The sequence below is a fragment of the Passer montanus genome, unplaced genomic scaffold, assembly GCF_014805655.1.
Source record: "Passer montanus isolate IOZ18808 unplaced genomic scaffold, ASM1480565v1 scaffold111, whole genome shotgun sequence".
Taxonomy (NCBI): domain Eukaryota; kingdom Metazoa; phylum Chordata; class Aves; order Passeriformes; family Passeridae; genus Passer; species Passer montanus.
Window position 1 is genome coordinate 750,510 of NW_024357725.1, and position 142,506 is coordinate 893,015.

The 142,506-nt window shown below is 43.7% G+C and overlaps 4 protein-coding genes across 14 annotated transcripts in view; 2 read left to right on the plus strand and 2 right to left on the minus strand.

Moving 5' to 3' along the window:
* PEAK1 (pseudopodium enriched atypical kinase 1) overlaps positions 1–24,538 on the plus strand; it is a 111,664-nt gene extending 87,126 nt beyond the window's left edge. For all 7 annotated transcript variants that reach the window (XM_039731317.1, XM_039731308.1, XM_039731363.1 and 4 more), the window contains 3 exons: positions 1–31; positions 7,691–8,439; positions 17,212–24,538. The exon at positions 1–31 is cut by the window's left edge and continues 163 nt beyond it. In XM_039731317.1, coding sequence (XP_039587251.1) covers positions 1–31; positions 7,691–8,439; positions 17,212–18,357 — 1,926 coding nt within the window. In that variant the 3' untranslated portion in view covers positions 18,358–24,538. The remainder of the gene's footprint in view (positions 32–7,690; positions 8,440–17,211) is intronic.
* Positions 24,539–41,478: 16,940 nt separating this feature from the next.
* On the plus strand, positions 41,479–63,755 carry TSPAN3 (tetraspanin 3). The gene is made up of 7 exons (XM_039731864.1): positions 41,479–41,636; positions 52,418–52,609; positions 53,637–53,711; positions 57,463–57,564; positions 57,882–58,034; positions 58,292–58,375; positions 62,805–63,755. The coding sequence occupies exons 1-7, from the start codon at positions 41,574–41,576 to the stop codon at positions 62,895–62,897; spliced, it is 762 nt and encodes a 253-aa protein (XP_039587798.1). The 5' UTR covers positions 41,479–41,573; the 3' UTR covers positions 62,898–63,755.
* Positions 63,756–72,265: 8,510 nt separating this feature from the next.
* Positions 72,266–121,612, minus strand: PSTPIP1 (proline-serine-threonine phosphatase interacting protein 1). Of its 5 annotated transcripts, XM_039732557.1 has the most exons (17): positions 121,453–121,612; positions 120,468–120,540; positions 120,306–120,348; positions 104,374–104,474; positions 100,744–100,818; positions 90,910–90,944; positions 89,987–90,093; positions 87,930–87,992; positions 86,846–86,944; positions 85,145–85,190; positions 84,259–84,338; positions 81,859–81,957; positions 81,233–81,329; positions 78,566–78,650; positions 77,097–77,167; positions 75,797–75,894; positions 72,266–74,265 (listed from the first exon to the last, which is right to left on the minus strand). In XM_039732557.1, the coding sequence occupies exons 1-17, from the start codon at positions 121,535–121,537 to the stop codon at positions 74,134–74,136; spliced, it is 1,389 nt and encodes a 462-aa protein (XP_039588491.1). In that variant the 5' UTR covers positions 121,538–121,612; the 3' UTR covers positions 72,266–74,133. The 5 variants fall into 5 exon arrangements, with proteins under 5 accessions (XP_039588491.1, XP_039588508.1, XP_039588529.1 ...); XM_039732574.1 differs by having other exon boundaries at positions 120,306–120,540; XM_039732595.1 differs by lacking the exon at positions 121,453–121,612 and having other exon boundaries at positions 120,468–120,624.
* A 5,673-nt stretch (positions 121,613–127,285) lies between these two features.
* On the minus strand, positions 127,286–138,299 carry RCN2 (reticulocalbin 2). Its single transcript, XM_039731902.1, has 6 exons — positions 138,020–138,299; positions 135,060–135,256; positions 132,499–132,600; positions 131,679–131,775; positions 129,860–130,002; positions 127,286–128,094 (listed from the first exon to the last, which is right to left on the minus strand). The coding sequence occupies exons 1-6, from the start codon at positions 138,297–138,299 to the stop codon at positions 127,942–127,944; spliced, it is 972 nt and encodes a 323-aa protein (XP_039587836.1). The 3' UTR covers positions 127,286–127,941.
* Positions 138,300–142,506: the final 4,207 nt, after the last annotated feature.

The window sequence follows — 142,506 nt, forward strand, 5'->3', positions numbered from 1 at the left end:
AGCACCTGCAGTGCTACCTACAGCAACCTCGGTGAGTGCACGGCAGCTGCCTCGGTTTGGGGACCTTCCCAGGGCGTGAGGAGCCTTTCCTTCTGAGCATCTTCCTAAGGGTAGCTTTTAATGCCTAACTGTTTCATATTGGTTTACAGAAAATAAAGATATATAGTGTCATTCACAGGTCATAACCAAGAAAGTGAGGATTCAACAAACTCAAAGGTTTGTTTTCCTGTAATTTAAAACAGTCTTTTAATTGCCCTTAGTGATCAACATCTCAGGTTATTTTTAAAATAAACATTGTTTTATGTCTTTGGAAGAATTTTTGCCAAAGAGGTTTAAAATACAGAGCAAGCTACCTCATTTCTTTAGAAGGAATAAGTAAAATTCAATATTTTTCTAAACTTCAGCAAACGATAGGTCTTTCTACTTTAGAGCATCAGTAACTGCTAAAATATTTCTATCCATTTTTGTTGGCTGAAACTGTTCTTATCCTAGTCAGAGTTTACTTTTGGCCCTTCCCAATGAGATATGAATGTTCTGAAGGTACTACTCAAAGATTACTGAATTCCTGACTCGTTAAAAAGATGCATGGATGCAGGGCTTCTCTGGAAGATAAGGGAGCAAGGAAAAGCAGCATCTCCAAGTGCAGTGTCAATATTATCAGCCTAATTTTCTAAAGCATTTTGATTTGCAGTACTGTGAATTCAGGGATACCTGAATTCATAGCCAGGTTTTCTAGAACAACAAAATCTCTCATTTATTTACATTCCAGGATATCCCAATACATGTTTTTTGAACATCCCAATCCTGTACACAGCAACTTATTAAGCATTTGGCCAAGAGTAAACTGAATGTGTTGAGATGGCTCACGAGTACAGGGGTTTGGCATGTCCACACATGTTTCAGGGATCAAGGACTAAACTTTAAACCCTCAGGTGCATACATTCCTTAGACATTCAGTGAAAGTGGTGCGCTTTTTTTTGTTTAAATGTGAATTAATGGCAAGCTTATTGGTGCATTCTGCTATTAAAACATTAATTAGTGTTGTTTATAAAGCATAAGGAGGAAAAATATCCTGTCCAAGTGTGATGCTAACATCTACCAAGAAATTCTTCCTCTAAGGAGGACAACTAAAACCTGTGTCTTTATGGTGAATTACTCATAGATGTAATGAATTATTTCCATTGTTAGTGAGATATGTATCTGTATTTGCTGTACTTGGGAGACAGGGACATTGCAGACAGAATCCAGGCAGTTCAGGTCTAGCTGCATCAGAACTGCCTGTCCCACCTTTATCCCGTGCAGCAAAATACCATCAACACTGGGACAGCTTGCTCAGAGGAGTTTTGGAATCTCTGCCTGTGGAGATGTTCAGCCCAACTGAAGAAGATCTGGACAACCTGCTCCAGCTCACCCTGCCTGAATGTCTCAAGAGATCCCTTCCAACAGTCCTGGCCTGTATTAGTGCTGTTCCTAAGTCTGAATGTTTCTTTTTAAAACTGTAAAAAAGTCAACCCCGTAGCAATTTATTCAAAATCTTCTCCTCACCGTTGGTTCCCTTTGAGCTGTGCTGTCTCCAAAGTGCCCTTTTGGTGTGAAAGGGTTAAGGTGCTCTGGGGCTTGCCTGGCTCTGGCTGGGAGAGCTGCCTGCTGGTAGGAGCAATGCTTCCCTAAATGGCACTGAGCTCCCTGGCTGCCCTTCAAAGGCTTTCTGCTTTGTTCAGGCAGCCTCACTTTCTAGTTCAGATGGCAACAGAGAGACCCTGTATTTGCTGTACTTAGGAGACAGGGACATTGCAGACAGAATCCAGGCAGTTGAGGTCTAGCTGCATCAGAACTGCCTGTACCACCTTTATCCCGTGCAGCAAAATACCATCAACACTGGGACAGCTTGCTCAGAGGAGTTTTGGAATCTCTGCCTGTGGAGATGTTCAGCCCAACTGAAGAAGATCTGGACAACCTGCTCCAGCTCACCCTGCCTGAATGTCTCAAGAGATCCCTTCCAACAGTCCTGGCCTGTATTAGTGCTGTTCCTAAGTCTGAATGTTTCTTTTTAAAACTGTAAAAAAGTCAACCCCGTAGCAATTTATTCAAAATCTTCTCCTCACCGTTGGTTCCCTTTGAGCTGTGCTGTCTCCAAAGTGCCCTTTTGGTGTGAAAGGGTTAAGGTGCTCTGGGGCTTGCCTGGCTCTGGCTGGGAGAGCTGCCTGCTGGTAGGAGCAATGCTTCCCTAAATGGCACTGAGCTCCCTGGCTGCCCTTCAAAGGCTTTCTGCTTTGTTCAGGCAGCCTCACTTTCTAGTTCAGATGGCAACAGAGAGACCTCTAGGTAGGGACAGAGAATAATCCCTACCTGTTTTCACATCTTGCATCACCTGGGCAGCAAAACCTTATCTTTAACAGAATTAACAAATACTGGTGTGTGAAACTGGAAGAAAGAATAATATGAGAAGTTACATCACAGCTGCAATTAGAGCTGCATGCTGTGGTTTGTAGTTTGTAAAATACATCATGTGCAGCATAATGCACAATGTTCACCTTTTAAACCCATCTGATACATATTCTGTGGTTTTTATTAAAAAGCAGATAATATGTCTCTACTTTGATAAATGGCTAATCTTCAGTTCTGACATGTCATGATGCCTTAGCACTCATGAAGTGTCATGAACAGAAATAATTGCAAGCCTTGGTGAATTTTCATCTGCAGTCAGGTAATAGTTTATGTCAGGTACTGCCCTCAAATATATTTGGTCTGGCCTTTCAAGAGACAAGCCTTACAAAACACAGGATTCTCCTCCAGGAGTCAGGTACAACATAGAAGAGTTGGGGTTTTTATGAGATCCCACTGTGATGATAGGATAAGATGTGTTCCTGGCTGTAGAAACAGGAGGAAACTTGAGTAGGAGGAGAGAGGTTCTTGACTGCCATGGTCACAGTCAGGCTGTGATGCCCACAGTTTAAGAAGCATTTTTTAAAAATTGCCCAGACTCTAAAGAAAAGCTTTGCAAATGCCTGGTATTGTGGCAAGCACTTCATAGGGACTAATTCAGAATCTGGATCCATTCATTTTATCAAAATAAGAGCCTGGCTTGATCATGGTGTGGGTGCTGCTGTGGTGAGCAGAACTGCAGTGAGGGAGACGTGGTATCAACAATTTAACAAAATCCAGAGGCTGCCACTTGAATCAAGATGAAGAAACAAATGTTCAGATGTGTAAGGGAGGGCCTGGATGTTTCTTTTGTAAGGGGTTCTTTTATTGTTACAGAAGTTAATTCAGGTAAGCCCTGTAACTGATGATAAGGAAGACAAAGCCTTTCCTTTACAAATCTTTAAATTGTTCTGTCTTTGTCTGACTTTGTTGGGGAAATTGACTTGATGGAATTTGCATAGCTGTAAGTAGATTAAGGTATTCTCAGCATACTCGAGATAATTTTTCTGCCATTGAAAAAAAATAGGTTATTTCATTATCAGCTATTTTTCTCTTTACACCTAAAGAAATGGGGGAAAAAGAGGCTGAGTTTCTAGGCTGTGATTCCTGACAGAAAAATCCCAATCTCAGTGTCTGCCATGGGGCATTGCCTCAGTCAGTCAGTTAGACCAGGGCAGAAAACAGTGCTTTAGCCAGACTGTAAATAAAGTAATGAGGTCATTGCTGATGCAAACTGACAGCTCAGTGACAGACAGTGATTATAGCATCAGTCTGGTGCTTTCTGTGTAGTACATAATTAGCACAGGTAATGTCTGAGATGGTGCAATGGAGGGTGGGCAGCAAGACCTGACAAGTCACCAGGCAAACGAAGTGAGACTTCTCTTACTGCATGTCCCAAGAGACCTGTGCCCAGTGTCCAGTTACTGCTGAGACTCTGGACATGCATCACCAGTGTTACTTAACAAATGTTAGCTTCCCTTTCTCTAACATCTGTAATCATTCTGGTAAGATCTTAACTATTCCATTAACAGTACATGTGTAAACAATGGAGGATTTAATGCAAATCTCTGTACAGGACTGTTTTATAGAACAGAGGTATACATGCACAGCATTTATTGGAACTGGGGCTGTGAAGCATGCTGGTAGCTTTTGCTGGGGCTGGAAGGTACTTGATGCATTTGTGGGTTTTTTTCGTGGTTTGGTTATTTTTATCAGTCAGAGTAAGTGTTTATTAAGGAGTGATGTCAGATTTGATAGTTTCAGCAGCTAACATAAATAGGCTGCAATGCAAAGTCTGATGATAAATCAGTTACCCAGAAAAATTAAACTTAAATGCCTTTCTCAGATGTCTTTCAGAGTTTCAGAACTCTGCATGGTGTCTGGAGACTTAAGCATTTAATATTTAAATAGTGTAGTGAGGTTCTATAATGGAAGATCTTATTGAACTGTAGAATTATTTAAAGCTCTAGAAATCTGCTGTCTGTAAAGAGTTAAATTTTTTTCTGTCATTGAGCAGTCTAGAATCCACTTCAAAGATCTCTCAAATTGGTAACCTAATATTGTCCCTGTTCTTCCTTTCCATTTTGCCTCCCAAGAGTGTGGCTCAGGCTGAACTTGCAATGTTGGAAGTCTGTGCAGTAGGTGAGGAAATGATGAGTTTTAAGCATGCAATGGGAGAAGGAAATGATAGGCAAGAAAAAGAAATTCATGTTCTGCTAATATTTCTGTGCAAAAGGACATTCTTGTGCCTTTGACAGGGACAGCATTTAAGAACAATCCTTTTCTTGCTAGACAATGGTTTTAAAGAAATTGGGCCATGTAGTTTCCTGCCATGCTTGGGGAAAGCTGAGCTGGAGACTTGCCCAGTAGCTGTGAAAGAAATGTACAGTGTTATAACTGAGCACAGAAACAATGCAGACATAAAACTTTTCAACTGGATAATACAGATGGTTAGATTTCAATATGGAAAACTTGTTCTTGTGGGAAGAAACTACACTGTAACATAGCATGTTATACAAACTCATTTTTTCTCAGCTGAGAGTACTTGAAACAGTAACTACAGAATGACTTGTACATTCAGTTCTCTGGAACCTGCCCCCCCCTCCAGACATCTGAAAAAACAACTTCTGGTTATGAAAACCTTCTCCAACTCTGTTTGGATGTCACAGTGCCAGTAGCTATGCAAAAGCAGCCCTGGTTGCAGTCTCAACACTCTCCTCTGTGTGAGTGGTTTTTGGGGGACAGAGCCGTCAAAGCAGACTGAAACAGTAACACTGTCATGAATCTTACCTTTCCTGGAGAGGGCTGCTGCTGCTGCTCAGGATGTGCATCTTGCTCCAGTTTGTTTCCCTGTTTCCCTGTAGCACTTGTGCATCCTTGGGTTAGCAAGGCCCGTTAGCAAACTGCCTCCTGAGCAGTGTCTGCAAAGCCCAGCAGTCAGGCTGTCCCTGCACTGGGGAGGAGAAAACGGGCAAGTGATCTTTAGCACAGAGTGTTGCTGGGGAGAAGTACATAGGTCACAGATTTTGTAAGAGTGAGCAGTTGTGGAAGAGGACACATGTTTGCATGAGTAAGAGAATTGGGTATCAAGAAGAAATGAACTTGTTTCAGGATTAGGCAAAAGGCATCTGGATGTGTGTCTGGCACACAGAGATCAATTCTGCTTTTGACTTGGAATCGTACCACACTTCACCTCTGCAAAAGGAACTTCATGGCAGAGTTCCTGTAGTGCCCAGCTGGCAGCAGCATTCAGTGCTGCAGCACAGCAAACACTGGCTGCAATACAGAGGAGCACTAGGGTCCCTGAGCCCTCCAAGAGTTACATTTTCTTCAGCAACCTTTACATGATTTGCAGTCTTCCCTGAATATCAGGTATGTACAAAACTGATAGAATTTCCTGCTCAAAACTTGTTTTTTTTAAACATTGGAATAGCCAGGCTTATCATTAAATCCATAAGGCTCTTCTGAGGGTTTCTGGAGCTTAAACAAAAGATGGGGATAGAACTTTCATTTGGGATGCTGTCTCCTTGGAGTGACTGAACAGAGAGCAATTGTTAAGAAAGCAGGGTGTACGGCTGTTTTGTTTGTGGATACATATAGAAATATGATCCTCTCTGATCTTCTGAAATTAGGAGGTCTGTTTCAGCATTCTATCCCAGCATTGCAGGGTTTGGTACATCCTGGCCATGTGGATTTCGGGTTCTGTAGTGTTCATAAAAACTGTAACAACCTATCATAACATGCAGAGGAAGCTAATAGTTCTTCCTTTTTGCAAACTTCAAAGTAATTAATTATTAATTATGGATTGAAGTGTTGTAATTCAGATCTGAATCTTAGATCCCTCTAGTCTTCCAGTTTAGTCCTCTCTTTACAAGGATTTCATGGGCTTGGCAGTGTTAGGTTAACAGTTGGACTCTGATCTTAAAGGTCTTTTCAGCCAAAATGATTTTTTGATTCAGCACATTATAAATAGTCAAATAGTTGTGGTGTCTGTTCCCTTACTAGAAAAGATGCTCAGCTGCAATTATTCAGAGCATCCATTTCAGGTTTGCTGTTTTCAGCTGTCAGAGTTGGCTTCCTACCTTACCATGACAGTCACTGAACCTCCCAGGAGAAGTAGAAAGCTTATAAAATAATTTATCTGAAAATAGCAGTTGATTGGAAGGATCTCATCTTGATATGAGTAACAACAGTTTAATTGTCCCAGAGCAGTGAGCTGGTCATTTGTATTGTGTGTTTATTGGTTTTTATTCTCCATTATATTATTGTCATTTATTTATTCTGCATTTCCAAGGACTCTGGCACTTAAGAAACATAAATGCCCTTGATAAAAGCCATCCAGAACACATGACAGGAAGTTTATCTTCCCTGGATTCACACAAATGTCTGAAATTAGAAATCCCAGCCTGTGTGTACGTAACTTGCCACGTGGGATCTCTTGAGTGAAGCCAGGTCTGGTTATCTCTGAACGTAGCATTGCCAGCAAAGGTACCTGTGGCAAGTTAGGAAGGGAAATGCATGAGAGCAGTTACAGTCAGGGGGAGGGCACAAGAGTTTTAATTGCAGGGTAGAAACTATTTCTGTCAAAATATGATCCTGCTCTTGATGGCAACACACTTGTCAGCTTGAGTGGAAGTTGGCTTAACTTCCTTGATTTCACTGTGTGAATCTGCTGGGGCAATCCTGCCTGCCTGATGGGACCTCCAGAGTATCTAAACTGTGTTATTTGTGTCTAGCAGTTTCTGGGTTCCATTCTGAAATAGGATTTTCAGTCTGTCTAGTGCATTTCCTAATTGTTTTATGGACTGTTATCCACCCTTAGTTTTAGCACATTTGAATAGAAAATAAGGAATAATATTAGAGTCAGTTGACTGCAGAAGAAATTACAGGACACTGGGTGTAATTGCTGAGGCTGGACTTGGCCAAAGTGTCAAACTGAGGTTGGGGTTTTGCTTGCAGTTCTTGTCATTGGTCTGCTGGATGTAAAATGGCAGCACTGCTAGCACTGAAGCTGATTTCAGTATCTATGCCAAGGTCAAATCAAGGCTGGCTGGATGTAATTAGATATATATGATGCTGATTTGGTCATTTACTTTCTAATTAGCTCATCTTTTCATATATGTATCATGGGGTTTTTGAAATGTTGGGGGGCCAGGTCCTAGTTAGGATTTTGGGGGGTTTTGCCTTAAACTTCTTTGCAGAGTGCAAACAGGAGCAGCACATATGAAGTACTTTAATCTTCTTTTACTATTATCTTATTCCACAGGGCAGTCCAGAGCAGCTATGATCCCTCCAAAACAACCCAGGCAACCCAAGGGAGCTTTGGATGATGCCATTGCCTTTGGAGGGCTGGCAGACCAGGAGACAACGAACAGCTTGCAGCCAACACCACCTCCACTGCCAAAGAAAACAATTTTGAGAGCTAACACGGAGCCAACACCCCGAGATCTCCAGAAGCAGGCTCTGGAGAACAACCTGTGCCTCATGGCCAACCCCACCTACGACATCGACACCAACTGGGAAGCAAGCAGCGCCTGCTCCTCGGTCAGCCTGGAGCTCAAGATCCTGGACAACGAGTCGGGAGATTCCTTGGACAGGCCGGCAGAGAAGCCGAGGGCAGCCACCTCGGCCACGAGCAGCGTTTGCAGCCTGACCACCGGCAGCATTAAGGAGCGGTGCTCCAACAGCATGGAGTCCCTGAGCGGGCGGCGCCTCCCGCAGCCCCGGCAGGGCCGCGGCGTCCAGAAGCCGCAGAGACAGGCGCTTTACCGGGGCATCGAGAACAGAGAGGAGGTGGTGGGCAAAATCCGCAGCCTGCACGCTGACTCGCTGAAGAAGCTGGCACTGAAATGTGAGGACCTGTTCATGGCGGGGCAGAAGGACCAGCTGCGCTTCGGGGTGGACAGCTGGTCGGATTTCCGCCTCACCAGCGACAAGCCGTGCTGCGAGGCGGGCGACGCCGTGTACTACCCCGCCTCCTACGCCAAGGACCCGCTCAACAACTACGCAGTCAAGGTACGAGGGGCTGCGGAGAGCGGCCCCACATCCCCTAGTGACAGGGCTGCTGCTGGCACGCAGCTGAGAAGAGAGGTTCCCAAGATACAGGCGCTTCCTTCTGTCCACACCCATCTGTGCCACTGGTACCTGCTGTTTAATTGCGTGTTCTTATTGCAGCTCCAGAATTACTGAAAGAGAAATCAACACGTCTTAGTCTTTACTGTGGTCACTGCTTAATGACACTGTGAAAGAAAAACTGTGTTCTTTTAATGTGTGTCAGCAGTTTTTTAGAAGCTCACAGTAACGAAATCCTTTGATTCACCTGCATGCAGAGGAAATTAAATCATCACTCCTACTTAGGAAAGGTTTCCTAAGAAATTGAAAATTTCTCCATTTTCAGAGCCATGTAATTTTAAATGTAAATTTTAGGGTAATAGACCTTTCTGTTCCCATACGAGGTCTTAGATTTTCACCAGTGCTCATTACCAGCCTTTCAGAAGCTCTGCCTAGCCATCAGTGTTTGCTCTATAAATTCTTCAGCTAACACATTAAAGAAATAAGATTTACTAGATTTACTGCTAATATATGAGTGCCTAGCTGGCAGCTATCTCACGAGATATTGTTATTTCCTGGACTTTTATATAGGTAGTTCTTTCTGAGTGCTGTAACTTTGCATTTCTCAATGCTTATCTGGTAGGAAGATAGTGAGAAGGACAGCTGAGACTCATAGCACTGTCAGGCTTCCTGTGTGACCTTGAGTAAATCACTGAACTTCTGACTCCTCCTTGTTGAAACTGAGATAAAACATTTATTGCCTGACACAGATGTGTGAGGCCTGAGCTGTTATTCCTTATATCTGACATTCTCACAAGGGTGGTGCTTTACAGGAACAAAATGTTATTACCAGTCCTGCATGACTGTTTACAAATAAGATATAAAAAACTGAACGGTAAGATTGGTGCAGCTAATATGTTTTTCTGAGGCCTGAAAGGTATCTTTTAATGCAGATATCTGGGTCTAACCATTTATATTGCATTAATTATTAAGGACTTCTTATTGGAAAAGGTGTGAAATGAAGTACAGTGTCTTGGAGCTGCCATGTCCAGTGGTACAGAGCAGCCAAGGAGAGCCAGACCATGAGTGTATGTGGCAGTGAGCTGTGCTCCAGAATCAGCATCTGGCACTGCTCATGGCTGGCTTGGAGGCTTTTGCTTTAATACAGTAATGCAAAATGATTGCTTCTAGGGCCCAAAGTGGTATTTTCTGTATGGGCAGCTTTGAGTTATCACTGATGGGATATGTCTTTGCACATCACAGATGTGCCTTTACAGTATTCCCTGACAGACAAGACCTGTGTCATTGGTGTGTCCCCCACGACATTCCCTTGTATACAGCCAGAAAATACATTTCCCTTGTAGGAAGCCAGAGAGAAGAAAGAACAGCAGGGTAACATGGTCAAATAGGTGCTACATTTTCTTTTTCATAATTCAGGTTTCTTAAAAATAGTTCTCTGACTAACAAGCTTTATTGCATGGTAATAGATGCGAGTGAAGTATCCACAAAATATCCTTGAGTCAGAGGTCACCAGGAGCTGTTGTGCTGTTAGGAAGAGAGGAAAAGTTCCTCTTGAAAATACCCCCCTGGCACTTACTGTGACAGAGGAAGGTATTGGCCCCAAGTTGATCTTTGACTTATAAGCCATTGGTCCAGGATCAGATTTGTCCAAAAGCTCATAACCACAGATTGCTGTTTCATTACGCAGAGATTTGGGGAATTTAGCTTTAACAAATATGCTAGTTTTTACTACCATGGGTGTATTTTGTGTGAGCCAAATTACATAGTAATCTACCTTCAACAAATAACCTATGTCTTCCTGCCACTTTAAATCCCTCGTTCCCAAAACAGGGTGGAAAAAGCAGTGAGATGAAAATTACTGGTGTGCCAATTGAATCCAAAACAGTCTTCCTCTTATTTCAGATCAAGTCTTAGAAATACACTTTCAAATGGTATATGGAGCCACATCTCTGGATGGTGTAAATTAATGTAGCTCTTTTGAATTTTGCAGAACTACCCAAGCAACACTGGCTAACAATTCAGACAGTTCTTAAGTTTTATAATTTTAATATTAGATCTGAGAAACAATGTCATAATGAGATTTTTTTAATTATTATTCTCTTTGTAAAAAATCAGAGATTCACCCCCAAACAGTGCTAATAGTCTTGATACATAAAATTGGCATTTTAATATTCTATCTCCAAAAATATAATTACAAAACATTGTTAAAAATTCAGCTTTGACCATTTAACACTGCTGAATTAAATTTAGAACAATAAATGATTTGTAGAGGTGAACGTACCAGTGCACTTTTCCATTCTGGTGGTTTCACCAGTAAAAGATGCTCTGATAAATTTGGTGGAGAACGAGCACAACTTGTTCTGTTGGGGTGGATATAAGAGGAAACATTCATAGGAGTGTGTTGTTTCACAGCACTTTATTATGCTTTTTGCTTCAACTCTCACCTAATCTGCTAGTAAACACCCAGTGCAAAAATAGCTGCAGGAAGCCATGTGGAAATTATTTTGACTGAAACATTAGAAATAAAAGGAGTACATAAGTCGTGATCAGAAAAGTACTTTTTCAAATGGAAAAATGCAAGTTCCCTTTCAAGAAAGGTTTCCATAAAATTCCTGAGGTGTTTTTCTTTCACCTAGTGCAGTACCACCTTCTAAGTTGTTGGTAGATCTGGGGCAATATGGATAAACATTCCCCTGAAACCACAGTCTTATCAGTAATTCCAAATATGTGGTGAAAAGGTTACACCAAAGTAAAAGCAGCAGAGAGCAGCAGCTCTTTGTCACAGCAGACTGGGGGAGTTCTGTTCTTAGTGTCCTGACACAAATTGAATAAGGCACTGGTGTGGTAGGGACGTCTTTTATTAAAAAGTAAATAAATAAGATTACTCAGAAGGAAAACAGACACTATAACTACTGTGTCAGTGACATAAGCTGGTTCCACTTTCAGAATTAAACTCCCAAAGCAGACGCTGTCCAGTGTCACAGGCTGACTCACAGAAGCCATGATTCAGAGTCCACACAGCCATAAACCCAGCTGGCTCTGGCCACAGGCACGTGTGGCAGTGCTGCTCAGGTGGGGCAGCAGGAATTGCAGAGAGAATTCTTGGGGGAGAATTGCTTTCATTGCTGCAGGGCAGCAGAAGTTCTCCTGGCAGTAAAAGCTTAGGATTCCTGGGAAGGTTTGTGTCCCAGCTATAAAACACAGGAATGCAGAAGTAAGCAGCACTGGGCTGAACTTGGCTGGCAGTTTTGTATTGCAGCTGACAATTACTTCCTCGTCATGTTTAGTTTGTCACAGTGTGCTAAGGTGGTTTTATTTGGTAATCCAGTTTCCTAGTGCAGCTTCCTGTCAGAAGGATTGTTAAAGGTTGTCCCAGAACTTTGTGCTTCAGATCAAAACAAAGCAATGTATATTCAACTTCCAGCCCGTTCCCAGTTCAGTCACAGCAAAACAGAATTCTGTGTTTTGGCACATCATTAAAAAGTCAAAGCTCTATTCCAAGGCCAGATCAAGAAAACGAGGTCAATCAGAGATCAAACTGGCCTCCTTGGAAAACAAGGTTGTGCCAAGAACAAGCTATCAATTTGGGATTAGCAAGCTTTCATTCTACACAGAATTTCATTTGCAGTTGTCCCTCTGTGCAATACAACAAAGTGGCACAGATGGTTCAGTCTTTGTGATCTTCTGTGTTTCTCATTTTCAGCGCCTGTAAATTCATTTCCCACAATATTCCTCGTGCTGTAAGTTCACTGATGCTGTGTGAAATGCATGGGACAGAGTGGAAATGAGATTCCCTGCTGGGGAAGTGAGAGTCAGCTGATGGCACTGCAGGCCACGGGACTCATAAAGGAAGAAGAAAAGCTAATGCAGAACATTTTGTAGAAGCTCTGAAATGTTCAACTCCTGCTCCTTGGGCTAGGAGCACTGAGGAAAATTGAAATGGCAGAGCATAAAGAAACCTGTCCTGTCCCTATAAATGTGACATGTGGATGCATTAAGGAAAAGATACATGATGACAGTGCATTCCAGTGAAAAGGAACGTGGATACTTTGCATTCCTTTCTACTTGTACTCTCCTTTTTCCTCATTGCTTTCTTGCATCATATGGAAGGGTTTTTCACCAACATTGCTTCATCTTTTGAGCAAGCAGCTCTTTATCAGCTCATGACATAAGGCTGGCCAAGCCCTTATCAACACCTTCCCTTCAGCTGTTATCACATACCGTATCTTCATAGCTCAGCTGGATGTATTTCATGAAAGCAAATAGTAAATGACTCATTGAGCCTACTTTCTGTGTTATTGTTTTAGTCAAAGTATTTTCACCTTTTCTTCCTGTGCCAAAAAAGAGGTATTCAGCATATTCTCTATGTAAAAGGCAACAGGATTTCCATCTTTTTGAGTAGATGTCTGGAACAGAAAAAAGCTTTTAAAATGCAAAGGAAATTAGGCTATATATTTTTTTCCCAGCTTTGACACAGAATTAACCATCACAAGCAGAAAAGCAGCTCTGTGTGCACTCCTTTAGCAATTCATCACCAGCAGTTGAAAATACTTGCTAGGAAGGCCAATAAATTTCACTATTTGTTCCCTAAATTTTTTTCAAATGTAAATACTGACTTCAGTCACATAACTCAGACTCCAGCTCAAACCATTTTGAAAGTTTAAAATCTTTGTCATTCAGATGGTAGTTTCAGGTGATAGTGGAGTTATTCCAGGACAAAAGGCTTGGGTGAGAATAACTGCCCATTGATGGTCTTAAACACCAGTATTTACTACTCTGTTGCAAATGGTAATATAAAGTAGACTTCTGAGTAGAACCTGCAATGTAGAAGAATCTGAACAGTGCAACGTAAAACCCCAAGACTTACCTGAAGAGAAGCCAGACAGTTACAGGAACACCAGATCACTGCAGGTCTGTCTTCTAGAAACTGCTTTGTGAATTCAGACAGGTGTCTGATTTGTTACCACACTCTGAGGTTGGGTGCTGCCTCCAGAAAGCCCAGCTTTCCCTTCCTCCCAACAACTGCAGAGTGCTCAGTGTACAAATTTTAGTGTTTGTGTAGTCAGCAATTTAATCAGCCTGAAATAACCCAGCTGCCTCTTCCTCTTCTCACTTCATGGTGTTTGTAAACAAAAAGCAAGAAGCAGAAAATACATCTGGAATCAGATCTCAGCTCTCTTGTCTCTGTAGATATTGTAGATATATACCCATCTACTTCTCTGTATTAAACAAGAGAAGTGGAAGTGTCCAAAATCCATCACAATTGGCCATTTGTGGGATTAGAGGTTTTTTCCCCATATTAACAGCACAATAAGGAGGGAAAATCTCTTTTAATGAATGCAGTGATTTTAGTATCAGTTTTAATCATAATTCTATTTATTATTTAATGTCTGGTTTGTTGATAACTTAAATTCTGTTTTATTGATATAGACAGGAGTCTGAAGCAAGACCTATGAAATTGAAGAACTGATTTTGGGGAAAGTTTGGCCCTGCTGTGACTTCCTACTTTAGAGTGGACAGTGCTCTGAATGTTTTCAAGAACACAGGGAGTTAGTAATGTAACTTTTTCTTCCTGCAAAGTGTTCTGAGGATCACTGGACACAAAGCTTTGTTCTGCTGAAAGCTGGAGAGGCCACAGTTGCAATACTGAGCTCATTATAGGTACCACTCTTCAGAAAGATGTAATACATGGGGAGAATCCAGAAAGAGCACCACAAATCAGAGGGTTAGGAATAAAGGTAGGAGAAGTAAGGGCTGGGTATTTTCAAAAACAAACAAAGAAGATGGAAAATGTTACATTTTCCCCAGTTGTAAAGATATCATATTCAAGGATGGGAATCAGGAATCAGTTTTTGGCCAATCAACAAGGAGAAGGGCTGTCACTTTAATTTGAAGTTGACTTAAGATTGAATAGTGGAAAGAAAAATAAAGGAGATAGAGAAGCAGAACTCTTTTAGGGTGGGTTTAGTAGGCTGGAGAGGTCATCTCAGGGATGGAGACTGGCCTTGCAGGCCACTGGCTCAGGAGGAACATCCTCTGCACCAGCAGCTGGATGCCTTTGGATGCTGATGTGCATGGCCAGCCATTTCTGATGAGAAGAAAGCATCAGCACACCCCTAAAGCAGGGGAGAGGGTGTGCTTCTGTACTCACAGTTCTGGCATCAGCCGTGCTTAAAGTGAGGGAACCAAAGCTGATTTTGGGGGGTGCAGATCCTCTCTCCAACTTTAACTGAAACAGTAGTAAATTCAAGAACATTCTCTGAAGTAGGAAAAAGAGGCTTCCTAGGGCTAAAATTAGGAACTAGGAGAAAGTCTTGATTCCTTTGCACTTTTTTTTCTGTTGTCAAGGGAAAATCCTTTCCATAAACTTTTTTAAAAGCCTTATATTTACCAAACTGAGATGTGCATATTGTTTTCAGAGCACATACTTTGTGGATTATATATTCCTAACAGAATACCAGTTTTGGCTGACTGGTGGCACTAGAAATCCTCCGTGGATTAAGAAATAGAGTGCAGTAGCTAAGGCCAATTGTGGTTCTCAACATTTTTTATCAGCAAGTAAACTTGACTTTAAAATTAAACTTTCAGAATGAGGTTTTTTGTTGGGTTTTTTTGGTTTGTTTGTTTTTTGGGTTTTTTTTAAGTCACTTAAATGACTTTAGGTCATTTTTAAAAACTAAAGGCTGAATTATAACATGCTGAACCTTTTCTGCAGTTGGAATTGAGTATTCCCATGGCTGGCTGTGCAAGAAAAAGGCCATGGACTTGAAGGGCATAGAAGATGGAACAATTTTGTTTTCCTTAATAGCTCTTCTCCCAGTCAGATTTGATACACACCATGTGTATACATTCAGCATATATATATATATATATGAGTCTGTCTGTATAGCTTTTCTAGTTCTGTCTTCTGTGCAGTATTAAGTATTTAATCAATCTGGGGACTTCAGTCTCAAAGACAATCAACTGGCATTTTCTTTTTCTATATAATTCAAAGGTTATTGCTATATTTTTGCCTCTGTAACCCTTGAGAGAAGGGACTGGGGCCACACATGCCACTGAGAACTCACTTCACCTCTTAACAGGGTAAAATACATCTGAAAATTTAAATGAGCAAAAGCCACTGTGTAAACAGGGTAAGGATCAACATTTTCTGTCATAAATAAAATTGACTAGAAAATGCATTTTTCAAATCAGTGTTGTGGGTTTGTGGCAGTTATAAACAGGCAGCTTTAGTGTACATGAGTAGGGAAATGTAAGTGCTTGTGAAGTACAGAAATATGCAGAGTCTCAAAGACAAGAGGGCAGTCAGAATGTTGGTGCAAATTTTGTTTGTGGTTATCTGACAATGCAGTTTTCTGATCAGCTACCATAAAAGATTAGATCTCACATTATATTTCTTAACCACATAAGCATGTAAAATATGAAACATTTATGTGTGTGTTACTGAAAGGTAGGTTTATAACTTAGCTGCAGATATTCTGAGAAGGGGAGAAATGAGAAACAGGCAGAAAAGTCACCTAATGCTTACATTTGGGGCTGGGATGAGATCTGGGTTTCTTGGTGATGGTGGCTGTGTGTAACAAGTGCTGACCTTGGTTATCTGGCTTTCCTTGGTTTCAGAGATGGGCTAAGGGAAGCTGTAGCTTCATCTGGAGAGAGATGACTTCCTCTTTTTTCTTCTCTGAGCTTTGCACTCAAAACCTGTTGGTGCATTACAGCAAGTGAATATTTAGACTCTAACCATGTACAAGATTAAAACATACACTTAACCTTACATGCTGTGAATGATCTCTCTGAATTTAGTAGAACTAAGGTTAATATGCAAAGGTCAAGACAGCTGAGTCTTTGTAATTTTAATCAGTTAATGCCTTAGAAACAGAGGCCCTAATAGGGCTTGTCCAGTGACTTTTGTCAGAGGTTGGAGCTGCCAGTTGTTATGGGAGTGCAAACAATTAATAAGGATAATTACTGTGTTGATAATGTATATATCAACAAGATACTTCTGGACATAAATACAGTATATATGGCAAAAAACCAAAGCGTATTTTGGATCTTGATAACTGATTGAAAGCAATTAAGGTACCATGTTCTACTGAGTGTCCATTCATCACCTGAGCCGAGTCTGTCTGGCAGCAGCCTGGGCCATGCACACATGCACCCCTCACTGCAGACACACTGCTGCAGCTCCTGGATTTCAGTTCCAGTTACAACAGGCAAGGAGCAAACATCAGTCCCCAGCTGCAGGGGCTGACTTGTTCTGCCATGCTAACTCAGCCGTGTGCAAGCGTTTGGTCAAATACTTTATGCATATTTCTTTGTATTCCCTATTGCTATTGATTTTTTACCTTGTTCAAGCTTCACACAAAGCTGAGAGAACTTGCAATAAAATGATACAGGTAAACTAATAACTGAAAAAAAGCTTTGCTATGCATTTACCATGTATCAGCTGCTGTTCTGATTAAAAAGCAGAATTGTACTTTCATTGGATCATCTATGCAGAGGGAGAGAGCCTGCATGTATTGCTCTGCAGTTGCTTACTAGCCAATGAGAGCTGTTTGGGTGCCTTAAGACAGGCTGCCAAGGTCAGTTCATTAAAAAAATGTTCATTGCTCATGTTTAGGCCTAGACTGGAGATCCTATCAACAAAGTACATAGTAAAAATTATATAGAATTGAGGAATTAAAGAATTATCTCTGTTCTGTTTATTTCCCTCAGATTTGTAAGAGCAAGGCTAAGGAATCCCAGCAGTATTACCACAGCCTGTCCATCCGGCAGAGCCTGGCTATCAACTTCAACATCCAGCAGGACTGTGGCCACTTCCTGGCTGAAGTGCCACTTCGCCTCCTTCCGTGGGAGGACGAGGACGCCCCGGACGTGGAGGAAGAGCGGGAAGGAGAGGAGGAAGAAGCAGAGCAGAAGAGCGGAGACAGCGCGGAGGCCTCGCGCGGGGACAGCCCCGGCAGGCAGGGTGCCGCCGGCAGGCCGCGCAGCCGCGTGGTGGTGATCACGCGCGAGGTGCCGCAGCTGACCGTGGCCGACTTCGTGCGCGAGTCCGCGCCCCGGCACAGCAAGAGCCCCGACCTGTACGAGAGACAGGTCTGCCTGCTGCTGCTGCAGCTGTGCCTGGGCCTCGAGCACCTGAAGCCCTACCACATCACGCACTGTGACCTGCGCCTGGAGAACCTGCTCTTGGTGCACTCCAGAGCGGGAGGCAGCCCCCTGAGCCCCGAGGCCACAGAGCCCAATCCCAACACTGCCTGCCCAGCCAGATTAATTGTGAGCAACTTCTCCCAGGCCAAGCAGAAGAGTCACATGGTGGATCCCGAGGTGCTACGGGATCAGTCCCGCCTGGCTCCGGAAATCATCACTGCAACGCAGTACAAGAAGTGTGATGAGTTCCAGACTGGCATCCTCATCTATGAAATGCTGCACTTACCCAACCCCTTTGATGAGAATCCAGAGCTGAAAGAGAAGGAGTACACTTGTGCTGATCTCCCCAAGATTCCTTGCCGTTCTCTCTACTCTCAAGGGCTTCAGCAGCTTGCCAGCTGCCTGCTGAATCCCAACCCTTCGGAGAGGATCTTGATATCAGAAGCCAAAGGAATCCTTCAGTGTCTGCTTTGGGGTCCACGTGAAGACTTGTTCCATGCCCTCAGTACATCTTCCAACCCCTCACGGAGAGATGCTATACTTCAGAACTGGCTCGATATAAAAAGGACGCTGTTGATGATCAAGTTTGCAGAGAAGTCCTTGGAGAGGGATTGTGGAATTATTCTGGAAGACTGGCTTTGTTGTCAGTATCTGGCTTTTGCCACTACAGACTCACTTCATCGCATTGTGAGGCTCATGAAGCAGCACTAGTTGTAGAGCCCGTTGCTTTTCGTGAAGCATCCCCACCTCTGCCCCAGCCCTCACTCCAGCCTGCACTAGGGCTCACACTTTGTACAATTGTTACAAAACAGCCTAGACAACAAAGCCAGCACCTCTGAGCAAATGGGTTCCAATTGGAGAAATTGCATCCTGTACTAAGTATGACAGAAACTTTACTTTTTTGCCAGGCCTGCTAGGGATTGATCACATACACGACTGCATGTGGATCATACAGTATGTAACTTGATTCATATCTGGCTGAAAAGGAGAGCAAGCTTTGATACCACTATTTCTACCACTGCAGTAAACAAATTGCCCTCCTCTTCTGGGTAGTTTCTGTCATTTCCTACGCAGCATTGAGCAGTGAATAGCAGTGACCATAAGCAGAGACGGATTAGTGGTGAATGTGAGATGAATTATCCACCATGCCACAAAACACTCATTTGCTGTCACTCCACATACTACACATCTCCTCTCAGCTTAATCAGTCCCCCACAAGCAGGCTGTGCTCCTCTTTCCTTTGGTCTCAACCAAACAGGTTCTGATCTTTCTCTTACGCTTTACATCTGTACTTTCCTCCCCAGATGTGGTTTTTCCACTGAGCATGGCAAGTGTCAGTGAGCAGTAAGAACCTGTGTTCAGTCCTCTTCCCTCCTCCTCTGCCTCACTGCCTACCCATATCCCTTCTAACCATGGATCCACAATTTCATCAATGCTGCCTTAATCACACCATTACCCTTAGCTTGAGACCTGTGCATTAAAAAGCAGAATATGCACACTTTATCTATCCTGTTTCCTAGGCAACTTTCACCACTCTGGACTGTTGATGTACTGTAGCCATAACCACATTTATACAAGAACAATACAACACTTGGTGGACCATTGAAATTCCCCTTCCATCACAAAAAGCACTAAAGCCTGACTTGGAATGGATGGGACATACATAGCCTTCTCTGACAATCACTGCTATGAATCAGGGATGAAAATAAAAGCCACCTCTTCTGTTTTGTTTTGGTTTGCTCTTGTCACTTATGCCATACAGCAAAGTGAGACTGAAATTGGCTCTGCAGGTTTGTTGGCAGTAGATAGAAATGTTGAGAGCTTGTCTGTGTGTAGCTAACAGGCAGCATGGAGATACTTTTACTGCAGACACAGTTCTCTGAAGGGTGAAAACAAGGGGGCAAAAACTCTGTTGTTTAATTATTGAGGGAGCTGTTAAGTTTGGCAGCCACGACCAGCAGCACCGTGATCCACGTTTCCTGCAGCAGTGCTTGGCTGCCATCTCTGCCCATCATCTTTGCCTGTTGCAACCAGTGTTTTCTAATGTTGCTACAGACAACACCCTAAAAATGGAATGTTGTCAGAAGAGCTCAAAGAGCATCACAGACAGAGTTTTGGACTAGAGCAGGAATTAGTGAGGATTGAAGAGTCAGAATTTTTAAAACCTCAACTTGAAGGAGCTTTTTCACTTTTAGAGGCCACTGCTGACTTCCTTCTGTGCCCTAACAGCTGTTTCCCATGGAACCTCTGGACAGACATTATCCTTGCTCAGTTTTGGTAGGCTAGGAGTTGTTTCCTGAGTTGCTCTGAAGAATGGATCTGGATGCAGAGGGAAAAGCAATCCTGAATATTCTGACCTGGGTGATGGAAAGCAGACAGCCATAGTTATGAGCCTGTGCTTCTCTCCTATGGATTGGATCTATGTGCAATTCTTGTATTGTTTTTTAAAGCTGTACATTACAGTGTTCACTTTACACACCAGCCTTTACCCGATGCTAGATCTGCAGCCCCTTCCTTTACTTTCCTGGCACATAAATGCACAGATATCCATGTGTTCTTTTTATGGATTGATGTTCCATTTTAATTGTTAAAACTGTGAGGATTCAATTCACTTCAGCCTTGAAACAAATAGCCACTTTATACAACATATGCATTCTTGGACCACGTGCATGGAAACTGAACCAACAGTCCTGCAGGCTTAAAGTCAGCGAGAGTAGCTCTGGATGCACGCCGCACATCGAGGGCGTGTCTGTGTCATCCTGCTCTGCACCTCTCAGAGCTCAGCTGATGGCGTGTGGAAGCCTACATTGATTGTGCTGTAGTATAGACTGTCTTCGTTGCCTTTCGAAAGATTTTTTTGAAACTTCTGGTTGTTCTTTTGTTTGATTCACCTGTATCAGTGAAGGATCAGGCAAGGATAAGGATAATATATTTTAATGTGATATGTATGTTTTTCTTTCTCTTTTTGGCAAGAAGGTTAGGATGGTGGCATTGATGCAGAAAAACAGGACAGTGCATTAAAAGCCCAAGTGCAATGTGTGTAGTTGAAGTACTTCCTCTGCGTCAGGAAAGAAAGTTTCTGCACTACTGCTGAGCAGCTTGTAGAAGAACCTTTACAAAGAATCTCCTGTTCAGTGCAGCCCTGCTTTATCTGGACACAGGAAGGCAATGCTCCCATAGTTCACATACACCGAGCATGGCAAGTCACTTGTGTACTACCTACTAGCTGTTAGTGACAGTGTGCTGAGCTGCCAGTGGGCTTCTTGTTCTCTGTGGTCTGGTTCTGTGTTTGTTGCGTGGTGTGTGTGTGCACCTGACTTCCCAGCTAGCTCAGATAGGCATAGGAGTAACTGTTGGACCACTTGGCATTGCAGTGGGGCAATCCCTGGGAGCCTCTGGGTGTTCCCATGTTTAGGGACACGCGTTCCCGCTGCCGCTTTGATGTCAACACGCACATGCAAAGTTGGATTTTGAATGTTGTACAGCCGTACGTGTTAATGCAGCTGGTCCAACGCCTTTGTATCTCTAGCTATCTAACTTCAGTTTGTATCTTTTGTGATGAACCAATACTCATTTTAGCTCTGCAGTATAATCAAGCATGGATAGATGTTCACTACCAACCTCTTTCTTGTGCAGCACTGGGTAAACTTTAGCAATTTGTAATGTTGTGTGGTTTTTTTCTTTAAAAAAGAAAGAATGGCCAATGTAATCAAACCTGATCTGGCCTGAGTTCTTCCTTGAGGAGCTTGAGGCTGACTTTGCAGATCTGCCCATAACTGATGATTGCAACTGTGTTTGTGGTGGTTCTCCATCCTGGCACCAGATTGTGCCACGTAAATACACAAGAATGTATGCATTAAACTGATTGTAAACAAATCCTAAGAATGCTACAGCATAATTGCTAAGCAAAAGGAAAAAAACCCGCTCTGTTTGTAACAGGATCCTGTGTATGGCAGGAACAAAACCCCTGGCTGTGCATGTTAGAACGTACTTGAATACGTGCACAGATCTTGAATTTTTTTTTAGCAATGTCGCACTTTCAGTTGAGCTCAAGAAATAGGAAGAGCTGCAAGTCTAAGATAACAGTATTGTCTGTAAATATATATTTTTCTATTAATAAAAGCTGTCATTCAGATATTTTTAACATGAACTCTAAAGATTTTTCCAGTGGAAACTAATTCCTGGAAAAATCAAATGCTTGTTTGAAGAATTATGATGAGTGGTTTCTGATCCTTTTAGAGCCATTAAAACCCTCTCTAATATTACAGAGAGAGCACAGTGATTGGATTCACAATGTTTAGTGCCTTGTCAAAAACCTGAAATGTAGCTGGTCAGTTGGTGGAAATCTTACTCTTTTCATAACAGCCCTAGAAATAATACTGCCCATGTAAAGATGCACAAGACTTTACAAAATTAAATGCTGTACTTTGTATGATACTGGGTTGATCTATTCCATAAGATTTGTGTGAACAGGTTCCTTTAAGTTGCTTGTAGTACAGCATAAACCTGAAGTAATAAAACTGTGGGCTTTCAGATTTGGGATCTGGATCAGGGGGAATACCAGTGGATACCAAGTCAGTTATTCCAGCCTGGCCAGGCATCAGGAGAAGCCTCTTGCTCCGACAATCTGCTGCAGACTCCGCGCGGGATGGGGATGTGCTGCTCCTGCTGCAGGTGGTGGAGCTGCTGCACCCCAGCCCTGGGCTGTGGTGGGAAATGCAAACCTCTTCAAACAGGAGGGCTGCAAGAGCTGCTCCTGAGGTGATATGGAAAGTGGGTTAGTTTTGTATTTCTTCAGTGGGAATTACTTCTTACTAATTGTCTGTCAAACCTCAGATCTGATCCAGTCAATATGCATAACCAGGTGAATATAAAGGGACTCTACTGGTAAAAGCTTGCCTACAAATTTTTAGGAATGAGGGAATCCAGAATTTTCTTCTGGAGCCCCTGGAATGTCCAAATACTGAAGCCTGGTCTCACTTCAGTATTCAGACCGATGAAATCAGTAACTCCAGCCAGGATACCATGATGCTGCCCCACAGAGAAGAGTGCAGGTAGCATTTACAAAAATATTCCACCTTAAATCTTTTATGCTCCACACATCCCACCCAGAAAGTATGAATGGATCATCTTGACATGTCAATACAAGAGAATTCCTACACGTTGTAGAGAAAAATATATTATTTAAATAAAATATGTGTGTTAGGGTTGAACTACCTGCAGAATTTATTCAGCAGCTTCGTACTGTAGGTCCTTAATTTTTAACATGTATTTGCTGCTGAAATAAAATGTATCTGGTTCTGAATTCTTGTGAGATTCCCATCTAAATTAATTTCTTTTGTTTGTAATAACAAATCTTTATGTAAATATAAAATAAATTATCCTGTTTTTATTTAAATCAATTTTAAGTTTTCTGAGGGATACAATAGAAACTGAGTTAGACCTTTTAATGCACTTTCTTTTCCCCCTTTCTCTAAATTGACTGTTTCTCAGTACAAACAGTACTTTACTGCATGACTAGACCATCAGTTTTACTCTGATTTCCAGAGGTGGTGTTGGTTCTGCTAAAACTCCTGTAAGACCTGGAGCACAGTCAGAGCCCCTCAGCCAGCACAGAGAGAGATGTGACTGTGATTTAGTTATGCAGTAAGATGACATCAAAGTACAGAACAGAATTTTAAATACCTCTACAAAAATACACCTGTGGAAATATTCTGTAAACAATCATGTGGATTACAAAGACTTCAAGCAAAGAATACACAAAAAATACTTCTCAAAACACTGGGGAGAAATGTCGCAAGGGCACCCTCAACTCCAAAAGAAGGAGCAAGTCTTTTTCCCTGCTGTGCTGCAGAGAATTTCTGGCAGACATTTGTATGGATTTTCTTACTGACCTGGATGCAGTGTTAGAAGGATGGTGATTTTGAGTAGGTGTAGAGTGTAATTTAAATCATTTCCTGTAAGTCTCCTTGCATTGGTGCTCCACTCAGCATTTACCTGGAAACCACAGAATGCTTTCAGATCAAGCAGAGTTGCCAGTGAGAAAAGAAATACTCAACTTACCTGTACATAAGCATTTTACCACTCTGCAGAATTTGAGAATTTGGTTTTTACTTCAGACTATAAAGATTTTTTTTTCCATAAATTTAAGGGGAAGATTTCAGGGATTTAGAAGAGGTTGGAGTTTTTTTTTATATGGAATAAATATTTGTTCATAAATATATATATATACATACATATATATATATATGAGTGCATGTGGGCATGTTTTAATATATATGTATGTATATAAATTTTTTATCCCAAAAGTATTCTTTGCCCCTTTTTGCTTGAAAATCTATATATATTATATATTGTATATATAATATATATTTTAAGAGTGTGTAAATTTTAATATAGTAGTTTCATAAATAACACCTCTTCAAAAATGACTCAAAACTTCTGCTTCCTTGTTCTTTGGATTGTTGGTATTAGAAGGTTTTGCAGTTGAAATCCTTGGGTTTTTTCCTTTTAAACCTTACTTATGCTGAGCATTTAAGAATATGTTCTTGTTTTTAATAAAAGGGGGAAATTTATTTTTAAATTGGGGATTCCAAAATCAGTGAACTTTTATAAATGGGATTTCTTTAAATGCCTTGAATAAGGGAATTTATTTTAATTTCTTTTTTCAGTTCCATTCTTGTGGGTAATTTGTATTTGGAATTCCTGGTTGCATTGCTTTATCTGGTGCTTCATATTGATATTTACACATTTTTATATAAATAAGTATATAAACTTCAAGCCTTCCTTTGTGATCAGGGGCAGTTACACTCTGGTTTGCTGTGGTACTTTGCTGTGTACTCCGTGGCATTCATGTTACTGTGTAAATAAACTAGTTTTATTACACTCCAAATCAAACTGCCTGTTTTTCTCCCTTCCTAGGCAATTAGACAGAAAGTGTTTTTCTGAGGCAAGCACCAGTGCAGCAGAGGATTTGACTCCTCGAGCAGCTGGGTTTGCAGCAGCAGTGCAGGTGTGGCAGGTGCCCACACCCAGCTGCAGAGCTGCCCGTGCTGGGGACAGGGACACTGCCCCACCTCCCACCTCTGGCATCTGCCCGGGAAGCCTCACCATGGCTGGCACTGGTTCAGCTCCATCTGGCAAGTGGCAGCAACAGCCCAAAAATAAACTGGCCACCAGTGGCTGCTGTTGATTGAACCAGAGTCTTGTAAGGCCAGCTTGGAGAGAAGTGACTTGGCACGATAATGACAGCGGCCACACTGGGGACAACCCTTGGCATGTAAGGAGCTGAGCCAAAGTTAGAAATTTCCCTAGAGTGGACAGGGTTTAAATGACCTGCTGTGAAGGAATAAAATGACTCTTAAGTCAAATTTTTACGTGCAGGGACAAAGCAGGAGGTGCCTCCAAGGCAGTTGTCTGCGGTGGAATTCATTGTGTCTGATCTGTTACCTTGAAGCATCCGACCTGATGGAGGGTCTGTGGGAAACAGATGGGATAATGTGCATCTTCTGCAGTGTGCAGACACACTTCAGTGGCACTGAGATCAAACAGCTCAATTTTGTACCCACGTTTGACAGGCAGCAATGGTAGCTGCAGATGCTAATTTATTAGCGTAGAACAGATGACACCATATACGTCGGAGCAGCGCCGTGCCTCTGCATGACAATCACACTGCTCACAGATACTCTTGAAAGAAAAACAAAAACAACCCAAAACCACAGCCTGCAGGCTCTGTTCTCCCCACAGTCACAGTGGCTTTGCAGAGGTATGTCATCGTTTCAATGATCAGAATTAGTTGAAGTGTAACTACTACCTGCCCTTCACATTTATTCCTTAGACACTGTATGAAAGCCTTTCAAAAACAGTTGAAGCTATTGTCCTCACCCCTTTGAATGTAGAAAGCTAGCTGGCTCCAAAGGTGTCACACATAAATACACAGCACGTTTTACAGCCTGACACATACTTTGGCTTTGCCACAGTAATCCCTGTTCACTTCAACAAAGTGCCATGGAATGGACTTCAGCTGAACAGAGTTCGATTATGCCATTTATGTCAGTGACAATCATCACTCTGCAGGGAAAAGATATGCAAAAATAGACTGAACCCTTGTCAAGACATGATAATTATACTAGTTTGACTAAAATCTGTTGGAAATTAATTTAGTTCTGTTAGTGCAAACTCTCTTGTGGGTGTCCTTAAGCAGTCGCAGTCTGGCGTTCTCGTTTCAGCTTGTGCCAGACATGAACACAAGTGGAACAGATGCCTGGTTTCAGTTGATGCAAAAATGTCTGTATCAGATTTTTCACCAGCTCAGAAACTCGCCCAATAGTAGAGCCATGTGCTAACAGGATAAACCTTTCTTTTGTGGAAGCCTCCCTGCATCACTTGAGCTCTGCAGGCTGCTGCTTTTGCCCCAGTTAATGAGCCTCTGTGGTGCCCCACAGGAATCACAGCATCCTCCTTGCCCAGAGGTGCTTTTAACCAGGCTCGGTGGAAGCCGTTCCCAAGGCAAACTGCTCTGCAGAGAGAGGCTGTAGTTTCAATTCTGAGCTGCCTTGTAGCTCTGTGGAGAAAGATACACATTTAAACACAGTGTTGGGCCTTCAAATCTGCTGCACTTGGTGCTGCTGCTGCTGTCTCAGGAGGCAGCACTAAAGCCTGCTCGTTAACCCACCCCAGTGGAAGGTGGAGGCAGGCTCCTTGCCGTCAGTTCGGTGCTTCCAGATGAACAAAAAGTCATTGTCTGGCAAACAGGCACCAGGGGAGTCACTGGGAGAGCAGCTTGGAGGCTCTGAGGCAGATTTGGTTGTGTAAAATCAGAGAACTCAAAGTAATAGCTACCAAAGGTGCATTTTCTATTACATCTCCTGTTCTCACCCTTTGTTTTGCTGTCATTAGAGTGAACTTTTGTTACATTGCAGCTGGCAGACTCAGGACATGTACAGAAGGAAGCACTGGAAGTAACAGGCAATAATTTAAGGTAAAATCACAAAACTATTTCTTATCTTCCAAAAAGTGAAGGATCAGGAATAGGAAGGTTTCTTGCTCAGGTATTTACCTGTCTGCTCTTGTCAGCACCAGCCCTACCAACAGATCCCCAGCAAGCTCCTTCTCCAGCTGCTGCCTGGTGTTTTCAGGTGCTGGGAGGAGCCCATGCTCCCCTGCACAGCCCAGTGAGACAGGACAGCCCCAGGGGCAGAACTTGTGTGCAGTGGGGCTGAGGGGCAGATCTCATGTCAGATGCCAGGTTTTGGCTGATTTCACTGGAGTCTTAACGGTCGAGATAAACTGCAGTGAATAGCAGATTACCCTTAAAAAACATGAAATCCCTGCAGTGTATCTACAAGAAGCAAGCTATTAACTTTGCACCTCTCCAAAGTGCAGAAGGACATAAATGTTCTTGTAAAGAAAATGAAGAATTAAATCTAGGTAATAAAATTCTCCTGGTTCCTACATGGGCACTAAATTTGAATCAAGTTACTCTTGGAAATGGGCCAGAAGTCTGCCCATGTACAACCACCAGTGCAACCATCAAAAGAAAAGGAAATTCCCATAACCTGTGAGCCAGTCATGCAGCTTCTCTTGGCCAGGGAAGAAAGTCTCCTTTGAAACTTCTTTCCATTTACATAACTGGGAAAAAAAAAAAAGTTTTGTATGCTCTGCTATATTAGTCCTTCATCTTATGCATTTGTATTTGCACAGGAGTTATTGCTGAAGCTGCAATCACAGGACACCAGGGTGTGCTTTAGCTTCAAACAAGACACAACAGGAAGTCAGAAGAGGTTGTCAGATACTACATGGCAAATGTTTAATGGCATTAGTTACAAATGTTTAAATACCATCCAGACCCAGAGCTTCACCATCCCTGGCCCTTTTGCAGCAGTGAACTGTTCAAATCATGTCCCTGTGGCATGAAGTGTTTCTCCCTGTACCTTGGAGCTCAACATCTCCTTCCATAGGAACTGCAGCACACAGTCCTGATCTCTTCCTTGCTCTGAGTGAGACCTTTTCTGTTGTAGGTTTTAGAGGTGTTTTGGCTCAGACTGGGGCTAAGAGTAAGGGTACAGCATTCTGTAGAAATGGCAGAATGTGTTTCATCCACAGCCCATCAGCAGCCTGTTTGCTTCTGCTGGGCAGACACGTCCATGCTTAGAGTCTTGAAAATTCTGGATGTTCACATAAAAATATTTTGCTTATTTTTTACTAGGAATTAGTCTGTGTTCATCCAACTCAACATTCCCTTTGGTGGTTTTGTCTGGTTTTTTTTTTTTCAAATAATTCAAATCCATATGGAGTCTTTTACAATTTTCTGCAATTTATGCTAATCTTGAACAGATTTCATTTTGTGATTAATTACTTCTTCCTGCAAATCAGCAACTGGAAACACTGAGCTAAGACTACTTCCTAGGCACAGTTGTCTGTCTTCCCTAAAGAATTTGTACTTGTTACATTGCTTTTGTTCTGTCACAATTAAAGGGTTTTATTTTTCTTCATTCACCAGAAGTATAATAAAAATGCAGTGTGAATTTTGTGTTGATCCTAAATCACTTTACAAGAAGAGATTAATTGCTATGCTACAGATCCAGGAACTGATGGACAGCATGGCAAAGGAGTGTATAAAAAAGACACAGCAAGCCATTTGGGGACAATTGTATGCAGGAATCCAGGGCTGTTCAACTAAACCATCTCCTACAGTATTTCTGTTTGCATTCTATTCACCACTGACTCACAACTATCCATCACGACTTGGCAGCCTCCTTCAATGAAATCTATTGCAGAATGATTTTTATAGACTTATCAATTTGTTTTGTCGATTTTAATAACGGCTGCTCGAACACAAAAGTAACAAGATACAGCCCCAAAAGAAAGGGTTCAGAGCTATAGCACTGGAGTACCAGGTGAAGCTGCTCTACCATTTCAGCCCCCATACACGTCTAGACTGAGACTAGTGTCCTCTGTCAGTTCAGCATCCTCTTCTGTCTCCCAGGGAGGTGTCAATACCTCTGGTTTGCCGGAGAAACTCTGTTTTGGAGCAGCTTTCCCACTTGGAATTTCCCACAGCCTAATTCCAAGGTATTGCTGAGCAGCCTTTCTTACAAAGAGGACATTGGGAATGAGCCTCATTAACATGAGTAGGAGTCCAGTGGTCAACTGCCTCGGCACCCCTCAGAAATGGGAGTAGCAGGCACTGCATTTCCTAACTCCCAAATCTGCTGTGGTACTATGCTGATGACTTCAAGCAGTCTCTACTAGAAGCTTCAAAGGCCCTTGTGTGATGAGCACATCCAGATCTTATCACCCCCAGAGGTCCCTTCTGAGATGGCATGACACCTTTCATCACCACATCAGTGTAAAATACACTGAACAGAGCCCCTGTGATCGTGGGCAGAGAGTTAGAGCCCATTGGAAAATGTCAGTTCACTGTGTAAATCTCCCTTTTGCTATTGGGCAACTTGCAAACAGCAAACTGTCAAGGCTCTTTCTCTTGCTGTAGCCAAAAGGTGTCTCTGTAAAGCTTGGGATCCCTCGAGCTGTGCTGGGTACCCTTCCAATACTGCTGCACTGGAAAAAAGCCATCTGCTGAGCAGCACACCATGGGCCCCATCAGGCATCAGGAGCAGGGAGAGGGGGAGGCAGGTGGGAAATAACAGCCCAAGGCTCCTGTAGAACTCCTGCCTTGCTAGAAGGGCTGTCTTTACAGCACTATTGCCAATTTGACAGGAAAAGATAGTGGATACAAACTACCTGCTTCAGACGCAGACCCAAGATGGGTTTGTAAGAAAATGAGAGCTGCAGCACTGTCTCCTCAAAGGAAGTCCCTGTCAGCACCTGTCAAGCACTGCCAGACCTGGCAGTCCTGCTGCAGGCAGCTCTCAGTCTCCAGAGGACTGGGGACCTTGTGGCAAGCAGAGAACTGGCCCGAGAGCCTGACTGGTGGCTGCAGAGCTGCTCCACACTGCTCTGTGTACAGCCTGGATTGAGCTGTGCTGCACAAGGTTTCTGGCCAGACAACATGGGTTTTCCCCACAACATTCCCATAAAAAGGCTCCTGGGCAGGCAAATAGTGTCTACCTGCACTGAGAAAGAGAGGGCTGCAAATGGTGTAGCCAGAGCTCAGTGGAGCTCTGCCTGCCTAATAACTCTAAGCATGTAACCTCCAAATCCCATTAGTAAGTTTAAATAAGTCTGAAGGGAAAAGGTGTCAGATTTACCACAGACCTGACTCTGGAGTCATCCCCCTGCAGGGCTGAGCCTGTCGCCCATGGCTGACACCACTGGCTTGTACCAATAACAATCACCAGCAAAAATAACTTTTCCATAATACTTTCTTTAATGTTGCATGCCTTTGTAAGGCTCTCTTCTCTTATCCCTCTTCCTCTTTTTATTTTTTTCTCCTTTGATTGTTTTCCAAATTTTTCCTGTTAGTTATTAACTAAATGCCAACTCATTGTGTATGTAGTAATCAGATTATCTGCTAATACCTGCCTAAAGCAGTCACCATTGATTAAAAGAAAGAGTGGTCATTATGTTATTTTTAATACAAATTATTTAGGTCCTGAGGCCGAGATTGAAATAAAGGAGAGATCAAATTAATGAGGGATTGAATTAAATTAGAAACATCTGATTGCAATATTTCCCATATCTCCAAACTGCCAGAAGAAGACAGTGGTATGACTGTGAATTTCTGTTATTTCATGAAAAAGCATGAACAGCTTGTTTTAACTGCATCTGAGAAGTGTGCCTTACCATGGATATAGCTGGGTAAGTGCTCAAAATCCACAGCAATTTTGAAAGAGGATATAATGCAAAAGATTTAATCAGAACATGAGCCACAAAATCTCTGCTAGTTTCTTGTTTCATACAATGCAGGCCAGATTTCCAGGCACTCTGTTCACCACTGCCTCCCCCACAGGCATGGGTGCACCCAGCCCCTGAAAGCAAAGCTCTGGGTCACCCTTTGGATGCAGGAAAATTTAATACATTCCTTCAGTTATTAAGATTGCTTTTGAATAATTTTATCTTTTCCACCCTCCCCAAAGTGTCTTAATGAGGGATATGATGTGAAAGCACTTCCTTAGCTTCTAATTTGAACATTTTTATTAGTTCTAAATAGCACAGGGATGAAGATTTCAAGCTTGCTCTCTACAGGGAGCAATCAGTGGGCTCAGGACGATGTCTGAACTGAACTGAGCTCCTCAGTTTTAAAAGTGGTCTTTCTAATCCTGCTTCTTATCCCACTAATCATCAACAATCCCATTGCTATTCCTGCCCTGAGTGTGACTTCATCACAGCAGTACTCGTGTTGCCCTGCATTTCAGTACTGAACTGCTTGTGAGAAATGCTTTAAGTGACTTGATTGATTGTTTATCTCCCAATCATAAATGCTAATTACAGAGCTGAGAAGATTGCTTTGTCTTTATTGCCATACTTCCACATAGAAATATAGAAAATTAAATTTTTTATGATTTCAGTGAGTTCCCTTTATACTTTGATCCAGCAAGTGCAGAGGACAGATTACTGTTTCCAATGTGATAGACTGCTTTACAGAAGCAGTAAGCCAATCAAGAGAAAAATCTTGGCAGATTTTGGAAGTTGTGGCCTAATTCTATCCTTCACTGCATTTCCTCGTCTCTCCAAAACATTCAAAGTTGAAAACAGCTGCCCTTACAGAACAGTTCTCTCTACTGAAGTAGGTCACTTACAGAATAAAGGCCACAACTGCACATAACCCTCTCAAACACAATTGAGAGTGCTTCCCTGAGCCATGCATGCCTGTGTTCTGGGACACTTCACATCTCTGGAAGAGGCCTTCCTTGTGGGAAAGGCAGCTGTGTTTTACATCCAAGACAGAATGACTTTTCCCTGCTGATTTTAAAAATCAATTGCAATTACAGTCAGAACAAATGCCCGAGTTCATTGTGCAACTCCCTGGATTCCAAAGTCAGAGAATCCCCCTGCCTATGGCAGATCCCTGCACAGGGAGGCTCCATTTGGGGTGGAGATGTGCATTTTGCAAAGGTGCATCTTTTGGTCTGGGGAGGTCTGAGTGTAAATGAAGAAAGCTCCACTGCAGGCCCCAGAGCTAGGCTGGCTCAGCACAGCTGAGCCCTGCTGGTGGCATGCAAAGGAGCAGCTGTAACAGGTTCTTCCATGGGTGCTGTTTATCAAATGGAAAACAGCATGGCCATGAGCCTCAGGACACCTAAACTGGTGACAACTAGAAAAATTCAGAAGCCAGAAACTCCTCATAAAAAGGCAGCACATCCCTGGCAAAGCTCCCATGTGGTGGGACCCACAGCTGGAGGTAGCAAGGTTCAGTGGCTGGATACCCTGCAGCCATTTGCCTCATAAATCCACACAAATCCAGCATGGTCAGGACTGGCCTTATTAGTGTGCTTCAGAGGGACTGTTATTACAGTTGGAAATTTCCAAATTCAGTCTTTTGCTTCTTTTTTCACTCTGTTTTATTGTTGGGCTTTTTTTAACCTAACTGAATCAATAACAGTAGGGTAGCATGTTCTCCCTATTGCTTATATATAAACATCATTTAAAGGCCTAAACTAATGTATGCCATGTTTTTCACTACAGAGAAGTTCCCAAGGGATTAAACCAACAAAAAATTAAGATTAAAATATGAGCTTTCAAATGATGAAATATGTATCTCTTCAGTGTTTACAGAGCTACTGGCTTCTGTATTTACAATAGGGTTCACCCTTATTGTATTAAATCTCAGTATAAAGCTATATTTTAACATTCAGCAAGTCCTGTACCCTTCCAAAATGTCCTCACAGCCTCCTTGCAGGTTTCACAGTCATGCAAAGGTGTTTGGATGCTGTGGGAAGGAGATTTGAAGCAATGCAGTATCACTGTCAAATGTGTGATCTCTGGCCCTCAACCCTCCCTTCCTGCTCTAACCAGACACCTGGCATCAGCTAAACTGCTGGCACTTCTCTCTTCCTCACATACAGCACTGACTGATTTTGTAACCAGTCCACTGTGCTAAATTATAAGAAACGGTTCTCTAAGTAATTAAGAAAGTTGCTGCATGAAAAAAAAAAAAAAGAGCCTTAGTAGCACATTTCATTCCTGCAGTATTTGTGTGATTACTGCTGGAGGAAGCCCTTCATATGCTGTATCCAGACTCAGACATATGATCCTTTTGCTGAGTCCATGGGCTATTCTACTGAAAAAGGAGATACGTTTTTTCAGTGGTAAGGTGATTCAGAAATCCACAGGTGCTGAGATGATTGCCTGAGATATGTGGGCTATAGAGGATTATGGGTTGAAAACATGATATTCAAGACAATTACCTTGAGTTTAGGATTAAGTAGAACTGCACTGAAACCTATAGTACTATGGTATAATGCAGTGGAAAATTAAGCTTCAAATCTTTTTACTGGCCCTATGCTTACAGGAAAACTAAAACCTCTTGAAGTCCAACTGTTTCTGTAACAAGACTGCTCAAAATCCCCAAATAGTTAATGTGCCCAAGAATAATGCTTACAACTGGATCATCCAGTTCATTGATTTTGTGGAAATAAACAGCAACAACCACCACCCACAGCCCACGGCCAGGCAGGCACGTTTCTGCTGGGTTTGTTCTGTAGCAGTGACTGTGGCATTCCCAGGAAGATGTGACAGAGGACAGAGCAGAAGAGTGGCAGCAGCAGAGAGGCACAGAGTGAGTGGATGTCTCAGGCAGGCAGGAAGAGGGGCAGCCGAGAGAGGCTGGCTGCCAGGCAGTTTTCCTGTGCTTGCTGCCTGTTCCCCAGCCCAGGGCTGGAACAGGGAGCCTTTCCCGGGAGCCCTTCCCAGGCAGAGGGAAAGCCTGCCTCTGGGCAGGGGTGAGGCCGCAGCAGCAGCACCCCACCCCTCCTGCTCCCTGCACAAAGAACGGCCACAGCACGGCCGGGCAAGGCTGACAGCCCACCGATGAGGGAGCCGTGTCGGGCAGGAGGACAGGAGCAACTCTCTGGGGGATGTCCCTGCCCCGGATGAGGCAAGGATGGAAATCCCTGCCGTGGGATCCTGCTGGGCTCAAGTCACCAGATGGTGCTCTACATACAGACTTGAAAGTTCTTTATCTTAATGTGGGAATTTCTATGGACTTTGAGGAAATAACGATGTTATTTTTGTGAAGCCTTTCCTTTAAAGTTTAATTTGCATCTTAGTCTTTTCATCTCAAATAGGTTTTTTGTTAAGCTGTTTATTCAGAACACTTTTGGAGATGGGATTTTTGAGACAGAATTTATAAGCACGAGACTTCCATCCAGGTCTGCCTAAAATATGGGAGTAAAATATAAGCTGCATATATGACTAAATATAAGAAAATATTTTGTCACATAATTTTTACGTCATTTATTCTGCCTGCAATGGGAAATAAATATAAAGAATCCTCTGCACTACAGTGGATATGACATCACAGAAGTAGTACTATGTAAGAAAAGAAGTCTGAGGACGTGGTGAGGATTAAATAGTAGGTAGAAAGCTTTTCAGATTAAAATAGCTACAGCGTAGTAGAGCATTCTTATCTTCTAGATATATAATGCCAAGTGTATCCAAATCCTATTCATCTTCTCTCTGAAATCCTATACCCATCCTGCTTCAACGAAAAGTTTTAAGACAATTAACAGAAACACTGAGGATATGGATGCCTCTTTTTCTTTTTCATCACCTCTTAAAAGAGGATTAATCTCAATAAAGTATCTGTGATAAGTGACGTGCACTACGACTCTGACGATCAGGACAACAGCAATTTATTCGAGCACGCATTGGATTTTCTCCTTGAAATGCTGGGAACCGCCCAGGAGATGGCAGCAAATGGCACTCCGGGCAGGAGCCCCCGGGTGAGCCTGCGAGGTGCCCAAACCAGCGTCCGATTCCCAATTACACGGGGTTTATCTTCTACCCAGCACGAACTCAGCTCATTAATGTTGTTCTTTGCGGAGCGGCAGAGAGAACAAAGCCGCAGGAGGCTTTCACAATGTTGCACTCAATCGGTGTGTAACGTTGTAAAAATACAGTAGCACTTTAAAGTAACTTGTCATTTTCATAAAATTTATAATTACTCAAATCATTTATTTCCCTACATGAATGCTATTAAAAATAGTTTCACGGGGAGCACAATTTGTTATGAAATGAAGGTCAATCTCATTAGATCACTGTAGCAGGGATCCTAATAACATCCTGGCAGAAACGAGGTATCTCATTACAGAAGTTGTATTTTGTTTGAAATATTACGTCGCATTAACTGAGCACTAAAGTACACATAATAATGGATGACATAAATTATTCTCCTGAAAAACTGTCACACACAGAGGTGGTAAAACAACGATGAGGGTACAACACAAAGCTTAACATTTTCTACCTTTTCTAGCTGGTAGAAATCTTAATATCAGTTTGGTTTGCTGCTGCTTCTGGGTACTGAGCCACAGGTGGGTTACTAGAATTATACAGAGAGCTGGTTTCAGACTGTGACACTGCAAACTACAAGCAGTAAGAAAGATGTTTCATTTTCCTTGTAACAGCTGAGTAAGCTGCCATCCAGGAAATACCAAAATTTTAAAGGAAAAAAATTAAAAGCAGAGAGAGTTCAGAAGTAAACATTGCTTTTAGCAATACAAGAGAAGGAGTTGTTTTCCCTTTAATTATCTTTACCCATTTGGAAAGTACCAATTGGTTTTTTTAGGCCTTTCTACTGGAATCACAGCTGAAGGTATGGACGTGTTACAGCTTCTCTGGAGCTGTATCACAGCACTTAATACCTGGCAGGATCATGCTGGGCATCTGCTCCAAGCCACTCAACAGTACCCAGAAAGGTATCCCAGATTATCCATGGGAGGGAGCCCAGCACTTAGAGGAGCCCTGCTTCCCAGAGGCTTCAGACCATAATACACCTGTGAGGCACAGCAGCAGCCACAGAAAACTGTGGGGAAAGCAGAAAAAGAGGTTATGCTGATTTCCTAGCACCATGAAGTGCATCCAGGAAAGGTTCTGCATCCATGACGTGCGTGCTGTAACAGCAACACCCCCTTTCCTTTCAGCAGAACAGGTTTAACCATGGGTGCTCTGCAGAGGTTGTGGTCAGAAGGTGTGTGCAAACACACACACTCAACCTGGAGCAGCTCACAGCAGTGGCAGATGGCACCGAGACAACACTTTGGGGTTTCTGTTTTGCAGAAGCAAAGGCAGCCCTGCTGGTTTGTGACTATAGCTTGGGTTTTTTTAAAAATTCCCAACTGGAAGTTGGGATTTAAAAAAAAAAAAATTGATCAAATTTCCAGATAGAAAAATGCTAGTTACAAGAATAAAATATTTTAGTTACATTTTCAGCTGCAGATTATGTAATGAACTCAGAGAGTAGTGCTTAGCATCTGAGGCAGGGAGGCCCCACAACATCTTACAAAGACACCCCACATCCCTGTGCTCCCCAAGCCACATCCCCAGGGCGTGCCACCACATCACCAAAATGATGTCCTACCCATCATGTAATGGGGACACAAGGACAGGCATGTTGGATAATGAGCCCATCATGCAGTGCTTGCACAGGAAGTTTTTTTTGGGTTTTTTTGTTTTTTTTTTACTTTCTGCTTGTCACTGACTTATTATATTTACACCAGCTTTAAATTTTCTATTTCATCAGTTTTCTTTGTGAGACACTTTCTCAGTAGGTAAAACACAAACATAAATAGCTACAGTGAGAGAATTGTGAATTGGCTTGGAGAGAGTGCTGCAAAGGGAAAAAGGCAATGCAGGAATACAGAGCATGTACAAGAACAGGCACAGCACTGTCCAAAGAGCACAAAAGCTTATAGAAAATTACTTTAACAGCCGAATTTTGAACAAAAAAACAGCAAACAGACAGCAAATGATGATCAGGTAAGGTGAAACACTTTAAGGTTCTTGGAGGGTGAAGTCTCAAGAGCATTTCTGCTGAAAGCAAATCCAAGTCCACACCTGCCCACTGTTCATTTCTGCCTATGCATGGCCCTGAGAGGTAGGCTGGTGCACTTTCTCCTGAGGACCATCCAGTGAACAGACTGGATAAAAATCCGGGTTAAAAATACAGCCTTCTTTTGCCTGAGTTATTTTTTCCTCCAATCTGCTGCCGCCACTTGGTCTCCATGGTTACACAAATACTTCTAGTGGTACCTTTGCCACTTTGTCATGCAAAGAAGGGTTAGGGAGAATGGAGAAGCCAGCAGAGGGCTGCTGAAGCTGCCACTGCTGCAGAAAGGGAGATCTCATCACAGGGTGCTCTGAGATTTCACAAGCCTTGCCTTTGCAGCAGGTCTGATTGAAGTCCCCACCGCAGTGCCCTCTCAGCAGTGGCCAGGTGTTTGTGCACAGAACAGCGTCACCCTCTCCTCCAGCAGTGCCTCGGTGCAGCACAGAGCATGCAGGGCAGCACAGGCAGGAGGGAGTTGGAAAAGCAGAACACTGAGGCCGTTTGCCAAGAGACAGATCCTGAAAACTGAGCTGACTGGAGCTGGCAGAGAACTCCTGCACAAAATGTAACGATGGGGGAGCGAGGAGGGAGAAGGTGCTATTTGTACTTTGGTGCAAAAGACTCCAAAGAACAGAATGGACAGTGCCATGATTTCTCGCTTTTTCTTACATCATAAAATGGCTGAACTACACAGATTCAGCTCCTCTCCAGCATCAGAGTGGACTTGGAGGCCAATCTACACCTATTTCTTAACAAAAACAATGCTAATGTACCTCTGGGGAAACTGCCAATGCCGGTGACATGTTTCTAAAGAGAACTCCTCAGGTCTTGTTTTTTGAGCTATTGTATCAGTCCTTTGAATCTATAAGCAGAATTGTTTCAGAGTTTGTCTAACATCAGACCTTTAGCTCCAAACTGCTTTTCTGTGATGCTTCTCAAATCTGAAAGGTGTTCCTCCAGTATGCCAACCCTTAGCAAGACACAGTGACTGCTATCAAATATAAATACAGAAATAGAGATTAGAGCACACAGACATCCTTTATGTATTTGAACAAGGATACATTATTATATCAGTTCATGAAAATTGTATTTAAATGCAGTGTATATAGGTATTTACTATTAAAAATTGTATTTCATGTAGGTTAATAGATGATAAAGATATAAAGAAAAAATAATGAACTAATCTCAACCTATTTTTCCCCTTCCTCAGTCACGAAGAGTGCTCCCCATTCCTTTAGCATCCCTTCATTGGCAATAAAATGACATTGCTTCCAACATTTGATCATTACCGAGAAGTCCACAGTGCTCAAGCCCATCAAAAAGTGAAGAAATGCACAGAGTGACTCCTATGAGACCATTTACTCCCAGTGAAGAGCAATTAATGGATTGCAAGTCATGACTGGCATTCCTGGGAACCACAAAATCAGGTGGGTGGGATTGAAGCGGTAAGGGATCTCTTCTGCTCCAGAACACATGAAAGGCTGGATTTCAGCACTGCTGCCCTCCCTACCTTACAGGGACAGTCCCACTTCTCCCCTCTATCCACTGGTTTGGGTACTGTGATAGGGGTGCTCTCATTTTCTAACTGTACTTCCAAATACTGAAAAGATTGACTGGGAAAATGTTTGCAATCACTCATTTTTACTATGCATCCTTCAGTGTTCATGGACCTTTCCAGGCTATTACACACTTCAAAGAAGCTTATGATTACCTCCTCAGGAGCTGGAGAAAAAGCATGAGATCATTCTCCACTACCTAATTCATTCAAATGGAGTTAACTCATTTTTACAACATTAGCTAAATTGTTTGTCTCAAAAGCAAGAATACACTTTTACTTTTGTAATGCATGTCTGCAAATGAAAATTACTTCTGCTGTGGAATTTTCTACAGGCCTTGCTAGATGAGTGATTTATGACAGTCCAGACTCAACTGCACCAATGCAACGTGCACTGTGTCCACAGAGTTTAACTCCTGGTGTTTAAAAATTCTGAGAGTTGAATCGGGCATCATTAAACTGGAGGTCAAACTACATCATTATTATATTTTCTTGCACATTTGTCTCTGCTTTTCTGAGCCTGCAAAACAGCTCCTGCTGCTCTTACCTTAAGCAGGCACCCAGCCAAGCTGCCCAGTGTGTGCCATGGGAGGCAGAGGCTGAGCCTTGGGGGTCACACGCGGGCATCTTGCCAGCACCCGTTCTGCACTCAGCACCTTTGGGCCACTCCTGCCCTGCACCCACCCAGCCCTGGATCCTCTCCCTCTCTCAGAGGCTGTGGAGGTGCAGGATATCCTTGTGCTCAGCTCAGTTCTGGTACATCTTTCTGAAAATACTGCTATGATGACAGTCACAAGCAGTGGAATGCTGAATAAACATTCTCTGAGGAATTTTAAAAAGGTTTAAAGTGTATTTAAAAAAAAAAAAAGGCATATCTTGGCAGTCAAGCTACCTGTCCACATCAAGGAAGGTGGAGATGTAAGCAACAAAGCTGTGCTGGAGACAGTTCAATCCAACTCAGTTAAGCCAGATACTGAAACTGCAGCCAGTGTTCCCAGTGCTTGTTACAACCTGCTTTCCAGCAAGCCTTGCTGCCTGCTCTCCTGGGAATTGCCTTGTCCCACCTCACTTCAGCAAGACATCCACCCTTCCTCCTCTCTGCAGAGAGCTAGAATTCCCTGCCTACATTCCCATGCAAGGAGGAGGGGCAATTTCTGATGGCATCTTACTATTCATCCCATTTTTCCCCTAAATGTCACGTGGCTGTGTGCCACGCTTGGCATGAGATGCCAGCACAGGACCACACCTTATCCCAGACAGAGTTTGTGGATTTGAAGTCACAGACAGACGATACCCAAAAGTTTTTCATGTGTTCTCCAAAGAACCAAGCGCATTTCCCTGCTCAGGAGCCTGCAAAGACCCCACCTGGCAGCCACCAGCAGCCAGCACTCTATGCATGAGAGCAGCAAGGCAGCACTGCAAAGCAGAGCGCCAGGCACCCTTGTTTTTGTGTGTTTTTCAGGAGCCATGCTTAGAGGAACACTTGGCATTTATCTTTCAGGGAGTGTGAGTCCAGCCCACACACACCCTGTGCCAGCTCGAGGCACTGCAGTCTCCCCACTCCTCTCTCCCTGGTGTTCCCCGGGTGCAGAAACCCACAGCCCCACCACAGCCCCTTGGCTCCCTCCAGGCACGAAGTCCTGGCCCTTCCTTGCCAGCTCTCAATGTCAAATGCAAAAAAAAGAACCCTGAGAGTCTCTATTGAACACCAGTTCCTGTGAATCTATAAAAATGTATGTGAAATTTATGTACAGATATCTATAACCTATCTTTCTCTACCTGTGAAAGCAGAGGGAATTAATACAGAAAATTAGATAAGACTGTTAATTTCAACGTTGAAATTGTGTAACAGCATTGTGCTACAATCTGTGAGTTTTTAAATGTCATTGATCCCTTCCCTATCAAATTCCTCTTTAAAAGGCTTTCTTTCTATCAACTTTTAATGGCTTTTTTGATAGTACCATCTATATAGGCTTTTAAAAATACCGTATGTCACAAGATTGTAATATAAAGCACATATAAACAGCAGATAAAAAGCAGAAATTACAAGACAATCCCACCCTAAAAGCCATAAATTCAGAGCAAAACCCCATTAATTGTGCAACAACTTTAAGCATATCTTCTGGGTATATAAATTAATTTTTAGTGTCAGAAAACGGTCTGATAACACTTGCAAGATTGGGAAGTTTCATCCATGAACATATAAGGACTTGAAATGAAAGCTGAAAAAAGATTTGGTATCTCCATGGTATCCAGAACTGGGTCTGGATATAACTTCCCAAACTGTAGGAGGAAAAAGAACTAACTTTGCTACCATGGAAACAGAACAGTGCAATATAACTGATTGCTACTTGTCTGCCTTTACCAGACCAATTGATAAAAGGTTAAGGCCTTCAATGACATGGGTAGTTTTGTTTCTACCTGAGAAGCAAATCTGCAGGAAAGGACCAAGATCAAGCTCACCAAGCAAGGGGGAGCAGCCCAGGAATGACAGGCATTTCTAAGAAAAGCAGAGGACTAGAGAGGAGAAAAAGAATAAAAGGAAGATGAAGAAGGAAGATGTCCTGGTGCATGAAGGAAGAGGGGAGGAAGCGTTTGGTTTGATTAGCAAGACAAAAGAAAAAGGCCCTTAAAATGAAGGGCTGGATTCTAGCCATGCTAAAATAAAGTATATGTATAAATTGGGCAGCAAGTCCTGGATTGGTGTTACCACTTCTAGAACCATGCACATCTTTCATTTCTCAACTCACTTTTCCTTTGCTCTTCGCTGGAAAATGCTGCCCTGTTTGGATGTGTCCAAAGCCCCCAACAATTACCGGCATTTTCCTGACAGTTTGTGGGGTTCTGAGGCCCACTCTTTTACTTCACGGGGAGCATTCCTCCTCCACCCAGACGAACTGTGCAGGGCAGGGTGTTCTCCTCACGGAACACCGCCCTCCCTGCCCGCCCAGCTCCCTCAGGGCACGGGCCGCCCTCCAACCTCCCCTCAGGCGGCAATCGGGCCTTATTTCCCCGGGAGCCGAAGGTCTCCAGAGGATGTCACCAGCTTTACGGTGCAGCTTTTTGAGGGAGGATGTGAATGTTCAGAGTTCTTTGGCACCTGTTTTAGGACTGTGAGGTAGCCGGAAAATTATCGCTTCAGCCGCTGAACGACAAGCAGAGGGTGTTTGTTACACTCTGCTGCTCGCATTCCAAGGCTGGAGGTCAGGGCTGACCTCCCCCTCACAACAACGCGCCATCGGGGCCGCCGAGGCGCAGCCCCTCCTGAGGGCGGGACCGCTTTCAGGGGGAGCGCTTCGCCATCTTAGGTGCCTCCGCCCCCTCGCGCCACGTGAGGCGAGCGGCCGCCATCTTAGGCTGCCCGCGCGGCCGGGCGGTCACGTGCGGCGGCGCTGAGGGACGCGGGCCGGGCTCTGCGGCGCCATGGGGCAGTGCGGCATCACCTCCTCCAAGACCGTCCTCGTCTTCCTCAACCTCATCTTCTGGGTGAGTCCGGCCGCGCCTCGCGAGACACGGCGGCTCCGGGGTTCCCGGCCGGAGCCTGGCCCCTAGAGTGCTGCGGGCCTCGCTCAGCAGCCTGCCCCCCACCCACCGTCCCGCCGGGGTTCAGTTCGTGTTTAAACTCTTTATGTTTAACAGGCGTTCCGAGCCCCTTCGCGGGCTGTGGGCGGTCGGTGCTGGCGCTGTCCCTTCCCTGGCAGTCCTCCTCCCGAGTTCCAGGGTGGGGGGAGCTGAATCTGGCCTGGAAGGTTTAACGAGATCTTGGTAGAGGCTGTTGTGTAAGCGCATGCTGCTTTTCTCTCCTGCATTATTGAGCTTCTCAGGTCTGTGGCAGTTCAATTTGCGTAGCCAGTTTGGTTTTTGTGGCGCTCTGGGTTCGGCTGTCCGCGGCGGGACATCCCGAGCGCCCAGCGGGCTCCGGGCGCCCTTCTGCCCCCGCGGCTGCTGGCACGGAATCGGGACGTGTTTATGTCCAGATTATCATGTATTTGTGCGTCTGTATGCCACTAGCCACGGTAGCATTGTAGTGTGTGTGCATCGCTGGAGCTTCCCACGGCTACAGTGACAGTAAGACAAAAGCTTACAAAAGAGGAACAGTAGGCTGCTGTAAATGACCTTTTTCAGGATGGACATACAGGCTCTAGCTTGGCATTGTATTCACTGTAATAACTGGCTTGGCAGAATAGCGTAACTCTCAAATCATATTGAAGAATAGTTTGTGAAATTTTTAAGCATTCCCTTTGTGCATTTAGGTACTGCATTTTTCCTGCTCTAATCCCAGCTCCAGGAACAGAATATCTGTTGTCCCAACTGTTCGGAGATTCCATCTTCGAAAACGTAATAGGGGGTAACAAGCTGTTGGACCATAAAAGTGTAGCTATTTATATAGCTGCTTCATTTATTATTGAAAGTGATATGAAATCTTACTAGCCTTACAGGATGACTGTTCTTGTCTGAATTTTTACGAAGGAATGCTCCTTCAGGGCGCCTGGAAATGAGTCATGTTCAGGGAAAATGCATATCTGTGCATTCTTACCGGCATTTGCCTGTACAGCTCTTCTGGGAGAGGAGCAGTGAAGGTGAAGCACATTCGGCCTTAAGTGGTGCAGATTAGAAGTTTGTAATTCTGGTTGAGGTGCGCAGGCTCCATTCTTATCTTTAAAGTAAAAAGTAGTGACATCAGTCTCTTAGTGCAGCCGTAAGATTGGAATCTGCTTTGTTGGGTGTGGCTTTTTGTTCCATGCATAGTTACAAGTGACGTTTTGAAAGCTCTTTAACGACTCCTACATCATACTTAAAAGTTTTTGACTGGACACAGTTTTTGTGCGTGGCCTTCTTGATGGCACCTTGAAATAGATTTTCCTGTAGTTGCTGTTATAAACGAGGCTCTGTTTGGAGTAGATGAGCACAAGTTCTGTGTGCAGTTTCTCCTCTACTCCAGAAGCTTAGTGATATGTATTGTTCCTTGTCTGCTGCATTTAGTAATTTAGCTGCATGTTGGAGTTTGGAATTATTTATTTTCATACAGTGGTGGGGTCAAAGGTATTTTGTGTAATGCTGAACTTCGTGCTTTACAATTGCTCCAGAAGCTTAGTGATGTGTATTGTTCGTTGTCTGCTGCATTTAGTAATTTAGCTGCGTGTTGGAGTTTGGAATTACTTATTTCATACAGTGGTGGGGTCAAAGGTATTTTGTGTAATGCTGAACTTCGTGCTTTACAATTTTTGATTACTTTTGAGACAAACTTGGCTCAATTTAAAATGAGCAGGCTGTATTTGAACAACAGCAACACAACAGTGTTTAGATAAGGTGTACTTCACATCAAATTAAAATGTCATCAATCTTGTATTCTGCAGACCACCTCCAGCCTAAGAAGCCAGCATGTGCTGGTAGCTTTTTGGCAGATAAGTGCCTGGGTTGCTTGTGTTGGAACAACCTTGCAGCTCATCAGCTGCGTGTAGAATGAGGCAGGCTTTCTGAAAGTGAGTTACAGCAATCAGTGGTGTTCCTTTCTTTCACAAGCTAGAGTCAGTAGCTCATTGTTGACTGAGCTGTGTGTGTTAACATTTGGTGCTCTTCTGGTTGGCAATGTAAGTGCTTCTGTGCTGTTAAAGGAAAGTTTTCCTTGTTGTGATATAGTTCCAATATTGATAATTAGATCATTGGGATTTCCTGAGACTTGACAGTAGACAAATGCCTAGAATTGGTCAAGTAACTATGAAACCTTTAATTGCTTTTGTAAGTTTCTCTCTTTAAGTTTCATGTACCAGTCTTGTGTGTTGTCACTATCTTCATGGTCACCTGTAGGAATAGCAAGTTTTGACTACACAGTGGATTCTTTCCCCTCACCCTATGGGTCTGTTACTTGTGGGACGATTGGAATGCTCAGAGATTTTATATCTGTCTAATAACTGAGATGTTCAGAAAATTATCAGTGCTGTGAAGAAATAGCAGAGATTGTTTTACTTGTTGTACTTTGAAGTCTTGGTTCTAACTTTTACAAGTTTCTTTCAAGTCTGAAAGTAGCAGATCAGACCTTGCTGACAGGTGACAACCACTTGCCACCTACAGCTACTGCTTGCAATTCTACATGTTCATCTCACTTTGAAGAGTCTTGTGCTACTTGTTAAATTTTCGTTGACACTATAAAAAGTAATTTATTGTCTTGTGAAAGCATATTTTTGCTGTGTAAAATTCCTACATTAACTATATTTTCCTACATGTTGGTAATACTTCAGGATTTTTATTTCTTAAATTAGGCTGTGGAAGCTGTCTAAAAGCAGGGCAGGTACTAGTTTATCATGTAGAAAGCTGAATGGACTTTACTCACCTTTCCACTTTCTTGGTGTGGTATTTTCACAGTCCAGCTGAGTTGTATTTCAGGGGTGTTGAGCATTGAGTGCATCTTCTCCAAGTGCCCATATTGCCTTTGAAATACAGCTCTGTAAGGAAACAGCATCATGACTGGTAGTCATAAAGAGTAGCAGAGTGTAAATTTTGTGTGGAACATGTGCTTGAATTTTGGGTAAAACTCAAACTTTGGTCAAAGAATGTTGGAAGTCAAAAATACTTCATATCAATGCATTTCTTGCTAAAGTATCAGTTAAAACTTGCCCTCATTAGACCAGGGAGTACTGATCTGATTAATAGTTTCTTAGTGTCTGATTGCTATGAGTTAATTTTTGGGTAGATATGATAAATGGCAAAGGAAAGCAAATCCTTCAGCTGACCTTTACCTGAAGTTTGCCCAAGATTTATTTGTTCAGTTGGTGACTTCGTTTAGGGGATGCTGAGTCCTTTAAGGAAGGGTATTGCAGGGGAAGTAATTGTGACATGAAAGACAATACAGCTTAGAAGTCAAGTAACTTCTAGTACATATATCTTCATAATTAGCAAGATTTTTTTGTTACCTTGATGACATGTTGATAATTACTAATTGCAAGGAAAAAAATTATAGTAAGGTATTTGAGAATAGCATGTCCTTCAGGACACCTCCTAAGTTAAGGTCTGCATAATTTTGAAAGAGAAAGAAATAGATTTACCTGAAACAAATGCTTAAAGACTGCTGTCAAATGTGTTTATTTGTGTGCCCTTAATTTAAGGCTTCATGGTGTGACTTGCATAATTCAGTTGAAACCAGTGTGAAGAGGAGATGAAGACAAAAATACTAAGGAAATTTTTCAGTCTTAGTTTAGTTCATAGGAGAGAATGCTAAAATATTCAGAGTTCCATGGGGTCTTGCTTCAGAAAAGGGAATCTATTTTATATTCCCAAGGAATCTATGTGCTTTGACAGCCTGCTCTGCTAAAATAGTGCCAGATATCCTGTGCTTGTTGAGGTTTTTATCTTTCACCTCTGTGTCCTTCTCCTTGAGAAAAGGAATGAGCTCTGCTTCTACAGTACCTTCACTGAGTAGTTGCAAACTGTTTAAGTTGTTCTTGTAGTATTTAGCTGGCTTGAAACCATTACTTTGACAGTTCATTTGACTAGGCTGTTATAAAACATGCTTGGTATGATTGTTTAGAGAAATTGTAGAGCACAAATACTTTCTACAGATCTGTGCTCACCACAGTGCAGTGGCCAGAGTATGGGGAAATGGAGGATTTTTTCAGAGGAGCTGCAGCAGTCAATGGGTGTGTAATATGTTTAGGGATTTCTGCTAGGAAAAAAAAAGAAAATGAAGCAATGGGAAGATTCATTCAAATTTAGTAGTAGAAAGCAAGATTAGCACTCACGTTCTCTTGCACATAGCAATAAGCCCGGTATTTTTTCCTGTTTATTGTGAACTTGAAAATAGTTATTGCTCTGGACTTTAAAACAAATTTCTCGAGAGTTCTTTGGTGATCAGACTCTAATTGATGGATAATCCCAGAGGTAACTTTGCAGGGATTACTTGCCCAAAGCCCTTTTGTCTTAAAGACAATTGTTTCTGGATGTAGAAATGTAATATTTTCTGCTTCTGCCAGTATGGTAGTGTGAAGAGAGTGTATCCTTCAGGATTATATAATGGTTTGGAATCCTGTGCATTAAAAAAACAGTTATTTTAATTTTAAAAAAATCAAGACTTAAAACTCTGAAGTGTTGTGCCCTCTGAGTGATTTTTCTTGCAATATTTGAATATGAATTTTCAGATAGCAAACATGGGCCAGGTCCTGAATTTTAGTAGTAAATAGTTTGATTTGCTTTTAAGCAACATGGTAGTGTCATTCATGTTTCTTTACAGGATGAGTTTCAGGTCTTTGCCTGGGATTTTTCAGGATTTTTGGTATCTGAACTTGAGCTTAAAATGTCTAATACCTAACAAAACCAAGTTGCAGAGCTAAATGTGATACCTTTGAATAGTACAAGGAAATTGTAATATCGCTTTACCTGATGAACTTGGAAGCACAGAGTGATCATCATTGTTCTCCTGCTGGGCAAGGAACCTGGGAACAGCAGAGCACCAGCTCAAGTTACAGCCCTGGTGACTAAATCGGTGTAAAAGAACGGCTGTATTGTTGCCTTGGCTTCTAAAAGGTAGAAGACTCAGATGCTCTGCATCTTGCAGTTAGTGGCACTTTAAATATGTAATGCTGAATGCAAAAGCAGCCTAGCTCAGCCTTTTGCTTGAGCCTGAAAAGCCTTTGAATGCGAGGTGTTCAGGCACGGTGCTACAGAACTGCATGTGGCTCTACAGACAGAGCAGTCTGGCTTGCTTGCCTTTCACAGGGCTTGCTTGTTTTATAAGCCTTTAAGATAGTTCTGACTGTGTTACAGAGCTGAATGGAATTGCTGTCTTTCTTCTCCCAAAAGATTTTCTAAGACAGTTATAGCTCAGTGTTAAATTATTACTGTTGAGGACAAAGATAAGAGTGTCAGGAAACCATTGGGTTCTAAGCTGGGTATGCATCAATTTCAGGAACCAGGGAAAATCTAAAGTATGGGTGTGGGTGTGTTTGGGAGGGGAGTGGAGAGAGTCACACAGCAGTGAAGTGCTGAGAAGACTGTAAGAGAAATAAACCCCAGAGAGATCCTGTTGGGCCTTTGAGGGTAAGGAAATAAATTTTGAAGAACAGAAAGCTAAAAGGAAGACTTAAAAATTTTTGTCATCCTCTTCTTTTTATGACAGTAATCAGGCTATGAGTACTCTAGTGTTGGAAAGAACCAAAAATGTCAAAAATACCCTAGAAGTCAAATAATGGAGAAATGTGGGAAAAAACCCCACTTATTCAGGTACTGTTCTAAGAAGCCCAAAAATCTGGAGGCAGACCACAATACCCACGTTCCTGCTTGTGGGTAGGAAGTGTTCAGGAGTTGGTATGTGTAGACAAAAATAACCATTAAAAAGGATGAAATTGATATAACTGTAGACTCTCAAAAATCTGTCCTGGAGTAAGCGTGTGCTTTGCTTTTTAAAAAACGTGCTAGAAAGGCAGTGAGAACAAAGATACACTCACATTTAACATGAGGAAAGCAGTAGACATGTTGGGAAAATTGTCTTAGGACAGGATCCAGGCAGAAAAGCTGAGGGTCTGTTAGTGTAGAAGTGCAGTTAACAATCCCATGCTTGAAAGATATTTCCACAGTGGAATGAATAATCGGTTTAGTGTGGTGTCTGTGTTGCTGTCAATGTTTACCAGTCGGCAGTGGCAAGGTTGGTAGCAGTAGGAATTTATAAGAAGGTGTCTTTACCAAAAATGTTAAATACTCCTCTTGTTTAATAGCAGCATTCACACCTTGAATATCAGGTGTGTTTTCTCCTAAGATACAGTACTTTGCTGCTACCTTCATTTTCTTGTTCAGAGAGTGTGTTTTTCTTAAAACAGTGAATAAAACAGACTCTGAAGGGACAAATACCATTCTTTGGCTGAGTTGATTGGATCAGTACCACAAAAGAAATCCAGAACTTCTGCAAAGTGAAGAAAATTCCATAGCAAGGTGAAGAGTAAAAGTGTGAACATGTAAGTAGTGTTGATCAGATCTCTTTGGCAGTAACACTATTAGGGTAGTGTAAGGAAGACTTTGCTTTGTAAATGAAGCTGCAGTGTCCATGGTTGATAAATAAATGATCAGTGGAAAAAGTTTAAATATCCTACTCATCTTAGGTAGCCACAATTTTGGCTTTCAAACTGTGGCAGCGTGTGAGCATTGCTGAAAACATGAAAACAGTTCTTGGTGTGTGTTTGCTGCCTACTTGGAAAACAAACAAGCAAACAGAACCCCTGAAACTGTTTCAAGGTGCAGCTGGCCAGTGTACAGCCTTGTACACCTCAGGGCTTGTGGGAGGTGAAAGCTGACTTTGTGAAGTGGCCATGAGCTTAAGAGGCTGTCACAGCAGCCCAAAGACTGCTCAAAGAACCTCGATTTTTAACTGAGCTTTCCCACAATGTGTTGAGTGATGCTTATCATTGTGTCATTGGATCTTCCAGTTTTCCCTCCAGTTCTTTGTGTAATTGTTGAGCTTTTAATAACTCCATAGAGGCTCCAGCCAAAGCAATAAAATCAATGCTTTTCTGAACTGTGAGAGGTCTACATGTCTGTGAAACTTGCTTCTGATTAAAAGAATGTTGACTTGCTCAAGCCTTTTGCAATGGGCTGTGTTCATTGACTGTACTTTTATATCGGTGTTTTTAAAGGTTAATTCATCCTAAAATAAGTGTGCTGCTTTAGGCTCAGAACTACAAGTTAGATGCAGACAACTGTAAAAAGATATGTGAATGCTGAGTAACCAGTCATGTCCCTAGAGCATGCGTGTTACCTGGCACAGATTCAGGAAATGCTGCCATCTATTCAGAGCATTGAGCAGATTAAGTTGGAGAATTCTTCCTTCAAGCCCTCTTTATCAAAGACTTGTTTGAACTGTGTGCACTTCATATATTTGACTTCCATTTAATGATAGGAAATACATGATTGTAAACACAGTAGCTTTATATTCATTTGTCTTTGACTTGAACAAGGTCGGACTTCGCAGATTTCCTGTTTACTCTGCAGGATGGTAAACATTGAGATCTAGATTATTTGATGATTTTTTAAGTTATCCTTGTGTCTATAGAGACTTTGGGTTCCTTAGATGATTCCTATTTTGAGATAGATGGTTTGAGCACATGGTACTATTTTGGGTGGTTTGGGGTGGGTTGTTTGGTTTTAGGTGGGGGAGAGTCAGTTGGTTAGGAGTTGGGTTTTTTTATTTAAAAAACACATGTATTCAACTTTGTACTTGGTTTGCAACAGGTAATAAATGTGCATTTAACTGGTGCAGCCCTGGTCAACATAAACTGCACACTTTGTGTGGTTAAAACTGTCCTCTCTGTCACAGTGTTTGTATGTTATTTGTATCAGTGGGTGACACTGTCCTGTGTGCTGAGACCTCACCTTGGAGCTGCTGAGCTCTGAAGAGGGAGGGACCTCGGGCCAGGGCAGTCCCATTGACTGAACACCTCTGAGCTGTCAGCACAAGAACTCTACCTGTCTGGCTTAGTTTCACTCAGAGTGACTCCTCTGACAGAGTTGACTCCTCTTAGACACTCCTGAGATGTACACTCCGTGATGCAAGCCAGAAGGTAGTAAGAGAAAATCATCAAAAGGTGAGCAAGAAGGATTGCTTCAAAAGCACTTTTCTTGTCCCAGCTAAAACACTTTAGAGACCTCCCCCTTGCTGGTTTAGAGCAGGCTGAAATAAACAGTCCCGTGGTTGTGATGTGAAAGGAAAAGGGAGGTCATCTCAAACTTGTTTATGTGTAAACTAACCGGGTAGTGTTGCTGTTTTCATTGTTCTGTGATAGACTGTGCTGCACCTGTTCAAAATCAGTGTTCAGCTGTGATTCATGGCTTTTAAACCTTGTGCAGGCTCCTGCAGGTACCTCTGCTCTCAGGACCTTCCCCCCTGCGGATTATTTGTTGAAGAGGTAGCAGCAGTGGCTCTGAAGAGTATGGTCACTTTATCACAGAGGCAGTGTCTGTTTCAGAAACACCAGTTCCTCAACATGGTTCAGAAGTAAAACCTAAGGCCCAGTGCTGTCATGGATGATTAGTCATTCTTGTACCATGTGTGGATGGGATTTAATGAAGTATTCAAACCAGGCAGCTTTTAATCTGTCTAAAGGCTGCAAAAGCAATATTCCTTAAAATGCATGTGTTTCTTGAAGTAGGGAAGGAAAGATAACACCTGTAGACAGATTGGATTTTTCTTTTTTTTTTAAGGCTAAACTCCTTTTACTTCAAATACATTGTTCAAATGCATGTGCTTCTGCAGTTTATGATCCAGATTTTTCTTAAAGAGGAAGCCAATTAAATTAAAACAAAAGCAGGACAAAGGAGTTCACAAATGGTTCTGATTTCAGCTTTTTGGTATATATCCTTTGCCTGATGCCAACCACAGCTGTGGTTTTTCATCAGCCACCTTGTAACATACCATATTTCTAACAAGCATTTTAACTCTTAGAAATAGGGGATTACATCACTGGCCTGCCATTCACACGCTTCATTGCTAGGCAACAGTTAATGTAATTCCATTGTTCAGTGACACTACTTTGAGTCTTTGCTTTGTGTACAGAAAGTGTGTGTCTGCATTTTGCCATGTTGTACCTAATATGGCAGGCTTTGTACATATGGATTAGCATTTCAGCATCTTCTGTGCAAGGGGGTGATTTTGCAATAGTTTGTTCACTCTTGTCTGGAAAAGATGTCTTGCTCTTGGTCTTTGTTACTGAATTTTCAGTTTCCCCCCTCCTTGTATGTACATAGCACCTTTTATTGGATGAATGTGAGCCTCCTGGATGCCTTTAGGATTCCTGCAGAGTACACAATTACTTCTGCTGCAGAAAGAGAGGTGGAGAGGTCAAATGTATTGCTCAAATCCATGCAGATGATGATACTTTTGAGCTGGCTCTTCATATCTTTTTCTTTGACAGTGTTTCTGTAGCAAAGTGCTGCAGGGAATATTCCATACATAAAGTAATATGCTGGTAGTGGTTGTGTGCTATTGTTTTATAGAAAGGAGTTGCAATATATCTAGGATGTAGTGGCAAACAGGGCTGAAATCCTGGATACCTTTTGTCTTGTGGCTTGTCTTGTTCTGTGCCACACTGAACAGGCTTCCCAAGGAGGACTTCCAAGACTTGAGACTAAGTCTTGAGCAGCCTGGTCTGAATTCGTTGTTGAGCCTGCTTTGTGCAGGCAGCTGGGCTAAATGATGTTCTCCTAGACTGAATTATGGATTAAGTCTCTGGTTGTACACCAGCACAATCCAGCCTTGCAGTATCACAGCTACTGGAAGCTGCTCTATCTGTGTCTGCCCTCCTCTTCACTGGCAGGAGGGGGGAGTTGTGAGGCCACTGAGTGGGAGCATTGGCTGGAGGCAGCCTGCAGTGTTGTCCCTCAGACTGGACAGACAGACAGTGTGCCACCTTCCAGTTGAGAGAGCTCTTGTGTGCAGGGTATGGGTTGGTTTGCAATAGGGACACTACCCTTCACAGCACAGTGAAATTCCCCAGCTCATAGCCTAGCCATTGCATCTTCTGGGTGCATTGTTTCAGCTGGGCCTTGTACTGGGACATTGGAAAAGCCTGTCATGAAACATTCAGATTATATTGGCCATCATTGCAAGTTGATATTTTGTTCTGCAGCAAGAATGAGGGCAGTTAGGGAAGGCATTTATAAAGCACAAACTGATAAGACCCTTGTATTTAAAAGTAAATGTGTGTTAGTTGGCTCCTCAAGCAACAGTTCTCTCACTAGCTCTGCTCAGCTTAAAGATAGTGAAGGTATTGATGTGTTGGGATCGTTGTAACTGTAAGGGAGGCAAGGTCATGGCAGATGGATGTGAGAGCTGTGTCTTACTGTTTAAATATGGATAGTTGCAGATTTGTCCTACAAGGTTTATTTTGCAGTAACTTCAAGTTGTCTGTTTGTTGTACCAAATGGTCCTTTTAAAACAATCCTTCTGAGAACTTCAGTGTTGCAAGTTTGTGGTACATTTCTGTAGGTATTTGCTTCTGCATTTTAGTAGTTGGTTTATATTTGTTTCTGCCTGCTTTCTGGTTGGAATCAGATTTTTCCAGTGCTGTGAACTCTTCAGAAATGCTGTTGGTTCTAGCAGTTCATCTTTCCCTAGCAGAGGTTGACATTCACAATGTGAACATCTATTTTACTGTAACAGTAAGTCATAGATAGTAACTGGCAAAATTTCTGAGGACACTACTTTATGGTGTTTGTTAAAATAATTGTTACCTTGCTGAAGGACGGGCTTGGTGTTCCAAGGAACTTACCATGTTTTTTGCCTGTTGCAGGCAGCAGCAGGCATCCTGTGCTACGTGGGAGCCTATGTGTTCATCACATATGATGACTATGACCACTTCTTTGAAGATGTGTACACACTAATTCCAGCTGTTATCATCATAGCTGTGGGAACGCTGCTTTTCATTATTGGACTGATCGGGTGCTGCGCCACCATTCGAGAGAGTCGCTGTGGCCTGGCTACGGTGAGTGCAGAGCTCTGCAGTGGCTTGGCCTGGTGTAGATTTGGCTGCCTTCTCTCTTAATAAACTCCTCAAATAGTACCTGAAGTTGTTTCTTTATGGCCTTAAAAGTTATCTGCTTAATTTTTTTAGGAACGTCTTGTTTCAATTTTCTGTTCTGAATAAAGGTGTTAAATTAAACAGTTGTAGCAGCAGAAGGCATCTCAGTTTTACCTTTTTTAAAGCTGTGGCAATCTCATTAAAAAGTGTAAAACCATATGATTCAGTCATAACAGTTTTTAAATCTCACTTTTATCTGTTGTGGTTGAAAAGCTGAATTGGAAAGAAAAGTGATTCAGGAGTCTTCTTGCTTTAAGTGTCTTGCATCAGGGTTAACTAAGGGTTGTCATAATGCCTGATTATGTTCTTCATGGCTTACTTGGAATACTTGGTTTGCAGTATTTTATGCCCTGTGTTTCCAAGTATTTGAACTGTAATTTTGACTGGAAAACTAGGTAGAGAAGAGGAGAGGCTGGTATTTGAATTGTCCCCACAGGAGGGTCTGGGGCTTCTTTTTTTAAGTACTGTGTAGACTTCTTTAAAAGTGCTCCTAAATATAGCAAGACAAATGCATAGCTTGCTGTCTTTTCGAGCTCAGTTGTTACTGAGCTTAATCTTCAGAAACATTCCCTTAGCCCATCTACCACTCTAACTGCCTGGGTAGCCTCTCTGATGGGACACTCCTATTTATCTAGCAAAGAAGATTGAAAGAAACACTTGATTAAAGACCTGCAGTATGGCATTTTCAGTACTAATGACAGCTGCACTTGCCTGACTGGGCAGCTTCTTATTACTTGGTGAAGCTGTGAACACTAAAGTTTCTTGAATGAATTCTGGGCTCATTTGGTCAATTTAAGTGCCTGCATTAAATTATCTGTTAAATCAAAACCTTGAGGCAAAAAAAACTTTAAATAGAAAAATCTATGTGGAGCCTTTCATTAGGCAAAGGAATGAAACTATTGGCACAAACACTTTTGATTGTATTTTGCAGTTTGTGATCATCTTGCTCTTGGTTTTTATCACTGAAGTTGTGGTCGTGGTTCTTGGATACATTTACAGAGCAAAGGTAAGAACTTCTCAGTTTCAGTAATATTTTGTTGTGGATTCTGATCATTATACAGAAGTGTAATCTTCACTGTGTTTGATTCTGCAGAACACTTAACAAACTGTTAACTGTTTGTTAAGAGATTAAAATCAGACATCTGCGTGGATTAATTTGTGATACCAGTACTTTAAAATTTACAACATGAATGCAGAGAGCTATCTCTTAGTCAAAAATTACCTGGGACACCTCATTAACAGTTAAACAGGAGAAGGGAGTCACAGTAATTGATACCTTTACATTTTCCAGATGGTCTTCTAATTTGTTTATGCTTTGACTTTGTGAATAATTGAGGCTACACAGTATTTGAACATAGGGCATATTTTTTTTGATATGCAATAACTTCAATGTTGTCATGTGTTTTGGGTGTGTAAACTAATGCTGCTTAATAATAAAATGAAATAGATTGAATGTGTTAATATATACTTTCTAGCATTACTCAGGTTGTTGACAGGGATTATAGCCAAACAAATTACAACTTTTCTCACTGTTTGTTTAATGGAATTGAGAAACAGGACCAGAAGAATGAAATTAGATGTGTTTCTTCTGGCATAATACAAGTTAGAAAGTTATTACATGGTATTAGAGATGCCACAATGTAATTTGAAGAAATTTCTAACTTGCACAATGTTCTTCTGGCAATAATACATGTTAGAAAGCTGTTACATGGTATTAGAGATGCCACAATGTAATTTGAAGAAATTTCTAACTTGCACAATTTACCAGCATTTGATATGTCTATATCTAAATTCTGGAAGAAAAAGACCAGAGAAGGCATTTTAAGCTGTGACGTGGAGCGTGTTCGTAGTGTAGGACACTCAGAGATATTTTGCCAGTAAGCTGAACTACAGTACCATTGTCTCTTTGGCCTTCTGTGAACAACACAGGTTCAGCATTCTCTCCTCGTATGTTCATAGTGTAGGACACTCAGATATCTTACCAGTGAGCTGAGCTACAGTACCATGGTCTCTTTAGCCTTGTGTGAACAACACAGGTTCAGCATTCTCTCCTCGTTGCTTTCTCCTGCTATCCTGGAACAAATGAGGAGCCAGCTTGGAAGTAAAAGTGGTGTTTGTGCTTGGGCTCCGGGGAAGGCTGCTTGGAGTAAGCAGCTGAGCACAGGACCTTGAAGTGTTTGTGTTACAGACGTGGTGCATAACACTTAGAATAAGCTGCTTCAACAGAAGTGCTCTACTGGCCATGCTTGAACTCGGAATATGTTTTTCTCATGCTTTGCATTTGATTTCTGGTATCTTGGCAGTGAACTGAGATGATCATTGGGGATTCTTAAGTTTGTAGTGGAAGTAGACCTTAGAAGCCACTGAGGAAAGCACTACAATTCCAGGGGAGTAGGCAGTGGGTTCTTACATGTTGATCTCAGTGGTTTCCTTCTGTTTCAGTACTTGCAGAGGAATACTTTAATATGTGCAGGAATTACTGTGGATCTGATCTGGACTATGCAGTAGTCACCTTACTGTCTTCCATGTTCCCATCTTGAAGGGACTTGCTCTTTTTCAATGAGCAGTATCCACAGCAGATACAAGCAGATGCATGCCTCTGCCTTGCCCAGCTCTGTGTTCCTGTTGCTTCTCTTTTTTTGGTTTGCTCTCATGCAGTTTCCACTGCAGGAGGTAATGCAGGGCCAGAGCTTGGGAGAAGAGGGAACGTTGTCTGGTTTTGGTGGCAGCCTGTTAAGCTGTTTGTGGAAGTCAGTATTTGAAAATTGAGCCTTAAATCTTTGGAAAGGACAGACAAGTTTTGCTAGTAAAGATGGCAGTTTTCTAGTACCCTGCAGTATCTAGCATCTTAAACTACCATTTCAAGTCTTACAGAAATAAATTTATTACCAGTGAGCTGGGAGGGGAAGTCTGCTTAGCCTTCTGATTATTTTTGCCAGGATAAATAAGTCAGCTTTATGCTTTGTTAATTTTGGGCTGTTGTTTCTGACATGGCGTGTATATATATCTGTGGGAGCCTTGTTTTGGTTTTTCTAAAGGCACCTGAATCATCTTAGAAGTACTTTGTGTTCACCATACAAACTTGCAAACAAAAGGAAAGATTAAAGTCATAGCAGTTGTAACATTGGGCATAATGCCTCAAGGAAGTGGCACTGTGCTCTCTTAAGATACCATTATTGATCTTAAAATGGCTTCATTTTCCAGCATGCCTCTGTAAACCTCTTGTTGATCCTATTCAGACTCTTTTAGAGCCCTGTGAAATGTGCCCAGGCCCTGCTGGGATGGGCTGAGCTGCTGCAGAGCCTCCCAGCATTGCTCCTTTGCTGGAAAAGTCAGATTTTTGGAAGTGCCAGTAGCGAATAAAAGGCTTGGTTGTTTGAGGACCTGCAGGCTTTTTTTCTTTTGGGTGGAGGGGTTCACTCTATTCATTTTTCACTAAACCTGCCAGTTAACTAGAGCTAGTGGTTTCTCTTTGGATCTTAGGGAATTTGCATGGTTTTCAGGCATAATGTTATCTTGATTGAACTGCAAGCCAAATGATGCACAAACAAGCACTGAAATAAATTATTTTGAAATGTATATGGCAAATTGAACAGCTGTTTTGTTATGAGTTGGAGTTGTAAATCAAATTAAATCATCAAACAATTGCTTTTGAACTGGTCTGAAACAAGTTGCTTGTCCAGGCTACATTGACTTTTATGCATATCTATCTTGAAATAGGCAGCATTCTTGAGGAGGGGGTGGTGGTGGAATTCAGCTTGTGCTATTGCTGCAGAAAAATCTTCCATTGAAGTATTTAAAGGAATGATGTGTTGACAAGACCTTCCTACTGTAGCTTGCAAATCTGAAGAATATGCATGCTTACTGCTCAGTCCTAAAATTGCATTCCTTGCACATAATTCCTGTTGAAGGTGATAGAAAAAAATCAAATCAGAGCTAATCTTAAAATTGCACCAATATTTATCTGCACTAAACTGTGTATTATTTAAGTAATAGTTTACAGTAAAGTGTAGTACTTAAAAGGGTCTAGTAATATTTCCTCCAAACCAGGCATTTTAGAATACCCTTTGAGGGGACAAGTGATGGTTCTTGAGTGGCATCCATTTCTAGCACATGTACTTGACAGCATCTTGACTCAGTTGCAGCACTTCTAAGACCTATTGCAGTAAATGTTGCTATACACAACGTACTGCCCTTGGTGTTCCTTGAGAAGCCCTGGGAGACTGGGGCTGAACAGAGAGCCTGGTCACTGTAGGGTCAGCCAGAAGGCATCTTAGAGAATTATTTACCTGTACTTCAACCAGAAGAGTGGGTGGTATGACTTAGTACCTTTTGATCCCAATATCTTCGTAGTCCCAAGGGGAATGAGTTTGCCCAGATGGTTATAATGGTTTTGGCTTGGAACCTTGAAGTAGGGAGGTGAGTGCATATTCTCATGGACAGCCTTAACTTCATGAAAAGTCTTCCACGGTGTCACAGGAAAAGCATGTTCCTTTTCTGAGAGATAGGCAAAGTAGCTTTGCCTAAGATCTGGAAGGTAGCTTCCTGGATTTTCCTTCTGTAGCTGCAAGCTGGCAACATCTTGGCAAAAGTCGGGGTTGAACTTCAGGAAGCTGTACCACTGAATTATGCTGATTACAGATGATGGGGAGCTACCTTGCTTTCCTGAAATGCTGTAACTGGAAGCAAAATAATGTTACCTAACCTGTGCCTGTTTTTCTGGTGAGCTGATGCAGCTGCTTTCCTACCCCTCCTAGGTGGAGGATGAAGTTGATCACAGCATTCAGAAAGTGTACAACCGATACAACGGGACCAATCCCGATGCAGCCAGTCGTGCTATTGACTATGTACAGAGGCAGGTGAGACAGCGAGACTCGTGCCGCTTTTCCACTCCTTTCTGTCCTTAAAACACAGAGGCTGTTGCTCTGCTGTTTGTGTAGATGTACTTCCTCCACTCTCACAACTCTAGGAAATTGCTGAATGGACAACAAATAACTCTGTTAAAATTAATATTATTGCTGACAGGGAGATACATTTTTATATAATTAGCTATCTCTCAATCTGTGCTTGTACTCAAATATGTAGTCCTTAAGTATTTTTCTGCAGTGGAGCATAATATACCTGTCCTCTTGGTATTGCAGTTAAAATTGAATTCTTTACCTGTCTGATTTTCCAGCTGCGCTGCTGTGGGATCCATAACTATTCAGACTGGGAGAATACTATCTGGTTCAAACAAACTAAAAACAACAGTGTGCCCCTCAGCTGTTGCAAAGCAGCCCTCAGCAATTGCACTGGCAGCTTGACCCGCCCCATGGACCTTTATTCAGAGGTAAGGCAGCCACAACATGAACTGACACAGCCACAATTCATTTTCTTTGGGAGAAATCAAATCTTGGGTGTATTTGCTTTAACAGAAAGTAGATATGGTAATTCCTTTCTCTCCTCTTTTCATCTGCAAGTAATTTTCATTTAATTACTTTTTTTCGTATTAGCATTATCTTTCTGCCCTGTGTGATGCTTTTGGGGTTTTCTGGTGTGTCTACATATGATTGCCAGATTGATACATAAGAAGCCTACTTGTTTCAGGGGTGTGAGGCTCTGGTTGTAAAGAAGCTTCAGGAGATCATGATGTATGTCATCTGGGCAGCACTAGCATTTGCTGCTATTCAGGTAAGAGAATGCTCTTTATTTGTTAACTTCTTTCAAATTAGATCTAAACTGCAGTACAGGTAATTACAGGTATGCACATACAGACAGTACCTTTTAACACAGAACTTCCCACTGCTATGGCTTATATATTCTGTTAGAGCTGAACATTCAGTGTTACATGCAGTAATCCACTCTGATGTAAATGGTAAATTATTTCGTGAAAACTTAATCATCTTGGTATTAAGTATCATAAACATCCTGTGATGGCATTTAACACTTGAAGATTTTGCGTAGTGTTTAATTTCCAACTTGTAAACAACTCATTTTTCATGCTGTTTTAGAGGTACATTATCTTAACTATGGTTCATGGTGTACAAATAGTGTCAGGACCACTCAGGAGATCTCAAAACCCAAGGTTTTTGATAGTGTGCTCTGCTCCTGGGCAGCTGAGCTTTGCTGTGTGTCTTGAAGATTTCTTGGGTTTTGGACTTAAATAAAGAGGCTCTAAACTGGAGAGCCTTCCATGAACCTTGTCACAGTTTACTCTGGTCATAAAAAGGTAACTGAGGAAATAAACTCATGTGTGTATTAGTGTTTATTAAATTTTAAGGAAGAAAAAAAAGACTACAACTGTCTCCCAAACATATTTGTAAAATTGAAATTTTGGATGCTCATCAACTGGCAGACTTAGTACATTAATGACATTATTTTCAGACTGTGCCTATGTTATGGTCTCTGAGCAATGTAGTACATATGCTGAATCCCAAGAGACTTAAAAACTAATTTCAAAGTTACTTTAGTGCTCTTAATAGCATTTGAATTCAGAAAATACCTGTCAAGTCTGACAACTTAAGCATTTCTGTTTTCAAAAGCAGCTTTTGAGCTGGATTGTATGTTTGAAGGTAAATAATCTTTTGCAAAGTCTTGTGAAAATAGGGTTCCCTTTGTATTTCAATGTTACAAGGATGTACTCATAGCACTTTATACAGTCATGTTGAACTGTTCAGACCCAGACTACTTCAGCTGTGGAACTTCAAATTTGGTGAGATCTGTGCTCAGTCTCCTGAAGGGAAGGTATAGTTTTAATTGTCTTCCTTAAAACTTTGGTTGTTAAAGCAATTCTTGGTCTGCTTGAACAATGAAACATATTTGTGTACTGAAAATTAATGTCTTACCACAACCATAGTTACTGTGACAAAATTTCTTATGTCAGGAAAAAATTTCTTATGTATCTGATGACACTGGCTGAGGAGAATCCCAAGAGGAGGCATTATTCTTAGTTCTGGACTTTGCAGGTTGATGAACAGGCCTGTCCCAAAATGCAGCACAGTCAAACTCTGGGCCAGGGCCAGAAAGGATTCTGACAAATTTCTTATGTCAGGAAAAAATTTCTTATGTATCTGATGACACTGGCTGAGGAGAATCCCAAGAGGAGGCATTATTCTTAGTTCTGGACTTTGCAGGTTGATGAACAGGCCTGCCCCAAAATGCAGCACAGTCAGAATCCTTTCTGGCCCTGGCCCAGAGTTTGACACATGCTTGTAATGGCAGTGTGGCTGCTTGCACCCTTCTATTCAAAATGTTCTATTATTTATCTCCTGAAATTTGAGAGAAAAGCTCTGACATCTTTGTCTTTGCCATACAGAATTCAAGTATGTACTTGGCTCAGTTCTCAGCAAAATGGTCTGTGGGCTAACTGAGAGAGAGATACAATGTCAACTTCAGCACATGGCTGCAACTTGGGTCATACCCTGCACCCTTAGAGGAATAATTATGGGGTTTTTACCATTTCTGAATTTTGCTACCTTCCCTGTGCAGCTGCACAGCCTCCTCTGAACAGATTATTTTGTTATGCAATGAGGCTGTTCAAAGTTCATTACCTCTGATAGCCTATAGTCAACAAATTTAACCTTCAGTAATTGCTTTAAAATTAAAAGACTGAGAAGAGTATTTGTGCAAGGCTTGAAATTTATTAACAACTTAGTCTTTTCTGCATAGAAGCAATTTTTGGTATGTTCATGTTTCAGTTACCATGGGGATCTTCCAGTGTGCAGTAATTCCCTGGTCCCAGCCACAGTGACAGCACAGAACTATTAATAGATAGGGAGCAAAGACACAGCTTTTGTGGCTGGTGGTCATTTACAAAGGGCACCTGTATATACAGGCAGTGAATTTTTATACAAAATAGGTTTGGGGAAAGATGAATGTAGTTATTGCTAGCAGGCAGATTAAAACCAAAATGAATAAAAAACTAAACAAGCCTCCTGAATGCAGGAGGTGTCTAAACTTTCCTCAATGGTGTTGAAGAGGAGGATGCATGGATCCTTCCTCAACTCAGATTTCTGAAATAGCAGTTCACAATATTAAATAGCAACCAAAGAGAAACAGACTTAAATGCCTTGAAATGTTTAGAGGTGCTAGCATTTTTTTAATGACATAATAAATAATGTCTGTAGAGAACATGGAGATACGTGAGTCACTTCTTTGTTTATAGTGAATTCTAGGAGTATGCTCAGAAACCTCCTAAAGGGGATATAAATGGTTTAAATAGTATCTCAGAAGTTAATTGCATGACTTTTACTGTAGTACCTGAATGTTTGAGATTTCACACAACTGTATCAATTAAATATCTCGAGGGAGTCATTGAACAGGGCTGTCTTTGTGTAAATAGCTGTAAATGTGCTGGATCTGCTTTTATTCATTTGATGTACATGGCTAGATTGAATTCTAGCGAAGGACTAAAGGAGGTGTTGTTCTGCATCACACTTTTCATTTTGTCCTGGCTTTGAACAGCACAGGAGTTTTTGTACTTGCAGGTTGTGAGCCTTCTTGAGAGTTCTGTAGCCACTGGCAGCTCCCATAAAATGTCCATTTTACAAGTCTAACAGAAGTGGGTTTAATTGTAGATATTCCCTCCTCGCTGAGAAGGGCTGTGTCCATGACAAGTCATTCTCCCATGTGACTTGTTTCCTCTTGCTCTGACACAAATTTATGAACCTAAGCACCCTGATGTAGTTGATGTCCCTGCTTTATTGCAGGAGGCTTGACTGGATGGCCCTTAAAGGTCTGTCCCAACCCAAACCATTTCATGATTCTGTGATAATATATTTAGGAGTCAGTCTGTGAGCTGCAACCACCTGAGTGCAGAAAGGTGCTGTTTTTAACAACAGCTGAAGTACCATACTGTGTTCCTCTCCATATGCTTTTTTAACCTGAGCTGCTTGCTGCTGTAGATCCAAAGCTGATAATGCACTGCAGACAAAGCAGAGTATTGATCTTTACAGCTTGTTCATTTCCAGGAAATTAAAAGCTCATACTAGAATTTCATCATGCCTCTTCCTAACCACTGCATATATAGATTTAGGATTTTTAAACATTCTGTTTTCAGTCTTTCAGCAGACTGGAGTACTATATTGTATGTACCATCATTTAGTTTTAAAACATGTAACACACCTAATGTTTGCATTGGCCTGTATTTTTAAAAAGTCAGTAATTCTCCTTTTGTCCCAGTACTACTTTCACTGGGCTTTTGCTGTATCAGAGAGGAAGATCTTCTCACCCATTTCATTTTAGTGTGCTTTCTGTCTGAGGGATTTTTTGTGGTGTATTTTTGGAGTGGGTTCTTTTTTAAGAAATGGAGTTGTGTTCATAGTGGTGCTTTATAATCCAGAGATAGGACAGAAGCCTCCTGAAGTATTTGCATCTGTGGATAAATTTCCATGCATACAACCAAAGCAATACAATCTCATACTTTACTAGAGGCTATTGCCAGTTATTGTAAACCACAAAACACAACACTATACCTGCTGGTTTTTAGTTGCTACAGTCTTACTCTACCTTCAGTAAACATGCAACTTCTTTAAAATACCATGCCCTGCATCCCTGATTATTCATGTGGTTTAAGTCTTGTAAGTGGACACAGGGTGATCATACCCTAAATCCTGGTAAGCATGCCAGCACAGTTGTGGTGCTGTGAATTTTAACATGTCTAAAAGTGAATTATTTGCCTTAGATTTAAGCTTTCTAATATGACATGTTCACAGAGAGAGAGTTCTGTGGAATCTCTTTCAAAAGCCCATTCTCAGCATAGCAGTTAAGTTGATGCATTTGAATTGCACTTGAATTTTCCATACCAGATACAGTATTGAATAATCTGTACCTTTCATTAAAAAACATTAGGAGTTTCTTCTGTCTGAATCACTGAGGCAGAATACAAGTGGCTGACCAGAAAAAAGTCTTGTTTCAGATGCCCAGGGTAATCTCATAAGAAAATGAGGCTGAAGTCTGTGGCCCTGGGAGCTGGCAGCAGGAGACAAGGCTCTTTCAGGATCAGTGGTTTGTTGCCATTTGTTGGTTACAGTCTCGAAGCATGCTGGCAGTCTGTGCTGAGGCTGAGTGTCTTGAAGCATCTCCCTTGTTCTCAGGCTTGTTCTCTGTTTTTTCTCTCCAGCTTCTGGGCATGTTGTGTGCCTGTATAGTCCTGTGTAGGAGGAGTCGGGATCCTGCCTACGAGCTGCTCATTGCTGGTGGAACCTATGCCTAGAAGAGAATTCCAACATGCAGTTCAATCTTCCCCCACTTCCCTGGAAGGTGAACGGGCCAGGTTTACTTCCACAGCTTTCTTGCCCCAAGCTTAGTCCAAGCACACCTTTCAGACATGAGGGCAGCCGCACTGTGCACTGGTGACGGGCAAAACAACAGCTTTACACAAACCCATACAATTACCTGTGACTTTCACTGTTTTAGCCAGCTGTTCATGTATCTAAATGTTTTAGTATGCTAGTAAACTTTCTAATTTCAGAACCATTTGCAAGTTAAGTGTAATTTGGTTGATATGAAAGTCAAAGGATGTGTGCCTACTTTGGTAGATTACCTCTAAGCATTAACTGGCTGATTCCTGCATATAGAGAGAGGAAGTCTTAAACCTTCACTACATGGAACTTTTCTGGCCAAAGTTGTACAAAGGAAGCCAGCTGTATTTAATTTGAGAAGAAAAAATGTTTTAATCTTGCCCCTCACCAGTGTCACTTTTAAAAAACAAAAAAACACTTAAGTCCAGTACACTTTATATATAAAGAAATTGTAGGGGGAAAAAAAACTAATCAATTTTAGGATTATGTGACTGCAATTTTGACCTTCAGAGATCCAGTCTTTCAGAGTTAGTGGTTTAAAATACAAGCTGGCTTTTCAGGAGTATAATGTATGCACTACTGTTCTATAATGAAATATTTCATTTTTCTATGAAGAGCGTTTTATGTGTTGAGTGAACTGTTAGACTGTAGACCTTCAGTTGGTTTGGAAACAATGTAGCCATGTAGAGTAGCAAAGTGGTCTGTGAAAGTGATCTCAACTGTAAATAATAAACCTGATTAAATAAATCTCTGTATATCCTCCCTGTAAACATGTCTTGTTTTCTGTTCAAGATTCCATTGTATTTGGTCCAGTGGAGTCTGGGTGTGCTGGATACACAAACTATGTGAAGACAGCTGTTTGGGGTGGCTTCACTTCTATAGATCTGAATTTATGGTTTGCTGGAACCCTGATTGTATTGTATTTCTTCTTTTTATTTGAAACAATAGCAGTGAAACACAGAACAACAAACTTGGCTGAACTTGATGGAAAGTTTACATCATGTGCATACAATTAAGGAAGAATCTGTTGCCTCCAAACAGTGGTAATGAATAACTTTACTGTAGCTGCTGTATGTCAGTTATGTTTTAATGTGTCTTGCATTATTCAGATACTTAGTCACTGCCCTACTTTCAGTGTCTTCGGGTTCTTCCTCCTTTGCAGAAGCCAGGAATGCTCAGAATTTTTACCAGTTGCTTATGTACAAAGCAGACATGCTCAGCTAAACTGACACCAAGATAATCTCTTAACTAAAGAAACATCACTCAGAAAAAGAAAATTCTAATGTGTACACGCTTTTGAGGCCAGTGTGGTTTTTTTGAGGGATTTTTCTCAGTGCTGTTACACTGCCGTGGAAGTGTACCTATGGAACACTGTTAACTTCTAAAGGTGGGTTTCAGATGATACTCCCTTTCATTCTTAGTACAGCATGTGGCTCAACCCAGAGACCTCCTGACTGTGGTATCAGATTTCCCAGATGTGGCAGCAAGCCTGCTCACTGCATTTGATTATCTTCATATTGCATATTGTAAATATGGAACTAGTAAGATTGAGATGACCCTGGCTTGTAAAAATCAGTGTGGAGGTTGTATGACAGACCTGTGTTGCACAAAATAAGGCTAAGGATGCTTAAGAAGGTGGTCAGCTCTTAGCAGCTGCAAGGCAGAAACTCCACAGTCATGGGCCTGCATATGCCCTTGGAAGTGAGGATAGCTTGGGGGAGATAGCAGTGCTTGTTAATCTTGCTGGAAGACATGGATTTGAAGTACAGATGACTTGACAGTACTTGCACGTAAATGAAGGAAGTCTGTTTCCTCTTTAAAAAGCAGAATATTTGTCTGGAATGTGGAAACTACTCAATATTTTACAACTTTTTTTATAGTCTAGACAAAGCCCAACTGAACTTTTAACTGCAGTGCATTTTAGGGGACAAGGGCTGATTTAGTTTCATTATAGCTCTTTTATTTCCTTGATTCCTCTGTCTGATCTTTTAAGTTCCTGTATGAATTTCTTCTTGGCTATCTTGTAGCTGAGGAGTCTGAGAGGGCTCAGTGCAGACTGCTCAGGAAATTATTCAGACTGAGTGAATCTCTGTGTGCTGCATGGAGCTCTGCTGCAGCACTAAACCTTACCTGATCCAGCGGGGTTTAACACAGGAAATTAGAATTGCCTTCAGGGTTTTTTTAATTGGGTTTTGTTGTTCTCACTGCTGTGACTCAAGTACATTGCAGTGCAAGCCCTGTGCTTTACTACTTTTCAGCACCCTAATAGGAGGCTTATGAGAATTGGAGGGTTGCATTCAGACTGTGGTCTAGTAAGGCATGATCCTCTCCATTTGCCTTAATAAACAGAGGAAAAGTGGTCTAACAAGCTCAATTTAACAAAGTTAGTGAAAAAAGAAGTTTCTGCCTTGATAGCCAGAAGAGGACAGCTCATGAGATTCTTCAGTACTACAGTTTCAGATGAGATTTGAGCTAAGTCCTTGTGATAATAATATCAGTGATAGCCTTCAGAGTACAGTTAGTGGATCTTGTAACTGACTTAATTTTGGGCCTGAGCCAAATCCCTCTGGAATGCATGACAAGTCTGCAGGTGCAGTGGATCTTTGGTGTTCTGTGTGCTGTGTCCAGCAGCAGCAGCATGCTCTGGGGTGACTGCAGTGCTTGGAGAATGCCACCTGAGCCTCTACCCTGCCCCTTGCAGTCTTTGCTCTTGGGTGCCACCTCTACTGACTGGGGCAGCTGTCCTTGCTACCCATAATAAACTCAGTTTTACTTCTTTGGGTCTCTCATAGCTGATCCATTCCCCTGGAGCTGCATTGAGCAGTTGGAAAGCTCTCTTGGGGGCAGCCTCTTTTAAACCATGATGTAGGCTTTGCTGTTGCTGAAAGGCACGGAGCAGACTTCCATCTGTGCCACATCTGAACTGGTGTGAGCACAGAGCCTCCTCTGCCAAACTGCTGATGGGATGCAATGCTCTATGAAGTGGCAACATAACTGGCTGCTGTAGGCCATGCCTGGCTGTGGGAGGGTAAGGTGCTGGCAGTGTTAGCCTGTTTCCCACTGTCCTGCAGATCAGTCTCCTATTCCTGGGCTGCTTCAGCATGGGTCTCTCATGTCTGTTGTGATAATTGAGTTTGCTATTTATCCATCTCAGTTTTGGGACTGATTAGGAGAGAGCAAACTCATTGGCAGGTAGCAGAATTCTGTTGCTGCTGCTCTGTTGAAAGTCTGCATATGATCTGATTTTGGTGGAGCAGTCATGGTTTGCCTGTGCCCTACACAGCAGTAGGTGTAAACCTTGCCCTTCTACTGCCACATGAAAGGATTATCTGCAAAAGGCCTACAAGATAGTCCTGTAGCAAGGTGTATTTCCTTCCTTTACACAAGGTTTGGTGTTTAAAATAATGCTAAATTGCAGGACACTTGTTGCTAGGTGGAGAAGGAGGTGCTGGGGAAGCACAGCTGCTCCATGGCCATGTGCTGCACCCTGGACATGTTTAATGTCCTGGCAGCTGCCCAGGGTGGCAGAGGCAAATATTAGATTTGTCCACCCGCTCCTTTATTTCTTCAGTCTGGCAATTGCCTTCACTGTAAAGGTTTTGTGCTCACAATACATATTTAGTCCAGGCACATGCCTTTGATTTAGTCCTTGCTGTGGCTGCAGTAATCCCTGCTGGATCTGTGCCTGGCAACAGATGTTGCTTCTTTCAGTGTCTGGACTCCAGGACAGCAGTTCCGTTGTTCTGTGTGGGGTATTTACACTGCAGATGAACACGAAGTTTATTCAGCATTTAAAAGCAGGGCAGAGTTTGTAGATTAAGTGTGGACATGAATTTAAACTTGCACAAGTGAGAGACTATCAGAGCTCCTGTCTGGGGACCTGAGACTTGGTGATCCTTCCGGAGCGAGCAAAGAAGCACTTCTTTCTGGTGATATGCACTGAACCACGTATTTTCCCTCACCTCCTTCTCTTGACCCTGAATGCCAAAGGTATGTCAGAGCTTTTGAGTTGAAGCTTCTTTCTTTGTCAAGGGAAGCCTGCAGACTGGGTTGCCTGGGGTAACGTGAGCCACAGCAGCATGGGACCATGGAGTTGTTCCTAGTGGCACTCCAGAAAATAGACAGCTTTGCCTTCATTTGGATGTGTGGTGCTTCAGGTACCAGCTCTTTTAACCAAATGGGCTCCTGCCCCATTTCACAGTATAATCTAGGCATTTTCCAGGATAGCTGTCTGTCAGACCTTTGCTAGGTTAGGCTGTGACTGACAACTGGAATGCACTTCCCTCATGTAAATAAAACATTTAAGCAAACCACCGGCAGTTGTGGGGTTTGACAGTATCTAGGATGCCTTGCATGCACAAGCAGTCTGCTCTAGAAAACCACTTCTGAGATGGAGTTGTGAAGTTTTTCTCCCAGCTGAACAAAGGAAGCAGCAAAATCTGCTCTTGTCTGAATGAGTCTGCCACTGAATTGCATTGAACAAATCTGCCAGCACATGAGGTGTGTGCAGGGGTGGTGTTCATACATTCTCAGCTGAGAGTAGGAGAGGGATATAGCAGCTGTGGCAAAGGGGGCATTGAATCCTGTGCCAGCCTTTACCAAGCACCTCACAGGCAACAGGCAGGACTGAATTCCCAGTACACGCTGTAGAACTAGGCACTCGTACTTCCAGAGCTCAGAGAATGCCCCATCCTTGGGAAGCATGCTTGGAGCTGTAGCCTTGCACTCTGTTAAGTGCTTTTGCCCTTTGAGTGCAACGTCCATTTTGAAAGCTTAAATCCAGCGTTTACCCTGATAGCTTTGTTTCCCCCTGTACATTAACACCTTCAGCATTGAAAAGTGCACTGAGGATACGTTACAGACCCTGAGGAAACACAAGTTAAATTTAGAACTTGTGCTGATAAGTGCTGTGCTTATAAAAGCTGGCACAGGACCCTGCAGAGCAGGGAGGATGCATTTCTCCAGTTGCCTTCGCTCCCTCCTTGGTTTTGCATCCTCCCATGGCTGCTGAATTGAGCAGTGACCTGGTGAAACCTTTAGCTGCCACTTAGCGGAACAAAGTCACTGTCGCTTAAGTCTCCCTTCCTCAGCCAGGGCTCAGACACAAGAAGGGCTGTGCAGCCTTTCTCTAAAGACAAAGCACTTCTCACGTCTATCAGTGCATTGAAAGCTTTCCCATTCACTCTTACGTTAGCCTTCTTAGCCTGGCGAGGTTAAAGTTCACCACTTTCCCAAGAAGTTCCTCCATGGACTGTTTTCGGCTTAAAAATTCAGAACAATCCTTCTTTAGATGCAGCTGTTGAGCGTTTGTGTCCTTGCAGAGTGGAAGGGAATGCACTGAACTCCCCCAGAGGCTCCCTGCACTGAGTCAGTGTTCTGTCTGTAGCCCCTTCCTCAGAGCCAGCCAGTCCTGTTACAAAACGAGCACGGGGTACACAATATAATTTGTCCTTTTGTATGACATTTTCCATTGCAAATATTGATCCGACCATCACCCAGTGCTTGCTTGTTTAGGCTGGGTCTGAGATTGAACAATCACCAAAATGCTGAGTGTTGCGGAAGGATTTTCAGCTCAGCCTCAGAGTGGATTACAAGCTCCCCATGATGAATGGGGAAGTTGAGGGGTGAGGTGCGACTTCTCCAGAGTCACACCTTTGCTTCCGAAGCCATCGATTTATTCAAGGGTTTAGCCTGGGCTGCTTGAACAATCCAAGTGTGTAATCCGACACGCAGGAAAATTCATTCAAGTTAAGATGGAATGTCTTGGGCTGTCCTGTGTCCATTTACCCTGAGACAGAGGCTGCGGCAAATGCCTGCATTTCAGTCAGAGAGAATTTCAAATCACCACTTTTGCAGCTGTAGCTCCTTCAGCATTGTACCCATTCACACACTGGTTACTTCTCTTTATGGCTGCCTTGATTTGGTGTTCGCTTGAATTCTGGTAAGGGCAGCAAAGCTGGGATACGCATGTTGGTTTAATCTTCCAAATCTGGTTAACAATGGCTCATTTAGATCCGGTAAGTAAAATTCCTCCTGCCTTCAAACATCCTCTTAGGGTATTTGTTCCCATTTCACCTCTGCCCCCCAGCTGGTTTTGTACACTCAGTCCTCAGGATATGTGGAATCCTGGTTATAAACTGGAAGCTGTGCTCAGAGTTGTTTGCCTGGCGGTTTTGGATGATACTTTCTCCTTAGAAATTTCAGGTATGTCAGCTCTGATTTCTGCCGATTTTGCTGGGAGGTCACGGTGATTTCTGTTAGAGTTTTCTATCTAAAAGCAAGATTTAGTCTGTGCTTTCAGTCAGAATAGAAGAACACAGTACATTTGCCTTTTGGGCCAGTGTGAGGAACGGAATGGCTGCAGCCACATGTCACCCAGCAGTGACAGGCTGCAAATGTGCTCTTAATGGTGCCCCTGCAGCTTTGTCCCAGATCAGGTGTCAGCCGTCCTCTAGCAGCTGGTCGAAGGACAAGTTGAGCACTGTACCACATGGAACTGGCTAATTTCATGGAAGAATATTATCCAGCTCTTCTTGAAACAGATCAGATTTGCACTGTGCAGGATCCAGGAGTGCACAAATCTGAGGTAACTGTGGCTCTGAGCAAAATGTAAGCTGGCTGCCGAATTTAGATAATTGCCAACAAAGAATAGATGATGGCTAACAGTTGGAGTATTCTTTGCTCTCTAAGTGAACGTGGTGTTGGCATTTCGTTAATAACCAGGACACTAATTCCTCTTCCAGAATCTCATTCTCCGCACAAGTATTCTTCCCCTGCAAAACCCAGCACATCAGCCCTTAGCCAGCATTTATTTTCCTGAAGGCAGATAAGACTCAGCATCACAGCTTTGTTTCCTGTCTTGCTCACTAGCTCTGAGTGCAGTTCCTGTGTAGGACATGGGAAGTACTGCTATTCATGTGGCTGGTGACTGCTCTTGTGTCCAGTGCCCCAGCCCTGCGAGCTGGAGACAAGAAAGCCAGGGACAAGAGATGGTGCTGAGCAGCCTAGGCTGCTGTTCAGGCCTCTCCAGTTTGTCCTGTCCCATGCGGAGTTGTTGCCACTCCACACTGGAGGTGAACAGTGACTTTTCATCTTTTCACACCGTGTTTGGGTAGCAGGGATGTAGAGTTCCCCCGTGCTGCTCAGTTGAGCCATGGCACAGTGATACTGCCAGGAGCTTCTGTGGTACCACGGAGTGTGAGTTACCCACCAGTGCTGAGCTGGGTGTTCCTCAGTGCCCCCCAGGCTCCTGTCAGACACCCAGCACCTGGTGCTTGGCTGAAGTGGTCTCCTCTTGGATCCACGTGCTTCCACTTCAACTGCATTCAGTAATAGTGAGGTGCGAGCTGCAACTGGGAGAAGATTACCTGGAGAGGAGACTCAGGCCACGAGTTCAGCTCTTGAGACATGAGGTATTGGTATTTACCAATATTGCTGATGGGATGTGCCTTGGCTTGCCCGGCCCCTGTGTCTGAACTAAGCAGTGGCAGCTGTGGTGTTTCACCCCAGAGACACTGGATGTGACAGCTTGGGCACATGGAGACACGTCCAGGCATGCTGGAGCTCTGGTGGTAGTGGGATGGAGCTTCCTCCCATGGAGGGTCGCTCCTCAGGTTCCCTGTGCTGGAGAAGCTTTAAGAAGATGGTGAAGGAGTCAGTTCTGATGGAGGGTGTTCATCCAGAGTTTTTATTCTGGCCCACAGGCCCCTGAATCCAGCAACAGCTCCAACAGAGCCCAGGCTGCGTGGTTGCCCGTCCTTTTAACCCAGGGAAGAGGGGAGGGAAGGGAGAGGGAGCCACCAACCAGGTACGGGAGAGGAGGTTTCAAGGGACAAAGGACACCTGGCTGGCCCAATGCACCCCGGGGTGGAGGGCATCTCTTGAATCTGCCTAATCACTCAAAGCCCTTCTGGAATTCCGGGACTGACAGCCAGTGCCCGGCAGGGGTGGGGGAAGGAGAGGTGATTGACACACCTGCGAGGGAAACTTCAGGAGAAACCCGGGGTGTCTGAGGCAAACCGTGACATCAGACCACAGCAATGAAGGAAGCCAAGGTCAGAGTTACCTGGGTATGCCCGTGATCTGTTACCACTCTGGCTGATGTGTGCTGCGCTTGTCCACACCACAGAGCTCAAGGCAGGGGTCCTGGGGGGGTGGCAAACTCTTCAAGCCTTGATCAGGCACTGTGCTCCTGCTGTTGCTACATGCCCAGCTGGGAAGAGGTTGAGCTCCTCTTAGCTGCCTGGCTGTTGGAAATGCTGGAAGCTGGCTGGCTCCATGGATCACCGAGCTTGGCAGGAGGCCTGGCTGTGTTGGCTGTCCAAGAGCTGGGTCTGTTGGATCTCTGTTTCTAGTCTGATACTGCTGTGTTGTTACTACTGGCTTGTGGGCTCTTAATATGAGAAATCTGTTCTGTGCAGAGATGGACCTCACCCTGTACTTGCAGACATTTCCTAATTACGTGTGGTTGCCATTGGTTAAATGTTATTTCATACAGGTTTTCCTGTTTTTCTCCTTAATTGGTAGTAAATGGTAAAATAAAACAATGTTTTGACTTTAGTATAAGAATGCCACTGGAAAGGACCCATTTCAGCCTTCCACCTTAGCTGATAATTGAAAAATAACTTAATTGTGTCAGTTTTATTGCCCAAATGTTATCAAACTGGAGAGGAAGTGTTAATAAGGGCAATGTTATTAAGGCAGTAACCACAAATGACCTTCCTGCTTTTCCTACTGATGGGGGCGGGTAGATGGATGACACCTAAAATGTGGATGCTCTTAGGGTGTGGGTATTTCCTGATATCTCTGTTCTATTTGTGACAAGTGCTGCCATGCAGATAGGGCAAACTGAAGAATTTGGCTGATAAGTAGTTCCAAGCCATATCTGGACAATGTGAAGCAGAGGATTCATGAGAAAACACTGCTGCTGCTTTTTCATTTCCTGAACAGTCTGGAGTTAGCATGTGGGACCCAAATGCTGTGACACTGGGGAGAGTTTGAAATACCTATAGCCTCTTGCCATTCAACAGTGTTTACCCGACAGAAGAGGAGATTGGTAGAAAGAAAATTGGTTTCCTGACTTTAACATCAAAAATATGGAATGATTTGATGGGAGAGAAACAGCAGCCACCATTCCACCTGCTGTCTGTTGGTGATGTAGACCATGTGGTCCACGGCAGCAAAGATGATCTGCAGTTGGGTCTCAGGGCAATCCAGACTAGGCCCTGCAGTGCCTTGTGTGAAGTTGGGCCCCCAGGGAATTGAGGAGTCCTGCAAAATCTGTGTGTCCCACACCAGTAGAGAAAGTGCATCTCAGTGGTTTTGGGGGTTTTTTTCTGTTTATTTAAGATAATCTGCAAAATGTCCATCTATTTTTATTTATTTATTTATTGGTTCATTACATTCTTCTTTGTGGAAGACTGAGTGTTCAAGAAGTGAATACATTGGATCTCTTGTGCTTTTGGTTTCCTCTCCTGCTGTAGCTAACAAGGGATGCTGTGGCTGTCAGGCAGCCTCCCCTTCTGTCCTGGCTGAGCTGGACCCACTCTGCACCTCTGTGTCACTTGAGGTGTGTCACAGAAGCTTCTCCTTCCCTTCCAGCCTGGCCAGTGCTGGTGCCAGGGGCTCAGGGCCCTCCAGCCCTGCTGTGGATGTGCTGGGGGGAGCTGGGGAGTGTGGCAAGGACTGCCAAAGGGAAAGGGCCTGGAACTTCTGTTCCACCCTTGAAGGAAGAATTGAATAAGACACTGCAAGTGCCTCTTCACTGTGTTTCATTTAAGAAAAGATTGCATTGACCATTACACCTTTTTCTTTTGTCCCGATTTCTCTTGTTTTCTTTTGTGTGTCTGAGCTAACAGTCCCTCCATTGCCTTTCAGATAGCAATAAGATTATTCAGATATCAATAAGATTAATTTTCATTGTCTTGATTCAGTTTTAAGGCCTGAAACCTTGGCAAACAGTCATTCTGCCCCCAGAAACAGTTTGCTCTGACTCAAATTAAATCACCAGGTTTTAAATTTTTTTTAACTATCTTGAAATGCCAAAAAGGGAAGAATGGCAGAAACTATTCATCAATCCCTTGTACAGTACAGTAACAGTTGGAAACATTCTTAAATATTAAACTAGAAAGACTGATAGAGCTGAAATCTGTGAAATGCATTGAACCTGCACAGTGGACCATCTCTGAAGAGGTTTTGTTGCAGAATGAGCCCAGGATGTGCCTGTGGCAGAGGTGCAGAGGCTGCAGGCAGCAGAAGGAGCCTGGGCAGCAGAGGCTGAGCGGGTGGAAGGGAGGCTGCTCTGCTGACACTGCAGGGAGAGGAAACTGGCAATTCTCTGGGGCTCAGAGGAGAGCAATCAGGGCAGTGCAGCACTGCTGCAGGCTTGGCTCAGCTGCTGTTTGTGATGCTGGATTTTTAAACTTCATAATCCCAGAGAGGCGTTAGGGAAACCTTCCAGGCAAGACAAAAGCAAGCCTTGGGCACATCATCTGTCCCAGAATCCAGAGCAGAGCAGAGCCCAGGGTTAGCACGGATTTCATTGTGTTAGGAGATGGTTGTGATGGGGACTGTCTCAAGATTTCCTATGAGAGATGTGTCCTGGTCCTTCAGGTGCTCCTCTCTGGGTGCATTCACTGTTTTTGTATTTTCATCCATGACTGATAAACCATCCTCTGTCAAAAATGCCAGCATGGCCTGTGCATGGAGAGAAAGGGATCCGTGGCAGAGAACGTGGCTGTTGTGACCATAAGGGTGGCTCCCAGGCTGGCTGGGGACAGTCCTCCAGCCTGCAGCAACTGCACTTGCTTCTGTGATTTTTCCCTTTGCACAGCTGAGATCTGGGCTGGATTTTACTCCCAGGATCACCAAGCTTTGCAACGCTGCTGGCAGCACAGTGTGCTGAGGGTAGGACTGTGCCAAAACATGCAAGCCCTAATCTCTCAGGAGTTTTTTCAGATAGTGTAGGCCAGGAGAATAATGGGATGAGGCAGGAGCAAGGGAGAGAAAAGCATGGTCAGTTGGTTATTTCCTGACTGGTGGTTGTAAAAAACATTATTATTGGGATGCTCTTGGCCAGCTGAAGCAGACCTTGGGTGCTGTTTTCAGTAACAGAATCTTTGTAAAGTCTGAGGACTGGGGATTCTTTCATCAAAGCTTTTGGAGGTAAGAGCCTGGCACGAAGCCTCGCTGCCCGTTCCTCTCCGCCGTCCACCAGCCGTCGTCGTTCTCTGCGATGACAACCACGGTGTCTCCTTCACTGATGTCCAGCTCATCCACGTTCTGAAAGGAAAAGGGAAAGAGATGGGCATGGCCTGACACAGCAGGAGGGCCCAAGAAGTGTCTGGTGGGGTTTTTTAAATCCTGCTCCTCATCAACAGTCTGCCAGTGTCCTTCTGGTTCTGAAATACCACACAGGGAGGGATGAAGCGTTTTGGCTATTTCTTTAGGATGCCTCCAGGGTGCCTCCTCCTGCACAACCTGATGGTTTTATCACTGGGAAGTCCAGAAGGGGTTAAACACCACTCTCCTAAAGCAGCTCACCATGACCTGCATAGTCTGCAGGTGCTGCTAAATAGAGCACAGCTTAATTCCCAAGGGGGATAACAGTGCCTCTGCTAATCCATGCCTGAAATAGGTCTCTCAGCTCTTTTAGCAGGGGACAGCAGTGACCAGTGGGGGACAGTGACTCTTGGCCAGCAGTGACTTTCATCCCCAGACAAGTGCAGCAGTTGCAAATAATCCCCAAGCTCCCAGGCAGCCATCAGTGTTCAGTGGTGCTGTCCTGTTTTCCATAGGAAACCACTTTGCTGCCCACAGTGTAGTAAATAGAAAACAGCATAAGGGAGGCTTCCAGAGATGTTTGAGGTGTCAGCTAAAACTGAATTTAATGCACCTGAGTAGGTAAGAACGGACTCAAAAAAGGACAGGCCTCAATATACAATATACTAAAGGCAGTAACAGGCTCTTTTCTCAGCAGGGAATATCCCTGTGAGGCACAGTTTTAAGGGACTCCTGGAGTAATGAGGTGATCCAGTATTCTCCTTAGGGGAGCTGCCATTAACAATGAGATGCTTTCAACTGTGCTTGCACGAAATTTCATGTAAATAATAAAAGAAAGTTTAAAATGAAGAAAAAAACCCCAATGTTGAATAAAAGGTATTGGAATACTGCTGTACCTAAAGGATAGTGCCCCTTTTGAGCCTTTTCTCTGTTTTCATAATTTATCTGGCATTTATCCATTTTGTTACTGTCACATTTCTTCAATGTTGGCTGTTGGTGGCAGGTCCCTTGGTGTGAGGCTCTCTCTACACTGAGACATAAAACCTCCTGAATGCTGCTTCTTTTGCTGATCTAAAACTAACAAAAGGAACCTTTAAATTGACATGTAAAGCAAGTGGGGTTGGAGTCCAGGTTCTGGAGTCCATCAGAATTAGCAAATATTTATAACCAGTCCATTCACAACCTCTTACTAATGGTATTCTGCCTGGCTAGGACTGGAGCCAGGGAGAGTTCAATATCCCAGTTCAGGATCTAGGTTCTCTTTAACAGCCTTTTGTTGGCAGATGAACCACATCCACTGGGATTCTGCAGCCTGCAACATGGAAGTACAGGGAAAGAATGTCTTTTATGGGATTCTGTCCTCTCCAGCATGGAGAACCAGTGCTAAACTGGAGCAGGACAGTTCATGCCCCTGGCTGTAAGATGACAGTAACATCTCCTTCACAGAATTTACACTTTCAGGATGTTTCAGTCAGCATCACTTGTTTTAACTGTGACTCTCTGAAGTGTTTACTTTGAAGCGTTTTTTTACCTGGGCTGTGTAGTCATAAAGTACTCTGTAGTCCTGTGATGACGTGATCTCAGCTTTTTCATTTACCAGAATGGATGCATAGACTCCTTCTGTTCTCTCTGCAAGGGGACGGGGAAATAAGGAGAAACACCCAGCACAGAAACAAAGAGTTCAGTTGCTTATAAAGGCGTGGGATCATATGCAAGAGTTCACAAATACAAGGCTTTCTGTTCTCCCTCTGCCTGGAGATGCACACGTATAGAAAAGCTGCTGTGAGCTGTAGGTAAATCTTGCACAAAAACTGTCCCCCACTGATGGGATGACAATACACCCACTGAACTCTGTGGGAGGTCAGAAACCAGCTTCAGCCTCAGGTTGGGAAAAATGTTCCCCCTGGTAAAACACAATCCAAGTCATCCAAGGAGGGAAACACTGGTTAAAATGGATTAACAAATTGCTACTGGGGGTATAAAATTCCAGCAGTTCCCTGGCTTACATAGGACTTTTCCCCTTGAGAAAAATGGAAAATACTGTGCCAAGGGGTCACCAGATATTTTCCAATTGTTTATATGGTTCTCACACAGCTATTTGTCATGGACATAATTTTTTTTTTGCTGATGTTTTGTTTTGATACAGCTTGTTGTAAGTAGGGAAACTTCTCATTTCTTCCCAGCATCGGCCTGGGGGCTTCCCCTGCTGAGCACCAAATGCAGCAAGAGAGTCTGGGCTGTGTTTCTGGGTGCCCAAGCAGGCAGGGCTGACAGAGGCAGTTGATTTTAAAGCTGTTTGAAAACAACTTTTCTTTTGGTAAGAACTACAGTTAAAATACTTTTGTTTACTATCAAATAAATAAAAATGTAATAAACTGTTACCTTTTACATAGTCAAAATTCTGTGTTTTAAATATCATCTGATAAATTCCTAGTTATAAGGATTACAAGATAACAATATAACTGTGAGGTGAGATGGATATTTGTATTCATAAGCCAGGTGCCCGGTGTGTTAAAAATTTTATGTATTCTGTGGGGCTTTTTAGTGGTAGTTATGCTACACAAGGAGAAAACTAATATCTATGTCAGACTGCTGCTCTGAATGTACATGCCCCCCCTGCCTAGATGGAGGTTTTGAAGACTCTGTGGATTATTTGGCACTTAAAACTGGGAAATTTGTTAATACACATCCAAGCAAAATTAATTTCCAGACTACTCTTGCCTGCCAACATGTGAATATCTGCTGTACATTTCTGCTCCATGTCAAAGCCTGGTTTAGCAACACGATCTGAACCAAACACATCTGGTGCACTGATTTCCTGCAGAGCATACCCAGAGGAGGGGCTGAAGGAGTGGCTGTTTCCGTGTTGTTTTTGCTGCTCCCATGCAGCAGTCCAGAGAATCTGCAGAACCAAGAGAAGCCAAAACCAAAGTGAGTGAACAGGCCTGGGTATGAGCATTCCTTCATCTCAGCTCTGACTCAGCCTTCCCTCCATCTGCTTCAGAGGAGATGTCATCTCTTCCCATGGCCTTCTATTTTCTTTTATGCTGTAGATATATTTACCATCCTTTAAAAATGTATTTTTAAAAATGCAGCAGACTATTGAACCATCAGCCTTCACTAAATTGTGCATGAAATGCAGCAGATAATATTTTTTTGTAGACCCAAAGGCTCATGGCGTGACACTCCAATTAATCCACAATGTTGAAATGATGAAAATTGCTTACAAGAGTTGCTTATAAGAGATTAATATCTCTTTGTGTTTAAGGAAAACCCTGATACAATTTAAAATACAGAGCTTGTGTAACAAGCCTTTCTAAAAGCTGTGAGTTTGAGTTTTTATTTTAATCTATCCCTAGTTATTTCCTGTATCACAGCTGGGTACTGAAGACTAAGTAAAGTGAGAAAATGGGTTAGGATTCTCAAGCAGAGATAGAAATAGCATTGCATGCTTGAGGCATATTTAAAGGGTCTGATTTCTCAGCTAGTGAACATTCAGTTTTTCTGGAACATGGATATCCTCTCTCAAGAGTTCCTGAAAGACTCAGGCTGAGTCTCTCCAGGCTCCCTGCCCATGCTGCTCACAGTGGTGCTCTGAATGGCAGTACAATTGTCTTATGTAACTGCACAGGATGCAGCACTGAATTCATTATTCGGGAAGATCCAGTTTCCAACTGAAAAACAAAGCATTGTGTACAACCCTGAGCAGCTCCCTGGCCAGCCTGGACCACGTTCCAAAGGGGAGATCACTGCCTGCTCCTTGTCTTTGCCATGTCATAGGGCTTGTTAAATTTTAAATCTCTCTGCTTTAACTGTGATGCCCTCCCCACTGAGAATTTGCCATTTTAGTATAAAATATTTAAACCAACAGAGGCACCACGCTCTTCTGCTGTTATAACTGAATCCATGTTTTAACATTACTAGCAAAAATTAGGAAAATTGCCTCTGTGACCATCCCAGTTTTTCCAGCCTGTGTTTCCCCCTTTGGTGCGAGAGCAGCTCTTTGCTCTGCTCAGCAAGCACGGAGGCACGGCCCCAAAGGAAGGCTCTCCCAGCCCCTGCTCCCAGCCGCGTTCACCCTCACCCTCCCTGGAGCGAACTTGTTTGGTGCTCCGTGCCCTGGCCCAGCGGGAAGGAGGGAAGGAGTGCCTGAGCACGGCACGATTGCTCTCACTCCCTTTCAACACCTTCACTTCTCCCGTGCACCCACGGACACCTCGTGCTGCACGGGAGGAGCAGAGCCCTTGCCGCGGCGCTTTGTGCCCAGCACGGCCGCGGCTGCGGAGATCTGCGGGCTCACCTCTTGATCACGCCGCAGGACTGCGTGGGGCTGCTGCCGCGCCGGCCCGGCTCCCGGCTGTAGTAGCTCTCGTAGCCGATGGCATCTGCAGGGCAAGGAAAACGAGATGCTCCAGCAGGAAACACTGCGAGAAAAGCTCTTTTCTCCCTGCCAGGATGTGACCTGGGGCTGCTGGAGCAAACCAGAATCTGCCCTCACCTGGAATGAGGATGGAGCAGCTCAGGGGAGCCTGGGGGCTTGGCAAAAGCCATTCCAGGGGCACCTCGGCCTGAGGCCATCCCAAGAGCTACCCTAACGAGGAAGGCACTTTCCTCCATGGCTGTTTCTTCTATGGCCTCAAAGCTCAGGATTTAAGGGGGCAGAGTATGGTCACTGAGTGCCCTAAACCGGGTCCATGCAGAATTTGCTGCAGCACATTTTGTTTCTTCTTTTCTCAGTGTATCGAGTCAGGAATTTTTGTCAGAGCCGGGGAGATTTCGGAGTGTTATTGCCTGCAGCAATAAGGAGCAATTTCCTGCTGTTTGCTCGTGTGTTTCCCCACCTCTCATACCTCCCCCATCCGCCTCCTGAGAGTTTATTTGCTGTTTACCCAGAGATATTTGGGTTTTGTTCTCTCAAACACATTTAGGTTGCAGTTCCTTCGCTCTCCCCTACGGTGTCGTTAAGTGTGAAATTCAGACCATTTCCAAGTGCAACTTTACAGATGAAATAGTTACAGATGGATTTATTTGTCAGCTCAGAGCTCCCAGTGCAATTCCTACAGCTGGTGGCCCCGCAGCCTTTCTGCCCGCTCGGTGAGAGCCAAACAAACACGAGTGAAGCCTGTGAGAGTGTTTTATCTCAGCCCTGATACCAGCAAGTTAAGAAAGACATTAGACTTGGGCTAAAGGTTATGTTGACATTCTCACACTGCCACACAGAGCTGCAGTGTGAAGAATCCCTACAAATAAGACTCATGGTAATTAGGGACTTTTCTGACCAGTTTAAGGGTCTCCTATTGCTCTTCTGCACTGTCACCTTGGTGCAGTTTCCAGCCTAGAGGGCACTGTAAGACTGGGTAGAAAAGGAAGTGAGCAAGACCATCAAGGTCTGGTCAGGATGAAGGTCTTCTGCCACACAATGCAAAATTACATGTGGGTTTCCTCCTGCCTTTTGTAAATAATAGCACAGATCAACAGCTCACCACGTGCTACAGTGCACACTCATTAGCCAGAGCTGTGGAGAAATTAGGACATTGCTTCCAGAACATGTTGCCTTCTAGAAGGTGGAAAAAATAAACAAAATACCAAGTCAGGTTTTCTTTGCCTTCCATAAAACTCTCAAGGGTTTTTTCCACCTAGTTCTTATTAGAAATGACTCTGACATGGCCAAGAGCTTTTTGCAGAAATTTCCTAGGTGACTGGAGTATGACAAATCTCATACAGGAAAAAAACCCCAAAAACCTAAACCAAAAAACCTAGCTGAGAATGATGCATTTCTTAGTATACAGAAGTTGTTTCACACTGTTGCAAGGCACAGTTCTGCTCTCTGCCATTGAAAGTGTCATTTTTCCTGGGTAAATTCTCCTTGTCAGTGAATTTAAATCTCCTATGTGAAGAAGAATAATCTATAGCAGCAAAATGGCATCCAGTATCAATATATTAGTTTTTAAAAATTCCCAAAATCCCAATTTTTAGTCACCATAAGACAAATGGCAAAAAGGCTGAGTGAAAAGCAGGCCTCAGATAGCTCAGTGCTGAGTTAGTGGCAGCACCCAGCTCTGCTGAAGAAGGGCCTGGGGTGTAATTCCTGCCAGCTTGGAGCTCTGCAGTGTTCTTGTAGGTGATAATTATCCACAGGGATCAGGCCCTCACACTGCTGCTTTTGTGCCTGTACAGCTCCTAGCATGGAAAGGTGTATGTGGCTCTCTGGTGTTGCCTGTTGGAGTCCTCGGGTGTGGTTTGTGTCTGGCCATGTGACACATCAGACAGCTCCTTTCCTGCAGGATGTTTGGAAAACTCCTGCCCTGGAGCAGCAGGTTTTCATTTTCCAGCTGCTCTTGCCTCGTGCTGGGTCGGTCTCCATTTCAGACCAGAGGTTTTGAACACTGAAGTCAAGGAAAAGGCAGCTTTGGCTTGAATGGGCAGAGCCTGTGAACCTGACAGCAGTTCTGTGTGCTGGGACAAAGCCAATTTTGTTCAGAATTTCTCCCAGCCAAAGCCTTGGCTTGTGCAAACTTCCTGAGAGCAGAAAATTTGTTATTCCCCACTGGGCGTGTGGAACAGAATAGAAAACTTCTCTGTGCTGCAAACGAAGAGGCAGCACCTCTGCCAAGGGGTGCAGTTCCTTGGTAAGGTGGCTCTGTCTTGTCACCACTGCAGGAAGCTGAAGTTGCCATTTCTGCAAGGCAATTTGCCACCTCCTTAGCGGTGTCAATTCAGCTGTACTGTGAAATGAGCCTGGCTGCAAAGCCAAAACAAGTTTTTTCTTTGTAGGGTTATTTTTAAGCTGGATCATTCTGCTATCCCACTTAGAGCATCACTCAGGCAGCGATGGCAGCACAGTGTGGGGGAAGTGAGCCATGGCAGGTGGGAAAGAAAAGTTGGAGCAGAAATTCCTCCAGTTGGTTTCACCTCCAAAGGACATGCACTGCACAAACCATCTGACAAGATCAGTAGGAATAATTACCTGGAGGTTGTGTTCCTGTCATTTTTGTCTTAATGAAGTAGTCTATGTCTGACTCTACAACACAGTTCTCCAAGCTGACCCGAACCTCTTCATACATCTACAAAACAGAACCCAAGAGTTTAATTTCACTTTTAACATTTCACCTTGAATTAGCAAACAATGCTCTTGTAGTAATTGTCCCCTTTAGAAACACTTCATACTTGGTACATGTCTGGCCTGGCTGCTCTTTAGCCTGCCCCCTGTACCAATATTCTTGTAAACCTGTTTGTGCTCTGCGTAGTCTTTAAAGAGAGCGGGACAAAGGCAGTCCAGAACTTTTCAATAAAGAAATTAATAGCAGGAAACAACCATTCAAAGTCAAATCTAGTGTATTCTTTACATCTTCCACTTTTGAGGCCATGACTGGATGCCTTTTTTGAAATTGTGTCAGAGCCCAAAAACACTCAGCAGAGTGTGCTGGGAGCAGGAAGCATTGCCCAGCACACCAAGGAGCACACATGCCAGTGCCACCCAGCACTGTGACAGTCTGTGCCACAGACTGCCTGCATGCACACATGCATCTGGGCTGCCTCTGGGAGAACAGGAGTGAGATGTTCCCCTGGAGGGCAGGGCAGGGCAGGCTGTACCTCATCATCCTTCACACACTGCAGGGACAGCTGGTTGCAGTGCACCCACAGCGAGTTCCGCAGGATGGTGATGCGGTCGCACTCCTGCAGCTGGAAGACCTAAAGCCAAAGAGGAAATGTGATGTAGCCTCGTGGCATTGAGTTATTGGCTCTGCAGGTGGGACAGGGCTGGGGATGCAAACCTGTGCTGAGGGCACCATGGTAAAGGATGTTTTTTCAGTGGGTGGTGAAGCTACATCTACTGTTCGTGCTCAAAATTTGTTCTAATTGGTTGCACCAAATTAAAGTTATATTTTAGAGATAAAAACAAAGCAGGGGAGAGGAATCCAGATCTGGATTTGACTGCTACCTCTGCTGTTGAGGATTTCAGAGTCAGGGTGCTGTCTGCCCATCACTGAAATCTGGATGTTTAACAGATCAGTAGAGTACTGGCATGAAAGGGTTGTATTTATGTTAGAGGTAGAGGCAAAAGTATTCACCTCTGCCATCTAAAATGTCTCTGTAAACTTTTCTCTTTTGAAAGTACTTGAGGCTCTCTGGAGTTGACTCTGCATATTGAAGGTTGTTTTTGTGGTAAAGAGAAGGCATTTTTCTGTCTTCAGAGTTATTCCCTTCCTTCATCTGTCTGGCTTCCTCATGTTGCTGCACTGCTTAGGAAGAGGGAAGGGGGCTGAGAGAGAAGTGTGAACTGATTTGGCGGAAGAGGCAGATAAGCTCTTTCTTTAAAAACATGAAAAAAACCAAATCACCCTGATCTCTACATTGTACTGTTAAAAGTAGAACAAAGTTTTGGTTTTCTATGAGGTGTGAAAATCTCAGATGCCTCCAGCCATCTGCTTCCATCTCTATTTGCTAGTAATTATGTCCAGAACACCACAAATGTATACAACATTCAGCAGAACACTCAGTTGGGTATGCTTCCTGCCATCTAATAACTTACCAACTAAACAAATCCAGAAAAAGGAATCTGTCAAGGGAGTAAGCTGCTGTGGGGACTGGTTTCTGAGAGTAATTAAAGAGAGCCTGCAAGGTGGAGGATGAGTATTTCAATGCTCGTTCTGATCAGAAAGCCTGTGGCCCTCGAGGCTGCTGAAACAGCACCAGAGCCAGTGGGGAATTTTCCAGGTAAATGGGGTCCTGTCAGGAAATGCAGTTAATCCAAGAGGGAGGTGTAGTGACTCTGGCCTTCCAAGCCCTTGTCAGCACCCAGGAAAGCACAGCTGGGTGCTGTGTTTGACACATCCCTCGTGCTGCTGGAGAACCAGGGCATTGCACCACAACGTGGCACAGCCCCTGTGACAAGGGCCACCCCAGAGCTGCCACTTGCCAGCCAGCATTTTCAGGCTGTGGTTGTCCAGCACTCAGTTACAGACCCAAGCAACCCCAGCAATTCCACATTCCCCACTATGCAGCCACAAGTGTAGGATTCTAAGCTGCTTTTTGTACTAATTGCTAGTTAAAAAAAAAAAAACAAACAAAACCAAAGAGTATCAGTTCTCCTCTCTACAAGCACTTTTAAAAGAAGGCATTAAAGATGCCCTGGCTTTCTGAATGGCTGTTTGGATTAAGCAGTAAGCAGGTCACAAGCTCTGTGGGCTGGCCAAGATTTAGCTATATGGGACAAAAAAGAGTGTGAGGTTGTGGAATGCTTCACTGGTTTGTTGGCTTTTTAAGAAGGGAGAAAATATGCATCTTTGGAAGACTAAGGCTTGGCATCATATCTGTGGAAATGTCTTTGCCAGTTGTGGGGCTTTTCAGTCCTCTCAGAATATTTAAGAGGAAGCAGAGAACTGGAAATGTATCCTCCTGGCATTTTATTTTATGTGGAAATAAAGCCTGCAACAAGTAAATATAGCAAAATCAGACTTCAGCAGATGGGAAAATGTACTTGAAGGATTACTGTGATCAAATGAGTGGCTGATTTGGATGCCAACCAGTTCCTGTAAATTGTTGTGCAAAACTTAATAGCCAAGTGCTCCTTGTCCATCCTCAGTAAAATGGAGATAGAGACTTCTCTACCACTGCTTTTTAACTGAAAGATTATTTCATGGCAGAGGACAAATATTCTTGCAGGTGAATTTAAAGTGCTATGAAACATAAAGAGTGACTGGGGTATGTAGCAGTTCATATATTGCTCCACCTCTCCCACCTCTGCACTTATTCCCCTCCTTTATTTTCACATAGCTATGCTGACCAAGCAAGGAGAATGTCAGTGACACAGGAGCAGCTATGTCTAAATAAGATCTAGTTTTTGCAGTAATTTTGCAAAGACATCTGTTGAGACTCCACATAAAGCAAACAGCAAAACCCTTGGGATGGCATTTCAGGCCTTAGACTGAAATCTTCCAATGGGATAAAACAAAGAGTGTGCAAACATCACTGCAAAAAGTCAATGTTTACCTCACAGGTTTTGATATGTTCCTGTTCCCACTCTGTCCTGACCTTATCCAGCTGCTCGATGTTCTGTTTGTAAACGTTCTCTGTAAATAAGCACAGACACAGAAACCCAACAGTCAGGGGAAAAGTGCTACAGCCTTTCTCTCTTTCCTCCTATTGGGCCTTTCCTGTGATTCCTACACTTCAGGCCTTGGTTTGCTTAGGTATCACAAGAATATGTGAGCTTGTAACTGGTGGGGCACAATAATTATTGTGCTTTTTTCTTTGTAGCTATGTGCTAGAGTAAGGATCTCTCTGTATGGTTTGCAGATCAGTTATAAACTTTACGGCAGGGATAACACAATTCAGAGATGAAAAGCCTGGACCATACTTGGGCACTGAGCATCCTTAGGCTCATTCCAGCCAGGTGAGCCATGGGATTTGGTGTAAGCTATTCCATGTGGAGGAAGGCACAAGCTGAGCTCCTGAGCCAGATCAGGTGTGTGCTGGCCTGTCCTCCTGGGCACACACATGTTTGTGGCTGGAGATCACTGCTGTGCTCATGCACATGGGCATGGGGGATGTGATTTGAGCTGTCTCAGGGCCAACTGAGTGTCTACTGTGCTTTCAAACTTGCTTCAAGAAGAGCTTTTCTTCCCTGGGTGAAGTCCCTAAAGGAAGTCTTCTGTAAATTCTTTAATGCAAGCAGGACACTGGCATTTCCACAAAGGGGAGTGAATGCCAATGACTGTCATGTTGTGACTGTCACGTTGCTTCTTCATTAATATCTGGGTAGATGACTCTGGGAACCCTGACAGCCTGGGTGATTTGGATGTGTTCTATCAAAATCCTGTGCTGGTAGATCTTTGGTGAGAAGACTCATAGTTCAGTTCAGCTGCAACAGCATCACCTGCTTCATTTGCTGCATCTCTGCATTGCTTGGCTTTGTTCTGGCTCTGAAACAGGAAAAGAAACACCCCAAATTAACTTCTGACACATTTTTGCTTCTGCCCCCAGTTTTTTGTGCTGCCTGCTCTCTTTTCCCCTCTAGGGGAAAGGCTCTAATTTGCAAGCACTTCCTGGCTGTCCCCGCTTTGTGCACAATTCTGCTGAATGTGTGCTGTGGAGAAGGGACCAGAATGTCCCAGGTGCAGCCATAGATGCAGTGACTTCAAGGGAAAGCTTTCCATTCAGACATCCCTGCCAGAGGAGCTCAGAGCCAGTGTGATCCAGCCTGAAGCTGTGCCTGCTGGCTGAGCTGTTTTTCCCTCAATTGTTTGATGTGCTTTTCTAATAGATATTTGTAAGCAGAAATAAATGGCAGTTAAAATTCTTCATCTTTCAAGCTCCTCATGTAATACTCAGATGAAAAGCACACAGCTTTTAAAATACTTTGCAAATGCCAGATTATTTCCCATAACAACTCAGAAGCCTAAGAGTGAAATTCACTCAAAGTAGAAGTTCTCTGTTTTAAAAACCTGCAGCTTTTAGCCAATGAGAAAACAGCCATCACTGACAGGTCTGTACCCACAGGTCCTTCTGCACAGATGGGGATGACAGCACAGTGATGCTCTGCTCATCAGTGTAACACATTCTTCCACCCTGCCCTTGAAGACAAGGCTCAGGTAGGGGCTCCTCTGATCATATTCCCCATCACAGCTGGCTGGGAAACCTGGAGGAAGCAAGCTGGGAACCGAAGTTTCATTCTTATTTGCTTCCTGGCCCAAACTGTTTGCAAGTGCTGAGCAGAATTAAACAGCTTGTGAGCTGCCTCTGTGCATTCCCAACATGCTGGAATGTTCAGGGAAGAAATGGCAATGGAGCACCCTGGGATCCTTCTGCATGAAAGGACCTGGGTCAGGTTGAGCTGCCATTGAAGCTGTGAAATGTTTGGTGTCATTTTGGCAGGGCCAGGATTCCATCCCCTCTTTGCAGCTAAGCTGCAGGGGTTTGCTCATCAAAGACCAGGGAATGCTGGAAATAAAATGTAAAGTTCTGATGCTGTTTTTAGAGTCTCCACACCACCCCCCCCGCCTCCTTGAGATGATTTTTGATCCTTTTTGCTTACACTGCACTGATTTTTATCGAGCCAAAGGGAGTTCATTTATTTTGTTTTCTCCATCTGTTTCCCTGTAAAATGTTCCCATTAAAAGTTAGTGAATTGTCAGCTGCAAGTATCAAGACGATGCAATGAAGGACTGCAGTGCCTTAATTTCCAACGATTTATTTTTGAGTCTGTAAATTTAGTTGAAATTAAACTCACCATGAGGAGAAAAATATTGAGGAAAAATATGCATTTTAATGCAAGATGCTACGCCTACTAAGTGTAAGAGACCAAAAGGCAAAACTAACGGCATGACATATTTTTGACTTGTTTCTTTTTTGTAATGAGTAATATCAGAGAAAAATCCCATTCAGTTTCCTTTCAGGATTCATAGAGCAATTGGATCACAGCCTGGGATAAATTAATTAGATAACGTCGTCCCTTCCCAGAGGATTCTTTGGGGTTAATTTCAAGACAAAGCCCCTGGCATCCTACAGAATGGATTAATTGTATTCTCTGGTACCTGGAGAAGGCAGAGCCCATTTCCCCCACTGTCACCTCAGGTACCTTTTCTGTTTGCTTTGGGTTGCCGGCAGCGCTGGTGCGTTCAAAGGACTGCTCGGCCTCGTCTGCCTCCCTGCACTTCTGCTCGTAGCTCTTCTTGGCCTGGGGGCAAAGAGATCACACGTGAGGGTCTGCCTGGGGCAGCAAGGCTGCCTTCCCCCCAGACATGTTCCAGCCACTTCTCCCTTTGCAGTCTGGGACAGCAAATCAGTGCCCAGTGTAGGCAATGGAAAAAAATCCCAATGGCACCATAAGGAGGCAGGAAAATAGAACTGAAACATTGGAATAGGGGCTGACAGCACAAATTGTATCCCTTTCCTGCAGCCCTGAAATTGTTTGCTTTGTACAACTGCAACTCCCTGCAGGGGTCAGCAATGCACAGGCTGCTCTACCACCACTGGTGCACCAGGCATCTGCCCAGGAGCCCTGGAGAGATGGATCTGGGAGCAGGGGGTGGGTTGTCCTGTGTTGCCTTGGCCATTGCTCCAGTGTGAGGCAGAGCCAGCACCCCATAGGCAACAGTCTTGGTGTAGTTCTCAGAAACAGGAGAAATCTTTATTTGCCCCAAAACATCTCTGTATCTTAGAGATGCAATTAGAACCACCACATTTCAAAAAAAAATTCACTAGTACATTTCCAGCTGTAGCACTGACAGGTCTGCAGCTACTTTCCTTTAGAGGCAGTTGCCCACTGGAAACCAAACCCAGCTGCCAGTAGTTTCTGTAGCTGCAAGCTTTTCAGATGGAGAGGATTCCTCCTGCCTACAAGATTCCTTCACTGTTCTTAAAATTGCACTTACACACACTGAAAAATTACATTAACTCCTCTAAGCACCCTTGCCTAGAGAGAATGAAATCCTGTTTGACCTGGGGCACGATTCATCCTGCATTAACCTTCTGGAGACTTTTCAGTGGGTGCAGCAGGGAAGATCAGCTTCCTCCTCACAGCAGGAATGGCATCTTCCCTCCCTCACACACTCTTGCACACTCACACAGCTTTGACCTTTCTTTAAACAGAGGTACATGTGATACAGATTTTACTGGAGCCAGTTTGCATCAGGAAACCTGCCCAAGCCCTCCCTGCTTACCTCCATTGTTTTCTTATAATGGGACAGTTTGCTCTTTTGCATCCTCTCCATTGCAGACTCGTACTGTAAGAAACACACACAAGTCAGCAGTTCTTGCTTTGGACTTCTTCCTCCCCCTTCCAGCAGCAGCATCAGGAGAACCACAGTCAGGGCCTTTCTATAAGCACCTCCCTCAAAATTCACTCTGCTTTCATAAATGACAGGTTTCTAAGTGATACAGAGAGCATCAAAGTGCCAGGTAAAAAAATAATCCCAGATAATTCTGCTTCAGTGGTTTCCATTAATAGCAGAGAGGAGGCAGATCTTCATTGTCTTCCTTTTTTTTTCTTTCTTTCTTTTTTTTTTTTTTCTTTCTTTCTTTCTTTCTTAAGGAGATGAAATACTGCAGCACCCACTCACAGTGGGCTCTGCCAGCAGGGCTCCTTTGCTGCTGCCAGAGCTTGGTCCCACATCTCTGCAGACCAAACCACGGTCTCACCCACATGAGCACAGGTAGCTGCCCATTTTCAATCCAAACAATTCCTATCTCTTGTATATTCCACTGCTTCTGGCAACTTTATGCTCAGTGTGATTTGATTTCCATGCTGGAGTCATCTGGGCAGTGTTGGAAGGACAGTGCTGGGTTCTCTTTCATGGTTTTAGTTGTGACATGCCCAGCTTTATGTGACAATGAGATATGCTCCTACTGGCAGGGGATGGCTTTCTTCAGGGGGACTTTTGGTCCTTTAATCTTTACATTCTTCTCAAGCAAAACTCTCTCCAGGCTACCCAGATGCTTGTTTCACGTTGGGCACAGTCCTGAGACAGCTTCAGTACAAATCACAGCATTTTGGGAGGTTACCAAAACTGCTGCCACCATCCAGCATGTCTGATGTTGGCTTCCTCACAGCCACATGCTGGGCAGAGAATAAAAGAATAAAAGCTTATCTAAGACTCCAAAGCAGGGGTTTTTTGTTTTGTTTTGTTGTTGTTGTTGTTTTGTGGGGGTTTTTTTTGTTGTTGTTGTTGTTGGTGTTTTTTTTGGTTTGGGGTTTTTTTTTGTTTTCCCCCAGGCCCCTCTAACTGTTCCCAGTCAGTTACAGGCTTACAGTTGTCAGCAGGAGGGAGCCTCTCTGCACATCCCAGTGGCAAAGGGAATGGGGGACAAACACTGATCAACCTGGTGCCCACTGTCTGTCTTTTAATGCCTCACTTGCTTCATCAGATCACTGTCAACCTCAAATCTCAGTAGCAGCATTGGTTTCACCCACTTTCATATTCAGAATTCTTTGCTATTCCAAGTTCCTGTGTGTCAGGGGCTTGTAGACACACGATTTTTGTGGCACTGGATACTGGTTATATGTATTTTCACCATTTTCACCTGTTTAAAATTAGCAAAGAAAGGAATACTTATTTTACTCCTCCATCACTCAGTGCTGTCAGAGTGAAGGGATGGTCCTGTCTTTGTCTTCAAGCCCACAGACCCAGAGAAGGTGTGAGAGTGGTCTCTGCTGTCTCTATTGAGAGCTATTTTTCAATAGACTTAGGGCTTGATGAGGTCAAAGGGGATGAAATGGCTTTAAATATACTAAATTTTTTTAGTATACAACATCAACTAGATGATACTTATTCCATGTATGTGGAATTCAGCATATACTGCTGCTGCATTCAGCATGACATTAATTTGCTTTCATGTTTTTAAACGTTTGTGTTATGCCTTTTTTTAGTGCGTGTTGGAGATTCTGCAAGGTCATATCAAAGAAAAAACATTAGCAAGGGTATAAAAAAGAGAAAAGGAAGAATTAAGTTCTTACAGAAATAATAATAATAACAGCATCTTCAGCTACACCAGAGAGAGTAAAAGGGACTAAAGCCTCTGGCTCCTGAGTTCAGAGCACTTCTTTATTTCCAGCTGGGATCAGAAAGAGATTTTTGTTCCACAGTCTCGTCTATAGAGGGAGCAGGGCATGCTGGCAATGCTTTGTGATCTTCTGCACAACTCCCAGCCTATGGCTGGAGACAGGTCATCAGCACAGCCCACTGACCCAATCTCTTTCAACATTTCTCCAGTTTCTCACCTTTTTTCTTTGCTCCTTCTGCCTTTCTCGGAACTCCTCTATTCCTTTCAGTTCTTCCTTCAGCATTACTGCCAGCTGGATATGAGAGTTCCCAACACTTTCAATTTCTAAAGCAAAACAGAATTCATATTCAGTCTTCATTGGGAAGGTCTTTAAAGATAAAATCACATTTTTTAGGAGATGTTTCTGTGATGTGACTGCCTTATGAGTTGTCACAAGCAGGACAGCCTTAAAAAAGGTCTCCTCTTGTGTTTCTGCATGCAGGCATTGCTGAGGGCTCAAGAACAGAGTGAGTGTGTCTCTTCATGGCCCCATTTACCCCAGCTGCCCCCTTCCTTTGAGACTGAGGGTCAGTGTTGTGCAGAGGGAGGGAAGGAGCTCTGGCCTCCATCATCCCTGTGTGTGCTTTGCCCTGGCTGTGCTGCTGGGCTGTCACTGCTCTTGGGAGCTGCTGCCAGCAGTGGCCAGTCATTGGATGAGGCTGCACGTGGAGAATTTCCAAGGATCAGCCAAGATGGATTGAATTTCAGAGCACCTGGCTGGTGCTGTTTGAAATGGTTGGGAACTGCTCTGCATTTGTCAGCTTCAGTGCCTCTGAAATGGAACCCTGCATTTTTCAGAAATGCTGAACTCCCCTACCCAGGCCCTAAAAATATCTCAGTCCAGCAGCTGCTTTTCAAGAGGGAGTTTTGGTGTGAATAGCAGGTGCCAGTGACCAGGTGCAGTGTCCTGTTGGCTCTCATGGTGCTGCATTTTGTGTGTGTGAAAGGGTTTCACTGAGCCTTGGGCACATTTAGGCATCCTTTTCCTCCTCTCTTTGCACTATAAGCTGTGAAAGAAAAGCTGGGAATGGTGTGGGGAACAGGATGAACTCATTGGGTGCCTGTGTTTCCCAGGTCAGAAGGGAACAGGGAAATACTTACGTTGCTTGAGCATCTCAAACGCTTCCTTCAGTGTGCTGTGGGGCAGAAACAAGACACTTTATTAGCACTGGCTTCTAAGGGTGGGTTGGCAATCCAGGGGAAAAAACCTTCCCTCAGAACCTCAAAGATCCACATAGAGATAAAACCCTTAATGGCCTTGTAATAAAAGCTGACCATGCTAACAAGCACAATAGCATCAATCTGTTGCCATCAGGAAACGCAATAAAATGCTCCACGAAGCAGGGAATTGCAGCACTCCTTCTGTGCACCCTCTTCCCCGGTCGCACTCTATTTGTGACCGTGAGTGTTTACAGCCCTTTCTCTCGTCTTGCACCTTGCAGGTAGATACCAGTGAAAGGCCGGCGGCCGGGGGGAACGGGGGCTTTTGGAGCAGCAGCCTGAAGGGTGCAGCGAAACCCGAAGGGTGAAGTAACCCCAAGGGTGAAGTAACCCCAAGGGTGGAGCGCTGTGTGCGGCCCCATTCCCGTGCTCGGTGCCCGGTCCTGCGCCGCAGCAGCGCCGGCACCGCGTCTGCCGAGCACCCCCGTGTGCCCCTCTCCCGTTCACCCCCGTGTGCCCCGCTCCCGTTCACCCCCGTGTGCCCCGCTCCTGTTCATCCCCGTGTGCCCCGCTCCTGCTCCTGTTCACCCCCGTGTGCCCCGCTCCTGCTCCCGTTCATCCCCGTGCGGCACTGCTCCTGCCCCGCACACAGCCCCGCACACAGCCCCGCTCCTGCCCGCACACAGCCCCGCACACAGCCCCGCACACAGCCCCGCACACAGCCCCGCACACAGCCCCGCTCCTGCCCGCACACAGCCCCGCACACAGCCCCGCTCCTGCCCCGCTCCTGCCCGCACACAGCCCCGCACACAGCCCCGCTCCTGCCCCGCTCCTGCCCGCACACAGCCCCGCACACAGCCCCGCTCCTGCCCCGCTCCTGCCCGCACACAGCCCCGCTCCTGCCCCGCACACAGCCCCGCACACAGCCCCGCTCCTGTCCCGCACACAGGCCCGGCGTGCGGAGCAAACCACGCCGGAATGCCGGCGCGCTGCTCAGCACGAGCTGCTGGATGCAGCCCCGTGGCTCCAGGACCAGGACACGAGAGCAGCCAGACTGGTGTCCTCTCTTTGGCAGGGGCAGAGCGCACTTCTAGAAGGCACCAGATACCAGCACAGGTGTGATGAGAGAGCACAAGGCGTGCAAAAGGCATTTTAAGACTTAATAAATTCCTGCAGCTCTGACCGTGCAGGCTGGCAGGGCGCTTGCACACAGAGGCCAGGGCTGGGGCGTTACTTGGAAGCTTTTCAGATCTAGAAATGATCTCTTCAAGCCCCAGAGTGTGCTGTTCCTGGAAGGAATCAGTTCTGGGCTCTCCATGGAGCCCTGGTGTGCCCCAGGCAGAGCCCAGGAAGAGCTGGTGAATGAAGAGCCCCAAATCTCCCCCAAACCTCTCTACCTGGAGAGCCCTGGAGAGGCGGCTGCCACTTCCAGCCACGTGCACCCACAGCTGGGCAGGGACATCTGCATCTCCTGGGCCATTCTGGGAGCCCTTCGAGGCACAGGAAGGATCCTAATTGCCCTGTGTTAATTGTGGCTGGACATCTGTTTGCTGATCAAACACTCTCCCAGCAGGGAGGCTGCCTTGCCAGGCATAAGAAAAATGCACAAATGAAGGGTAAGGTTGGGCCTGTCCTCAGCAAAAACTGCCTGGAAACCCGTTCCAGATCTAAGTTTGTAGAAATATAAGGAAGGCTTTCAGACGAAAAAGAAGAGCTGCTTTGATTTTTTAATCATATTTCAATTAGATTGTGGTGAATCTCCTGAGATAAGCCAGGGAGAACATTCTAGATTGAGTATTTTTAAATTATTTCCTAATAATACTTATACATTTGAAGTTTGTTTTGTGAAAAGTTAGTCTGGTGTGAAATTTTGATGGAAACCAAATTTTCACACCACAAAGGAAACAAGCAGTATTAGTTTCAGCTAATTAAAAGCTTGACATTAAAAGACAAGTTGAATATCAGCAGCAGAGATAACTTTTTCTAATGGATTATTTTGTAAAAATAAATATATACAAGGAATAAAATTTTCTTTTCCAGTCAGTGATTTCCAACAGGAAGTAGATAATGTACTAACAACTTCATGCCTGAAACTAGTAAATACTGGAATTAAAAAAAACAGAGGGCAGTTGCAAACTGGACATACTGTTTGCATTCTATGTTGATTTCTCTTTCTCAGAGATTTTTTCCCTTTGTTGTTGGTGATTCAAGTTATGCAAAAATGGACAAAATTGCTGTGGTGGATAATGAAAAATAGCACTTTCTCAGTATGTATCAAGGACAAAAGCAATTTGCTGCTTTTTTGGTTTCCAGGCACCTGAGCAGTTCATGGCCACAGGCCACGCAGGGAGCTGCTCTCCTTTTGCTGGCTCTCTGTGAGGCCAAGGGGGTCTCTGGTGTAACAATGCCTCTGGCTGTGACCCAAAGAGGATCAATTTCTCCCCTGCATGGACTCTAATGGCCTTTTCAGAAATCTCTGGCCTTTTCTTCCTTGTATGAAGGATTTGTCCAGCCAATTCCATAGCTGCTGACTGGTGCAAGTAGGTTGAAATAGGCTTAAGCCATTTCCTTCCTTATTTTTATAATAATTCTCTAAAATCAGTTAATTGGGTCCTTACATTTTTCCAGGGCTTAAAGGACCAGCAAATATGTCATAATGCCAAATTATATATGTGGGAAGGAATAAATCAATCTAATTTTGACCTGTGGATCCATCAGGACTCCCTTTATGACCCTTGGCTGCAGCAGCAGTGCTATAGATTTGCTCCTGGATGTTCTGATTATATCAGTGAAATATTTCAGTGCTTCACTGGGTTTAATAGAAGTGACTCCTGTAGCTGATATATGAATGAGTTTTAATTCTATCTGTGCTGGTGTGGATGTACAGCACCTCTTACTGATTGCTTCTGGGTGGGGTTTGTCTTTCCAGTGGGATGATATGAGCTTTACTCTGAGGCATCCAAAGTGAGGACATCTCACTCTCCTGGACACTCTGAAAGTGTTTTACCCTCAGCAGATGCTGCTTGCTTAGCATTCTGGTGGTAATTGATTTTTTGTGTTTGTCCTGTAGCTAAATTAGAAAACCTAGGGTTAAAAACAATTCAAGCACCACTGAAAATCTGACTTTTTTTTTTTTTTAATTGTTCACTTCTGAGATTTTCACATGCATTCTGGAAGACTGTCAAACCACTCTGGCTAAACACAGAGCTCCAGCCTTCCCTTTGGGCACCTCCACATGGAGAATCCTGCAGGTGTCTCCTTGAAAATAAGGCTGCACACAAATTTACTCTGTATGTTTGTTAAACGACTCCCTGTTGTACACGTAAAGATTGGATTTGTCAAAATTCATTCTGGATGGAAGCAGCAGTGACTCTGGAGGAGGAGGGAGCAGGCAGAGCCACTGCCCAACTTCGGGGGGGGTTTGCCATCTAGTGGCTGCAAGATTCTTACTGCCTTGCTTTGGCTTTTTATGCTTTTTATGCTTTTAATGCTTTCTCTCTCCTTGTTTGTGGACCTTGCTTTTGCTGAAACACTGAGCTGTGCTGGGCAGTCCTCTGTGCCACGGGGACCATCAGGAATTGCTCTGACCTGCTTCACAGCCAACAAAAGCAGACTTCTGTTTCACCAGAGCTGTAATTAGCAGAGCCCTGTTACTGGCAGTGCTTGGGTGGCAGCTATTCTCACTGTTGCACCACAGTATTTTGTCTGTTTCTATTTTTTCAACCTTAAGCTTGATAGTTTGGGCATTTGTTCCCAGTACTTTGCCTTTAGACCCTGGGTTAACTGAGTAATTTAGAGAGTCCCTTTATATCTTGCACACAGGAAGGTAAAACAGGTTCTTCTAACCGGAAAACCACAGATGGTTTTTAATTTTCTTTCTTTTCTACCTTTGCTTGGTGAATAGAAGTGTGAAATAACCCCACCTTCCTTTCTGGTAGGTTTCTATTTTGACATTGGTACTATCTACAATGTTCAGTTGCTCTTGCAATTTTTAAAAATACATTTTCTGAAACTGAGAGAAGTCTGTGCCAGATGAACCCTGCAGACAGCTCCCAGCAGTCCTGTCACCTTCACCCCCCAGTGATGTGGATCCCAAGAGCAGAGCTGTGAAAGCCTGCAGTGACAGTCCCCTCTGAGCCACCCTTAACACCTGCCTTTGCTCCTGGCACACAGGGAACACCCAGTGTGGTTTTACCAACGATTCCTTCTGTGAAGCCCAGTGGGGGTAGCAAAGTGTGGGGAGATGTGTCCAAAATCATCTGCTCTCAACTAATTCCCACCCGGGACTGTGTCTGCACTGCAGAAGAGAAATGAAGAGGAGGAGTTGTGCTCCTTTAGCAGGGAGGTACCTGAGTCACAGCACTGTCTGACCTTCTTTAGTGGGCATGTGGTAAAAACACTGAAGAATGAATTTTGCCTGGATGTTTTCTTGTTCTCAGAGGAGCTGTAACTAGAAAGGCAACAGCCCTCAGTGCAGCTGGAAGGATTTGTGCCCAGGCCCCAGCTGGGCTGTGATGTGGAGCCACACGAGTTGCTCTATCAGCTGCTGCAGAGGCTGCACCGGGCACCAGGCTGGGCTTAGGGACAGCTCTGGGATTTTGTGGCTTTCATGGCAGCAGCAACCTGTGTGCAGGGTGTTATGAATAGAAAGTTATATTTTTTTTAGGTTGCAGAGTTAAAAACCTCCTCTCATGCTCTGGGGGGTTCACATCCACGTTCTGTTGCCTGATGTTTCCAGGTGTGTGTCAGTGTGTCAGGGGGCTGTGTCCTCTCTCCAGAGCTGGGCACGGGGAGCACACAAATCACCCCAGACTTTACTGGGGCAGGGGAGCAAACAGGAAACCTCCATGTTCCTTCTCCTCCCTTCAAACCTGACATCAAATTAGATTCCTCGTGGCTCCAGAATGAGCTGTGCCATCCAAATCAAAGGTTAAAACAGTCAAAAAAAATTTTGTACCTTTAACATAAAACTAAATTTCCTCACATCTCTCAGAAAGAGAACAGCACTGCTCAAAAATGCCTGTCCTCATCACCAGAGAGCTTATCTAGATCAAATTTAACAGGGACTGAGCAAAGGCTTAGGTCCATTTTCAGAGTCCTGAAAGTTCAAAGTGTTAGTGTATAAATTCTGTGTGGGTTCAGAACATTTGGGTGGAGAATAAGCAACCATGGAAGGATGTGACCTTCCATGCTGACTTTTAGCTTCAATTCAAAAATGCCTGCTTTGTGTGGAGTAACACAGAGGATTTTGTATATTAAGTGACAGATGCACTATTTTTATCCACAGGAAATAGCAATTGGCATTTCATTACAGATGCCCTCACCTCACACTCACTGAAATGTTCTATTTCAGGCATTGCAGAGAAGGGCAGAGCACACAAGGGCTTGAAAGAACTACCCTTTCCCGAGGTCCTAAGGAGGTGGGATTGGAAAAAAAGGGATGAAAAATGTAGGAAATCATATACACGGGAAGAGACAAGCAGAGCAAATGACAAAAATAGCTGTTGTCAGCCTAGGGAGAGTTTAACCAGCTAATGCATGTTTGCATCAGTTATTTCACAGAAGAACAGAGTTCCCAGAGGCCCTGCTTTGGCTGAAGCTGAGCATGCAGCTCAGAACTGGGCTCTGTAGCATGTTCTGCTTTCATGTTGCTGTGCTGAGGAGTTGCCCAAAGCCACTGCATGGAAATTCCCAGGCACCTTGCAGCCAGAGGGTGTTTCCTCTTAAAGGCACAAGCTCTGCTGAAAATCATCTCTAGTGTGAGAGGCATCAGTGCTGTGCACACTCCCAGACAACAGCTGCAACTGTGATCTCAGTCTGTAACTGGGCTGAAAATCCCAGTTTCTGTACATCCTCTCACATGTGTGCACCACTGAGAGGACAAATACTGCACTTTGAACTTCAAAACCTGTAGTTCTTTCTCCCCTGCTGGGTATGGGTATAAGCTGTCATTTGCCAAGAAAACATGGCTGTAGGTTTGTTTTGTAATTTCTTTTATGAGTAGAGACTAGGAAATGGTGATGCAGATTTAATTTTTTTTAGTTTAAAAAGTGGGTAACAGGCATACATTGTTTTACCTATTGACTCAGTGGATGCTAAAATGTTTCAGGGCTTCAAATAAGAAAAACAAGAAAATGCTGGAGGCTGTTCCATAGAAAGCTGCTACTGGTGTGGCATCCTGTGAACTTACTGATTGCTATGGCTAGATTATTTAGAAGAAATATCTTTATATGCTTGCCCTATTGCCCTTCCCTTGGGATCTAGTGTTGGGGACAGAATATTAAGCTGAAGGGGTTAGCCTGAGCTTGTGTGATCCTTCATGCAGTCTCAGATTGAAGTGTGTGCATCCTTTTGTGCATTGGAAAGGGCTTGCCAAGGCCTGTGGCAGCTGCTGAGGGAGAGCTGTGCCAGGCTTGGGAAGAGGGAAGGAGTTTGTACCAGCTGCAGTGCTTTTGGGAGGCCCAGCAGCTTATTAAGTGATGGTGCCCTTTGGCTGTTTAGCACTTAGAGGGAACTTCTACTTCTTGAGCTGGAAGCTGGTGTGTTTGTTTGCTCTGTCAGTGGTATCCAGCACCAGCTTCTTTTAGAAACCCCTTCCTGGCTTTTTCTAAAAATAAGAAAAGGTGCAGTGTCACATTCATATTTTCTGAAAAATCTCTTTGCCCAGGATTCTTCTCCTGGGAAGCTGAGAGGCCTCAGAGAAAAATGTAAATAATAATTGTCTGATTTACTTCTCCTGTTTTACTGCTTTCATCTAAGAAAATAGAGTCAGATTCATCAATTCCTCCTCTGTCCTGGGAACCCCAGAAACAACCAGAGTGCAGCGTGTCTGCCTTGTTGGTCCCAGAGTGGTCCCAGAGTTGCTGTTACATTCCAGTGAGCCTTCCCTACAAGCTTTTGAGTCAGCAGCATATTCCTTCATCTGTGTCTTTGGTGAACAAAAAAGGGCAGTAGCATCTATTTATACATTTAGCTGAGTTCAGCAAGTTGCTCCAGCTGAAGCAGAATTTGGGGGGAGAAGGAGCAAGCCTGAAAAAATGTTGAAATTGTTCTTTTCTTTGATTCAAAAATAAATGCTTTTAAAATAGAGGGCAGGCTTGGGAGAGAAGTTTTCTGCAGCAATGGCCACTGCCTGGTGCAGTGGGCCATCACCTTCTCCAGGCTGCTCTGGTGCTTGGCATTTTCTCATCTTCTTGTTGCCTGCACCTTGTTTTGTGCTATCCTGACTGTGCTGAAATATCAACCTTGGCCTTGCAGTTGTTTCTCTGAAGGTCTTCTGGGAATTTTCTCATACTGGAAGGTTTTGAGTGTTTGTTGTGGATGCATTTTTTATGTTCCTTTTATAGATTTTTTGAAAGGTTATCAGGTACCCTCCTGATATTAGGAACTACTGCTGTGTGAATTTGCCAGGAGAAGTGACAGAAAGCCTTGGTATCTGAGATATTTAAAAGGTGGCTAAATTTAAGACTAGAGGACAATAATTTTGCATTAGCAAGAAAATGAGTGATTTAAAATTAGTTATTCCTGCTCCTCTGCCATACATAGCATGGCACAGGAATGTCTGTAAAAAAACCCTGGAAGCTACTTTTTTTTTGTGATTGTCAGACGGAAGTTTTAGGTACAAATTCATTAGACCTTAAGAAATACTGCTACCCAAAACTGCATTTGAAGATGTGAACAGCCCTGCTCAGCCTATCTTGTAGCTCTATTAGGATTCAGTATGCTGGATGAAAATAGGGAGTCCTATAAAGAGGAAACACTTGGAAAAATGCACTGGCACAGTTGCAGCGTAGTCCTTTCAAGCTTTTCTTATTACAGAGAGTGCATAGATTCCCTGCCTCAAGTCTCCCTGAAGGACTGACCTTGAGGGCAGAACTGCTGCCAGCAATCAATGTCACATAAACAAACAGAAACTTCACACTGAGGAGAACACACAGGCACAGAAAATTCAGCAATTTTAAGGCATCAAAACCAAACACTGCATTTTCTTGTGTTGTTCCAGCCCTGGACAGACTTTAGTTTTCTCTGATTTTTTGTTTGTCCTGAACAAATGCCTTTCACTCTCTGTGTAATTCCTTAAACAATCAGAGGATGCTGGATAAGAGAGAGCTAAGTGTCCTCTCTGCTTCAGACCAGGCACAGTGAGACACTTTCTCTGATAAAAGCACCAGTGCAGAGCTGGTCTCTCCCTGGCCAGGTGTGGCTTATGGAAACACAGTAAATGAGCTCCACAGCACAGCTTTGTTTGTGTATTCAGCCTTCCCTCCATGCCAAGCTATAAAATTGCTGGATCAAAGTGGGGCTGGGCCCAAGTCCAAACTTCCCCCCACCTTGAGGGGAACTTGGATCCATATCCTATCACTGAGACTTGGCTCTGCTTCTAAATCAAGCTCTCATAATCTCTTGAGAAAAGGCAGACCCCTGACTTGTGCACTGAGTTACTGAAGGGCAGCCAAAGCTGCTTGTTGCTGAACACATTTGCTCTGTCTGCCCTCTGTTGCCAGTAAAGGAGTTGAGGTGAAGCCTTTTTTTGATCCTGGAATGCTGATCTTAGCCTTTGGATTGAGAAAAACCCATCCATTCTTAACCTGCTGTTTTAATTTCAGAATATTTCTTCTTCTCCTTCCTTTTCACCGATTAGGTCAGTGAGCTGAGCCACCAGGGAGGCAGAAGCCATCTCCTGGCACTGTGGCATCCCTGGGTGCTGCTCAGGGACCAGGCAGAGCTGCAGCACTGGCAGGGAAAGCCTTGCACATTCCCCTGGCATTACCCAGCCCTTGGGTAGGCACAGCAGTGTCTGTGCCAGCCTTGCTGTGCCACCAGCGAGCCACAGCGGTGCTGGGGATCACTGGGACCTGCCTGCCATGGCAGGGCAAAGCTTTGGGGTCAAGCTTCCCCATAAAATATGGACAGGAAACCACTTGCACTGGCAGTGATAAATCAGCGTGAAAAGCAGACTGCAATTAGGAAATGAGATATGGGATGGAGGAGGGGAGCAGGCCCCAGGGATCAATAGAGCTGGTTTGTGTTTAGATTGAGGTCTTCTCTTTCAGGATTGTCTTCTGTGACCCCACATCTTCATCCTCTGCCATCTTATTACTGTATTATTACTTGTTACAATCATGACAAAATGTCTCATTATTGCAGCTGCCATCAATAATAGCAGCAGTTTATCAGCAGTGTTTATTAAGTTAAATTCCTTACCAATATCTATCTTCCCCTCCCAACACAATTTATACATCATTTAAGATAGTAATGGAGGAGACAGAGAAAAATATATGTCATCTTAGTGTATTTCAGTAGTTCCATTGAATTATTTCAAATTAGGTTCCTTCAGAGAAATTTACATTTTGTATTCCTAAGCTAAGCCTTTTTTCCTGCTGCAGAGGCTGATTTTTGGGGTCTTTGTATTTGTTCTGTCACAGTCTTTCAGTGTTCAGAATTGTCAAGCCACCATCCTAAACATTTCATAACCTTTTCCATTCTCTTTTTTCCCCATCACTTGGTCTGCTTTTGGAAGCAAATATTAAACATTAAGAATCTTGAAAGGAAAAAAAATCTCAGGAAAGGACCTACTGGCAGTTTCTAAATAGAGACTATTCACAAATAATGAATCCCACTGTGAAGGACTGTGGTGTTTCCCCACTTTCCCTATACATCGTGAAGAGCTGTGTAATGTACTGAAATGAGTGGTTGTGACCTCATTCACAGGCAAAACACAGGAGTCTGGTATTTCTTCCAAAATAATTTTGTAACAATAAAAGTATTCCTTACTTGATTTCTGTTTGTCCTCCTGCTTTTCGGGCAATTTGAACCAGCTCTTTCCCATATCTCTCTTCTGCTTGTGCTCTGTTAAAAGAAAAACTTACTCAATTTCTCTTAGTGGTACCAGGATCACATTTACACAAATCCTGTAATTATACCTGAGGTGCAAAACATCAGAAATGCAACTTATTTGATTTCTCTATCTCCTCAATCCTAGTGCTGTTAGTTAACCTCTGAAATACTTAGGGTAAGTTATTTCTGGAAGAAATTAGATAAAAATGAAGCCCATCTTCATGGCTTTGATTACTGTGGAATGCCATGTTCAGCTCTGCCCCCAAACCATGGATTCATGGGAAGAAGGAGGTGAACAGAGATGAGATGAAGGTGTTCAGAACAGAACAAAAGGAACTTAAAAATGATGGCTGACTCAATCCATGAAAACACCGTCTGTGAGGGCAGTGAAGAGTAGGTTCCAAAGGATCCTTCCAAGAAATGTTGAGAATAAATGGGAGCCAGGGGTAGCAGGAGTATTTCCATCCATCAGAAAGATGAGGCACCGCTGGAAGAGCTGCCTTGGAGGCTGAGGGCAAAGGAGCCCTGGTGGTTGTGTGCTGAGGTTGGGGCAGCTTTGTGGAGGGGCAATGTCACCTAATGGGGAACTGTAACTGGTGACTCAGGAAAGTGGCTCTGTTTCCATGGTTAATAAAGAAATACAAATATTTCCTTTGCTTTCCCTTCCCCCAGCACTGGAGGAAACTTCTATTCTCTTTAAAAAAAGTATTTGTACTAAGTGTGCTACTTCCTTTCTCCTGGGGGCAAGACCAGGGTGGAACCAAGTTGTCAGTCTTTGAGTAGCTGCTAAAAACTATGGGATGGTCAATAATAAATAATGAACAGATAGCCTGGTGCTACCACCTGGAGGGAGGGATGATTTTGTTTGGGGTCCAGTTCTCAAAAGCGCTTTCAAAGCATTTCAAACTGTTTTGGCCTGAAACTTGGCACCTTAGAGAAACGTACTCTTTTGATGTGGGTGTAAGGCCGTACAACCCTGCTGGGTTTTAGTCCCATCAATCTTCCCACTTGGCCAGGAGGTGCTCTGTATGCCTTTGCTGAGTTCCAGCAGTTTGAAGGCTGCTCTTGCAGTTTTGCCCCATGGCAGCTGTTGGGGTGGGTCCCTGAGAGGGTCCCACCACCCTCCTGCTGCCCCTGGGCTCTGGGAGCTCCTTGCCTTGCAGCCAAGGTGCAAATCCACATCTCCTGGCACCTGAGGCAGGCTCATGCTGGGACTCTCCCCAGCCCAAGGAGATCAGCCAGGCTGCTGGAGCACTGCCCTGCAGCAGGAGCAGTGTTCCTGGCCTCTGTCCATGGCTCCCACCTGTGGAACAGTGCATGTGCTGCTGCTGCTCTCAGAACTGCTGTGTTTCAGTGGGATATTCCTACATCACTGCTTGGCATTCCTGTCAGAGGAACAGGGTGCAAAATATGGTGACAGGCCATGCAGAGGCACCACTTCTTTTTCATGTTAGATGAATGAAATTTCATCAAAATGGAAATACACTCAAGACACATAATGCTGCAGAAGAAGAACAGATTATTTTTCTTCTGATTTCAGTATCAAGAAACTCTTCTGTGTCAGAGGCTTTGCTTAGTGCCAGTGCCTGTGAAGCAATGAGAATTACTCCAGTAATTACTCCCACTTTGCTTGCTCAGTACACAGGTATCTCATGGGAAAAAAGCATGGCCAGATTTTAAGCCAGTCCCAGCTCCTGAAACCTCAGTGTGGATGGGACTGGATTAGGCCAGGGTCAGATGAATTTGACTGGAGGCTGACACCATCTCTTCACCTCTTCATGCTGCTTTTCCCACTTTCCAGCACTCCTGCACACAGCTTCTAGGTTTCCCTGCAGCCATTCAGAGACAGAGCATACTTTGTGTTTTAACCCTGGGCTTTGTTCTGGAATACAATTGTTTTCTCACTCCCAAACCTCTTAGGCCCTTCTCTGGGCTAGTGGTTGGAAAACTGATGGAGTGTTAGTGTGGCCAGGGCCAGGGCAGCTTTCAGGACTGCAGGAGTCATTGTTGAAATTCCAGCATGAACCACATGGTATGGGCAGCCTCTAGAAAGAGAGATTCATCCCATCCTTTGATCTTCTGCTGGGTCATTCCTATGAGTGACGTGAGGATGAGCTGAAAGAAACTGCCAGCGATAAACTGGAAATCACAACTTTGACTCAGTGCCCACTTGTCATCTCCTTTTCCTCCCCCCAACAGGCACGTACACACACAGGCACACGATCTATTGGGGGTGTGAAAAACCTCATGGAAATATTTGCAAAATTACTGTACATGTATTTTTTTCTTCTTTATGGAAAGAACTTTGTGCCTCCACCATAAACCAGGAAAAACCTCAGCCTGCAACTTTCAGAAGCCTCTGCAATATTTTGGAAGGAGCACAGGCGTGTGTAGCATCTGGTGCAGAATTGTACTGCCCAAGACCTGCAGTGCAGTTCTGATCTCTGCAAGGTATGAGGCACAAAGGAGCTATTTTAAACACTTGCAGCTAAGCTGTCATCAGGCAGATGTGACTTCAGGACTGTGTGATGTGTGCCAATACCAGAGGCTTCCACTGGTGGTTGAGAAAAGCAACTTAAATAGCTTCAGGTTTAGATGAAAGAATTCACAGGCTGTGAAATGGCCACCTTTGAGTCTGACAACTCACACACCTTTGAAAGTCCTAGGGCTTTAAAGTCAGCCTTCAGAAAACCACCCTAAACCCAAAAAACTAGATGGGGACAGCATGGGAAGAAAAAGCAGGAAGGCAGAGCAATATTCATAAGGTGACAGTGCCGAGATGAGCTGCTCTGAGATTGCCTGCTGGATATATAATCCCTATTTGTGTGGTCTTTCCTGCATGCCATGCCTGAGTAAGTGTGTGCTTCATGCTACATGCTGAAACTGCTGAAGCCACCTAAAAACAGAACCAAATTTCAGAGCTGTTTTTCTAAGTCACAGCTACAAAAATGAATGGCAAAGGAGCCAGAGCAGCAGTGTGATACATATTTTCTCACCCATAAAATTGTCAGCTGTCCATAGCTGCTGTTGGGAAGCACCAAGAAGCACAAAATCAGGAGCATAAACTATAACATCGTTACTCAAAGCCTGCTAAGGTTGGTGAGCAACAGGGGCTGGTTTGGGTGTCTGGGTAAGGCTTTAGGTAGCATTTTATGTAGCTTTGTATTTGAAAAACATCTCATTTTTGGCAGGAAACTGAAACAGTGCCTGTGGCAACGGCATGTTCAAAGAGAAACAAAAATGTGCAAGTCATTTTTGCTCTGCAAATGGGGAAACTTAAAAATGCTACTTGTGGATGTAGGTGCTACTGTGTGCTTCTGGACTCATAACGAGGAGCTTAGTGGAGCTCTGGGTTTCTGACACTTTCAACCTTATTTTCCCTTCTCAAGTCTTTGAGATTTCTATTTATCTACCTTCACAGCACAAGGCTGGATTCAAATTACTCAGGCTTTTCTATGTAAGCTCATAACAATACCAAACTGAGAAACAGCCTGCTATTCCCTTCCAGATGCCAAATGAGACAAAAAAGGAGGCTGTTCACACTTTTTTCACTCTGATTTTCAATACCTCTGCTTGAGCAAATCCTCCACATCTTTGCACATCTTCTTCCCCTCCAGCAGCCGCTGTACGAGCACCTCGTAGCCAGTGTGGAAGGTGAACTCCTTGCACTGAAGACAGAAAGAAAAAGTAATAGCTGTTAGGCACATCAGTTCCTCTTACCTTAATTCTAATTCTTGTGTCTTAATTCCTCTTACTGTATGTCTAAAAAGAAAGGTCAGAGTCAGCTCAGTACAAATATCAGCCTGTGGGGCAGTGACTGTGCCACCTGGGCAGTGGTGTTTTCATGGGAGGGCTCCTCCCACTGCCTCACAAGAGGATCAGGACAAGCCATTTTTCCACAGGGAGTCTGAGTTAACCAGTACATAGTGATAACGCTATTGAAAATGTAGTGGGGAATGTTTTCTGAGCTTTATGTTACAGCATTATGGTAAAATCACGGGCTGTGAAACCATAAAGAGAATGAGTGTGTTCCTTCCCTCAAGCAGTTTATCTACAATACAAGCCCTTACATATGAACTGAATGCAGTTTATACATCCATCCACTGTCCCCTAAGCAGTTACCATTTAATAAATGGGTTACTTTATTGCTTTCCACCACCACTGTGAAGAAGACAGCTGTTTAAGTTTTGGTACTTGGAAAAGATCCTCTGGCAAGCAACTGCTGGGCACTTGGGCCTGTCCCTTTGCTTCCTTGTTGCTGGGACTGGAGAGGAGCAGGGGAGCTCTGGGGATGAATGGTGGTGGTGAGGTGCTGCTCACACAGGCCTTGGGGCTTCTGTGGAGATTTGCAGATCTAGGAACAATTTTTTTTTGGCTCTTCAAGAGGTAGGATAAATTTCTGCAGACAATCCTTGTAAACCTACAGGCTGTAGTAACATTTCCAGTGCCACAGTCCATTGTTAAAGCCATCACCCCTGAAGAAACAGGATCTCAAGCCCAAAACATTAGTTTTCCTAATGTTTCCAAGGGCAATTTACACACACATCACAGGAAGGGATCCTGCTATGAAATAAATGAGAAGCAGAAGTTTTGCCATTCAGAGACAAAAGCAGGAAAACTTCTTGATAATACCCTGACAATGGACTTAGCACTTCCCCCCTCTCTCTTTTTTTTGAGGACATTCCAATGGCAGAAGGCATTGCTGATGCAAAAAAATTTAGTATAAATGGCTCCCTCTGTCTGGCAGAAACTCTGGTCAGATGCTCCACAACCAACTCACACCCCCAGCATTTTAATTGTATATTTTCAGATGCAATCAGCTATATCCCATAACTGTGTACACAGCTTTCTTGTCCCAGAAAAGCTGCCTATGAGGTAAGTGAAAATATCCTGTGGGTTGGTATCACCGCAGCAGTCAGCCACTGCCACAGGCAACGAAGGCAGAGTGATAAGCTCATGGTGAAGTTAGGCTGCCTTTCTGTTTAAGATCTCTCTTTGTCCAGTAAATGCTAAAACTCAACTGGTGTCTTTCCCCACCTCTTTTAAACAGGCACAGTTGTTACACTGAAAAGAGGATAAATTCTCTATGTTTGAGAGAACACTTATTAAATTCCCTAAGCAGAGAATGCAACCCCAACTTGTTATAACCCAAAAACATGCACAGAAACACAGCAGTGTGCTGGGGGCAGCCTGATGGGCTGAGTCCACTGGGCAGTTCCATCAGGCCCCTGGAAGCATCACGGCCTGCCAGGTTCCTCTAGCTGGTCCTTGTAGAGATGTGGCTCCTAAGGAGGACTCCTACTACAGACACTCATTTAATCTATCTTCATTTGGGGGGGCATTCATCTCAAAATTTTCTTCCTTGTCCTCCTCTGTGTTCCCAAAGAATGTGGAGGCCCTGTTTCAGAACCACCAGGGTCAGAAATCCAAACCAGGGCTCGCAGGCAGCAGCTCTGAACAGCTCGTGCCACCTGCCTGGGCTGCAGAGGGAGAGGAGACGCCACAGGCAGGCTGAGACAAGTGTGAGCTGCTCTGGTCACTCACACTGCTTCTTAATTTCCAACCACAAGGGAGCCATGAATCACTCAGGCTTCAGCTTACTTACACAAATGTTTCTCTTTTATTTCAACAGCTCTATTTCTTCTTTCACATGCTGTACAACTGCATCCTCTCTCAACCTCTCCCTGCATCCAAACAAACCTCCTCTGCCCTCTCCTGGCATTCTGCTTTGTCATCCCATTGATTCCTGTGTGTTGTTATAGCACCTGTTCAAGGTTGAATAAATCCCTGTTGGACAAGGATGATGCTTTACCACTCTAGTAAAGACCAAGTAATGCTTTTTACCATGGCATTAATGTCAGCTCTCAAAAAAACACTTTTGGTCCATCAGAGGATTGTATTTGCCTTCTTTCACTATCAAATCATAGCAGTGGCACTTAAATGAGCTATGATCTACAGATATACCTGCAATTCTCTCCTCTCCTGCTATTTTATTCAACAAGGTCTCGGAGTATATTGGATTTTTTCACTACTGATCTCTTACTCCCATTTTGTACTTTGAAACTTTGATTTTTATCTGTTTTCTGTTACCCCACGCTTGAAGGTTATCAGATACCTTCTGTACAATATTTCATCCTCCCTATTTGTTTCAAGCACAGCTATTTCCAGCCCATTCTTCAGGTCTTATGGCAGGATCCAGCACCTCCCCCAGATCAGTGTCTTTGCCCATTTTAGAGTTCTTCCCCTGCTTTGTCTGTTCAGCCCCGTTTTGGTTTTATCTAGTGTCTTAAGGATTTCCTGTGTAGCACCATAACTGACCCCACATTTTCTTTGTCAAGATAATCAGACAGCAAGATTGGATCTCATTAAACAACTGTCTAGCCTTGCTAAGCTGTCTTGCCTCTATTCTATTTTCCATTTACCATTTTGTGTTATAATTAGCACTCGCATTGAGTGGTTTTGCAAAAGCTGTTAAGCTGCACTAGTCAGACAGTGCTTGGTACTTCTCAGGAAGGATTTTGTCATGATTCTAAGAACTAATGAATAGTCAAATAACTATTTTCTATTTTTTAGAGATTAGAAAAATGCTTTAATTAGATAATAAATATAGGCATTTAATGTGTAAAACATAATTTGCTTATACTAAAATCTAGTTGCTTAGAAGAGGGTGATTTGACTCACCACCAGTAATTTCTCTCATTGCCAATAAAGGGATTCTGCGTAGTCAAAGCCTGTGTGGCTGTGAAAGAGGATTTAATCCTTGTTACTAAAAAAGATTAGTTATTCCTTGTTGTCCAACAGGCCTATAATTACCAACAAGAAAGTGCTTGACAGGATTTCGGTGTTGTGAGCAGAGTTGTGTTGTCCTGAAATTCACCCCCTAACTCTGCACGTGTGCTCTGCTCTCTGCCTGGGGATTTTCTTCTTGTTTTCTTCTTGAAAATCCTTGATGCAGGAGGGGCAGCCTTTCCTCCCCTCTCCCCAGTAACAAAAGCTGCTTCTCTCCAGTGCAATAAGCAGCACTGTCCTTTCAGAGACAAAATAAATGTGGAGGGGATTACAGCACTGAAACCCTACAAACTACCCTATAAACTACCCTATAAATGCCTATAAACTCCAACTTCTGTGCTGTAGTTTAAGCAGAACAGTTTTTCCTAGAACACTTGAAAGGAGGCATGGAACCCTGCAAGCAGAGATGATGACAGTGAGCACGCTGGGATACCCTTTCTTCTTTCCACTTCTTTTTCCCTCTGAGGATTAGCAATGCTGCTCCCTCCTCCCATCAGCATTTTCCTGTGAGATCTGTGCCTTGGGACTGTGCCCTGTCCCTCCTGGTACAGGTTTCTCCATGGGTAACCACCCAGGCAAATGCTGGGAGTTAATTGTGGGAGAGATTATTCAGGGCTGGCTCTGAGCTGGCTCCTGCAGCCATCAGGGAGAGGCTCTGAGGATTTTGCTTTGGTAATGAAGTCTGCAAGGAAAGACTATCAGTTCCCTGCCCAGAGGGTAGGAAGCACCCGGATTTCTGGGGGGTGACATAATTTCTTTTTACCTTCTGGTGGCACCAAGCTGAGTAACCTTGTGTCTTTTACTCCCTAAATTCTTACTCCAGAACATATTCTTATTCCAGAACATATTCCTCTGAGCCTCATTCTGCTGGGTGCTCAGAGGGAACTGCAAGGCTTTTTAAGTACAAGAGTTTACATTTTGAAGTGAAAAGGCTACTATTGTAACAATATCAAGGAAGAAAGATGAAAGTGCTGTGCTCATTTCTGAAGCAGCTTTCAGTAAATAGCTTTTCCAATGGACTGAACTGAAGCAAAATGATCCAAACTGATGCACAAAGCACTCATGGCACACCCTGCATGTCCAGCTGGTGATGGTCTGAAGTAAACCCAGCCAAACTGATGCACAAAGCACCCATGGCACGCCCTGGACATCCAGCTGGTGATGGTCTGAAGCAAACCCATCCAAACTGATGCACAAAGCACTCATGGCACACCCTGCATGTCCAGCTGGTGATGGTCTGAAGTAAACCCATCCAAACTGATGCACAAAGCACCCATGGCACACCCTGGACATCCAGCTGGTGATGGTCTGAAGTAAACCCAGCCAAACTGATGCACAAAGCACCCATGGCACACCCTGGACATCCAGCTGGTGATGGTCTGAAGTAAACCCATCCAAACTGATGCACAAAGCACCCATGGCACACCCTGCACGTCCAGCTGGTGATGGTCACAGTGACGTGAGCTCATCAGGCCATTGTGGCTGTGGGGAGGCATCTCTGGGCTTTTCTGCTGTGGCTGCTCCCCTGGGAGCATTTCTAACCATGCTGGCCCTGGCTTCCCCATCCAGGGCTTTGTTTAGAGGTGCTTTACACAGCACAGCTCAGAGCTCTCCCTGCTCCTGCCGGATCAGCCGGCTTGGCAGCACCTTAGCACCTCCCCCAGGGCAGCCTCTGCTGCTGAGGCTGTGTGTCCTGTCTGGGGAGTGCCAGAGCTCCACCTGGGCTTGCTGCAGGGCTCTGGGAGCTGCAGCTCTGCCTCTCAGCAGGAAAGGCCTCATCCCAGCATCTCCAGCTGCAGCACCTGCTCACCTGCTTTCTGTAAGGAACCACGTCCAGGGGGTGACAGGGACAGCAAGCCCAGGGTGCAGCTGGGCAGTGGCACCACCCTGATGGGCAGGAAGGGCTGGGAAATGAAAATCTCCACAGCAAACACTGGGTGCACTGCTCAGGACCCCGCAGGACAGTGCTGAGCTGTTGTGGTGCTAAACACAGCATCAGAATCCACAGACAGTACCTGCTCTGCCTCTCAGGGGCCTGGCATGAGCAATGACAGCCATAGCAGAGCTCTCAGGGGCTTCTTCTGCCTAATCTGCCCTCAGTTAGGAATTATTTGAAATTTATTACCTGCTAATATTAAAAACAATCTTTTAACACCCCCCACACGCACACACACTTTTGCTTAAGTATGAAAGTATTCAGCTATTAAAGTTAATTCCTCATCTTGGTTCCTAATGATATTTTTCCAAAGCTTGTATCAGAAGTGTTCTCACATGGCTGTGGATTGAAAATGCCAAATGCTGCTACCTGATCCAAATAAACTATTAATACAGATTTTCAAAGAGAAAAATAATTGATACTGAATCTGTTATGAGTATTTTTGTAATTTTTCTCTAGATCAAACTTTTTTTTTGTATTCATATCTAGTTTAGTTAAGGTAAACTTGTAACAGTTTTAGTAAAATAAAAACTTAAGATCCACTTTTTCAGAGTTAAAACGGAAATAACTACTGGTGTGAGGAGGAAGTTTAGAGGGAACAGGGCACAGTGAAGTTTTGAACAAGCATCATTTTGACAATATCTTTTTCAACTGTCAGAAATAAATCCTTTCTATCCACAGTGGTATCACACATGATATCTAAGTCCTGGACTGAAAGTAAGTTGTTCTGACTGAGTTAAATCAATTAATTGTACTCTTGCATCATACCACTGGGTACTGGCCCTGAGTGTTTCAAATCTTGTTCCCTTGATCTGCCAGTCTCCTTGTCAAGTGCTCTGCCAAGGGCTTTATATGTGTAGAGAGCAGCAAGCAGACCTAACAGCCAAATATGACTTAGAATCTCCAAGTACATTGGACTGGATATCTCCTGTCATGGCATGGCCTTTCACTGTAATTCAATCACTTGCTTTATGTTTCATGGTTTTTCCCCTGGCACACTTTAAAATTTCCTAGTGTTTCTAGAAACATACTCCTGATAGAAATTGTTTTGGGTAGTTTACTGCTGTCTTTCTGCACCATCCCACTCTCCTGGAATAAATAGGACTGGAGTGAGCACCACTGCTTTGTGTGTGTTGAAATGAAAGTTTACTGCTGTCTTTCTGACATGTTCCTCTGAATAAACAGGACAGCAGTGGGCACCCTGCTGTGTGTGTGCTGAAATCCCCTGTCCAGCTCTTATCTCAGGGGTGCCCTGCTGTGATAAGAGCTGCTTTGCTGCTGCTTCCTGCTCCACGGCTGCTGTCCCAGCTCTGCTCCACTGCAGGGGCACATGAAAGAGCCCTCTTCAAAACCAACCCCAGCTTTTCAGCCTGGCCCTCCTCTGCCTGGCCCTGGGAATGTGCCAGCAGCTGAAAAGGCAGCTCAGCAACCCCATTCTGAGCTGAGCACACACATGGGGGAAGGTCACCATGCCCAGAACAGAGTGGTGTCACATCGGAAACCTCTGACCGAAATGTTCTCCCCTGACCAGTGCTGGGTGTGATATGAGACATTTACACACATGTTCATGTCATAATCAACTGCTTAGTGGGTTTGAAAGCATTTGCTCATGCTGTACTGTGTAAGAGTTCCTTTTTCCCACTGGCTGAAATCAGTTGGAATGGATGGGAATGTGGTGGTTGCTTGTGCTTTCCAAGACCGACTTCAGAATTTATATGAGCTTAAAAAAAAATCTATTTTTTAAAGTATTGATTTTTTTCCCCACATAAGCAGAAAAAGCAAGGATGAGTAGGTGGGTTGAAGCGGGCTGTACAAGATTTCTGTCACTTCTTGTAAATTCACTCTTTGTGTATCAAAAACATAAATGTTTTCTCAGGATGTAGGTAGGGACATTTTGGTGATAATTCCACAAGTTGACTTGGGCATTTTCCACAAGGGCTTAGTTTGCAGTTTTGCTGCAGCCTGTTACCTAAATCTGACATGCAGTACCTTTGATGGGGAGCAAATTGTATTTATTGTCAGAAAATAGCATAGAGGTGAACCTTGAATGGGACCTTCAAAAATCAGAAGGGAAAAAACACTGCCTCTGCAGCATTCGAATTGCTGGCCTGCTAGACTGCCTCTCCCACTGCCCCTAGAGTGAGATTCTCACCAGACTTCAACCCTGCAGCAGCCAGGATAGTCAAAGTGAAATTGGGATCCACAAACTGTAAGTAGCAGTGCAAATGACACAGACAAGAACAGTAACTCCCCAGTGGTCTTTTGCTCCTGACCCTGCGGGTTTTCTCTGAGAAGGAAATGGCTGATTTAGAGTTCTGCTGACAGAGGACTTCACTCCTCAGCTTCCTGAGCCCTCTCACTGGCATCCTAGACTGCTCATATGTTATGTATTAGGCATTCTTACAGTCACAGCATATTGTTTGGCTCTCTTCATGTTTTAATCACCCCCTGATTTGAACGATCCAAAGTGATGGCTGCACAAAGACTGCCTCACTTTTGCAGGTGGTTTGCTGGCTGGCAGACTCATGGCACAAGGGAACAGCCTTGGAAAGTCTCAATTCCAGTCTACTAAAAGGACTCTGCTTGTGCTTATTATCTCTGTTTTAGATTTGATTGTCTTCTTAATGATTTGATTAAACATTATTCTGAGTGCAGTTCAGTGCTCCTGTGCTAGCAGAAGGAAAAAGGAGCCAGCAGACAGATATGCATCGCAACAAAAAGCATGATGAAAAACTAGGAATCCATTCAGGAAATCCATATAGAACAAACTTCTGGAACACCTCTGTGATGGGGATTGTAAGAAATGGGACAGGAGGCAGCTGTCCCTCACCAGCTTTTAATGGGAGCTTGATGTGGCTACATGACACAGGTTTGAGGTGGCAGCATCCCTTTGTACTTTCTCCATATGACTTCAGACAACAACTAAATCCATAAATTAAAGTGGCTTCTCCTTGGGAGCCAACAGAGAGGCCAGAAGTGAGGATTTGCACCTGTCTTTCAGAAGGCACAGGACTGTTGCCATGGTCCTTCTGAAACATGACAGACAAACGTGTCAATGGTGAGATCAGATGTTCCTTCAGTCCCCTACTGAGTAACATTAGCTACACAAGAGAAACTGGAAGAAAAATGAGGAGAAATAGAATCTTACAAGTAGAAGATACTTCTGTTTTACACAAAATAATGGTCAGAGATTACTTTTGTTTCTATTCCTCTTTGGTTCATCCACTTCCAGTTTCCTTCTCTGTTATAAGAGGTTTCCCCTCCTTTTACAAGCACTGTGAGCTCCCAGACCCACGGTGAGTGAAACCTGAAACAGCCCTGACTTGCTCAAGCACAGAGATAACTGTCCACCAGATCTTACAGAACCACTGGAACCAGACCTGCTTAGTTAGTACATTAATTTATTTTAAAAAACTATGTGTCTTTTTCCTCCTTGAATTAAAATGCTTAGAATTGTTTCCTGCCAGTTCTGAAAAAGGCACTTCATAAAAGTCACTGCTGAACCCGTGCTCTCTTTGTTACAGGTGTCCCCTGGCACATGGGAAAACTTCAGGAAATAATCCCAGATTCCTGCTGTAGAAGGGGAATGAATTAAAGATTTACTTCATTTCTTAGTAAAGATTATTTCAATATCTACATGTTACCAATTCCATTTCACAAGAGATCTTTGCCACCTAAATAACAATTTTCAACACATCCGATTACTCAATATGATGCAACATTCTTACACTGCATCAGTGTCTGATTGAGACACCCCCTGCCACAGCTGCCACACCACCCCCCATCTGCTGCCTGTACAGCAAAGGGGAATTTCATCTGAACCTCTTTCTCCAGCTGTTTTATGTGGGGGTGACCCTCGTGGCCAGGGAAGGCATGCAGGCAGTGGCTGTGGGCAAGGAAAGCTCCAGTTCCTGTTCCAGAGTGTGCCTTCCCCCTGCAGAGCTCCCAGAACCACAGCGGGCTTTTAGGAGCCTGCTCTCCTCCTCCTCCTCCTCGCTGGTTAGCAAATGCACCTTAATTCTCCATCTCCAGAGAAAGCCTTTACCAGGTGTGAACTTTTTCATCAAAGCCCTGCTTCATCTTCCAAAACAGCACCCCTACTTCCAGTAAAACAGTGTTTTCCCACAAAAAGATTCTGTCAGAAACCCATGTCCTAACCAAATGTTCACCCAGGCTCTTTCAGTGGCAGGGCCCTCCTTTCCTTCTCTTTGTGCTCCTGGGGATTTCCATCCTGCTGAGCAGCAGCCCCAGGGCTGTTTGTCAGAGTCCTGACAATAACCCTTGTTATTATGTCAGAGCCTGTTAATAACCCTTCAGTAATTACAGCACCTACTGCAAGGAGCATCAAGTGATGAGACTCAGACCTCAGAGCTGCTGACCACCTATTTTCCTTTTTGTCTTTCCCCCCACCCTTTATTTTTTATTTTCTTTCATATTAGGAATACATTAGGCCTGGACAAATTGAGAGCATCACTAAATAGCTTCTGGATTTGAAAAGCTCTTACATTAAAAGAAAAAAGCTCGTGTTTATTTATTTATTTTCTCTGAATGGAACCACAGGAGTTGGTATCTCTAAGCTAGCCTGAGCTGGCACATTTTCACTTAATTCCCAAGACTGTTGCCTTTCATTTCAAGCGAAGATAAAGTTGCATGAGGAGATACGGAACTTTTCAATTCCTCAGTCTTGTTCAGTGACATTTTCCCACCACTTTAAAGAAGTACTAAACTCTATGTACAGCAAGGGAATAATTCTCTGGGGAACTGAAAAGCTATTGGGATCCAGATGTGTATTTTCAATGTGGGTTTTTTCCTTCACCGTGACAGCCTGAGCAAGGCTGAGTGATCTCCACACAAAGTGTTCCCCCAGCCCTCACCTCATCCCAGCCTCAAATCCCCAAACTCTTACTGAACGACACAGCAAGCTTTGTACATTATTGAACTATGGCTGCTGAGAGAAGTTTTATTACAAAACCTAGATTAAACTGGAGATGAAACTAGTGTTTTCTGTGCCAAATGCCAGCTGGAATCTACCTTGCTGTGGTGTCAAGGCAGGAAAATGAAATCAGAAGGTCTTGAGCTAAAGGAGCTGAAATATAACCAAGCAGCCTAACTTGCCTTCCATACAAGCATGCAATGAGTATTACTGGATTGAAATTCCAGGTGTTCCCCTGTGCCTACGAAGCAGCCCAAGTTCAGTGTCTGCAGCCAGAGACTGAAGAAAGAGAGGCAGCTCTGCTGCACTGCAGGAGTGTCAGCCTGGATGGAGGAAAGGGACAGGCTGTGAATCACCCAGTCCTGCCAGGAAAAAATCTACTGAAATGGGATTAATAGGGACACTCTGAGATTCACTCTGGAGAAGCTATGGTGAGGAGAGGCTGAGGGCTGGCACTGCTCAGCCTGCAGAAAGGCGCTCAGTGTGTTTAAATTCCTGTGGGAGGAGCAGGGGAGATGGAGCCAGGGCTCTGCAGGGGCACTCGGCCACAGGGCAAGAGGCAAGGAGCACCTGTGGAAATTCAACAAGTCCTGTTTAAGCACAGGAAGGTTTTTGCAGAGAGGTGGTGAGACACAGTGTCAGTTTGCCCAGAGAGGCTGTGGAGTCTCCATCTGTGGAGATACTCTGAGCTCGGTGCTGACTGGCCCTGTGCTGGTGAGGCTGGGCTGGAGATGTCCAGAGGCCCCTTTGAGCCTCAGCCATTCTGCCTCAGAAAATGCACCTCCGTGGGCTGCTCTAACAAGCCACAGGACACCCTCTGAGCTCTGAGTGAGGCTCCATTTCAAGCTGGGTGTGACAAACACTCTTTAAGTGGTGTTGGTTAGACGTAGCCGTGTACATGCGGGCAGAGAGTCCATGACTCACCTGCTCCATATTTGAAATATAGACTCATGGCACACTTTAAATTGGCATAAAAAAGAATCCTCCCCTTCCCTGAGCCTAAGTAAAACCAGCCAACTTTTGCAGAGCAGGATGGATCAAAACAAACCAGATACAGCTGTGTAAAAACACTAACAAAATTGTCACAGTGACTTAATTCATCAATCAACAAATTTTAATATTCAAACCTCTCAGTTGCAACATGGTCATCAGAAAATTATAATAAACTGTATTTAACTGTCTAATTATTTCAGTCACTGACCCAAAATGAACTCTCTGTAAATCCATTCATCTAGTGTTAGTTCATTTTAGCTTAATTTTAGCTGTTGTGCTCTGCTCAGAAGTGACTTGTGAAGCACCAGTGTTTCCATAGCCACAGTGACTGCTCAGGTTTTCTACTTGTAATTTCCTCTGGTTTCAATGACTGCTGTGATTGCTCCCCCTCCACCCTCCATGGGTGCTTCTCATTGCCTCAGGGAGCCAAGTGTCCGCCCCAGAGCAGCTGAGGAAATGATGGAAGAAATTGCATGTAAAAAACCAGTACAGCAGCCTCTTCTGTGGAGATAAAGTCAACCTCACAACAAACACAGACATCAGCTGGGCAACCAGTCCAACTTTTCCAAGCTGGTTCCCTCTTTATTCCCCATTTCTACACATCCTACAGTCATGACTTGGCCTGGATGTGACCAGCGCTGTGGCCATGCCTCTGCCCCTGGAGCACGGGAGTGCAGGACCATGGCCATGCCTCTGCCCCTGGAACTCAGGGAGTGCAGGACCATGGCCATGCCTCTGCCTCTGGAGCTCAGGGAGTGCAGGACCATGGCCATGCCTCTGCCCCTGGAGCACGGGAGTGCAGGACCATGGCCATGCCTCTGCCCCTGGAGCAAGGGCGTGCAGGACCATGGCCATGCCTCTGCCTCTGGAGCTCAGGAAGTGCAGGACCATGGCCATGCCTCTGGAGCTCAGGGAGTGCAGGACCATGGCCATGCCTCTGGAGCTCAGGGAGTGCAGGACATGCTGACAGCAGATCCCACCTGTGTGCTGTTGTGCAGGGAGATGATTTATCTTAACCTGCCTTGTGTCAGTAGGGTCAGATGCAACTGGTGCCATGCCATTCAAATCAAACTTGGTGGGACCCACTTGTAAAGCTGGGGTGCCAGGCTGGAAGGCTTGCCAGCCTCACTCCTGTCTGCCCAAGCTCAGCCTCAGGGTGCTAGGCTGGCAGGAGCTTCCCCAGCTCCAGTTCCTCCCAACAAACCTGCCCAGTATCACTTCCTCCTCACATACCTGCTGCAAAACAATGGGCCCTGCAAAGCTAAACCTCTACAGGAAAGCAGGGTAGCTCCTGGTATAAAAAAAACTTCCTATATTGAGTAAAACAATTGATGCTGTATTTCTTCAGCATGTTGCCTAATAAGTTCAGGAAATAGCTTTACTGTGACTCTTATCACCACGGAGCTCTTGTTCCACAGTTAAGAGTCTCATCAGAAGCTAAATTATTTGTGAATCTAATTACATCTTTTTTGGCATATATAACAGACCGTTGTGTGACAAAAGCTACAGTAGGAGTTGAGAGGCTCATATACAAAGCCAACTTCACAATGAACCTGAGGCTGAAAATAGCCTGAAATCAAAGCAAGAGACATTAAGCATCTTTGTAACAGTCCCTGCTCCTGGAGCACTTCCATGGCTCCCACTGCTGCAGTGTCTGACCACAGCCACGGGTGCACAGGCAGGGTTGTGAAAGGACCAGCCCACAGCAGGGCAGGGGAGCAAATCCTGCCACCTCATGTTCAAGGCCTGCTTCTTATTTGCTGGCCTGCATCTCCCCCACACTTTTATATGTAAGCTGTGAGAATTCACAAGCCCCAAGCTCATCCCACAGCTGAGAAGGAGCAAGCATTTCACACTCCAAGCACTTATTTTTAAGGAGCCCATGACATATTTTCAGAATTGACTTGGTTGCTTGAGTTTGATTCAAAGCTGTATGAGGGAATAGATTTGCTCCCACTCAACTCTGGGCACTTTGGAGCCTGCCCCAAAACCAACCAGCTCCTCCTCCTCTTTCCCTCATTCCCTGTTCCCAGGTGGGTATGGCAAAGCCAGGAAGTGGTGCCAGTACCTTCCTACCTCTTGGCCAGAAAAAGCTGCATTTCAGGGGCTGCAGCTGCAGTTTTGAGCAGCAGGTTGGAGGGAGACTAAATAGAAGGAAAAGAAAATGACAGAAATTGCAAAGGAAAAGCAACAATGAGTGTAAGAATAGAGAAGAAAGACATTGTGACTGAGGGGGAAAGATTTTCTTGGATAGTGGTTTTTGTAACAAAAAAAAATTACTGTTGCTCTGCCTGTTAACATAACCCCATTACCATGGAACTCGGCTGGTGCCACATACACACTCCCCATTACCATGGGCATTTCTCTACCTGTCTCATATGATGCTAGAGAAGACAGGTAACATCTGCCAGGCTTGTACAGCAGCCCAGCAGAATATTAATCCATCAGCAACTGCCCTGCACTGGCTATCAAACCTGATCTGAATTTCATTTCACTAACATTTTCCAAAAAATATTATCAGAGGATAGAAAACTTTTGCTAAGAAGCACATTTTAGTGCAGACTTTGAGCAACTGTCCCTTAAACCATTACAGAGAGTGTGGAGTATATAGAAATAAAAACTGTAATTAAAAAACACATGGGTTTTACTCAGGCCATGATACAAAAAAAAATACAAATTAACTAAGTGTGGAAGTTTTAGTATAGTACTATCACTGTTACATTTATTTGGTAAAGAGGATAAAGCTTAAACCTGTTATGAGAAACAAGTTGCATTTTCCTGGAAGACAGCACACCCCGTTCTATGAACAGGGAGAACTTTGGGGAGTGATGAATGGTGCTCTTTCTCTGCTAGTTGGGAGATCTCCTGCTTTTAGGGTTTCTTTACATATTTTACATTGAGGCAGGTCCTGCAGAAACCCCTGCTTATCCAAGAGTTCCCTGATGGTGGAGTAGGGAGCTGCTGTTCAGGGACATCTCATCAGGGTGAAGCACAGGAGGGGGTGCAGCAATCAGAGATCAGGGCTGTGTGGAGGCACCCACCACAGGGCAAACACCTTTTGGGTGTCAATCAGAAAGGCAGTTTCTGTTCAGTGTACAGACCAGGAGATAATTGCTTGCTGAAGCAAACCACATGAATACATTTTCCTCTCACAACAGATCCTTATGAATGCAAAAATATTTGCTGATCTTGTGATCTGGGGGGCATGCTGCACACTTGTGTTGTGTTGTGCAATATCCTGTAAGTTTTCACTTTTAAAGACTTACTGCATAGCTAAAGCTTCCATCCTGCAATCAGATACATTCCTGCCCTCTTAATCAAGCTGGGCAATACATTTCCAGCCAAAAAATAAAATCCAAAGATGCTTTCCTTTAGATAAGCTGTTAGCTTCAAAGCTCAGCAAGGAATTGAGTCATGGTAATGTGACTAAGCACAGAGGAGAAGTTTAGGGAGAAGAGCCATGAAGAACCAGCCTGGCCAGATTGTCAGCTGGCATTAATCACCCTCACACTACTCCCAGAGCTTGATTGATTCTCCCTGAAGACCAAGGCATTGAAAAGTAACTATACCAAATGTACGAGCTCTAAAAGTCAGGTGGCTTGTTTTCCAAGGAAGTTCAGCAATGCGAGGGCTGAAGCTCCCAGGGCAGCACTGGCCCACAGCTGTGTCCCACCCTGTGCAGTCAGTGGGTGCACAAATGAGGAGAATCTCACATAGGTGTGGTCATGCACAGTTAGCCCTAACATCAACACCGACTTTCGTATTTCCTCATTGTATTTTTATTCTTTTTAACTGTTCAAATCTAGTATTGCAATGGGGGTGGGGAGGGCTTCCTGGAAGTGCCTGGAGGATGGTGGTTCACTGAAATGTGTTTTTGCCTCTGCCCTTCTGTTTTCTACCAAGAGAGGGTTTACCCTGAAGCGTGGGTGGAGAGAAAGAGAGCACAAGCAGAAAGAACAGCCAGGCAATGGCAGAAAAAATTCATATGTCTTTCTTTAAGTCTTGCCTCCATGTGGATAAGTGATTGCCCAGAAAAGAGGCAACCACATAACATCCTGTTTACTCAACTTTGCAACGACAGAATTTTGATTTTGGACTTTCTCCAATTGCAAAAGAACCTCAGATTATCATAGTGAGAGAAATGACTCCTTTTACCTTGTAACTGCAGGGAAAGAGCTTGAAAACAGGAGACCAAAAGGATTTTCAAACAAAAGTCAAATAACAAATATGGAGCTGATCTCCTCATTTCAGTTATTTGCTGGTTTTAGGTCAGCTGTGCGTTTGGGCTTAGCTGTGGAGTGTCACTGCTGGTCCTTTCAACCTGTGCTACCTCACAGCTCCCGGGTTCTGCATGCCTGGGAGTGCTCCTGGCAGCAGGGTGGGAGCCTGGAGGGAGCTGAGCAGGAGCATTTTGCTGGCAGCTGCTGGCTCTGCTCTTCACCAAACAGGAGGGAATTCAGCCTATAATTAGCAACAGCTCACCTGCTCTGGGAGCCATTCCCAGAGCTGAGGACACTCACTGCAAGCAGGTTCTTAGCACTGTGAGACAGACAAATCCATGTCCCTTTCAAAAGAGGTTTCTGGCCCTAGCACAGGGACTGGGAATGCCAGCGGTTTTATGGGGGCTGGATAGATTCTTTACACTGCATCCTTCTGCCCAGGATCAAACACATTACTCAACACTGTGTTTTTGCTTGGAGAGAAATTTGGATTTTTACTAAACTAAATTTGGAACACAGAACAGCATTAAATTAGTTTTAAACTATATATAGAACCAAGCTGTATTTTAAAAAAAATTTAAATACAGATACATTGAATATAGGAAACACATAGTAAATGCTCACTTACCCAAAAAGCATCTTTAAACTGCAGCTGGGTCATTATTATTGCTCTGTGGAGGGGTAGGAATCCTTCAGCAAGTCTGTTGTGGGGTGAGAGCAGCAGCAGGCACAGCTCTGAGCCTTGTCACTGCACCCCAGCCCAAGCAGAGAGTGCAACACATCCACAGACCTGTCCCTCCTGAAGTCAGGCTGGTGCCAACAGCATGGGGCTGTCCCAGGCAGCTCAGAGAAATGACCTGTGGCTGTGAGGGACAGAGGGCAAAAGAGCTGTGGCTCACACGCAGAGACAGGCAAGTGCTCAGCACCCGCACCCCAAACCTGTTTCTCTTCTGGTGAACAGTTAATATTGAAATGAGGAAGCAAGGAGATGTCAAATGGTGTCAGGCTGCTCCTTGCCATGGGTGCGTGTGAGCAGACAGGAAAAAAATAGAGGGGGAAAAAAAAGGCACTAAGTTCAGTGATATGATTTGATCAGATGCAGGAAGAGAGAGGACAATTACAGTGCAAAAGAAACCAGCACAATACATAGAGACAAGCTATTCTCAAATGCTGTGGTCTTGCAAAGAAAAAGAAGCAAAAGAAACATAGGTGCCCCATTTCTGCAGCACCTTCAGGGGCTGGCAGAGGCCCATGCCTTTGCACACAAGAAGCTTAGCTCAAAGCTGCATTTTGCAGCTGGAAAGGCTTTTCAGGACTCAGGTTAAATTAAGAACTCTGAGAAGTGTGCAGGTGTCTGCACACATTTAGATACCTGGATGTCAATGTTGAGAACACTCCTGATTTGCATGCCCTCACATAAATGTTCATATGAATATGCAAGATATGTGAAATTTAGAAGTAAAATCCAAAGTCTTGAAAAAGAAGAGAGCTAAGAGTTTGTTAGCACCAGGACCTGAGCGAAGCCTCACAGACCAGTGAAGCAGCAGCACTCAGACCACACTCAGCACACTGCTGACACCAGGTATTTCAGGCAGCTCCCCAAATCAGCTCCTCCAGTTATAACACAGCTGCAAATACCTGAGCACAGGGTAACACTGCTAAAGCTTCCCTGAAACCCTCTCCAAAGCACCTATCCTCCAGGTGAGGTTGCCTCTCTTCATCTTCTTAGGATGTTTTAAGCATTCTTAAATACCTGTTTTTAAATACTCACTCACATTTTTGGGGTGTAGGGAAAGAAAAGAAAAATAGTCCTGTGGTGGTTGCCCATGCAAAAGCTGTCTGTCCCCACCAAGAACACATCAGGACTGACTGACGGGTGCTGCTGTTTCCCCGCTGCCCCCAGCAGCAGCCCCGGGGCAGATCATTCCGCAGTGAGGAACTCTTGCAACTTCGCTGGGCTGCAGCAGGGCTCGGGCTCTGCTCAGAGCTCCGCAGAGCTGCAGGCTGCAGCCACCCCTGCTCACTCCATGGGCAGTCTGTAGCTGCTGTTTAAAAGAATTTGCAAGGTTCCTTCCTGATGGTCTGAAGAAGACAGGGAATATGCGGGGACTTCGTGAGGGAAAATGAAGTGCAAGCAGAGAGAGCCTGGAGGGTCAGAGGTGGAGCAGGAAGAAAGCATCATTGCATGAGTGTGGGAGGAGAAATGTGAGGATTCACGTGCAGTGTTGAGGAGAAAGGAGTGAAGCTTCCTTCCAGAAGGGAGAATTCCTTCAAAAAATGTATTTTGAGGGCATGGGCACTGGTCATACTTGATCTGTATCCAAAAATAAAAGGATCTTTTTAGAGTGTTTTATCTCAGTCCTTCCAAACCCAAATGTTTCCTGTTACTATTTCCAAGTTACAGCTGTGTTTTGAAACCATCTTTGCTGTTGTTGGGGTTCATAAAAATAAACCGAGCGTGGTTTAGCCCTCTAAAATATTACGCTACTTTCCTGTTATTTTTAGTTTGGCCTCCAACCACAAAGCCAATTATTTGCCTGAACCTCACGCTGGGCTATGCCGGCACCCATCCCACCCAAGAGCTCTGGTGCAGCAGTCACCTCCCAGCAGCTCCCAGGGATGCTGTCTCCAATGCCATCAGCACGGGCAGGTCACTGTGCTGTGGTGAGCTCCTCGGAACAGCCCAGAGCAGCTCTCCAGTCCAGCTACTTTGAGGATTTGTCAGAGTAGTTGGCGTGAGTCCCAGCCCCGGCTGTGATGAAGCAGATTTGGGTCGATTTGGGTCCCTGCCCCCCTGTGTTATGTCCATGGGGTGCTGCACCAGGCTTTGCAGGGCTTTACAAGGGGGACACAATTGTGTATCCCCTCTGCTCTAACAGGAACAGGACACAAGGCTGTGGTGGCTAACAGGGGCCCTGAAGGTCTCAGAGTTACATGCCGGGGTCGGCTGTCAGTGGTCTCTGCCCCAGCACGGGAAAAGGTGCTTCTGGGCAGGCCACGCTCTCCAAGAAGGAGTCTGGACTCTTGCTTTTGGTCTTCAGTTGAGTTTATTGTTCCTTATCTACAAAGTTTTTCTGTCTGTCCAGCCCTGTGCTGTGGTGAGCTCCTCGGAACAGCCCAGAGCAGCTCTCCAGTCCAGCTACTTTGAGGATTTGTCAGAGTAGTTGGCGTGAGTCCCAGCCCCGGCTGTGATGAAGCAGATTTGGGTCAATTTGGGTCCCTGCCCCCCTGTGTTATGTCCATGGGGTGCTGCGCCAGGCTTTGCAGGGCTTTACAAGGGGGACACAATTGTGTATCCCCTCTGCTCTAACAGGAACAGGACACAAGGCTGTGGTGGCTAACAGGGGCCCTGAAGGCCTCACAGTTACATGCCGGGGTCAGCTGTCACTTGTCTCTGCCCCAGCACGGGAAAAGGTGGTTCTGGGTAGGCCGCGCTCTCCAAGAAGGAGTCTGGACTCTTGCTTTTGGTCTTCAGTTGAGTTTATTGTTCCTTATCTACAAAGTTTTTCTGTCTGTCCAGCCAAGGTCTGATCAGCAAGACAGCCAAGGGCACTCTCTCCCACCCACAGGGCGGTTGTCTCTTTTATAGTGAAAACTACGTATAAGATATTTACCTTCAATTTCCAATACTTTTCGCCCTTGTTGGCAAGTGCACTTTCACTATGAACCAATCCACACATGCCAACATCATCCTGGACATGGATGCCAAGGAGAAGAAAGAAGAAGGACAGGGCACGCCCAAATCCCTCCATCTTAGAACCCCTGACCCCCATGTATAGAATTTCAAACCCCCCTGTACAACATACAAAACCCCCCTCTACAGTGCTCCGAAGTTTTTCCCTTCACCATGTGATTCCTACTTAAACTTTTGTGGCCTGTAATTCTTTATATAAGGTTGGCAATTTGCTCTATGAATTAAGGTCGAATTTCCAAGTGTCTTTGGCTTCCTGCCAGGGTCTCCGAGCCCCTGCCAGGGCTTTGAGACATCCAGGGCATCCAGAGAGATGCTCTGGGTTCCGACAGTCACACATAACCCCGGTGCCACACCTGAAGGTAACATTGACCCTCACAGTGTAACCGGGGCGCTGTGGAGCGCGCCCAGGCCGTGCCCACACGAGCAGCCATTGGCTGGCTGGCCGGGCGCCGGCCTTGGGCAGCTCTGGCGCTGCTTGGAAGTTCCAACTGTTAAAGATATAGTTAGTAATTCATGCAGAGAGGGAATATGTATAAAAGCATCTCTGATTTATAATGGTATCCCTTCTTGCTGGTAACTGAATGGACATACAACCATGGTAAGAACAGGCTTATAGCTTCTAAGAGAAAAGACTATGAGTTTTACAATATATCTAAAAATGAACTTACTGTATACAGGGAAAGGGAGAGGGAGGAATTTTTATCCTCAGGATGGCAAAACCGCGGCAGATGGGCAGAGAAACACCACATTTACCTGCGAAGACCAACCTGAATATGAAGAGCTCAGAAAGAAACAAAGGGACTCTGCCACGGGCGAAATAAATCGTGTAAGAAAAGAATCGCTGCCTCAGAGCAGCCGGGGTGGACAAGGGGGACTTGGTGCCATAGAGACCATTTCCCATGTTCACCCAGCTCACCTCCCGGAGTGTTCTGCTGTTTGACTGTTGGCTGTCGGGACCACCTCCCGGAGTGTTATGCTGTTTGATTGTTGGCTGTCGGGACTATATTACGGTCGCGAAACAAATTCTTTTTATATTTTTATTATAATTGGGCATATTTTCATTTTTACTTATAACACAACCAACTGTTCCTGGCTCCAGCATTAAGGGGATTTTAGCCTGACCAGACAGGCTCACTCGGAAATCCAGAAGGGTCAACAAGGAACTCTTCCCTGACAGCCACTGCCTCTCCTTCCGCCTCTACTCTTAGAGGTTAAAAATCAGGTGTTCTGTTTCATAGCACCAAGAACACACTTCCTGAGAGTTTTCCCCCAAGTAATTAAATTGTTTGGCAGCAGAATGTACCATTTCAATCCATTCTGTAGTAAAAAGTCAGAGTAAGTCTGATTTTTTTAAAACTGTTTTTAAAGCCCTCAAATTTAATCATTCTTTAGAATGGAAGTTCAATTTTTAACTATATACCACTTTGAGCAAAGCTTTTTATCAGGGATTTGGGTGGCAGGTTTGGATTTGACAGTAGGTAAAATATGAAAATAGCATCTACAAACATTTTTGTGCTCATCCAGGATGCCAAGCAAGACATTCTTCAGAGGAAATGTTTCTGACTTTGGGGAGTTCAAGTAGACCTTTTACTATACACAGCAAGAGGATGAGGGAGTCCATGAAAAGCATTAAGGCAGAAGACAAAGAAATGCTGAATACTCAGATAATCCGAGTGCTGAGATGGTTGTAACTGTCAGAAGTCCTCAGGTGTATTGTGGTCCCTTGGAATGGTGCTTTGGGAAATGCCAGTGGACACTGGAAGGCACCGGTGCAGTCCTTCCCAGCCTCCAGAACCTTGCATCTTACATACGGCTTCCAAACAACAGCTGCTGTGCAGCCATGTCCAAACTCCAACAGCCCAGCTCCCGGTGTCCATCTGGGCCCCACAGCCTGGGGACAGCAGCAGCAAGGAAACCACTGCCAGAGGAGAGCCATGGCTGAAACAGACACAATTCAGCTGCTGAGCTGCGCCCGCCGCTCTGATCCCACACGAATCATCTCTGAATTTCCATGCAGGCAATGGCAGAGGCTTGCAAATGATCCCAAATCATACCCATTCAAAATGCTGAAATCACCTTGCCCTCTGTGAGGAGCCAGTCTGTGTTCCCATGGAAACTGAAAGTGCAGCCTCTGAACACCTGGCTTGGTTTGCTCCAGCTACCCTGGGCCATTGTGGCTGTGGCTGGAGGCTGCTCCAGCACAGCCCAGACCCCACCCCAGGCTCTGTTTGGCCTTGAAACTCAACTCCCTCTGCTCCTGTTAGAGGGAACTGCTGGAACAGCCTTCCAAAAGCAGTCTCACAGTGCAAGACAGTCCTGCTGGCCTTCAGCTTCAGTAAAATCCTCTTATGTAACATTTTACAGCAGTTTCTGATAGAGGCCATCACTGAAAGGTGGACCCTGTTTTGCTGTTTTACCCAAGAGAAAGATCATCAGCCTCTGCCATAATCATAAAGAACATTAATGGATTTCCTCTAGAATTAACATTGTGGTACTTTGTACATAACATAATTGTTTGAATCATAGAAATGTGGGGTCTTTTTGTGCTCTGTATGGGTTTAAACTATCATTACCCCTGAAGATGTTTCAAAGGCAAACAAAGGAAAAAGGGAACTGTGAAGAAGTGCAATGTCATTGGGGTCTTGAATAGCACAGACAGGATTGGGCTGCGCCTGGGAGAAAAGTAAAAAGTACTTTGTGAAAGAGAAAATAAAATTATTTGGGGTTTTACACCCTCTTCTTGTTATAAATTCAGGTAACTTCTGAAAGATGTTTTTAATTTCTGACACCTTTTGAATGCTTTATCAATACACTGGCTTTCTCTATGCCTTAATTCACAGCAAATCACTACTCATCTGCAAGTATTGCACATTCATTAGCCAAGCAGGCAATGCAGGTGCTGCTGAGGAGGTTTCCATGTCTCAGAAGGACCCTTGGATCTGTGTCCCAAATGTCCCTTCTTCAGCAGCAGTGATTTGCTCAGCATCATGGGAGACAACACTTTTGTTTGTTTTAATATTTCTGGACACACTGGATTTATTAGACTTCATTTTAAAAAAAAAACAGATCTCACCACCACTATTGGCAAGAGCTGTACTCATATTCCCAAGGAACTGATATTAAAAAAATATGGGTAGAAAAAAATCCAACCACTAATATTGAAAAAGTGCTTTGAATTTCTATTACTATGATATCTACAAATATAGTGTACATGGTTTTGCTTTGAATCAAAATTTCTAACCTTCTACTGACACAGCACTTACCCCAAAAGGAATTCCATTTGTTCTGGGCATAATTAAGAGGTGGTATCCTGGGAAAAAAACAAGGCAGAACTAGCTGCTTTTACTCAATAGAGCTGGGAGGAAGGAAAACATTAGTCAAGGAGAACACTGTGAGAGCATTACAAGAGTTATTTATAAAGGAATTAAAAAACCCTAACACATGCCACCCAAGCTGTTCTGTGTCTTTGTCTGGAATACTCAGCTCATTTCTTTCCAGGAGACAGAAGTGAGTATCTGGACTTTCCTACACTGACCCTGTAATGCCATTAACCCTTCATTAACCCTTATTTCAAATAATCACAAAATGGGACACCACTCTCTTGTGAAGCTTTCAGCTGAGGTTAACTTTTAGAGGTTATTACTACAAATATTATTTATGTAATGCATTGATGCTTTAGCCTTCCATATACTACAAATAAAAAAATAAACACAATTGCTTTTGCAAACTTGTCCAGAAAATGCTAAATGCACACCTTGCTTTTTTCTGAATCTTCTTTAGCAGCCAGATAAGATGACAAATCTCTGGTTAATAAAGCCAAGAATGCTGCCACTGGACATTATGCACATTGCTCACATCTCCAGGAGCTGCTATGGGTGACCCAAGGTGAGAAATAGATGTACAAAACACAGAAAGATAGAACATTTGAAGTTTTAATCCAACAAATGAAGAAGGTCTCGACACAGTAAAATACCACTGCATTGCTAATGCTCTACAACTGTACATTAAAAATAATTCTTGTCTATTGATGTAAAAATAGCAAGTTTTATGATAGAGTAAAACACAGTATAGAAACCATTCAAAATCAAGTAGAAACCTCTTAAACAACTGAGGCATTTATGTAAGTATTTCTCCAAAGGCATTAAACAAAACACAGTTAATACTAACTCTAAACATCCCCCACCTTCCCCACACTCTGCCCTAATTTAATTGATTAGAAAAATAGTAGTCTCAGTTACTATATTTTGCATTCTTTCAGAACCATCTAGATTCTCCATTGTCTTCAAGTACAGTAGAACAACTCTTCACAATACAGTACTACCCTGAAGTAATTTATTTCCCAACACTACAGAATTTTGATAGCAAGTATTTTGATAGCAATTTCATTTTGAAGGCTAGAAGAGGCTTAGGAAGTTTGCAGGAGGGCAATTTAATTTTGAATGCAAATTATTTACACAAACATTAGTGTATTGTAATTACAGCATGAAACTTGCAATGCAGCTGATGAGTGCTTTTAACAAAAGCTTAAAATGAAAGAAAGGGAAGAAAAAAAGATTACAAAATAAATAATCTAAAGTTCTTCATGGTAGAAACGTTCATCATGAAGCTGCCTACCATAATCTGTTGCTTCGCTGTTAAGAAACAAATCTTGGTTCTTAAGAATTTCTGCTTCAGAAAGTTTTTTATCATCATTCAAATCCATCTCTTCAATGAGGTGCAGAGCCTGTAAAAGAAACAGACCACCACATGCACCAAGTTAAAACAATTCTGGTTTTTGCTTATTTATATATTATAAATAGAGGGAAGTTTAGCAGTAAGATGAACAGCCAAATGCAGAGTATTTTAGTTGTAGCTCATTCACCAGTATTTCATAGTTCAAAGCTAACAGGCTGTGCAGCAGCTCTACTGCACCTCTTATTTCTGAGAAATAGGAGTCCTGGTATTACATGGGCTTTGTTTTCATTTGCTGAACATCTACAAATACTGTGATTTAGAGAATCCTTCTGTTCCCACTTTTCCTGATTGGTTTGGCTCAATGTAACTGAGCCAAAAATAACGGGGACAAATGTCAGCCAAGGGGATTTTAAAAGCACTCTGCATGGCAAAAGCTGAAATATTAATATGACAGACATCTTGGTCAACACATGTCAATTCCTGAAAATTGAATAGATAGTAATTTTTGTATTTTTATATTATTTAACTACTGGGTTTCTCAAGTGATTTTGCAAATGCTGTAATGGAAGTGTGATACTCTGACTTCAAACAGCAGTTTATGACTGAAATCAATGCTACCTTCTCTTTAGAACAGGTGACTTTGCTAAGCCTTTATATTACCCAAAGGAAAAAACTAGCAAATTAGAAAAACAAATAAAACAAATTATTAGTTGCAGAATTGAGCTATTACTATAGCACGGCCTTGCTGTAAGCCAAAATCTGAAAGATTGCTAAGAAGAGCTAAAAAAACCCCAGACCAAGGAAGCTACCACAGGTATGAACAGCCTCAGCAGCACCCAGAGCTCACGTCAGAACAGCACTATTTCTGTGAACTAAGAAGTGACCACAGCCAGAAAAGGCCATGCAAAGGCTCACAGATCCCCATTTACAGCAATACTCCCAGAACTGCTCAGCATCCCACGGGTCCCACATGGCAGCACCCAGGGGTGCTGCTGCTGTGCCACAGGGCTGCTCCCGGCCCCAGAGCCCAGCAGGACACAGGTGGCAGCCAGGGAGCAGCACATGGCTGTGTCTGACACAGGGAGCCACCTCTCTTCCCCAGGAACATGAGGCCATGGGAAGGTCTGGCGTTCCTGCCATTCTGAACACCAAAATCCTCCAGGGTAAAGCAAAGACAAGGAAAATTTAGCTGAGAAGTTACTAGAAAAAAGGCAGAAATCCTCTCTACTGCAGTCAGGGACTGGAAACTGCCACAAAAAATAAGCTAAAATGAGAATCCACTTAAAAGCTATTATGCTGTTCTACCTCTGATTAAACCATTTTAATTAGCATCATCAAAGTTTGCTTTACACCATCTTGAATCACAGAGTACTTCCATTTTCTTGTACTTAAACCCAGTTTTTAGTTCTACAATTATGATGATTTATCCAGTCAGAAGAATTACAATCAATTTCCTATTTCAAATTCTTTAGGTGGTGCATCTCATTAGATTTACCTACAACAACTAAAAATCACTTATTAAAATTTTGTACCCTTGAGTCAAAGCAGATAAGCTATTTAAACATGTACAAAAGCACGTTGTTAATTTACAAACATTTACACAATTAATAGGAACTTCACATTTGCCTAATGCAGTTAAAGGACCTGCATTCCTTGTCAAAGTGAAAAGAAGTTAAAAATATATGCAAAGATCTACTGATATATTTTTTTCAATAACTAAGACACGATAAATCTGCATGCTTCTCTCATTTCACTGTGATTCTTCAAAATTCTCCTGCAGTAATTAAAACCTAACCAGCAGTCAAACCACGAACCTCCTCTTGTGCAATACCCTGATTGTTGGGTACTATCCAGGACAGCAGCTCTTGAGGGTTGAGTTTTCCATCATGATCCTTGTCATAGTCGTTCACAAACCGGTCTTTCTCAACCAGTATCCATTCTGGATCTTCCCTTGCAGCTAGTAAGACACAATTGGAAAGTTTAAAGCTACTCTTCACTTTAAAGCAGAGGTTTTCATCTTTTCTCCTAAGCAAATACACTTATTCTCATAAAACATTACCTAGAAGTGATGTCACTAACCAAAACAAACCTTAATGGGCAGAGGAAAGTAGGGAAAGCAATTTCATTTACTGTCAGTATGTATCTGCACTCTTGTGTTATCCTTACCCAATGTACAGGTATTGCATCCTGCAGTCTACAGCAATCTTAGACTTGTCCTTAACTCTTCAAGGAATTGAGAAGTAATTAATCAAAATTATAAACACTGCAGACAAGCATGAACTGGCTTTCTAAGCCTTATGAAAAGTAGCAGGTATCACAAGTAGGTAAGCAACAGTTTCAAAATAATTACAATTCTATTATTAAAGAAGAAAAAGTGAAGTCTCTCCTTCCTTTCTAACATTTGGTTTTGCAAGGAGATTTTTCCTTTATGTCACAATTCACCATACAGTGTTGCCCCAAATCATGGGCTAATTATGAATCAGAGCCCCCATGCAGCCTATTAGTCATTTCAAAGAGTGCTGCAGGAACACTGTCTCCAGGAGAGAAAAGATGAAGTACAATCACAGCTGATTCTCAAGTCTTACTAACAAGTTGTAATGACAAAGCTGTTATCTTCTCTATTACTGCAACAATTTTACTCCTTTCCAACAACTTTTTAAGGACTGGCTTGGAAAAGCTTTCTTTCATGTTAGAGCAGGAAAAAGATAAAGAACCCTGCAGCTGCATCAGAGATCAGTTGTTTTTACTGGCTCTGACAAACAAAGATGGTTATAAAAGGTGAAATTCCAGGTGGCTGATTAGAGTGAAGAAAAACAGATTATTCCCCTGGTTCTCCATATCCTCATGTGGCTTACACAATTCTCCACAGCTAGGATGCAATTCAGAATTAGCACTCCTTTGGGACAAGGAGACTTTCCACAAAACTGAAGCTACTGGGCTTTTTGGAACGGGTAGAATTATTTGCCCTAGCTTTTATCAAATCAAATACAGTGTGTAAAATATTCATTGAGAAATACTGATAAGCATCAGGTAAGTGTCCTTCTTCTCATCAAAGAAGGAATAGATCAAGTTTAAGGAAAGGCAAGGTTGGAAAAAAAAACAAACCCAAAGAAACCAAAGAGTAAAGGCAGCAATCAGGCTTCTGATAGCTGGAACAGTGAAGTGACTCCTCACACTACCCCTCCATCCCCCTCACAACACACCCGGCTCAGTCCTTCCAAAGCAAGGCTGGCAGCTGCCAGCTCAGGCCGATCAAGGCCAGGGCAGTTCACCCTTACATTCCTGCTAGCTGGATCTGCAGAGGTGTTCAGCTGGCAAATACGGCTGCACCTTGTTTCAGCTGCATCCTCTGTGGTCAGGAATTCATTTCAGTTTTTCAGAAAACAAGAAGCAACTTGCAAGGAAACTGAAGAATGGGCTACACACAAACCATCACCAAATACATATGGGGCAGACTGAAATAAGGAGTTTACTATGCTCAGTTCCAGAAAACAGAATTATTCTAAGACAGAAAATCTTCCTCAGAATCTGTAGGTCTAATGTGAAAAGCTGAAAATAAAGGTGTATCCAATTCTTCCCATTCCAAAAGTTTTTTTAGTTCCCTCTTTCATGCCCCTTCCCGTTTTTCCTTACTTGGGTCTCTTCTGTAATCACCAAGGAATTCTTCCAGGCTAACAAATCCATCACCATCTTTATCATGTTCTTCTAAAGCCTCCTGAATGACAAAGTCCTTTTGTGTACATACAAAGAGCAAAATTAGCAACTTGTGATCAAGAGAAAACAGCACTGAACCATTTTAGAGCAATGACTATTCTTTAAATGAAAGACTGCCTCCTTTCAAATCTCTTTTTGTGTTTTATGCAGACTAGTGCAGTAATTGCTTCCTGTGCAATAAAACAGATCTGTCCTTAAGAGTTTAGAATGTCAGATTTCATGAAAACCAAATCTGAAAGGTGCCCATAGAGCTGCAATCCTTCAACACATTTAAAAACTGCAAAAGCAGCCAAGAAACATGAATATGTACAAAGCTCTATCATCCAATTTCACTTTTCTCATCTGGTAGATTCATTAATTTGCATTTTTGCAACTTAATTGAATTGTTAGGAGAACTGGCTGGTCTTTTGTCCACCAGAGAGCCAAAACCAAAAGCTAAAATCTCACTGATGGATTTGCAGCCTAACAAAGCTGAGAGGTGGCTAAGTCAGTCCAGACCCCAAAGCTGGGGATACTTGTGCAATCCTAGCTCTTGAAACAGATTTCAAAGGAAAGCATTGAACCCCTGCTCCAGCTCCTGGCCTGCAGCAGTGGATCCACAAGACATTACCTGATTTTAATTTGGGCAGTCCAAACTATATCCACAACTGTACCACCTCCTTAGTGGTACTGAGGCTAAGGACACACATTGAAAAGACCCACACACAGAGGCTGGTAAAAGTGCTCCCCTGAATCTTACCGTCATGTACTCCACCTCTTCGGGATGCTCGAATGCAATATACTCATCCACATTTAGAGCAGGAACATCATCTCTATTAGCTTTCTCAAAACGTTTTTTCTCCTTTAAATGAAGCTTAGAAAATAGATTTAGTTAGAGCCCTTACTGGAATGGAAAAACAACATAATAGTAGCTGGCTGTAAGCTCATTAGGATATTAATTGTTTCACATTACCTACTCATACTACACTGATGTTAAATTTTCACTAAAAACAGTTCACTGAGAGCAAGAACAACACTTTTAATTGAGGTGGTTTTATTCTAAGAATCGCAAAAAACCCTGCTTCTTTCAATTTAAGGAGACATTTAAAATGAACCAAAGAGAGATAATGAAAAGACCAAGAATTCTCATTTTGATATGTGCATCCTCTTCTAAAAGTCACCTATTTCTAAAATAATAAACTGGAGTACAATTACTATAATTAATGGCAGCCATTCGAATTTGCGAATTCGAAAATGTACATTTTAAAGACAACTTTCTGGATTTACATCTTATTTATATCAAGGGCTGTCTGTAGTTCAGAGAACGTCTTAAAAGATATGTATGTAAAATGTCTTTTCTGAAGCCATTTTAAGGCCAGTTTCCTTCACTACAGGACTGATGTCCATTACACGAGATAATTTTAAACAGATGTCACTTCTCTAACCTGTTTCAAGTATACGTATTAGCATACCATTAAAAAAAAAATCTGATATAAGCAGGCAAGTTCTTATTTCGGAATGTCTTGCACTTCCTATTTCTGTCTTCCAGATGTGCAAAGATTTCCTATTTTTTTCGTGTTTCATTTTGTACAATCTCTTTAGAAAAAATACAGACACACACCACTGACAACCAATCTCTGCTCAAACTGCAGGTCATGTGAACTATAAAAATCTTGGAATCCCATCCTTAAGTGTGCTGTGCTATCAGTGTGAGTCATCTGGGTACAGGAGTAGCCAGCAAATCAGAAGTCATAAACATTTTTTTACAAATAACCATTTGAAATTGTACTTCTGGTTTATATCCTACCAGACAGTATAGACACTTCTCTCAAAATCAGGCTAAGCTGATGAACACAGAGCATAACATGTAAAAAATAAAGTGTAAGATCTTAACTATTCTGCAAAATAGTTCAATGTCCTCTTAGAGAAAAGCTGACCTTAGTTGGGATTTACCTAGGAAGGCAATCCAGAAGAATTACAGACAGTACTATACTGCAGTGTAAGCTTGAACCATTGAGGGAGAAAGTTTTCCAGCGTCCTTTGGGAAGTGATGAGCAAGGCCGCCACCTTCTGGTAAACTCCTGTGGTTACCCGATGTCACTTCTAAACTGTATCTTTCACCTTGATCAGAGCAGGACCACTGATTTGAAAACCTAAGGAAAATGCTGAAGGTGCCTGACCTGTGATGCTTGTACAATGCTGCTCATTTACAATCTACATTGGAGAAGTCAGCAGGCAGGAAAGCGCAGCAAGCAGTCAAGTCATAACATGAGCAAGCAGTTCTATCCCAGCTTACAGATTTATAGCTCCCTATGTATCTGTGATGGCAATGCCTCAAACATGGAGTCAATATTTTGACTGGAAGTTCCTCTGGGAAGTCTTGTGGTATTTAAAATCTATGTAATTATTCACTTATGTGACATTCTAAGCATTACAGTTTGTTTCTTCAGTGTGTAAAATCCTCTGTTCACTATATCAGTTTAACTTCTGTTAACATCCTATATTATCTACTACAATTTACTAAAAGAAGCAATCCTCACAGAAAAAATAAACCTCTGGCCGGAATAGTCTAAAACCACACTTACTGTCTTTCTGGGAAACATTTACATGTACTTATAAATGTGGAACTTGAAAGGAAACAAGTTTTGCGACATGGTGGTTCTTGCGAACCTTTTCTCCCTGCCTCTCTTGCCTCCTTTCCTGCTTAAGCATCTGCTTTCATAGACGTGACTCACACACAACTTCTGTGTTTAAACACCCATTTTTAGCTGTGGCAGTTGCATTTTCATAGCTTAAAACTGTTTGAATTGCTGTTGCTTTCTCTGTGGGTCTCTAATGGACAGGCAATGTTACAGCAGGCAATACTGACAGCCCACACTGAGTGCTTGAGCAGCAACTGAAAGAATGGCTGAAACAGAGCAACCAAGGGGTTAAAGAGGTTCCTTCTGCTCCAGCCCCACTGGTGCAGGTCCCTGCTGAGGGCAGGACCCTGTCAAGCTGCAGACCTCACCCAGGGGATTGCAGCCTGGGTTAAGATGGTGGCTGGAGACCATGCTCTGCTGTAAGACTGTCAATAGACTTATGCTCCACTCAGTCAGCAAAATACACTCAGGAGGTACCATTTCACTGTGTCTTTATTTTGTCAGTAGCAGCTTTAATACTCCACTACTTTCCTTTAATTACTCCCCTATCTCAGATAGCATAACATGTTAACCATATGCCAGCTGCTTTGCTTTCTCTACCCATCTTGTTCTGTCACAATAAACAAATATTGCTGCCTCTGGCCAACAGCTCACAGGAGCTGCTGCTGAAACATTTTACCTGGCGAAATGATTCTTCTTCTTGGTCCTCCAGGACAGTGTTCTCATCAAAATCAATTTCACGATCATACATTTGCAAGTTATACTCCTTCCAGGACACCAATCCATCACCATCTTTGTCATAGTCACTGAAGTGTTGCTTAGCTTCTTGTGTAACATAATGCTTAAAAGACTGCTGTATCCAGGAGCTCAGCTCATCTGTGGAAAACGTTAAAATACAGTAAAATAAAGAAAATCAGAATCATCTGCACAATAAAAATTGTGAAGATCCCACAGATCTATTCTGTCTGGAATACACTTGGCAATTCAGATGAAAGCATATAGGCAAGAGGTTACTTAAAGCAAACCAGTCTGTTTGCTCCATGCTGTGGCTTTTTCCAATGTAAGTGAATGATGGAATAGATCACAGCTACAGACTTCAGGGGGTTTGTTAATAGTTATGTGGCCTTGTCTTTTCTAATCTGAAGGAAATCAACACTATAGCATCATTTCTCTTTTCTCCAGAGCTTTATGAAAATGATGCTGAGTATGGTTTAGACAGACAACTCTCAATCTAATTTGGTACCCCCAAAAAAACATTGTTCCCATCACTCTGGGGTTTCTTTTGAAAAATCCACAAACTGAAATAAAAACCACTTTATTTTGTGTCATTGCCTAAATTACCCAAAATAAAATATTAAGTACTTATATAGTGCTATTTTCCCTTCACTTGGGGCTGAAATCAAGCCTCACATAGTTTGGAAAGATTTTTTAGCTGCTTGTTTTTATACAAATGTAGCTAAAAGAAATAAAACTTAATATACCAATGAACTGACAGAAATACATTAAAGTTACTTCATTTAGAGAACACTGGGAGAACATATTCTCCCAGTATCTCTCAGTTATTTTCAGGTGCCTGGAAGGGAAAAACATCTTCCTCTGCATTGCAAAAATTATACATCCTAATCAACTCAACTGAAATCCTGCTCTGAAGAGTCACGATGACTAAAAAAAAAGTCCTACAGAAATCATTACTTTGACAGAGAAAAATCTTACAGCATTTATTAAATACTAAAGTATCTTATCCTGTCCTTGGCAGAGGCATCGATACAACTTTATTAGGTTTATTTAAATATCCTTGAAAAGCAGCAAGGGATTTTTTAAAATACATTTTTGAGTACTGAATTTATATTAGCAAAGGGACCAGCTTGCTAACAGATTCTGTGAATCAATTGAACATGCAGAGGTGTGTGTGCCAGCAAGGCTTGTGCACAAACCAGCACTGCCTTACAAGAAACTGCAACATTTCTTAAAGATGGGCACCATTAATTAATGGTTTATTTCCCAGCACTTAGGGTGTGAGGCACAGTCATGTGACCACATGAATCAGAAATACTTAATATTCCAACATTAGAGAAGCAGCACTAATATATTTCATCTTCTCTCACTATCAGCCTCCAAATGGAGGCACTAGTAAGGAAGATGTTCTCAAGAGTTTTGCAATACACTGAGGAATAAGTGAGCTCCAAAAGCTTCAGTGCCGTAAGTTTCTTACTGTAAAAACACATTCCACTGTGAGTTTTACCTTCGGGAAGTGAAAGTAAGGCAAGTTTTCATTTACTGCATCTGCTTCATCTGAGAAGCAGATGCAGTAAATACACCATGAGGACACAGTATGGGTGCAATTCCTATACTTTTATATAGACTTTTTTTCTTAAAGCCTTCATGCTGTGAGCTGCCTGTGATGATGACAGGGATTAGCCATGATAGTCTGAAGCTACAGACTATCTCACCTTTACACAGTCCATGCAGGAACACTGAAATAAGGGTGCAGTTGATTAAATTCAGTGTATAAAGTGTAAAGCATTCAAAAGACAGTCAATCTTGTCTTTAAAACTGCATTTTGTTCTCTCACCTAGAAAGTTTCCCGCATGTTTAGTGTCATTTTAATGAAATAATGTTCTGGCATTTGACCAAGGATTCTGCTTGCTTTGTGTGTGCACACATGAGACTTTTTTGTCAAAATCACAGCAGAACAAGAAAAAAAGGTTCATAATGGGGTTTAAAATTAAATTAAGATTATCATAATGATGTACTGAAAGAAAGGGCCTGAGTTTACCATGCAGCTCCTAAGTCTGACTGACAAAAACCTGTCTGGGAAGAGCCATTTGATACTGTACTATGATGCAATATGATCCTTCAATGTCACTTGGTGTCACCAGGTACCGAAGCACACCTATGCAGAATTATGGCTGCAGTACTTTCTTTCCATCTTACACCTGCTCTCTGATTTGCACATATCAGGATTACAAACATGGAAACCCATTTGATTCCAAGTAGCTTCAGACATGCAAGAAGCAGGTACAAATGCAAAGGAGGTACCTTCAACTAGATACTGCTCTGACCTACACTAACTCTTGCTGGCCACACTCCTTCCATCACAGAATGGGTCAGGTTGGAAGCAACCACAGTGGGTCATCTGGTCCAACCTCCTAGCTGAAGCAGGGTCATCCCAGAGCACCATGGCACAGGATTGTGTCCAGAAGGTTCCTGAGTACCTCCAGTGAGGGAGACTCCACAACCTCTCTGGGCAATTTGTGCCAATGCACAATCGCTGCACAGGAAAGAAGTTCTTCCTCATATTGTGGTGGAATTTCCTGAGCATGAGCTTCTGTTCATTGCCTCCTGTCCAAGCAGCTGGCACCACCGAGCAGAGCCTGGCTCCATCCTCTCGGCGCCCTTCCTCTAGGTATTTACACCTACCAGTGTGGTCCCCTCTCAGTGGTCTCTTCTGGAGTCAAACAGAAGCCTTAGGCACGGAGATAGCCTCTGTATGAGCCTGTCAGTGTTTCTAACTCACTGTGCAAGGGATCGTGATGTTTTCCACAGGGATTCTCCCCAGCACAAGAGCCACGGGCTGTGTCACGGGCAGAGCGCGTTTTCCTCCCGGAGCAACCCGGCCCGCCCGGCCCCCGTCGTTACCCTCGCTGAGCAGCCCGTCCGCGTCCGCGTCGATTTTCTTCACGATGTTCTTCAGCCGCCGCTGCTGCTCCTCCGGGCTGAGCCGCGCGTACTCCTCCGCTTCCTCCTGCGGCACAGCAACGCGCCCCGTCAGCGGCCCGGCCCGGCCCGGCTCGGGAAGCGCGCCCGCCCCGCGGCCCCGCCGGAGCGGCGGCGCGGCGGAGGGTCGGGCCCGCGGCCGAGGGTCGGGCCCGCGGCCGCAGTCGGGCCGGCGGTGTCGTTTGCGCGCAGTGGGAGCCATTCGGGAACGGGAGCGGGCCTCTCTCGCCTAGGCTTTTCTGGTCTACCAGCGAAAGGCACCAAATACCGTCAGGATATACTGAGAATTATCCAAGTGTTAAACATTAGTGAGGCCTGTCAGACTGAAGTGATTTACCACAGCCTGAGTTCAAGGAGCGTTTGGACACGGCAGGAGTGACTCTTCGAGATGCCCTGCACAGGACACACAGTTGGGCTGGATGATCCTGATGGGTCCCCTCCATCTCGGCATATTCTGTGATTACCAGAATTTCAGGCAGGCATCAACAAACCCTGCAAGGGAAAGATGATCAGGAAACACCAAAAAGGAACAAGCATTAGTCTTGCTTAAGGGCGCAACTCACAAGTAATGCTTCTGAGGCAAAGAGAAAGGGAAGCAAGGCTTTGTAAGAGTTAATAACTGGATCAATACAAGTTTTAATAACTGTTCAACACAGATAATAGAAAGCTGTAAAATAAATTTAGCCTCATTGACCACTCAGACAAACTGAAAATACATCGAGTAATTGAGCAGGGGCCTCCCCAAGAATATAATTCCTAACAGCTGTCACATGGAATTGGGATTGCTCTGATCCCAACCCCACTGTGGTCAAATTAATCAATGTTACTGGGCTGAGATTTATGTAGGACCATTGTTAGATTTGTTATTTCTCTTTTCAATATAAGGGTATTTTCAAAATTCCTCCTTTAGCCAGAAAGAAGTGAGATTAACCTACCTGTGTTTCCACGAACACCATTGTTAGACAGAGCCCCAAGGTAATGGAAATTGCTGCACTGCCCAGTCCCTTCCATGGCGAGAGCGATGGACTGATCCCAGTTCACCTCCAATTCTATTAACTGTGAAGAGCTACGACAGTTCATTTTGAAGATCCGAGAGTAAAATATTGCAATAAATCAGTAAATGTGTTATTGCAATTTCCTGCCTGTATAAGAAATGTCTTTCCATTAAAAAATCTAATAGTGAGTTAAGTCTAATATCTTTTATTGGTTTAAATGTCAAATTTCCCATCAGTATTTAATAAATCACATATACAAAATGTGAATTAAGTCCTACTACTTGTGGCATGTGTAGACAAAGCAAATCCTATGAGCAATCAAGACAGAAATACAATTTGATTAGTTTCTGAAATAGCACTCAGGATGCTTTGTTTTCTTTGTCTGATGCATTACTAACACCACAAAAAGCATCTTCACTGTGTATCTCAAGGGTTGACAAGTGTATCAGACTGGACATTTCAGTGCCTACCCAAGCTGCAAAACCACAGTTATTATTATGAAATTAATTATATCCTATATATTAGGAAAAAAATCTGGATCTCATCAAGAGGGAAAGCAGAGGAAATAGTATTCTTCTCCATCTCAAAATACAATCCAGACCCTTCCCAGCACACAGTTAAACCAGTTGTATAATAAAATTCAAGACCATTCTGGTATGAATGCAGATGGGGAAAAGAGAGAGGTTTTTCTGTTCCTTCCATTATTTTAACCACTTGCATAGCAAACGCATCACTATTGTGAGTTAAAAGGGAGCATCAGTGAAGCTATTTTTAAATCAGAATACAAGTCATGCTATATAAAAACTTTTTTATGTGGTGAAATTCCTGACTTTTCTGGAAAATCTGCCCTTCCCTCAAGCCAAATCACATGCAGTGTGTCACAAATCTATTTGGAGCCATTCTTTTGGTGACAAAAAAAAAAAAAAAGAATGTTAGAATGTCATGTTCAACACAATTTCTTCTCTGTGAGATCTGCAAGTATAATTGGGTCTGTTGGACTGTCAGCATGAGAGCAGTTGTCCAGCAGCACAAGCCTCAGTTCCTGAACAGTTATTTCTAACAAGTCAAGTTATCCATCTGGTGTTCACTGTAAGTTTTTGACATTTCTGCATTTCAGTTTTATAAATCACTGCTCAACTTAAATAAGCCTTAATTCATTTTATTCTAATGTATGTCATTTATACACTGTCAGAATAAATTGATTGACAGTAGCTTTATTTAGATAGGCTTCCATTTTGACATATTCCCCTTATTTTATTACCACATGTCAACATTTTAAGCTGCACGAGACGGTTTATCTAAGACCTGCATGCAAAGATAATCCTCCCCTTTTCCATTATAAAAGTTGTTGATTTTAGATTTAAGTAAGGGAAATAACTGAGCAGCAATTATTTATAAAGATCATCACCTTTAAATACCCTGTGTTTGGATTTCAAAGTGACAGTAGTTTGCTTTAGTAGTACCCAAATATGACTTCTTGAACGTTCTAATTGTTTCATAAGACTTTGCAGAAAGTATTTTATACTCTGCAGACATTACTGACCTGTTTTTCTAGTTCTTTGCATTTAATGCAGTTATAAATATCTGAGGAAATAGGTTATAAGAGGAGATTCTTCTGATGCTATACCTGATTTGGCATCAAACCAGAACAGCAGGATTTGATGCAACACAGTATCATGGCACTCAGCTCAGCCACACACTGAGCAGGCAGCTTATAAATAATAAGTGCATTATCAAAGGATGGCACTGTGAGGAATTGGGATGGGACCTTCATGGCTCAGCTCTCTGCTCTGAACCACGGGCGAGTGATGTAGTTTCTGAGAGATTTTGTTGCTGCTGCAAATCCAGGTGAAGCAGGTATGATCTCCCAGGCCATCTACAGCCATCCTTTCAGGACTTTTAATGTTTTAGAGATGACAGCCTGAGCTGTCCAGGTTATCATTTAGGCCTCTTTCTTCTTGCTATTCCTGTCACACTGAGGGAAACAAATTATTCTCTTCACATCATGCTTTTACATGCTTGAACACTCCTACCACATCCCCTTTCGTCTTAATAGATTCCACTTGTCCTGTGTTTCCTCACAAACCACGTTTCCCAGGCCTCAGACCCCATGAGGAAGGCTGGCCTCTTCACAAGCCCCACGTGTCCCCAGGTGGGCAAGCTGGATGCAGTAGCCCAAATCACACCTCAGTGCTACACCCCAGGATTAAGTGCCTGTGTTATACCTCTACCCCCTGTATTGCACACAGTTATTTACTGTTCCCTTTTCCCCCTCTCCCAGCAGTGGGGAGGGGCTGGATGCTGAGGGGCTGACTGCCATGACCTCAGTGATCACACTGGCACAGGAAGCCATATCAGGCTGATGGCAGCTGAACATGAGCCCAGGTGTGCCCAGGTGTGCCACAAGGCTGCTGGCCCCTGGGCTGTGGCAGCAGTGCTGTGGCAGCAGCAGCAGGGCAGTGACCATCCCCTGTGCTGGGACTGCTGAGGCCACACCTCACACCCTGGGGTCACACGTGGGCCCCTCACTACAAGGAAGACACCGAGGGGCTTGAGCATGTCCAGAGCAGGGAACAGAGCTGGGGAAGTGTCTGGAGCACCAGGAGCAGCCAAGGGAGCTGTAGGGGCTCCTGGAGGAAAGGAGGCGCAGGGGGACTCTGGCTCTCCACAACTTACCACCTGCAGGTAAGGGTTGGTCTCTCCTCCCAGGCAATGGTGACAGGGTGAGAGGGAATGGCCTCAAACCGCACCAGTGGAGATTTAGGTTGGGCATCTGCAGGAATTTCTTCACAGAAACAGTGATTAGACTTTGGAACAGGCTGCCCAGGGAGGTGATGGAGTCACTGTCCCTGGAGGTGTTTAAGGAAAGACTAGCCATGGCACTTGGTTTACGTGACAAGGTGGTGTTTGCTCATAGGTGCCATGGTGGTGTTTGGTCATAGGAGGGACTCGATGGTCTCAGAGGCCTTTCCCAAGAGGACAGATTCTGTGACCCAGGGTGTCCTCAGGGGCTGAGGGCAGCCCCGAGCTTGGCCCTGCCCAAGGGGCCGCGGGAACAGAGTCAGGGAACCCTCAGGGTGGGGCGAGGCGCGGGCAAGGTGAGGACACCGCCTCAGCGGCGTGGGCTGGACATGCATCAGGGTGTGTGAAATACAAAGCTGTGCTTCGTGTCAGGTACATACAGCAACCTGTGTATCTGTGATTGGGATACGTGTGGAAACTAACCATGGGACAGTTATAAAGACAATTCTGATAAATAACTGAGGAAGTAAAGCATGGAAGAAGGTCTTTGAACCTATCCTTTGTTTGCAATTAACCTTTATAAGTCTTAAGTTGATTTAGGAGTATTCGCATTAAAGCTTTAAGGATGTTGCTGTTTGACAGGAACTTTCTGCTTCTAGCTAAAAAGAGTTT

Excerpts from the sequence above, each read along its gene's own strand:
- RCN2 (XM_039731902.1), bottom strand. The coding sequence starts at position 138,299 with ATGGCTCCCACTGCGCGCAAACGACACCGCCGGCCCGACTGCGGCCGC. Across the intron at positions 135,257-138,019 it reads GGACGGGCTGCTCAGCGAGG|ATGAGCTGAGCTCCTGGATA; the intron begins GTAACGACGGGG and ends CGTTTTCCACAG. Across the intron at positions 131,776-132,498 it reads AAGAGGTGGAGTACATGACG|GACTTTGTCATTCAGGAGGC; the intron begins GTAAGATTCAGG and ends TGTACACAAAAG.
- TSPAN3 (XM_039731864.1), top strand. The coding sequence starts at position 41,574 with ATGGGGCAGTGCGGCATCACCTCCTCCAAGACCGTCCTCGTCTTCCTC. Across the intron at positions 57,565-57,881 it reads TTGACTATGTACAGAGGCAG|CTGCGCTGCTGTGGGATCCA; the intron begins GTGAGACAGCGA and ends CTGATTTTCCAG. Across the intron at positions 58,035-58,291 it reads CCATGGACCTTTATTCAGAG|GGGTGTGAGGCTCTGGTTGT; the intron begins GTAAGGCAGCCA and ends TACTTGTTTCAG.
- PSTPIP1 (XM_039732557.1), bottom strand. The coding sequence starts at position 121,537 with ATGTGTTCTTGGTGGGGACAGACAGCTTTTGCATGGGCAACCACCACA. Across the intron at positions 120,349-120,467 it reads CCTGACTTCAGGAGGGACAG|AGCAATAATAATGACCCAGC; the intron begins GTCTGTGGATGT and ends ACCCCTCCACAG. Across the intron at positions 90,945-100,743 it reads GGAGGACAAACAGAAATCAA|CACACTGAAGGAAGCGTTTG; the intron begins GTAAGGAATACT and ends TCTGCCCCACAG.